General features: G+C 39.7%; 1 long non-coding RNA gene across 1 annotated transcript; it reads left to right on the forward strand.

Moving 5' to 3' along the window:
* The first annotated feature begins 58,547 nt into the window (after window positions 1-58,547).
* LOC103279088 (uncharacterized) lies at window positions 58,548-93,820 on the forward strand. Its single transcript, XR_009999634.1, has 2 exons — window positions 58,548-59,045; window positions 90,133-93,820. It is a non-coding gene; the product is annotated as an uncharacterized LOC103279088 (long non-coding RNA).
* Window positions 93,821-144,179: the final 50,359 nt, after the last annotated feature.

The raw sequence follows: 144,179 nt of genomic DNA on the forward strand, positions 1-144,179 counted from the left end.
GAAGATGGCTTTCTTTTTGTGAGAAGACCGAGGCAAAGAAGGCATCGAGCAGTTCTGCCTTTTCCCTGTCCCCTGTCGCCATCACCCCATCTTCTCCTGGCAGAGGCCCTATCGCCTCCTTTTTCTTCCTTTTTCTACCAACGTAAGCAAAAAAGCCTTTTTTGTTGTTTTTTATGTCCCTGGCAAGCCTGAGCTCATTTTGCGCTTTAGCCTTGCGAACCTTTTCCCTACAGGTGTTGGATATACGTTTGAATTCTTCTTTGGTGATTTCTCCCCTTTTCCACTTCTTGTGCATGTCACTTTTGAGCTTTAGCTCAGTTAGAAGTTCTTTGGACATCCATTCTGGCTTCTTTGCACTTGTCTTATTTTTCTTCTTTGTTGGCACTGTTTGCATTTGCGCCTTGAGTATTTCACTTTTGAAAAACTCCCATCCATCCTTAACTCTCTTGTTTTTTAATATTGGCGTCCATGGAATGCCGGAGATTGTAATTACTTGTTTTCTTCAAGAATAAAACCAGCTAAGAATGGCATCTCTATTTGTACTAAGTATACCTCTACCCAGGCAAACACAGAAGTTTGGAAGGCAAGCTGCAACTAACTTTCCCAATCATTTGTGGGAGGCTATTGTTGTTGTTGTTTTACTTCCTATCCACCTCTCCTTGTTGCTTGAGGCACATTACAACATAACTAAAAACACACAATCACTTTAAAATGCACATAATAAAATGTATTTCTTCATCCATGCAATGAATGCATCCCACAGCAGGATGTGAAAGCTTATGGTTTCCTAGAAGCCTCTGTAGAATGGATGTGGAACCTTTGATGGTTGAAAAAGGACTACGAGGCAAAAGTGTTTACACTGGTGTCATAATACTTGTATAAATACTTGCACTAGGGGCAGGCTAGGTACATGTCATTCACTGAGATCTCACCATTGGTTTGTCTCTCCATCTCAATATGTTGTGTGTACATTAAAATTAAGCTCATAATTTTCAGCACAAGTTGTTGGAATGATTTATGCCGATTGCATTCACAGTCACTAATGGTTACATTCATTTGACCTGTTTAGCCAGACTTAATCTCATCCATTTCAATTGTCCTCTGTTTCATTTACTCTCACTCAGTTGTGGCCAGGGGTAATGAGAAGTGGAGAAGATTATGTAAAAAAGCTACAAAGGTTGTCGTCATGATAGGCTATTCTTGGTTTCTGATTACACACACTCACACTTTGTCCCCACTACAGATACAGCTGTTAAAAGCTCCATTTTTTTTTAAAAAAGGATTACAATCTTCAGATATACTGCTTTCACATTCCACAGACCAGAGTTTTTCTTTATGCTACTGGGAACTGAAACAGAAATTGGTTGTTAGTCAGGATAGAGAAACATGCTAATGAAAGCTAAACATGTTGCAGAGTAAACTATTTCACGCACATTATAGAGTTATGCTTTCCTTGAATGGCAGTGCGTTTCCTCACACAGTATGGCACAACAGGCATAGTTCTGCCTCTGCATTCTCAAAATGGATGTGGACATATGCATCATGTGAACTTAGGGCTACAGTACATGCAATGAAAATCTTAGAATTGTTGCTGTGTGCTTTCAAGTTGTTTTGGACTCCATAGAATCATCCAGTCCAACCTTGCCATGCATGGTAAAACCTATTAGGATTTTTTGAGAGGGGTCTGTCCATTATGTTCCTCTTAAGTCTGAGAGAATGTCATCCATCTCCCAGTGGGTTCCCATGAATGAATGGGAATTTAAATCCTGGTTTTTGGAGCCCTTACATCACTACACCACAATATCTACATTGGAACTTGAAATGATGGTAACTAACAAGTCCCGTTCATTTCTATTGGTTCATGTTTCATCTTTCAATGTAGCAGCCATAATTCTGGCTTAGTTATAGAACAGTGACATGATCTGTGTTACACAGGTTGCGTGTTCAGGTGAGAGATCTGTTCTGCATATAAACACAACCAAGGCCACACAATAAGAAATTATTTGATAAAAGGTCCACAACTTTATTTGGTTACAGATGGGTAAATAAGGGTTGGTCTACACATAGGTCTGGATCCAGGCATCAAGTGACCCGCCTGATGATTGATCTGGCCCAGTGACAGAGCCAATAGGGTATCCTGAGAGGTCATGCTGGGCCACCGCATCCTATATTTCTCAGCAATCAGAGAGGCAGAAACAGTCTGCCTCTCTGACTAGGTGAACTCTCCATACCACAAACTCTGGATCTCTTGCTGTGACCCCCTACCAAGTCATCTTGGACATTAAAGCACACTCATAACGTTGCAAAATAGCACTAATTCTATGCACTGATCTTCAAAACCACAATCTGGTAGTCTTTGACTCCCAATACATTTAAACTGGACAGTAAAGCAACCATGGCTCACATCCTTCATTCATAGTCTTCCCAGTGCATGCATTATTTACCACAAGGCAATTTAATTTGGCCCTCATAATTACTGTTTTACCATTTATCGTGATCAAATTACGCCTAGCATGTCTCCATTTTGCAAGGCAAATTACCTCCCAGTAACTCCAATCTACGCTATATGAAATCTGATTGAACTAGACAACTAACTTTTGATTCATGTCCAGAGTGCCTCAAAGCACCGCAGCAGGAGGACAAGGTGTTAAAACAAATCAAGAGGTAGCCCATATAACTTAGCTGACCTCTCCATGGCCTTGATTTGTAAAGGCAGTCCTAGCTTTTGTGAATTTCAAACAGTGCGATGCTTTACGCAGTGCAATACCTCCCTTCCATCTCCACTTGTCAGTTCCCTTAGCAGTTGGCATCTATTGTGCACGCTCACAGCACGCTCCTGTCGACTGGCATGCTGGTGTTTTCCCTGTCTGCAACTCCGCTGAGCACGAAAGCAGAGATTTTGCCAGTTATCGAAAAATGCTTCACAGTGGTTATTTTTATTATTGCAGATGTAAAGGTCACTAGAAGATGAGCTGCTTTCTCTCCACCCCTTATGTAAGCATGGAAATTGTCAAGGACAGAACGCCACAAGATTCAAAGTAACAGAGTTTATTAGATTACAGAACTCAAAAAATGCCCGTAAAACACAAGGGCCAGGCAGTTTTTGCCTTTAGGAGCAAAAAGGGGCAAAAGTAAATGTTCAAAAGATAAACCGGATTAAACCGGAGTTTAATCCGGGTAAAAACAAACTGCTTGCTTCAGCCTGGGTATAAACGAAACGAAAGCCAAGGAACAAAAGATACAAAGAATGCAACTAATTGGCAGCAGATTCCTCTCTGCTGCCAACACTGTGCTTAGAGTAACTTGCGTCGCTCCCCCACACACACAGCAGACAGGATCTCCAACACGAGTAAATCAGCCAAGGATTGTAGCAGTTGAGTAGACCAGTTCCGTTCCGTAGATCAAAGCCAGAAGCAGACGTTTGTAGTTTTTCCAAGTCCAAGAAGGGGGGAAGACAAGCCGTGGTCAGTTCAGTCCGAGTTCTCAAAGCAGGAGATGGCGTCCGTCAAGAAGACGACGGAAGGTCAAGCTAATAAGAGTAAGCACAGGTTTGCACAAACAAATGCCCACACAATCCCTCCCGCCGTCTGACCCTGGATTCCAATCAACTTACGTCACAGCACAGGAAAGCACACAAGTCTTCAGGGAAGCGTCCCACACACACACGGATCCCAAGCGTTTGCCCAGATTACCTTGCCCAACGCAATTTGCAATTGCTCTCAAGCCCCATTTTATGCCAGTTACAAATCTTCATCACTGTCAGCTGTCCTCCTTAACCCGGGCGTTTCCTCATCACTTTCCTCGTCAGAGCTGGAACACCTCTGACTACGCCCAACAGCATCTCCAGCTGTGGATCCCGTCCCATCCCTCCAGCTAAACCATGGGTCTAATCCTGAAGGTCCCCATTCATCTTCTGTCCCATCATGGCCAGTGGCACCCACTTCCTCCCTTACCCGAGTCCAATCCATCTCATCCTCCTCTGAGCTAACCAGCCCCTCCTCCATTCTCTCCGTAAACCCTTCGAAAGACTCCTCGTCAGATGGTGCTGCAAATATGTCTCGCAGTCTTTTTCTCTCTCGCTCCTCGAGAGTATCTGACTCTCGAGGAGTCTTACGCCCACGTCTGTCAGTAACAGAGCCATGAGGCTCAATCATAACACTATCCCCTCTCACAAAGGCCTCCTCCCCCGATGGCGGAGAAGTGGCAGTGATACCCTCCGCTATAGCACCACGACGACTAGAGGTATCAAGTTTCAACAGCGAACGATGAAAGACTGGATGGACCTTTAAACTAGACGGTAAACGCAAACGAAACGCAACAGAAGAAATCTTTTTAACGATAGGAAAGGGACCCAAATACCGAGGCGCAAACTTTCCCCCAGCCTGTTTAATATGTTTGGAAGATAACCACACCAAATCCCCTTCTTCCAACTCCTCCCCTGCCTGCCTGTGGCGGTCAGCCTGAGTCTTCTGCGTTGCCTTAGCTTCCAACAGTAAGCGACGGGCAACATCATGCAATGCAGCCATTTCCGAAGAGCGGTACACAGGGTCCGAAGAGACCACATTGGTCGACGGCGCCACACCTCCCCGTGGGTGAAAACCATAAGTTAGCTCAAATGGCGTATGCTGACTAGACGTGTGCACCGCATTGTTGTAAGCAAATTCCGCCACCGGTAACCACTTTACCCAAGCCGTGGGTTGATCTAAACAAAAACAACGCAGATACTGCTCTAAGAGCCCATTAACCCGTTCCGACTGTCCATCCGTTTGCGGATGGAAAGCTGAAGACACGTTTAACTTAGTCCCCAAACACTCATGGAAGTGTTTCCAAAAGCGTGACACAAATTGCGGAGCCCTATCTGAAATAATCACCTCGGGTGCTCCGTGCAAACGATAGATGTGCTTTGTAAATAGTAAGGCCAACGTAGGGGCCGCCGGAATGGTTGAACAAGGAATAAAATGAGCCAGTTTACTAAATAAATCCACCACCACCCAAATACAAGTATAACCCCCAGACTTAGGCAAATCTGAAATAAAATCCATGGAAATGATTTGCCATGGCCTCTCCGGAACAGGTAAAGACGATAACAACCCTCTAGGGCGCCCAACAGGCGTCTTACTCTGCTGACAAACGGCGCAGCTGTCACAAAAGCGCAGAATGTCTTGCCGCATCTTTGGCCACCAGTAGCTCCTGGTGATAAGCTGTACGGTCTTGAACCTGCCAAAGTGCCCAGCCATGGGTTCGTCATGGTGGGCTCTAATCACCTCCAACCTGAGGGTCCCTACTGGTACGTAAACCTGCCCCCTACGCACCAATACCCCGTCTTGATCCTGGAGATGCGGCAGTATGGTACGGTTACCTGCAGAGAGCAGCATCAGTTGCTCCTGAGTCCACACATCATCCTTCTGAGCCTCAAGGATCTGGTCATGTAACCCAAGCTCATTATCTACAACACACAGAGAGGCAGTAGGCAAGATGGTCTGACATACTACCTGCTCATTGGTCTTAAATTCCGGCTTGCGGGATAAAGCATCGGCCCGCAAGTTTGCCTTCCCCTCCACGAACTGCACCTTGAAGTTAAACCTGGAGAAAAACAAAGCCCAGCGGATTTGACGCTGGTTTAACTTCTTTGCTGTTTGCAAGTGCTCTAAGTTCTTGTGATCAGATCTGACCACGATCTGGTGCCGTGCCCCTTCAAGCCAGTGCCGCCACACCTCAAACGCCACCTTAATCGCCAACAACTCCTTCTCCCATATGGTATAGTTCTGCTCGAAGGGTGTTAGTTGCCGCGAGTAAAATCCACAGGGACGCAAGGTCCCTGAGGAATCCTTCTGAGACAATACAGCCCCCAACGCGTAGCTAGAAGCGTCCGCTTCTACCACGAACGGTCTGTCAACATCAGGATGGGTTAGTATGTTGTCCGATTGAAAACTAGACTTTAGTTGTAGAAACGCCTCGTGAGCTTCCCGCCCCCACACAAATGGCTGTTTCTTGCGCAGAAGCTGCGTCAAAGGTACCGTGAGCTTTGCAAAATTCGGAATAAACTCCCGGTAGTAATTAGCGAAACCCAAGAACCTTTGTACATCCTTCTTAGTCTTCAGCTCCTGCCATGAGTTGACGGCGTCAACCTTATGTGGGTCCATTTTAAGTTCCCTACCTGACACTACATGACCTAGGAACTCCACTTCAGGCACATGAAAGACGCACTTGGAAGCCTTGGCGAAAAGCCCATTAGCCCGCAGTCGGTGCAGAACCTGCTTGACATGTTGACGATGTTCTTTCTCGTCCTTAGAAAAAATCAAGATATCATCCAAATAAATCACTAAAAATTGGTCAATTAGGTCCCTGAACACATCGTTCATGAACCTCTGGAATACCGCAGGAGCATTACAAAGCCCAAAAGGCATGACTCGGAACTCGTGGCATCCGAAACACGTGTTAAATGCCGTCTTCCATTCATCCCCTTCCCGTATACGGATTAAGTTATAGGCCCCCCGCAGGTCAAGCTTGGTAAAGACCTTAGCCCCTTGCACCCTTGATAACAGTTCCGAGATTAAAGGCAGCGGGTACCTATCCCGAATGGTGTATTTGTTTAGGATCCGATAATCGCAGACCAACCTAAGTTCCCCAGTCTTTTTGGCTACAAAGAATACCGGTGCCGCAGTTGGAGAACTAGATGGGCGAATAAACCCCTTGGCTAAATTTTCATCTAGAAACTCCCGCAAAGCTTGCCTTTCCGGTACAGTCAAGGCATACAGCCTCCCTGCTGGCAGTTTCGCACCTTCTGCCAACTTGATGGCGCAATCATATGGCCTGTGCGGTGGTAATTTGTCCGCTTCTCTTTTACAAAATACATCAGAGAACTCCCCATACTCAGCAGGCACTCCCTCCATATCAGAATGAGTAACATTTAGAGTGCAACAATCCTGCCTCTTTAAGATCACTTTACGTGTTGCCCAATCTACATGTGGGTTTACTACAGCTAGCCAATCCATCCCCAGGATCACATCATATCTAGGCAAGCTCGTAATATCCCACACAAACGTTCCCGTTACTCCCTGCACCTCCCACGTTACTGCTGAGGTTTCATGGTTAACCACCCCAGTCTCCAGCAGTCTCCCATCTGCTCCTTCCACCCACACGTCGCATGCCTTGCGCACTCTAGGAATGCCATGCTTCTTAGCAAACTCAATATCTACATAGGAGACCGTAGCCCCTGAGTCCAGCAGTGCCAAAGTAGAAACAAGTTCCCTTCCCCCAACAGATAATGTAATGGGTACGAAAACATGCTTCCTCCCCTCAGTTGACTGCTTGAGGAGCCCTAGTGCGTTGGACTCACGTCGCACTAGGGCTGGCCTTTTCCCGAAAGCTGGGAAGGTTTCACATTACAATTTTTGGCAAAATGCCCAGCATTCCCACAGTACAAACACAAGCCCAGCTGCCTCCTACGGCTCTTTTCCTCTGTAGACAGCTTTTTAAAGACCCCAAGCTCCATGGGCTCTTCCCCCATCACCACAGGTGCCCTGGTTACATGCATGGGTGGCGCACACATTGCTTTTGAGTGTTTACGAGCCTCGAACCTTGCGTCTAAACGCAGCACCTTAGCTACTAAGGCGTCCCAGCTTTCAGCCGGCTCCAAGCGTGCTAATTCATCCTGGAGCATATCACTTAACCCGGCAGTAAATAAAAGCATGAATGCATTTTCCCCCCAATCCAGCTGGTGGCGATACAGGTTAAACTTATTTAAGTAATCCAAAACAGTCCCCTTTCCCTGTTTCAACCGATACAGAGCCCACCCAGCGTTCTCCGTGCGGAGAGGATCCCCAAAAGTATCAGTTAACAACTTTTTGAAATTATTCAAATTGTCCTTGACTGGGTCATTTCCCAAAATTAAATTAGTGGCCCATTGTCCTGCGGGACCGGTCAACAAACTCAAAATAAAGGCCACCTTGCTAGTGTCTGTAGGAAAAGCATGAGCACTGAGCTGAGAAAAATAAAGCTCCACTTGTGCCAAAAAGGTTGGCAACTTGCACCTGGTTCCGTCAAAGCGTTCAGGAGTCAAAACATGTCCTTTCACAGCCTGAGCTGTTTGGATAACGGTAAAAGCCGTTTGCAATTGGTCTACTTTGGCCCTTAACTCATCCATCGTCTTCCTGACGGGTTTATTGCTGCAATAAACTTTTTATTGCGTTGGGCAATCTGTCAAGGACAGAACGCCACAAGATTCAAAGTAACAGAGTTTATTAGATTACAGAACTCAAAAAATGCCCGTAAAACACAAGGGCCAGGCAGTTTTTGCCTTTAGGAGCAAAAAGGGGCAAAAGTAAATGTTCAAAAGATAAACCGGATTAAACCGGAGTTTAATCCGGGTAAAAACAAACTGCTTGCTTCAGCCTGGGTATAAACGAAACGAAAGCCAAGGAACAAAAGATACAAAGAATGCAACTAATTGGCAGCAGATTCCTCTCTGCTGCCAACACTGTGCTTAGAGTAACTTGCGTCGCTCCCCCACACACACAGCAGACAGGATCTCCAACACGAGTAAATCAGCCAAGGATTGTAGCAGTTGAGTAGACCAGTTCCGTTCCGTAGATCAAAGCCAGAAGCAGACGTTTGTAGTTTTTCCAAGTCCAAGAAGGGGGGAAGACAAGCCGTGGTCAGTTCAGTCCGAGTTCTCAAAGCAGGAGATGGCGTCCGTCAAGAAGACGACGGAAGGTCAAGCTAATAAGAGTAAGCACAGGTTTGCACAAACAAATGCCCACACAATCCCTCCCGCCGTCTGACCCTGGATTCCAATCAACTTACGTCACAGCACAGGAAAGCACACAAGTCTTCAGGGAAGCGTCCCACACACACACGGATCCCAAGCGTTTGCCCAGATTACCTTGCCCAACGCAATTTGCAATTGCTCTCAAGCCCCATTTTATGCCAGTTACAAATCTTCATCACTGTCAGCTGTCCTCCTTAACCCGGGCGTTTCCTCATCACTTTCCTCGTCAGAGCTGGAACACCTCTGACTACGCCCAACAGCATCTCCAGCTGTGGATCCCGTCCCATCCCTCCAGCTAAACCATGGGTCTAATCCTGAAGGTCCCCATTCATCTTCTGTCCCATCATGGCCAGTGGCACCCACTTCCTCCCTTACCCGAGTCCAATCCATCTCATCCTCCTCTGAGCTAACCAGCCCCTCCTCCATTCTCTCCGTAAACCCTTCGAAAGACTCCTCGTCAGATGGTGCTGCAAATATGTCTCGCAGTCTTTTTCTCTCTCGCTCCTCGAGAGTATCTGACTCTCGAGGAGTCTTACGCCCACGTCTGTCAGTAACAGAGCCATGAGGCTCAATCATAACAGAAATACTTTACTCATCAAACATAAACCTGGCATTATGGTTGGTTGAAACAACAAATATATAATTGCCATCATCTGAGTTTACAATAGAAGGAAGTCAACCACTGCAGTGTGGATGAGAGTATAATCTAATTCCATATAATACAGAAGACTCTCCACTTTTGCAAATGTTACGGGGTTCAGAAACCGCCAAAAGTAAAGAAACCCTGAACTGAAACCCCACTAGGAACCTCTGGGTCCTTTTCAACTCTCAGTGGAAATTGACCATAGATTAACTCTGGAGAACCTAGAGGTTCTTAGAGAGAATATTTCTCTATATACAGTAGAGGCTCGGTTAACCGAGCCTCTGTATTATCCGAGGCGCCACCGGGTGCGCCCTCCCTCTCCCTCTCCTTCTCTTGAGCAAAGAGAGCTCAAGAGAAGGAGAGGGAGAAGAAGGAGGAAGCGCCCCTGAAGCACCCCATGATTGGCGAGGGCTCGGCCCAGAGAAGCGCCACATGATCGCTGCAGCAGCGCTCGTGGGGTGCTTCTCTGGGCCGAGCCCACACCCCTTGGGGCAAGGGCTCACCGAGGAATGTCTCCCCGGACCTCCCTCGGCCAGGCCCTTGCTGGAGGAAAGAGTTTCCTCCAGCAAGGGCTGGCTGAGGAAAACCCACAGCACGCTCCTCGTCCCTCCGAGAAACACCCCACACGCCCCGGACCTCCCTCGGCCAGGCCCTGGCTGGAGGAAAGAGTTTACAGATGGGTAAATTTCATCCATTTCAGTGTCTTCCCAGTGGAGCAGCAGAAAATAAACTTCTTTCATCATCACATAACCTCCAGATAGTCCAAATTACTTCTCTGCCATCACACCTTTTCAGCTGGTGCATATTAGGGGAGAATAATAGAATCATAAAGTTGAAAAAGACCACAAGGGCCATCTAGTCAACCCCCTACCGTACAGAAATATCCAATCAAAGCTCTCCTGACAGATGATCATCCAGTCTCTGCTTACAAAGCTCCAGAGAAGGAAACTTCACTGGACTCCAAGGCAGTGTAATCAAGTCCCCAACAGCTCTTACCCTCAGGAAGTTCTTCCTAACATTTTAGTCGAATCTCGATTCCTGAAGTTTAAATCCATTGCTCCATTGTGTCTTCGTCTCTAGAGAAGCAGAAAACTAATTTGCCCCTTCCTCAGTGAAACATCCTTTCAAATATGTAAACACAGCTATCATGCTTTCTCTTACCACCTCATCACACGAGATGAATTTATTATCCTAGCATGCTGCCAGGATGCTTCCTCCTCAGAACTCACCAGACACCATCACATGATATATAGCAATTTCTGCCAGGGCTCCATGGAGGAAGTGTCCTGACAGCATGGTAGAATGCTTCCCTCGGAACATGAGAGGCTTCTCGTGTTCTGTTGGGAACCAAGGGTTCAGGAGAGGGAAAATTACGTGGTAACGCTTCCCCACATTGGATGGGGAAGCATTGCTCCAGGTGGAATGGGCTGCAGGGCACCAGGATTGTCCTGATGCCATGATGATTTGCCACAAAGGGTCCCCTCATACATGTGATGAGTTTCTTAACCTTCTCTTCTTCAAGGTAAACATACCCAGCTCCCTAAGATGCTCATCCTAGGGCTTTTTTTCCAAACATTTGACTATTTTGGTTGCCCTTCTTTAGCTTGTCAATATCCTTCTTGAATTGTGGCGCTTAAAATCTATAACAGGACGTAACAATTAGTTGTGTTTTATTGTAAAGATATAGGGAAGTCCTATTAAAGAAACAAGAGGTGTAAATCATTTTCGCGGGACTTGCTAGCCTACCCTGTCAGGAATATTCTGAGCTGCACAGTCACCCATGTTTCAGCTTCAGGGCAAACCATTTTCACTCTTGCAGATGGTATACTCACAGATTGTACTATGTCACTCCAAAAATAATAGCAGAATGTCACAAGAGCAAAGCTGTAACACCCATTTCTTTAAAAAGATTGATTTTTTTTTGGTTCACATTGAACACATATCAGTAACTAATACAGAGTGTGAAATAGATATCACTTTGGAAAGATTAAGCCCTGAGGCTCATTCACACTACACAATTATGGTGCTATATTCTACGTCTGAGCATCCTATGCAATCCTGGGGTGAAGAATTCTCTGGGTGAAAACTCTAAATGCCATCCCACAAACTGAAAATACCAGGATTCCAGGGGATGTTACTATTTAAAGTGGAATCATAATGTTATAACTACCGGTATGTAGTCTGATAGGGCCTTTAAAAAGGGAATGGTCAAACAACTCTTACTATTACATACTTGGATCTACTACCTAAGATAGCTGACTCAATTTTCCCCATAGTGGGGTCAAGGTGGAAATTTGAAGGAGGAAGAAAGCAGAATTGAAGTATTCCTCTCAGACTGAGACAAGTAACCAACAACAAACTTTTAGCCTGGAACCTAAATCAAAATGTTGCAATTGTGTGGTGTTAATGGATCCATCAGATGTGGCTTGGGAAGCACCCTAGTATACTTCCCCGCCAGTCCAACAGTGGATGAGCATGCTGCCCATCCCACAACATTGCTGGACTTCCAGCAAAGGCCCTGCCCACAACTGAAGTGAAAGAGCCATAGGATGCTCCCCTCCCAACACGGGATCCTGCCTGTGTTGTGTTTGCTCCAATGGAGCAAACCTCGTCTCTTGGGCAACACTTCCCACGCATGATGGGGAAAGTATTGCCATGAGGGAACGGAGCATAGGGCAATGGATTTGCCCTGCTGCCCCTCTGTTTGGCAGCAAAGCCAGGTGAAGTGGTATGCTTCTCCTAGCTCATGTGATAAGGTTTTAAGTATATAAGCCCTAATGAAATGCTGCAACACCTCATTTATTAAATGCCCTTCTGTTGAAGGTCTAATTGGAATCAATGTAGGTTCTTCCCCACTAACAAGTCAAAACAAGCACTTTGGGGTCTAGGTTATTTTTCAAATGTACATGTTTTTCAGATTTAGTTTTAAAGTTGTTTAACTGATGCAATTTTAATATGTTTTTTATTCTCTTTCGATTGTGTTTGAAATCTGGAATTGTTTTAAATGCTTCAGGCTGGATCTACATTGCTATATCATCCAGTTCAAAGCAGATAATCTGGATCTTATATGACACTGTAGATGGGGCCTTATGTCATATTTCAATACTTCATACTGTTTTACTTCTACATTGGCTAGTATCCCTTTTCTGGGATTCTGAAATCCAAAATGCTTCAAAATGCAAAATGGTCCACATGAATGGCTGAAATAGTAACACCTTTGCTCTCTAGTGGTTCAAAGTAAACTCACTTTGTTTCAAGCACATTATTGAAAATAAAATTCAGGTTATGTATGTAAGGTATATAAATGAATTTTATGTTTAGATTTGAGTCCCATCTCCAAGCTATCTCCTTATAAATATGCAAGTATTCCAAAAAATTAAAATAACCCGTAACACGCCAGGTCCCAAACATTTCAAATAAGGGATAATTAACCTGTATTTTAACCTTTACACAGATGGTGGGGACTTGATATTTCCCCCCTTGTCTTTTTCTAATAGGTCTCAGCTTTCCTTCCAGTCTTGCCGCAACAAGCAGACATGTCAGCAGGACTTATGGTCTGGTCAGTTTAAAAAATGTAGGCCAGTGAAGCTAGCTAATAGAATCCTTTTTCTCCTACTTTTCCTTGCCTTAAAATGTCCACATCTTGAGAGAATGATAAAATGGTCTGATTATTCCTAGTCATTCATCAGGCCCTAGCCAATTTTCCTCCTGTTTTATAATCCCCACCCTGGCTGACTTTTTCTTGGCCTCCATTTTGCGATGGTAAATGATAACTTTGCACATGATGGACAGTAAGATACAAGCTGCCCTTAATCCTTACATAAGCTTTTATCAGGGTTTTCAATCTCTGGCCATTAAAAGTGCCAGAAAACTGGGGGAAAGTGAGGCGGGGGGACGACAATACTGAAGAAGAATGCTAAAATTATCACTGCAATAAAAGCAAAGTTATTTTTTCATGTGTATGGTATTGGTGTAGGGCTTTGTGTGTGTATGTGTGTCCTTATCAGCCAGGATGGGAAGAAAGAGGAAAAGTGTATGTAACCCAAACATAAACTGTAATTCATGGAGCTGGTTAATTAGATTAATAAAAGAAAAAGAAGAAACCAACTACTACCTTAGATCAGGGCAATGTTTCCACTTGCGACCCCTTTTGACCTGAGATACTTTTATGTAACCCAGGTATATAGGTATATAAAATAAGTATGAACTCAAACATGAGTCCCTTTTGGGGGAGATAAAGCGGGGTATGAATAATAACAAAATAATAATAATAATAATAATAATAATAATAATAATAATAATAATAATAATAATAATATAATATAATAATTGCTAATTACAAATTAGCATTTGCATGGCTTCTACAACAGGCTTATTTCCCTTTTTATGAAGTACAACTGAAGCATGTTCTGCAGAGTCCACTGTAAACACTGTACAACAGATTTTTATAAATGCATAAAAGGAGCAATTAAGTGACATTCAGGAAAATTTTATTGTTGCCAAATTTTTCAGGGCCCCAACATTGAACTAAGGGGACCCCAGTGCATTAGACAACTGTCATAAGGTATTTCAGAAAACTACTATATATTTATCTATCAGTCGACCTCATGTAAATGTCAAGAGCAGGGTTTGGGGCCAAAATTAAGAATTTTGATATGACTGATCAATATGTTGAAGGTCATTCCACAGAAAGGGTCAAGAACAATTGGGAGAAAATGTAATTCTTATTTACTAGTTCTTCTGTAGACAGGTATGCCTAGATGGCTGTGAAGGTCTTTTTCAAATCTACAGTTCTATGGTTCCCTTTCTCTCTTTCCAAACAAGACTGTGTTATTTCTACCTGAGAGCAAATTAGATGGACTGCCAGAAAAAAAATAAGCTGGTCCCCTTCTTTTCATTCCCATTTAACCTTGTAAAAAACACATTTTGTGCTGACACATCCTTTTTGATGGATCTCCTTGTACTACAAGGCCACTGCAAGCTGTCATTCTGTCTCTGTAGGGAAAGTGAATGGAATATACATATAAATACAAACTGCCTCCAGCCAAAATTATTAATAGAATGTATTAACTGCTTTGACCTGAACCAGTTCTTGTTTCGTCGGCACTGGATTTTCAACACTCATCTCAGTCTGTGTTGTGCTGGTAAATGTACCGGAGTCATGCCAGTATATTTGTCTTTGATACTGATAGGAACCAAGAACTAGAAAAGATCTGCACATATGGCACACTACACTCTGGGCATCTCATTGCAGGATCTCTGCCAAAAGACTCCATATACAAATTCAGCGTACTCCTCTTCTGATCACTTACTGTCCAAGGGCACCAAATCTGTCTGAATGCAGTTCTGAATACCACAGATATTTGGGGTGAAATTGCCACTTCTGATTTAAAGTCTCTTGACTCTTTTAGCTAGTAAGTTAAGTTTGTGTTTCTTGCCAAAACCCTTGCACAGCACACTGCATATTCTTTTTCCTCAAGCGCTAAATCCTCAGCTGCAGATTTGAGGGTGACATTTTGGGTGAAGTCTGTAATTTCCCTTGGTACCATCCTCATTTTCTCGAAAAGTTTCATCCATCCAATGATGTCTGTGTTTTTCCTTCTCCCATCAGGGTTGTGATGTCCTCTGACCTTGAAATGGCAAAGGAAAAAGTCTTGCCTCATTGTCCAGAATGAGGTTTCTGTGTTGTACTCTTCTTCCTTCTTAGGGCATGACCATCTCTCACAGGAAAAAGAGGTGTACAAATAGAGGACCTATCCTGCGTGATTTTGAGATGATTGATCTTTAATATTAGTTCATCTGTTTTATTCAATTTATATCCTGGCTTCTCTATAAAGGATAGAATTCAGGGTGACAGAATGCAATTCAAATATAAAATAAATAAAGGCATACAAAGTTTAAAATGCAAATTAAAAACACACCATAAAGGAAAATACAGAGGAAAACACCAAACAGAGTCAATTACTAATATCTCTAGAAATTGATGGCATTTGCCTCTGGCAGAAAAACAGCAGTTAGAGATCCATCATAGGGTTCATCTACACTGCAGAATGAATGTAGTTTGACAGCACTTTCACTGCCAGGGATCAATGCTATGAAATCAGGAGAGTTGTAGTTTGGCAAGGCACCAGCACTCTTTGGCAAAGAAGGCTTTGCAAAACTACACCTCCCTTGAGTCAAATCATCGAGCCATTGTATTTAAAGTGGTGTAAAGCCACATTAATTCTAAACTGAAGATATGACACTAGCCTCCTGCAATGAATCGGGACTTTATTGGGGCTACCACGCTAAAATAAACTCAATAGAAATGTTATTTTATTTATTAAAAATTAATATCTCCTTTATATTCAAGCATCTCAGGGTGGTATGCAATAGCAGCAAATCAGCCAATTTACAATTATTTTAAATTCAAACAATGGGAGAGTAGTCCAAGAACATCTGTCTATCCCTGGATTAGACAAAGTCTGACTTCTGAAGATTTCATCCCCAAAAATATATATTTCCTCAATAGGAAGATAGTTTTATTTGTAAATGTCTCTTGCTATATTTCATTTTGGTAGATTTCTTATTAGCGGAGACACAATTTTCATTACTGCAGGAAAGCTAGTGAGCATGCTCAAACATTAGATCTTACATCTTAATTACCTTTTAGACTAAGCATGAAAGCTTATCATTAAAAATGGTATTTTTGTTACCATATTAAATTCAGCTATAGCCCATGATTGCCTCTCCACCAAGGAAACATAGCCATTAATTTCGAGATAAGTAATTTCTTTGGGAATAAGATTCTGAAAGGGTATTTAGACTTATCAGTCATATAAAAGCTTTCATATATTTCAGTGGGATTTTAATATTCACAGTGAGCGCCATTTAACAATCTCCATCTGTTCCTCTTCATTTCAGCTGAGATGACATATAATAATGTAGTTTGTTGTTTTTGTGGAAATTAAGCAAAATATTATCAAAACACAATATGTTTGGCTTCAGTTTAGATTGTAGTGATCTTACAATGTTAGGCTTAATTAAGGCAGGAGACAGCAGTTGCAGCTGTTGACTTCCGTATTGATGGAGTAGTGGAACTAGTCTATGTTTTTGCACTAAACTTTAAAGGTGCTGAAGCCATAACTTTGGACCAAAGCTAGAGCACATTGAGTAACATGTAAATCACCAGCCACTAGGGAGCATCAGTGGACTTAAGTTCTCACAAGAAAATCGCAACACTTGTAGGTCTACAATACAATACTCACATGCCAAGGGGAAATCTGATGGGATCAGGTAGAAAATGTTAGGCTTGGCATGGAGCTGTAAGTACTTGTTCTTAAAGTAGATGTTGAATATCCGTTATCCAAAATACATAGGGTCACAAGTGTGTTTGGTATTCAGATTCGGAATATCTATATAGACAGTCCCCAAGTTACGAACAAGGTAGGTTTTTGTAGGTTTGTTCTTAAATTGGATTTGTTTGTAAGTTGGAACAGGGACAGTTTAAATGTAACTCCAGCCAGCCACACACACACACACAAGCTTTGAATAGCATAGGGATGGGTCAACACCCCCATGGTGTTTGTTTTACTGTCTGTACCTCTGTTCAGAAGATTTCACCTCACTTTCTATGATAACTGGATTTTGAAAAATCTTGGCTTTTTGTGGAGCCTCCGGTGACGCAGTGGGTTAAACCGCTGAGCTGCTGAACTTACTGACCAAAAGGTTGGTGGTCCGAATCTGGGGAACGGGATGAACTCCCGCTGTTAGTCCCAGCTTCTGCCAACCTAGCAGTTCGAAAACATGCAAATGAGAGTAGATCAATAGGTACCACTCCAGCCGGAAGGTCACAGCACTTCATGCAGTCATGCCAGCCACGTGGCCTTGGAGGTTTCTATGTATAATGCTGGCTCTTCTGTTTAGAAATGGAGATGAGCATCACCCCCCCCCCCCCAGAGTTGGACACAACTAGACTTAATGTCAGGGGAAAACCTTTATCTTTTGCTGTGGGAAAAAGGATTGGGACCTCATCACATTGATTCAGCAGGGAAGTGGGGCAATCCCCGCACCCCTCCTAGCTGGTAGCAGTGCTTCCCCATTGCAAGTTGAGAAGTGTTGCAGTGACTTATGTAAGTGTGTAAGTGACTTGAAAGCACATACACACCCGTCTTGAGGGGGAAAAGACTGGATATTAATAAAATGAGATAAAATAATAATTAAAATAAACCTGTGGGCCAAATTAGGCCTGTGAGCCCTGCTTTTACTGATTTTAAGATAAGAAAATTCTAACATTCCAGTAACATTTCAAGATTTGTAGAAGTGTGTGTATTCACAGCACATTAGTAATTTCTGCTATTTGTCCGACTTGTTCAGTAGATAATTGAGAAAAGGGGAGATGAGAAATGGAAATGGAGGAATTCTGAATTTGCTCATGTCTAACTGCAGTTTTTGTGGGCAGATATTTTTAAAAAATAGCTCAACATAACATTTTCCATTTGTAAAAAACCACAAACAAACCCAAATGCACCTATAGCCTGAAACTACCAAACAAAATTCTGCTGTGGACTTCAATATTAGTGCATGCACTCACCATCTCTCAGCAATCCTCCAAGACTATAATCCCTCCAGTACTGTTTAATATGTGGCCTGATTCTTCCAATGTGCCAATAAAACATCTTTTAAAGTGACTGTTTAGCACACTAATAACATCAGTGCTTATCGCCTGTATACATTCATGCTGCTGTACAAACATTAACTAATCACCAAATGCAAGAGCAATCAAAATGTCAGGCGCTCTCTGGCTCATGTCCTGCCTCGCATATCTGCAATAACAAAGAATGAGCTACGGAAGATCTTGGATGAGGAGGAAGCAGGAGAAACTTCACCTTAACCACCCCATATTTCTATGTATTGTTAGAAACTCTTAGGAACAGTCTTAAACAAGTGAAGGGAAGGTTGTTTGACTCACAAATAGAATTTCATAAAGACAAGGTCACATATATGAACCAATTACAAGAGCTAAAAATGATGTAAGCCCAAATATGCAGGGCAAGTTTCTACATCAAAGCTGCATAGCTTAAAATTTACTGAGGAATACTGGAAGAAATGTGGTCAAGCAACATCACTTATGGTCAAGAGGGCAGAAGGTATTAATTAGGAACAACACTCAAGACAGGAGAGGCTCATCCAATGCTCACACCATGCTGGCTCTCATCTACTTTTTCCTAAGTCATGTTCTAATTCAGGATAAAGATATTAAAAAATAAGAGATAGATAAATAGATCAACAGAGATATGAAAGAAACGTGAGAGCCATAATTGTGTAGTGATTTCAATGTTGGACAACAACTCTGGAGAATATGGTTTGAATCCCTATTAGAATAATACCGGTAGAATCATAGAGTTGGATGATTCTGAGACCTCGTGGGCCATCAAGTCCAACCCTCTGCTAAGAAGGAGGAAAATCGCATTCAAAGCACCCCCAACAGATGGCCATCTAGCCTCTGTTTAAAAGCCTCCAAAAAAGGAGCCTCTGCCACACTCCAGGGCAGAGAGTTCCTCTGCTGAACAGCTCTCTCAGGAAGTTCATCCTTATGTTCAGGTGGAATTTCCTTTCCTATTTGGTGATGCAACCCTGCTGCATGACCTGGGCAAGTCACATACTCTCAGAATCAGAGGAAAGCAAAGAAAAACTTCCTCTGAACAAATCTTGCCATGAAAATCCTGTCGTCGTAAGTCAGAAATGCTGATGTTAGAGGCTTGCTGTTCACATTGTTTCTATTAGTCACATAGCTGGGTGCCACAAGATATGAGCTAGCAAGGCTCTGCCAGGGAGCAGCCTTTGGCTGGTAATTCAAAATCAGAGATAGCCCCAAGGCACTATTGGCCCAGCCAGAAGTCTGAACACCAAAGGTCTCTAGAGACACTTTGATGCTGCATTTGGACCACTTCCATGGCACTCCTGGACTGTATTCAGGACATCTCTGGAGCACAGTATTTGTAATTATTCAGGTAAATGTAGATACAGCCTCAATGTGGTGAGGTGGTTTCAGTGCTCAACTAAGATCCTCATCATAGGATGGTCCAGAAGCCTGGAGACAGTGGGGAACAGCATGGGAAACCGTGGGCCAACTTGATCCTTTACCGTGGTTGGTCATGGGCTGCCATCCCACAACGTTTCCCTGCTGTCCCAGTCTTCCTCCCATGCTGCCCCCAGCTTTTTCAATGAGGAGACAGGTAGTCATCTGCATCATTTGATTGACCCCAGCAGACTCCGTCCACGCCAGCAGTGAACTAGGATTGGGAATACAAACACACACACAACCCGTCTGATGAGGTGGTAAGTCTCTCTGAGATTAGAGTTAAAATTTCCAATCAGCCATGGATAGGATACCCATCAATTGATCTTGAACAATTCCCCTTCTCTCAGCCCCTAGAAATTTCTTCTAAAGAAAATTTTCCCCATGATAGGTTCACATTACGGTTTTCAGTAACCTGAAGGTCCAGGACAACAACAACAAAGATTTCATCCTATTAGCATAATCCCCCTGCTTTTTATTGTAAGATAATTTAAGGACTCATTGCCTCTAGTTGATGTTTAACATTTCCTTCCTGAACTATTTTTTAAAAAAGATCACATGTATTGGTGGGGAATGGGAACAAAACCATGATTATAAAATAAACATAATCTTCACACTTTTCAGTGGTTCTAAACATTCATTTGAAAAAGGTTTCATGGATGTCAGTACAGTTTAGGATCTTGACAGTCTAACTCTGCCATTAATCCTTTTGTTTTGAATTAATCTCCTGATAACAAGGAAAAAAGAGAACAAGCAGGTACAGGGGAAGAAGGGCTGTTAATTCCTATAAGCCAGCAAATTAGTTACAGAAAGTCAGGTTGGTAGAAGAAAAGCACCACCTCACACGACTAATTAAATGTCTCATTCCCCCAATAAAGCGGCTGTAATGCCAACAAAGGAAAAAGGAGTTTTGTTTCAATATTAAATATGCCCAATGAAATGGAGACTTCTTTGATGTGACAGAAAGGAGATTTCAGAAATCATATTATCTTCATCCAAAAAAGGGAGGAAGCCTCTTCCCTATCTCATTGAAATGTAAGACATTGCAAGAAAGGATAACAAAAAGAAAGAGAGGGAGAATAAGACTACAATGAAACTATAGTAAGGTATATCTCTGGATATAACTGTGAAGGATTATAATATAAAGAGACAGTTCCGAGCTGCAGATCAGAAAATGTCTTAGAATGCAAGCTTCTTCAGGGCCCAGCCCATCCTGCTTTTGCTGGCAGTTAAAGCTCATGAAAGTAATATAAACAGGGACAGAAAAGAATAAAGGGTGGGAGAAAATAACTGCTATGGATTGGGAATTCAGCTGCAGGAAAGGATGAAGAACTGCAGAAGAGCTTATGTTACTTACTTGGTTTGGATACAAAATAACCTTCCAATTCAACCATGATGTCCTTTATCCCCCCCACCCCTCCAAAGGACAATGGTATGCCAATTTTGTTGGCTTGATGCCGAAATTTGATGTCTCAAAATTGCTCAAGAGAGAGGTTACTAGAGCTCATAGTTTCTGGGTTCATGTACACTTGTCTTCATTTTATAGAGTTTAATAATAATAATAAGAAGAAGAAGAAGAAGAAGAAGAAGAAGTCATTGGGAGTGTTTTGTTATATTTTTGCTTATCTGTTCATGCGCATGTTCACAGAAGAGAAAAAGAATAATAAAAATAACAAAGGTAGAGAAATAGGAGGAGCCCCAGTGGCGAAGTGTGTTAAAGCACTGAGCTGCTGAACTTGCAGACCGAAAGGTCCCAGGTTCAAATCCCGGGGGCGGAGTGAGCGCCTGCTGTTAGCTCCAGCTTCTGCCAACCTAGCAGTTTGAAAACATGCCAATGTGAGTAGATCAATAGGTACCGTTCCGGTGGGAAGGTAATGGCACTCCATGCAGTCATGCTGGCCACATGACCTTGGAGGTGTCTACAGACAAAGCCGGCTCTTCGGCTTAGAAATGGAGATGAGAACCAACCCCTCAGACATGACTGGACTTAACGTCAGGGGAAACCTTTACATTTACCTTTAGAGAACTAGGAAGAGATACATAGTAGCAAGGGAAGAAGGGATGTGAAGTAGCAGGGGCTTGGGGAGTGGAGGTTCTTGGGTTACTTTGTGGCCATTTGGCTGATTTCCTGGCTGGGAGAGGGAGAGAATTGGCTGGCTGTTCTCCACCACAGCCACCAAACTCAACTGGAGCAGACCGGCTCGAGCCAAGCGGCCAGGTTGGGGCATGCGTTGGGGGTTTGGGGCCATGTCGGGTGGGTTGCTGCTGGTTCCGTGGAGGACCCGAGGAGACCATGGGGACAGAGGATATTTCCATTCATCAGGTCCTCCATCCTTGGGAAAGCTACATATCACAGGATTCAATTTATGTATTATTTTTATTAGGGGTGGGGTTGGGGGTCTTCGATACCAGAATCACCATGCTAAACTGGTTTCTTATTGTGTGTCTTCAAGTCATTTCCAACTTAAGTTTCTATTACAGGATTTCCTGGAGCTGAAAATATTCAGCTTGCCCAAGGTCACACAGTGAGTTTCCATGAATGAGTGGGTAACTGAATTATGGTCTCCAGAATCATAGTCCAATGCTCAAACCACTACACCACACTGGCTAAACTGCTGTCCTAAACAATCTGCAACAATTTCTATTGGCATATATGATTGCCAAAATGTCACGCAGCACTGATTCAGTCCTGCTCTGTGAATAATAAGATATATAGTGGTAGGGGAGCCGCTGATACTAAATCCTAAACCATTATTTCATAGTATGGCAGTACTTAGAGATAAAAAAGCTAAATTTCTATGCATATGCAAACTATAGTCTATTAAAATTGTATTCATCACACCCAGAAATTACAGTGGCACCATTTTTGAGTAAGGGAAAAGAAATTGGACCCATGTTGGTGAAAATGTAGGATATCAATAAAATAAATCAAGATAATTAGCAGGAATACGGCCTGATAGTATTTGGACCCCAGCAGTTGATCCAGAAGACTAACCCCATCACTGGCATAGATTGGGGCAAACCATTGGAATACTTTGGCAATTCTTCTCCCCCATATCAACTATAAGTGCCTTGACAAGATTGCCGTCATGATAAGCAATGGGAGTTTACAATCAATCAGTCAATCAAGCCAAATCTCAAAGAGGCTCTCTTCTGCAGATAGCAACAGGATTCCCCAAATTCTTAGTTTTGTCATTCTGTCTCTCCCTGCTTTTTCCTGTCCTTCACACTGATGCAGATGGCATATTTCTATACATAGATCTAGGGCCATAATCATTTGTTGCTAGGGCTCTCAGTTCATCATAAAGACCTAGGAGCCTTGCCCAGCTACAATAATTTTGGGGTCATATGCTGGCACAAACATAAAAAAAATTCTGTAAGCGAATAACCAGGGGACTACATTATGACCACAAAATAAAACACAGTGGTGGTTATTTTGATGTCAATAGGATTCTATATTTGGGATACGCAGCAGGAGATTTAGTTTCGCCTACAAAGAGAGTCTGAATGACACAAATTGAATTTAGCTACCAGTTTCTTAGCAATTTATGAGAACAATAAAGCAGGTGGAGTCCTCCTTGATAGTTTTAGAGGATTGAAACAAGGGAGTTTCAAGGCAAAAGCCATATAAAACATGCACTGAGAGGCACTGAGTTCACTCACCAAAAAACCCTCCAAAACAATGAAAATATGTGCACATCCTGCAGGAAATTACAGGGACTGTGATGAGACATTTTTCTTAAAGACATTTATAGAATTTTGTCCAGCTACTGGTCATTCTGAGAGCTGTTTAACATAAGCAAATTATCTTCTCTACTCTGTCTTGTTACCTCCAAATATTAAAGCCTAGTTTTAACAGCCACTTTTCATATATTTGAGCAAGTCATTTTATGATGCAAGATAAAATAGGCATGTCATGGATTGATGTTGCTAAGTTACATTATCTCTGATACTTTGCATAGTTATAGAAGAATGATGGGGAAACATATCCCTTGGGTGGTGATGAAGAACATCCACAGAGCTTACATCTAGAACTATGTTTTAGCTGCAGACTTGCATATCTACATGCCCTAGAACACTTCAGAAATGGAGTCTCCCTTTCTGACCATTTGTGATCTACCTTACACCCAAATAAAGTAGCAAGATACAAATGATGAGCTAACACTTGGGCCATACTTTGTTCAACTATATGGATTCTCTGTCCAGCAATGGGACTCCTCCATGTGGATATGGTTGAAGCTGGAGGTCTTTCCTAATCTTCTCCACATGACTGGGCAAGCCACAAGGCCCCACTGCCATGCTTTTCCTTCACATCCATCAGTGTCCAAATATGCCAGTAGGGAAACCAACTTTGTCCACAATCCCCTTCAGACCCAGAGCCGTTAAGGAAGACATGTCCAAAGTGGACTGCCAAAGATTAATTTAGGCCTTTCCATTTTCTCATACCCTCCAACATTACACAAGGAATTCAGGATATTCCACCTAAATACCAAGTACTGCTGAAATTGCGAAGTGGAATAAAAGGAACATTAAATCAGCTGCAATGAAAATGAAAAAGATGTTGGTTATGATTCTCCATCATTTCTGCGTAGTGTTTTTTTTTTCCATGTCAGGAGCAACCTGAGTTGCTTCTGGTGTGAGAGAATTGGCCATCTGCAAGGACATTGCCCAGCTAATATACACTAACACAATGTTTACATTGCATTGCTATTCCTCTTACGCCTCTTACACCACTATTCCTCTTACACCATAACTCTACTCATGCCAATTCAAAGTGAATATACATCAACCAAAGATAAAGTTCATATTTTAAGTGTAAGGTGAGCAGGTGAATGTGTCCAACAGGACACTAATTTGACACTAATGAACACTAATTTGATTTAGAGAAGTTATTTTTCTTTCCATGGCACAGACTTGTTTCTTCATTTAGACTAGCTAATTCTTTATCCATGAAAGTGGGTACAAGTTTTTACAAAATCAGCATACAATATTTTACACATATAGATTCAAATCAGAAGTAATGACTGTAATGTTTGCAAATGCAAATACCATGCATCTAATGTATGGGCCTGCTTAATGCTCTGTCCAGGTACCAACCATGAATGGGCAATTGCAAAGTACCAGTGACTCTTTCTCCTTATGAGTCTTGTCTTATGAACTGTAACTGAACTTGAAGGGCCTTCAAAATGAAGAAAATGAAATAACTTCTCCATTTTGCAAGAGCTGGAGTTGATAAGAGCTGTTTTCTTGTTAGTTAGCTATGATTTATCTGAACTTCCTGGAGGAGGTTCTGCACCTCACCTCTAAGCTATTCCAGACTCTGCTCTTACAAAGCACATCTCAGAAACAGCTTCCTTCTAACAAGACCAATGTCATTCCCCTCCTTCTCTTCCCTAAAGCCTTCTTTTGCAAATGCTGAAGACTGGGATTTCTATTTCCATGGCAAACTAACCTCAAGCAAGGCAAGTAAAAAATCAGTCAAACTAAACCATGAAAGATTACGCTACCGAGATTTTCTTTCTTTCTAAGGAATTGTATATCATAAGTTTCTGTGCTTCCGAAAAGGTAAGTGGGGGAGGCAAGTAATTGCAGTCCTGGAAAGTGCAAGTATAGGTCTGAAATTCAAACAATTTTGATGCTGTACCATACAAATAGGAAAATCTTTTTAAAAGACAACTTGCATTTTCAGTATTTCTTCCCCATTGGACATCTTCAAATACACATTACAGATTTGCTAATTTCAGTGGCGGTGTTATTAATAAAGGTATCGGAAGCTAGTGTCACCATCTTGTTTATTTATTTACAGCATTTATATCCCGCCCTTCTCACACCGAAGGAGACTCAGAGCAGCTTACATGAGTGGCATTATTCCATGCCCGAACAACAATAATTAAAAGCAATTAAACAACAATTTAAAAGAACATATGTAAACATTAGATTACTATTGTGCATAGATCCAAAGTTAGATAATCAGATAATCATATTCATCAATCCAAAGCCAATTCCAACTATATTGCACAGATAACTATGCTGGGCCAAATGCTTGCTTCCAAAGCCAAGTTTTCTCTTGTTTGTGAAATGACAGGAGGGAAGGGGCTGATCTAATTCCACTAGAGGGGGAGTTCCACAGCTGAGGAGCCACCACTGAGAAGGTCCTGTCTCTCATCCCCATCAGTCGCACCTGCAAAGGTGGTAAGACTGAGAGCAGGGCCTCCCCAGAAGATCTTAACCTTCATGATGGTTCATAGAGAGAGATGCATTCGGACATGTAAGTTGAGCCGGGGCCATTCAGGGCTTTATAGGCCAAAGCCAGCACTTTGAATTGTGCTCAGTATCTTCATCATGGGTGATTCCTCATGGACGAGTATGATTGTCTTCCAGAAGTAGAGTCTTGGTGATGGGTCTGTAAGTGACTGTAGAGACTTATGATGGATTGGCATGGTCTATCACAATGACAACATTGATTTCCAGATGGAAGGCAGTCCCAACAAGGGTTTAATTCTTAGTTTAAATTTTGTCTTTGTTATTCTATAACAAGGTGAATATAGGTCGGAATTCTGTTGACAGTTTACAATTGGTCACTCCAGTATAAGTTATTTTCTTTACATATTGCTGAAGGAAGCATCCAGAATCGTATGAGACACTTTAGATTGAGATGCACAAAGAAATTTGGATGAAGCTCAGCTCCCACTTGCAACTTATAAATTGGCAGAAAGGGGCATGCATCAAAGAACCATCCAAGAAAGAACTTATGTGAGTAAATGAAACTATAAATAAATCTTAGCAGGTTACAAATAATCTCCCTCCTTGAAGTTTACAATAATAGATTTGTACATAAAAGAGAATCTCCACGTGATTTCCCTTTAATAACCTTGCCTCAATTCAGACCTTTAAAAGTCCTAGACCAGGTATGGGTAAACTTTTTTGCCTTGGGGCCGCATTGTGGGCCTGGGTCATTTTTGGGTTGTCCTCTCAGCATAAGGACAGGGCTGCTTGCCCCATCCTTGAGCCAGTACATAGGTGGGACACGCCACAACTGCCACAACAGATTCTTATTTGTGTAGGAGCCCCAGTGGCGAAGTGTGTTAAAGCACTGAGCTGCTGAACTTGCAGACCGAAAGGTCCCAGGTTCAAACCCCGGGAGCGGAGTGAGCGCCCGCTGTTGCTCCAGCTTCTGTCAACCTAGCAGTTTGAAAACATGCCAATGTGAGTAGATCAATAGATACCGCTCCAGCAGGAAGGTAATGGCGCTCCATGCAGTCATGCCAGCCACATGACCTTGGAGATGTCTATGGACAATGCCGGCTCTTCGGCTTAGAAATGGAGATGAGCACCAACCCCCAGAGTCGGACACGACTGGACTTAACGTCAGGGGAAACCTTTACATTTACCTTTTTTTTGTGTATGTCATCTTGGATGAACATGCATTGATGAGCGCATTGTACACTTTTGCCTCCCTCTCATACATGCATCATTACATATATTCTTAGAAAGAATGAGGGAATTAAAAAAAATACTCTCTGGTCATGGTGGAACTTCTATAAGCCAATCTCATGACTAGGCCTCTAGTATGGAGTTCTAAAACAACCTCAGTCAATACCAGAGGGAAAATCCTTTATAATTTACAGCACTTGGGAATCTGACCTCCAATTTTCACTCTCATAACTCTAGCAAATGTTATTAGTGCTTTTTAAAGTCTAGTCAGTTGATGATACATGCTCATCCAGCATGAGCAGTAAATAAAAATCCTAAGAATGCAAGAATTGAGTATTATTTATCTACCCAAGCTTACCAATTAATTTTACATTTAGCATAAACATCGGGGGGGGGGGCAGGAGGAGACTTCATTGTGAAGCCAAGTTAGCTCCCGGGAATGATTTATGAACCCTTGGAAGTCATTATGAAATCTATACAATTTTCTGTTTATTTTATTAATAATGAAGTGACAAATAATTCTTTTAGTTGGGTATTCATCTATGCTTATTAATTGCTTCCAGAAGTGACATTTAAGTAGTAAACAAACTGCAAATCAGACAGTTTGTCTGAAGCCATAAATTTGCCAGATGAAGAGAATATGAAGATGGAATCGAGAATCTTTCTGTACAATCACATAAAGCAGTTCTTACAGCATGCTATTTTCTGCTATACTTCAAGATCCTTTGGCAATCATGAGATATTTAATCTTCATTTCTTTGCTGTTGTTGTTGGTAGTAGTAGTAGTAGTAGTAGTATAAACAGTAGCACATTTATTTATGTCCCACAATGTCCCTCAGAAATGAGATGGCTTGTAAATTAAACCAGATACAGTATACTGCATTTACTCATCTATAATTCTAGATATTTTAGTCAAAGCCATTGACTAAAATTAGTGTAAGTATTGTAAATACTCTTATTAGAAAAAAAACCTTAACTTTGAATAGAATGGTGACAGGTGAGAGCTTTGTCCTGAGAGAACCTAAAAGAATCCACAACGTGCTCTACTTTGTGTGCCATTGTAGTGCTTCTGGTCTTTTTAAATGCCTTGAAAATTGTGGTGGTAGGTTTTTTTACCTTCTCTCAAAGGAGCACTGAGACAGTAGAGGGGACCGCATTGGTCTTCCCATGTGGACTAAACTCTTGGCTTTCACTACTCAACTTGGTGAAGGGTTCTATGGTTCCTTTTCTGATCAGAGTTAATACTTCATCTTAACTCTGATCAGAAAAGGAACTATAGAATGGACTTTTTTGATTGTCTTATTTAGATGGTAAGCCTGAAAACAGGGAACAGTCAAATTTGCAAGTCTTTTTGGCAGCGGTATCACTAGGGGTAGAACACATTACACGATATCACCAGAGGTAACACCAAAATGATGGTGCAGTGTTCCAGCAGAAGTGCGTGTGTGTGTGTGTGTGTGTGTGTATCTATCTTCCACTGTGTTCTTGTTCTTCTCCCACGCAACTCCCAAAACTTTCTCTTTTCCCATGCCATCAGTAGCCCTGTTTCTTAAATTCTGAATAAGTGCCTCACTTCTCTTCTCTGGATATCACCTGTTCAGTTGACACCATAGGTTATCACATCAGATGACACCAACCTTAGTAATGCTGCTTCGCTCTGGGAACCTTTTTGGCTAAATAGAGGGGTATGAAATATTCCATATAAATAAACAAAACCCTAAAGTGCCACTGAATTCAGTGAGGCTTACATTTGAGTAACCACACATTAGGTCATGCACTTGTCCTTTTTGGTTTTTCCAAAATTGTCTCCCCAAACTGCATGTCAGGATGCTATTCTTTCCATGTCTCCAATGACAGCAATGCTGACTCTGCAGAGTACACAAAAGGAATAAAGTGTAAGCACTTTTTTTTTCTTTCTGTCTCCCTTTGTCCGAGGTCCAGGCTTCCTAATCAAGCTCCAGGGTGCAGTTTGTCACTCACAAATTGTAAGCAGGGGCCCACTTTCTCTTTATATGAATGTTGAAGGATAGATAGCACCCAGGATGTACACCTGCCCTTTTGTTCATGCACATTCTACTATTGTTTTGTTTCTCATAGTGTGAGGTGATGCAGATATAAATCCTTAATTATTTCATCCTACAAACAAGGAAGAAGAGTTATTGCAGGTTTCTCCTCTCTGTAAGATTTTAAAAAGTATTTTTGCTGTGTATGAGTATTTTAATGTGTTTGAAAAGATTTTTCTTCACAGAAAGAATCATTTGGGGGGGGGGGGGATTTGTTTAAAAATTTTCCAAACAGGAACACATTTCCTGTGAAAGTAAAACATATGTCGTAATCACTTTTTATATTTATTTTAATTTTAATTTTGTTTAATTTGTGTTTATTTATCTGAAAAGTTTATATGAAAAACCACAATTGTTTGAGATGCTCAAATATTAGGAGAAAAAAAATGAACATTTCATTGCTGTATTGTTTCATTGCAGCATGGTCTCCTAAGTGTTGGTGCCCCCTTTAAAAAAAACTAGGAATAATAGAAAAAAAACATTCTTTCTATCAGTTTGAGCTTTCTCAATGAAATGAGAATGAAGTGTGAATAGATGAGAGGCATGTCATGACATTCCTTAGAATTCGTGAATAGTTTAACCGTTCATTCATTTTATTCGGTCTTGTTTACTCATAGCAGATTCATACCTGTGTGCAGCTTTAATTCCCTATGATATTCCCTTGCAACAAGATACTTAACATGGATAGCAATACAGGAACAAAGCACAAACCCAGATGTCAGCTGTGTCACATATCTACTCTGGGACCAATATTATATCAGCCAATAACATCACTAACAACATCTGAGGTGCTTTTACTTGTTCTTCCTCCAAGGTGATGTACGCCATCTTATGCCAGCAATGCCCCCTACACTCTATATTGGACAAACAGTCCTTATAAGAAGATTAATGGACGCAAATCTGACATTCAAAATGGCAATACCCAAAAAACTAGTTGCAGAACATTTCAACCATACTTGATGAGGTATTTATACTTTCCCATCCTTGAATTAAATTTAAAACTGGGAGCATCAGAGGCATCTCCATTTTTCCAAACTGGCCACAGACTTCAATGGATTATGAAAATATGCTTATGCATTTGTTGTGTGTGTCCAACATTGGGGCACCAACATAAATGCTATAAATGAGGCAAGAGGGCTGAGAAAAGAAGCATATCAATGCACATGGGTCCACTGAGCTATTTGGAAGGTAAGCAAGATGACTAGCACCATGACGAGTCACCTTGTTGTAGAAGGCTTGGAAGTGTGTGTGCTGAGCCTGAGAAAAAACTCTGCCAAGGCTGGCTGTGAGTCTTCACAAGTCATGATAGTGTAAAGGTAAAGGTAAAGATTTTCCCCTGACATTAAGTCTAGTCGTGTCCGACTCTGGGGGTTGGTGCTCATCTCCATTTCTAAGCCGAAGAGTCAACGTTGTCTGTAGATACCTCCAAGGTCATGTGACTGGCAGGACTGCATGGAGCGCTGCTACCTTCCCGCCGGAGCAGTACCTATTGATCTACTCACATTTGCATGTTTTTGAACTGCTAGGTTGGCAGAAGCTGGGGCTAACAGCGGGAGCTCACCCTGCTCTCCACATTTGAACTGCCAATCTTTGGGTCAGCAAGTTCAGCAGCTCAGCGGTTTAACCCACTGTGCCATCGGGGACTCCCATGATAGTGTAGGACTTATGAAAGTCTCTATGTATCTTCTTACTGAAGATATGCACAACAAAGAAATCTGAAGATAGTGTGGATTAAATGGATCTTCTGCATGTAAACCATGTGCTATGGAGATGCTGACATTATTCTTCCCTGTCTAAATAGGTACCTATAATACCAAACAACTCATTCTAAATTCTTTAAATGTTTTGGGTGTACAATAGCCAGAGCTAAGAATTTTTCTTTCTGGACTTCCCAGGATCCCACAGTGGCCATGCAGATTTCTGAGGACCGTGGTCCAAAATTAACTTTTTGAAGCTCTTCAACTATCACAAGCAGGGCTGAAGGCTGAGCATGAATGTAATGAACTAAATTTGCTAAATGGAAGCCCTCCTCCCTTCAATTTAAATGACAGATGTAGGGGGAAAGTGTGCCTCATGTGTTTCAAAATTCTAAGGCAGGATGAGCTATAAAAATTCCCTATTCTATAAATGATGGGTGAGAAAAATGGCAAAAACAAACATCAATATACAGAATAAATAAAAAGAGCTTCAATTAGATTTGTTTTCCCAGCATTATTCACAGGAGACCTGGAAGCAATTCTTGCCTTGAAAGGATCTACAGGTGTCATAGATGTTACAAATGAAGATTAAACATTTGGGCAGAGGGGGACATGGAGGATTTATTACTCACTGAAAAATGAGACTGTCTGCTGAGCTCCCTTAGAAAAGAAAGTTTCCCAGTTCTAGGCATTATCTGATTCATCTTTACCAATAGCAGTGCTGAATAACACCAATGATAAAAAGAAATAATCTGCATCTCCCTTTTCTCAGAAATGTTTTCCTCTAGTTGTAAATAATATGATATGATTACATTTTGGTTCCAGACTAAAGGTAGATGGTGGGATGTTGGTTGCTCTTCTCAGCTCAAGAGGAATAATTCAGCTCTTCTTGAAATGTTCACCTTCACCTCACCACTGGGAAACTTAGACAGTTAATCCAGATATGGAATAGTAAGTGCTGGCTGACAATGGTTATATGGCAGTGTATTTACTTACTTATTTACTTACTTAGGCGATCCCTTGTAGGCCAAGGACGATGGTCTTCCAGTTGTGGGGTCTGGGGGTGGGTACATAGGTGGCTGAAGAGACCATTCTTGTTCTGCATGTTCTCCCGCAGTGAGGACATTGGTTTCCAGGTGGAAAGTGGTCCCGGTCAGGGTTGGCTTGATGCTCCTTCCTCTTGGCACGTTTCTCTCTTAAGCCCTCCATTCGTGCCTCTTCGAACTCTGCAGCACTGCTGGTCACAGCTGGCCTCCAATTAGAGCGCTCAAGGCCCAGGGCTTCCCCAGTTCTCAATGTCTATGCCGCATTTTTTAAGGTTGGCTTTAAGCCCATCTTTAAATCTTTTTTCCTGCCCACCAACATTACGTTTCCCGTTCTTGAGTTCAGACTAGAGCAACTGCTTTGGGAGACAGTGATCGGGCATTCGGACAACGTGGCCAGTCCAGCAGAGTTGATGGCGTAGGAACATCGCTTCAATGCTGGTGGTCTTTGCTTTTTCCAGCATGCTGACATTTGTCCACCTGTCTCCCCAAGAGATTTGCAAGATTTTTCTGAGGCAGCGCTGATGGAAACGCTCCAGGAGTTGAGTGTGACTTCTGTAGACTGTCCATGTTTCGCAGGCGTAGAGCAGGGTTGGCAGGACAATGGCTTTATAAATGAGCACCTTGGTATCTCTATGGATGTCCCGGTCATCAAACACTCTCTGCTTCATTCTGAAAAATGCTGCACTTGCAGAGCTCAAGTGGTGTTGTATTTCAGTGTCGATGTTGACTTTTGTGGAGAGGTGGCTGCCAAGGTAGCGGAAATGGTCAACGTTTTCTAATGTTACACCATTAAGCTGTCTTCCTGGCATTGCAGAGGGGTTAGCTGGTGCCTGTTGGAAGAGCACTTTGGTTTTCTCAATGTTCAATGAGAGGCCGAGCTTCTCATATGCTTCTGCGAAGGTGTTGAGAGTGGCTTGTGGGTCTTCTTCTGAATGCGCACAGATTATGTTATCATTGGCATATTGGAGTTCTATAATAGATGTTGTGGTGACCTTGGCAGTGTAGGTGGGGCCATAGCACTGCAATTCCACAGTAATTGCCATGGTTCCATCCTATGGAATTCTGGGATTTTCCATTTTCGGCATGGCTATTTAGAAGGCTCAGGCTGAGAACTGCTGTGCCTCATCAAACTTTAATGCCCAGTTCATAAGATGCGGCTATACACTGTGATGGGACCTTTAGAAAACTTGGCTGTGTGGCCCTATCCTGAACATCTAAGCAAGATCCCCTTGTGTGTGGCAAAGAAAGTTTCCCATTGCCAGAATTGAAGTTAGTTTTGTTCTGTTTAGTTTTGCTTTATTTGTTTCGCCCTGTTTTTGTTTTTGTTTGCCACTTCCGAAAACAGGGTGCCTATCCGAATGGGAGTTTCGTCCTGCATCTGAAGGAACAAAAATCTTCGAACCATTGGTGGCAATGGGAAGATTTGCAAGGCCAGCCCCCTTCCCTTCAAAGAAATAATAAAAATAGAAGCCAAGCAGCCAAGTGGGGGAAAAAAATAAAAGCAAGCAAGCAAGCACACTAGAACAGAGCTATTGAGTGAGCTGAGCAAGCAGCAGCCAGCACCAGCAACAAAAATTTGTGTACATTGAACAATCAGTACTCAAATGTGTTCACAACTATAGATGCTAAATATGTTTCAGGAGTCACAAACATTTCTAGGCTGCCCAACCACCGTCCTACATTTGATAAACAGGAGAAGACCACTGGAAGTCTCAACTCCATGCACAGATGGATGTTTATGTGTATATTATCCTTAATACATTTGTTTTATTAACTGAATAAAACTGTGGTGGAGGCTCCTTCTTTGGAGGCATTTAAGCAGAGGCTGGATGGCCATCTGTTGGGGGTGCTTTGAATGGGGTTTCCTGCTTCTTGGCAGGAGGTTGGACTGGATGGCCCACGAGGTCTCTTCCAACTCTATTATTCTATGATTCTATGAACAGAATGCAACTGAAGTATCCCTCTCTTTCTGTTGGTGTATGTGCTGAAAAAGCTTCTATCCTTCATTCCCCTCATTAATAGTTTTTGAATCGTTTTGGTGGATAGGGGTGATATATGATGGAGTCTGTAAGCAGCTATACTTTCCTTATATGTTAAGATTATTCTTTGGAATCACTTCTCCACCTGTCAAAAAAAACGAAATAGAAAATGCCAAACCATTCTCAAAGGAAGATTGTCTATGCATGTGCTATTAATCCTTCCAGATAATGTGATTGTCTTAGAATAACCAAGTGAAAGCAATACACACAGGGGATATTCACCTCCTATTCTGGGATTTAGGGTAGAAAGGTATAATAAAGGAATCAAATTTTAACTGGAAGCACTAATAGACTGGGGGCAAAGTTTCATAACATAGAATTCTCTAAGGATTGTCCCTTGATAATGCACACTTGTCTTGAGGAAATAAACCAAGGGGTACACTTTCTTTCAGCCAAGTCTTCTATTTCAGAAGTGTATCATTGTAGTAATTTTTGTTTTTCACAACTCCTCTGATCACCTGATCCCCATGAGACCTCCATGCTTGGAAGTTATTCATTCAAGTCACATGCAGCAAGAGAAACAATAAGACCACACTGTCGGAGGTGGTCATAACAACATCATCTCTCTTGTGTGGGAGCTCAGAAATTGGTGGCATGACTAAAGATGATCTAGCAGTCTCCCTGTGGACAGGAACTGATCCTAATCCCTCCAGCCATGAAGCTTTGATTGCTCTTACAACACCGATCACAGAAAATATAAAATTCCATAAATAACAGGATTTCTTCAGGTGTGTGAGCACATCTGTCTCTTTTTCTCTCAATAAACCTTTGAAAGCTTTGGATAAATAGGTACTGGAAAGTATGTCATTTGCCTGGATAACTAATTTGAGGGGAGGAGTTTTTGTGTTGGCATTTTTAAGGATGATGGCATATTTTCTTCATAAATGCATCTACTGGGAGATTTAGGACAGACAAAATCAAATTGTTTTAAATAGAAGTTGTCACCAGATTTAGCCATGATCACTAGCTAAGTTGTGTATAAAAGAAAATAAGCAAATCTTAATAGGATAGTGTGTAAAAACCATATGCTGTTTTCAGAATCAGAGGCAACATATCTATGAATATCAGTTGCTAAGAGGCTATAGCCTATAAAGTTCTAAACGGTTCTGGCCCAGTTTATCTGTCCGAACCTATCTTCCCCTATGAGCCACCTCGGAGATTAAGATAATCTGGGGAGGCCCTGCTCTCAGTCCCACCTGCCTTGCAAGCGTGGCTGGTGAGGACGAGAAGACAGGGCCTTCTCAGTGGTGGCCCCTTGCCTTGGAACTCCCTCCCCAACAAAAGCAGATCAGCCCTCTCCCTTCTAGCCTTCAGAAGGCAAGTAAAAACATGGCTTTGGGATCAGGCTTTCGGTAACTAGTATAGTGCAATAATAGACTTGGAATAATGTAAAATTGATGATGGAACAGCCTTGGATTATTATTTTCAGATGATGTGATTTTAATTTTGAATGTGATGTTTTTTAAATGTTTAATGTGTATTCATTTTAAATTTTAATTGATTTTTAGTCTCTATTGTTTGTACTTCTAAGGCATCAAATGGCTGCCATTTGTAAGCCGCCTTGAGTCCCCTTCGGGTTGGAGAAAGGCAGGGAAGAAATAAGGTAAATAAATAAATAATAAATAATTCAGATCATGCTTGAGGTTTTCCAGAGGCAATTGGTTGACCAGTATGGGTGATGTTGAAATAGGCTCTTGCTCTGATCCAGCAGGGCTCTTTTTATTTTATCACGTTGCTTCCTGGTAATGAAGTTGAAAATGAATTAGACCTCAGAAGGATTTCTGGGCACCTCAAGTTAAAGGATCAAGTAACAGATAAGGAACACTGGAGATGAACTACTGAAAAGCGAGAATGACACTACATCTAGATGGTCTAATGTTCTGGCTTAGGGTCAGGCAGCTTTCTATGTCTTGCTACCTTATCACAAATGGCTAAAATTGGCAGCATACACCGATTTTAGCCAGCTCAGCCATGAAGCTGGTTGGCCGGCTCTCATTACATGATGCTCTGTGGGTGAAGGAGGGCAGAGCCGGTGCATGCCACCAACAAGCCAACACAGGGGAGCTCCCGTGTTACCATACAATCTGTGAGGGGAAGCTAAACACACCACACATGCTCATGCTTCCCCCATGTGATTGCCCTCACTTGCATCAGGGCAATGTGGGGTGTGGGGTGCCATATTCCCCACGCCCCAATACGAATCCAGTTGTTATTAGAGACACAAGGGGGTTGATTGTGTCAAGGGGTAATGCCACCAGGAACTCAACCACTGCAGAATGCTCAAAATGAAGATACCTATGTAAGACGAATTCATCTTATTCAGGCAGGGATTGGTTACATCATCATCAAAAACAAAAAACCTGATGGTTCCAATAGTGAGGAAGGTGGAGAAACTTTGCGTCTGAGAGCAAATTAAGTCTGAGAAAAATTATGGCACCATGAGTACAATCCCCTTGCATATCTGTCCCACACTAACAGTACTAACTAGAAAATACAAGTAAGCACATTGATGTTGATCTTAAGAAGGTAAGAAAAAGACTCTGGTTTAGATCAAAGGCTAGCTAATCTAGTGTTCTGCTCCAGTAACAGCCAACCATATGCTGATAGGAAGGCCATAGGCAGAACATAGTTATCCCGTCATCATCTTCCTCAACAACAGGTATTCTATTCAGAGACTTACCTCTTTTGATACTGAAAGTAATATATACCCTCCATTCCTATTTGCCTCTGATAACCTTATCCTCCATAGTTTTGTCTATTTGCCTTTAGTCATCTGGATTGGTGACCATCACTGTTGCCTGGGCATGGGCGATAAACCTCACCAGGAGATGATGAACAAATAACCACGAATACAACATGACTTTTGGTGTAAAACTGGCCACAACATTTTATTGGTTACAGAAGTAAAAGGGTTGGCTGCCTGACATGGGTCCTGGATCAGCGATCGAACAGCCCAATGCTGCCCGATCCTAACAAGCCACGGCGCAACCGATACCCGACCCGGTAGTCGGTATCCCTAGCGCCACCTGGTGGTACAGCAATATTATTTCACCCCCCCCCTTGCCAATGAAAGAGGGGGGAGATTGACAATACGTGATCCGGGACCCATGTCCCACGCCGACAAACAGTTGTGACAATGATAACAAAACAAGAATACATGCAGGGTGGGCGGGATGGCAAGCTGAAGAGCCGAATGGCTGAAGTACGGCCTCCCGGGGGCGGCGCCGATGCGCGGCACGCCCTCTGGGGGGGGAGGTCTGGCCTGCCATTGGCCAGCAAAGGCTGGCGGCGGGAAACCTTCCCGCCGCCCCGCAGGGGCTTCTGGGAAGAAGAAGCCCCTGCTCCGCCGCCATGATTGGGGGTGGAACGCCCCCCCCCCCCTGCAACATGCATGGCCCGATGAGTCGGGCCATGCCTCTTTACCTTGTGATAAGTGAATTCAGCAGATTAGTTGTGAATGGCCATCTATCAGGCAGTCCTTAGTTGTGGATTTCCTTTATTGTCAGGAAGATGGATTAGGTTACCTTTGGGATGTCTTCAACCTGCATGGTTCTATGGATTTCCCAACATTCAGCTTTCCTAGATAACTGTGTGTGTATTTTATTACTAAAAGAAGATATTTTGAAAATATGCTACATTATATTTTCATCTCTCTTTGTTGTCTTGGTTGTTTTAGGGTTGGTGCAAGACAGGCATTTTGAAAAAGCTAAAAACAAATCAATAACAGATGCAGATGAAATAATATGAAAGCTATATGTTCTGTACAGGTGAATTCTAGTTTAATGTTGCAGATGTATTCTTGGAAGAATTGCTCAAAATTGAGTGTCCTTTATCTAAAATGCTTGGGATCAAGAGTGTTATGTATTTCAGATTTTTTCCCCCCAGATTTGCATGTGCATAATGGAATAGCCTACATGTGAAATTCATTCATGTTTTATCTTATGCACACAGCTTGAAGGTAATTTCATGTATAATACTTTTATAATTGTGTGCATGACACAAAGTTTGGGTAGAGTAAAGCATCAGAAAGCAAAAGTATGAGTGTCTCTGCCACTAATGTGGAAAATTTCAGAATTCCATTGTTGTGTGCCTTCAAGTACCTAGCAATGTACAGATTTGAGCCCAGGTCTCCCTGAATCCTGGTCTAACACTCAAACTACTACAGCATGCTAGCTCAAAACACTATAATAGAAATCTTCCTAAAACACAATTGGAAATCAACAAGTCTTCTAAGGTATTGTTGGACTTGCAATTTCCAAGTTCTGTGCTGGCTAAGCCTACCTGGAATTGGACCAACCCAACGTCTTGAAGACTTCATACTTCCCAAGCTTTTTACTAAATCTTCAGTGTCTGTGATCAATTGAGTTCTGGTGGTTAATGATTGACAAGTGTGTGCATGTATGTTGTTTCATATTATATACCTACACAAATTCCAGCATATACTGTAAGTCATACAGCATATGATAGAATTTGTTCAGATACAAAATACAGAACTCTCCACATCATTTCGTCATAATTCAGATTATAAACCTGGAAGATTCTCCATCATTTCCAGACAAAGCTGATCATCCATTTATGTTTTACCGTGATGGTTTATGGCTTAGATTCATCTAAAAAAATTCCCTGAAATTTTGCTGGGTAGCTTTAATAAAATAGATAGCCATTGCTGGCGTTGCCAGTTTTTAAAAAAGGATTCAGCTGCATCAGACATTGTGAAAAATGTGCTGTTTTCCTAATCTGTTTTCTCCCTGTTTTTATGAAACCCTAAATCTATGTGCAAGAAGTGCAATTTATTAAATGTCATGGATGGGTCATCTGACCAGTAGTTTGAGCAAGAAATTCATATCCCATGATTCTGAAGGCTGAAAGGTTAATACATAACAGATGCTGCTGTGGAAGAAACCATTACAGGCAATGCTTTTCAATCAATGAGATGCTATTATGAGCAATAGAGCCAATTTCTTTTAATCAATGAACCTTTATTACTACATTTACAAAGAAAAAGGCCATATGCAGTTCATATAAAACAGTTTGTAGTCCTCTGCCAATGCTTCCCCCATCTTAAAATCTCTAGTCTTTCTCACACATTCTGAGATTCCTACTACATGGCCACTATATTAACTCAGAAAATAAGATTCTGCATTCCAGTAATCTCTGTTTTAATTTTAAATTTCTATTTTAGGACAGAGAAATTAGAAAGTCAAAGTGATGTCCTATTTTACTATCTCATATATACTTCTTTCTAAAACAGAATGTGTGTACGCGTCCGCATGCTAACTACTGTCTAATGAGATATGGAAACAATTCGCACTAACACACTATATAAAACTAAAGGTAAAGGTTTCCCCTGATGTTAAGTCCAGTCATGTCTGACTCTGGGGGTTGGTGCTCATCTCCATTTCTAAGCCGAAGAGCCGGTGTTGTCTGTAGACACCTCCAAGGTCATGTGGCCGGCATGACTGCATGGAGCGCTGTTACTTTCCCGCTGGAGTGGTACCTATTGATCTACTCACACTGGCATGCTTTTGAACTGCTAGGTTGGCAGAAGCTGGAGCTAACAGCGGGCGTTCCTGCTCCCGGGATTAGAACCTGGGACCTTTTGGTCTGCAAGTTCAGCAGCTCAGTGCTTTAACACTTTGCCACCGGGGTGAAACATAGATTTATACTTTTCTCAAACATGCTAAGGTGAGCTGGTGAGGAAGGATTATCTGCTCTCCCATTTCTCTCTTCTCCTGTTCATGCATGGTCAAAAGAAAGAACCTGCTGCTACCTTGCTGGTTGTAGGCAGGAACACATGGTTACTCTGTAATTGGCTAGAGTATAAACCTACTTATTTCAAGCTAATATCTTCTTGCATTTTTACTGCAGACACACTGATGTAACTCAACAGTGAATGTTTGCATTTCTCCTGCTCGCCATCATCCATCAATATCAATGTAGCTTTAAAAAACTTTCAGATAGATGAAAGATTAGAAAGAGAAAGGAGAGAGGTTGGCAGGTATAAACACACTTTTTATCAAGGAGCTTATTTGCCAGAGGATTAATTAAATGAGGACAGCTCCCAAGACTCACTTTTGTGGCCTCTGAAGCCCCAGGCATGCCCTTGAAACACTTCAATATATCTATCAGGGCATTGATCCATGCCACCTGTACAATTGTCCCTTTACCTTACTAAGTGTATGAAAGATAGTAAATACAGAATGCTAAAACTATCTCCCTCTCATAATTGTAATTTGCACAAAATTCTTTGTTCTTGGTGAAACATACAATGGTTTGTGCAGAAACAAACACACATCTTTGCAAAAAACCTTATGCAAAAAAAAAAAAAAACTCTCCCCAAATACCAACAGGCATCAGAATTGCACCAAAAGTCTTTCCAAGTTTGTTTAGTGGAGATAAATATTTTGAATTTTTTTCATCCAAGCATGTGGGCATGAAATAAATGTATACTGTGTATAATGCAATCCTATACATGTTTACTTAAGGGTAAGCCTGATAGAATTCAATGGGGTTTATTCATTGGTTAATGGCATAGAAATGCAACATTAAATAGTTTTATTGCTATCTTGATGTTTTTCACATGTCAGGGCCATGGTTTCCATAAGATAACTTCTTTCTTTTCTTTATTTGGGGATAAAAAAGATTCAACCAGACTTTATTGCTATCACAAAAGCTCTATTTGTCAAAATGCACAGGGATTACAGGCTTGGACTCTACACCCCATCCCACCCACCCATGATTAATTTCCCACCATGATTCTTCTTCAGGCTGTAAAACAATTTCTTCTTCTGTCATATCAGCAGACCCCTGCCCCCATTTTTAAAGCTAGTTCTTCAGTCCTCTTTGTTTCAAATTTTTTTTTTTTCCCAGAGCCTTAAAGAGGAGGAGGAGCAGGAAGAGACTGGGTAGTTTAGCTATTTTAAAAACTTCATGGTGAAAGGCCTGTTTACTGATTCTTAGATATTAGAGATGCAAAAGGAGAAGGTCGCCCATATCTTATCCAGAAGAATGGCCTTTTAGTTGAATTCCCATAACATAATAATGACCAGAAAATTGCATCATAAAGATTTTATATGCTAAGATAAAAGAAACTCACACATGAAATGTTTGATGTTGGATTATTTTATCATATCTTATATAAAATGTTGACATGCATTAGCTGGTTCTGATTTTCTTGTTGCTTAGAATATTGTAGATGAGAGCATTGTGTCTCATTGTCAGTTCACCACTTTATTAAGAATTTCCATAAGTCAAATCTTGGGTGATGTTTTAGCTCCCATGCTGCCCATAGTTGTGCATGATTCCAAGGACACATGTTCCCTCTCCCCTTACAAGTCCCACTCAGATTCCACATATAACTTGCCCACAAATCCTTCATTTTCAAGTACAGTAGAGTCTCACTTATCCAACATAAACAGGCCAGCAGAACGTTGGATAAGCAAATATGTTGGATAATAAGGAGGGATTAAGGAAAAGCCTATTAAACATCAAATTAGGTTATGATTTTACAAATTAAGCAGCAAAACATGTTATACAACAAATTTGACAGAAAAAGTAGTTCAATATGCAGTAATTCTATGTAGTAATTACTGTATTTACGAATTTAGCACCAAAATATCACAATATATTGAAAACATTGACTACAAAAATGGCTTGGATAATCCAGAACGTTGGATAAGCAAGTATTGGATAAGTGAGACTCTACTGTACCTTTATACAGATAATAGCAATAAGGTCTAAACAGATAAACTGTTACATGGAAGAATGGTTGACACTTCTTTGATAGAGATTTTCCAGGAAAGCCCGAGGAACTACTGGGGATAGTCCTGGAAGATAGCTCACATTATGTATGGCTGGTGAAGCCAGTCTAGAATTTATCCATGCTGCTGAACCCCATCAAAGAATACTATGTGTGTTTTGATTGTTTTGTAACCCTTTTCAAGGAGAGGCGGGTAAGAAATAATAATAATAATAATAATAATAATAATAATAATAATAATAATAAGGTTATTAGGTTATTATAAAATATTATATTATTATTATTATTTTATTTACATGTACATAACAACACAGCACACATGCACATTAGGTCCAAGTGTCTGGGATTCATCTCTGAATATCGGGCTCTTCCAAAAAACCTAGGATATTAGAGATATGTTCGTAGAATGTGCACAATTCTGAGAAGTGCTGCCCTCTGCAGCATATGGATTGATGTTCTGTCCAAATTAAAGCTTTTCAAGTGCTTTTCGAGATTTCTTGGAATGCCTCCAAGAGCACCAAGCCCCTCCTCCTCCTCCTCCTCCTCCAAGCTACTGAACCCTATTCCAAGCTCTGGTATTAACTGATGCATTTTTTAAAAAAAACAAACAAACACACACACACAATCTTTCTACATGTCTACTAGCATGCCTCTGAAACTGCCCATCTCTACATTGCCCCTCAGCCTTCTCCAATGTTGTTAAAGACTTCCGTGGCAGATTGGATTTAACAGTACTTTCAGAACAAAAAAAAATCAGAAAAGTGCAATTTCCTTTGCAAACATCATTTCTGTCTGTTCTTTGTACCAAATTCAGTAGTGGCTATTTTTTCTCATTTTGATGAGGTTGTGATTCTGCCCTAATTCACTCTGCTCCAGATTTAGTCTTAACTTTAAGGGGGTTATCTAAGATGTTTGGAGATGGGGAAGTTTAAACCTATTCGGGATACATTCTGAGATAACCTAGAATAGTTTACCATCCCACTGAGATGGGAGCCATGAGCAGCCACCACCATATTCCTTCTTTCTCTACTCTTTGGTTCGTGGATTATAAGATCCTCCAGGACAGGGTCCTTTAAATTTTAGTAAATACTGATAAATCCTAGAAAGAAATAGGCATATCCTTCAGTTCATGAATATCACATGAAAGTCCCCAATCAAAAGTTTGAAAAAAATTATTCTACTAGATCACATTCTCATTTCTGGCAATGATGTTGCTGGCTACAGACGCCATTTTTTATTGTTGTTTTATTGTTTTATCCCACTCCCACCCTCCTTGTATATGCAATTTATACAGCAAACTACAGAAGTTACGTTTGAAATATCAATTGGTATAAGTATATAGTTAATATGTTAAATGTGGAAATAACAAATTGCAAATGGAACCATATAGATAAAATTGAAAAGGTTACAATCATCAAGGGGATGTGGGGAACCAGTTAGGAATTATTTAGAGAATGTGCTAAGATGCAGAGTGGAAAAATTAAGATTGAGATCGGCTACAGACTTCATGTAGCCATTTTTTTCTAAATATGTCTTCCCTCAGGTATGTAGATCTATTCAATGGAGCCTTGGTGGTGCAATAGGTTAAACCCTTGTGCCAGCAGGACAGATGATTTGAAGGTTGGGTTACTGACCTGAAGGTTGCTGATTTGAAGCCAACCCGGGGAGAGCACAGATCCCTCTATCAGCTCCAGATCCATGTGGGGACATGAGAGAAGCCTCCCATACGGATGGTAAAAACATTTTAAAAAACCATCCAGGCATCCCCTGGACAACGTCCTTGCAGATGACCAATTCTCTCATACCAGAAGCGACTTGCAGTTTCTCAAGTCGCTCCTGACACGGAAAAAAAATCTATCCAGCTTATAGTAACCCCATTAAATTCATAGGGTTTTCTTAGACAAGGAGTACTTAGAGGTGACTTGTCCATGCCTTCTTCTAAATTTAACCTGTAGCACCTAATGTTCCCTGGTGGTTTCCCATCTAAGTTCTGACAAAGCCTGATCTTGCTAGCTTCCAAGATCAGTCGGTAGTGAGAGACAACCTGAAGCCACATAAAAACAGCAAATACTTAAAAATAGTTGAAGGCAAGCAACTAAACAGAGCTCTTTTCAAATAAAACCTTGATCCCAGAAGGTGCCATAAAATGGAAGTAGATGTGATAAAATGAATGAAAACAGGTGTTTATAAAAAGCATCAACCATTTGGGCTTCTGCCTTCCTTGGCAGTGTCCACCAGCATCCAGAATAGTTATAGAATTCCCAGGGTCTAAGCATGGAATTCGGAGAGTGGTGCTGGAGGCAAGAGGACTATTGTCTCTAAATTAAGGCCATAAAACATGAAGATAGCAAGCCTGTAGGTCACATACATGTATATGTGTATGCAGCATGGAAAACAGAGCGAGAGAGAACAGAAAACCTCTAAATGTGTGTGTTTTAGCTACCACGATCTGGAAGTAGAAATACTCCAATGAATTGTTAGAAATAAATTATTGGAATGTTGGGACTAGGAATTGTTACATTTCCAGAATCCCACAATAAGCATAGTCCCCAGCAAATATGGTTGGGGGATTCTAGGATTCATAGCCCCTTGAAGTAATATTTCCATGATCTGGTCTGATATGTAGCCTCTACTAAGATGCAGTCCTCATTTACTTAGTACATTTTTGTGATGTCTTCCTCAATACTTTCTCAGCTTTTTCCATTATTTCTTTGTTCCATTCCTTTGAAAGAGTGAGACAACCCCCTTTAGCGAGCCCACGCTGCAAACCTGAAAGGCATTGCGAACTAAAATATTTTGATTTCCAAACTCTGATTTATTTATTTTGATTTTATTTTTTTATTTTTTTGGTACGCAAAATCTTCCAGCAATCTCTGACTTGTTTTGATTCTGGGTATATGACAGAAAAACACAGTGTAAAAATGGGAATGTGCCAACTCCTAAAGAGCATTAATGCAGAAATAATACTAAAAACAGCTTGTTGTTTGTATGACTTTAAATTGCATGTTGGGAAAACAGATGGCCAGGTCCTGGGCGGTAATTTCAGTGCTGGTAATCCTGCAGAGGGCAGGTGGGAGGAGGGAATTAGTTTTGAAGGATAAACTTGTAAATGTTTACATTTTAAGAGTTTTCATTATCGACATACTACACTTCCCCTCCACTCTCTCTTTTTCAAGTTGATAATCCAGCATTCATCTCAATATTCTTAGTGATATTGTATTTCAAAACTAATATAACATTAATGTTAACAAGAAGAGATGGCATAAATTTATTGGCATAGTAAGTAACATTTTCTACTTATTGTTCAGCTAAAAATCAGTGGGTGACTGGATCTTTTTGAATCGTTGCAGGAGTTATGCCCTATTCATGTTCTTTCTCTATGGAGAAATTTCAGGAGATACCTCTTTTGGTTGTTGTTTTTTTTTTAATTGTAAAAATTTAGAAAATTTTCTAGAAATCAGCAGATGACCGAAATGTTCTGAAACTTTGCAGAAGTTCTCTCACTGAGGAGAAATTCCAGGAGATACCTCTTTTGGGTAATGGGGGAATCCGAATTTTGAAATGAGGTCAAAACAAATTTCTGCCATTTCACACCTCTTTACTTCTTGTAACTAATAGGTGAGTGTAGATTTATCATAGAGAAACACAATGTAGGATCCGTAGTTTTTGGCCGTCTTTTGGCATAAAGGATGAATGTTTCATTCCACAATGGATCTGGTGGTTTGAACATCTGGGAATGACAGATGACCTTTGTTGATGGCAGATCACCTTATCTTCACTTTAGTAAGCCCTCTCTGATTCTGTCATTCAGCGCAGAGCATAACACAAGGGAGAACAGATAAGCCACAAATTCTCAGATGACACATTCTTGCCAGGATATTTAAGATCACGGATGCAGTGAGCTGTGTTGCTATGAAGGATGGCTTCTAAAGAAGAGTTCTTTCTTTTTGAAAAAAAAGGCTGAATTCAAATCCGACAGCAACTTCAGACCCTGCTGAAGTAAAGACAAGGCACATAAGAGCACAAACCTTAAAGTGCCTATTTCTCTACCATTGGAAGATGTGTTTTTAAATTTAGGTTCTGTAGACCTGTATATGTCAGAGTGTTCTTTTAATCCCACTTCCAAAAGCTACTATCTGCAATCAGCTCATTACACCTGATCTCCCTCCCCAAAAAACCTGATCCTTTATTAGACATATATAGTTTTACACTGCAGGTATATTTTCAATATATTTTCCTCCAGAACAGCTAGTACTTACACTGAGTCTGAATCTTGTTTGCTGGTCACATTTAGGACTAAAGCCCTGCATGTGATGATATATCACTGAAGAATCACCTGGCTCTTCTTACTTATATTTGAAAAATGAGAGTCATGTTTCTAGGTTTGCTAGTTGCATCCAGTCCTTTAAACAATCTTTCCTCCATTCAAAGCTTTCACATTTATTATTGATGCCATGGCTGGCCCTAAGGAATGGATAGAGTCGGACTTGGTTATGCACCTATAAAATCATGGAGCTGGAGGCAGGAGGAGGTTTTGCAGGCTGTCCAGTTGAATATTTTCCTTAGTATCTTAAGAGCTATCCTTGGCTTGATGCTCTTAAGGGAAGGAAAGCCAACATATATACACCAAGGTAATTGTTTTCTTGACAAACTGTTATACTGACGGTTTCTCATAAAGTTCAGAATTTATACGTGTGTAGTTTAGGCCCACGAGCTCTCAACTTGCTCTCTCAGTGGTCATTCTTGTAGGTGATATGGATCGATAGGAGATGGATCTGCACCCACCATTGTGCTGTGGGGTGAGGAAAAACTGCCTCTATAAAGAGGTACTGAATATCCCTTTATGCAGGCATATAATATGTACAAATATCAGCACAATGCCTATGAGGATTTTGGACCAGAATAGCCATTCAATCGAGGAAGCTGAAGCCATGGTCATGTGTTTGCAAGATCTGCAGATGACAAGCATTCCTGGAGGTTTCTCTTGGAGGATCACTGTAGGTCAAAGCCAACTTGACTTATGGTGATCCTCCAAGATATAACTTTTTTGAGCCTTAGAATTATAATTGTAACTGATTACTTTTAAAAACAATGTTGATGGCAGTTCCACCCCACCTTACTCCCTGAAATATCCACTACATCTGGGGTAACTGGAGAAAATAAGTGGTCAGCACATAGCAATTTCATGAAGAAGACACCCTGGCTGATGTGCATTTTAAAGAGATCAACTGCAACTGCAGTGGCTCATAAAGAAGGATGTGTGGTGTGCACATATGACAGTGAATGAATACATACACTGTAAGTCTCAACTTCATGTTTAAATTATACAATCCCAGTTTGCATTCTGACTCTCATGCAAACACATATTTGACCTCCTCTTCTGTTTTGAGACTTCCCACAAATGACTTGAAAGATATTTTTTGTTCAATGAAGAGGATTTGGAACCAAAGTATCTCATTTCATAGAATCATAGAGTTGGAAGGGACCACAAAGACCATCCATTCCAATCTGCCATGTAGGAATATGCAAAGAAAGCAACCCCAACAAATGGCCAACCTGCTTTTTCTTAAAGACCTCCAGAGAAGAAGACTCCACCACATTTTCAAGCAGCATATTTTCCTTCTGGGCTGCACTTATTGTCAGGAAATTATTCCTAATGTTTAGGTGGAATCCCACCCCCACCCCCATTTAAATCCATTGCTTTGTGTCTTAGGGCAGACTTATATAATCCAGTTTAAAGCAGAAAACCTGGGATCAGATTCTGGGATATAGGGCCTGTCTGGATGGGGCCCATTGTCTCCAGAGCAGCAAAAAACAAGCTTGCTCCCTCCTTAACATGACATCCATTCAAATATTTTAACATGGCTATCATATCCCCTCTCATCCTTCTCTTCCCCAAGTTCCTTCAGCAGTTCCTCACAGGGCTTGGCTTCTAAAGCTTTGATCATTTCTCCCCCAATGTAACGCAGTTGTTCTGGGTTAGTAATTCTTGATGATCTTTGATCTAATCAAAATGATAAAAATTCAATTCAGAAATAACTTACTCCAGAACAAACTTCATTGTTAATACAGTAAGAAAAAGAAAAGTTTAGATGAAGTGTTTTCAAAGGCAGGATCCTAAGCATTTTGATCAGATAAAAGCAAATACCAAGAATACAATATTACAGATATTGAAATGAAAAGAAACTTATGGTACTATCTTCATCTGAATAGATGGACTTAGCTATTACAAGATAGGAAAAACAAATCAGGAATGCATTATGGATGACTTTTTTTTCTATTGGAAGTATAGATTACTCTTGAGCATCTTTAGCTTTTGGTGCAACTCATATTTGTGTTCCTGCATTTGAGTTATACTGAAATATCCCATGGCTATACTGGATAACAGGGAATATATGAAATCATCAGTCATGCTTAAGACAGGAATGACAGGCCAAGAGAGAAATTGTCAGAAAAATAATCTGTGCTTCAGAGGCAATGGGAAACTTCTCTAGAGTTCATCTTTTCAAAAAAGATGATTAATGCAACCCGCTCTTTGCAAAGTAATTTATCTGTATAAAACTTATTAGTATAATGAATTACTTCCTGAAAGAAACACTCCTGATGGATCTAAAACCTGTACTACTGGCTAATGGGAGTTTTTGCCATTTGTTATAACTGAAAACCTGGGGATTCCTTGGGACTGTGAAGTGAAAGCAGTATTAGGTGATTCTCATGAAATTACAAAAAGGAATACCCATAGAGTTGAAGTGCTGTGATGAATTCTGTCTGTTGCCCTTTGGTGGCTCTGGTGTCCATGGGGCAGTAAATCTCCTCCAGGAACTTGGAAAGGCCCTAAAATAGGTTCTAGATAGCCTCTTTCAAGTTCATACTAAAACCCCGAGTCATGGAGTCAAATCATCGAATCATAGAGTTGGAAGAGACCACAAGGTCCATCCAATCCAATCCCCTGTTATGCACACAATCAAAGCAGTACTGACAGTTGGTTATCTAGTATCTGTTTTGAAACATCCAAAGAATGAGACTCTACCAGACTCCCAGGCAGCATATTTCACTATTGAACTGTTCTTACTACCAGGATGTTGGCCTGAATCTATTTTCCTGCCACTTTAATCCATTGCTCCATTACCCAGTCTATCAGTCAGTGAAGCAATAGAAAACAAGCCAGCCCCATCTTCAATATACGTAAAGGTTTTCCCCTGACATTAAGTCTAGTCGTGTCCAACTCTGGGGGTTGGTGCTCATCTCAATTTCTAAGCCGAAGACTTGGAGTTGTCGGTAGACACCTCCAAGGTCATGTGGCTAGCATGGCTGTATGGAGTGCTGTTACCTTCCCGCCAAAGCAATACCTTTTTATCTACACACATTTACATGTTTTCGAACTGCTAGGTTGGCAGAAGCTGGGGCTAACAGCGAGAGCTCATCCCGCTTCCCAAATTCGAACCGTCAACTTTTCAGTCAGCAGGTTCAGCAGGTCAGCAGTTTAACCCACTGCACCACCGGGGACTCCATTTCAATATAATCTTCTTTAAATATTTAAACATAGATACACATTCCCTCTTAACCTTCTCTTCTCCAAGTAGGTCAGTCCACTGAGACGATGTTGTGGTACACTCTGTAAAAAGGCAAAAGTCTAGGGTTCTTTTCCACAAATCATAAATAACTATAGCAGGGGTAAGATCTATAAAAATAATTACAACAGCCTAAATCTTATTGGTATATCTAAGCAAAACTCCACTGTACCATTTCTTGAACATTATGTAAACCCATTGAAACAGTTCTTGAAAGTTGGATCAGCCAATGGAATTAATTCTTGAGTGGCAAGTCAACACATCCCATTGATCCAACTGTTTTACTCTGGTTGGAATTACCAGTTGCATTCATAACTTCCAGTCGTTGGAGTATCTGAAGTTTGCTTGCACTTTATCTGATCAGAATCCCATTAACTCTGAGATAAATCCAGTTTTCACCAGGAGAACAAAAAGGCCAATGGCATTTGTTAGAAAGGTGAAGAGCTAAAGTCAGCCAAGGTTTTAGTTAATGTGAGGTGATTTTTTGAAAAACATTTTTTATTGTAGGTGGTGGTAGTAATGTTGTCAAAAATTATTTCTCACTAATCTTGCTGAAGTCTTTTCTGGTACAAATGCCAACTGTTTCAATCATGTTTCATATTTACACATTGTGGGAAAAGGAAAATATTAGGAGCAGTGGCATAGTTGGCATGAAGGAAATTGAAATACAGTTCAGCCATAAAGCAATTGGCATACAACACAGCTGTCTGTGATTTGAAAATTAAAGGGTGTTTTTCTGGGAGGGAATAATGTTAAAATGTCTTCTCAACAAGTTATGCATTTTGAAGATATCCAATTCACATTCAAAGAACAATTCGCCAGTGTATTTTGTAACAGTCTGCATGCCCCTTTGAAATGAATGGAACCTGCAGGTTTTTCTTTCATATTTCTCATTTATTCCTATTGAATCCAGTTATCTTGATGTTGAGAAAAGCAATGCTATTACAAAGTGGTAGTCTTTTGACTAGTGATGATCCATAGGCCAACAGCTGCTGAAGATATGGATGGAAAGAGCCACTGGACACAAATATGGTACCAGTGCTTGACACATTAGAATAAAATAACTGGTCCTCATATCAGGAAACATGAGAAGTCATGGAATAAGAAGACTGACAAGCTGGAATGTTGCCAGAAAAGGGCAACCACAATGGTAAAAGGTCTGGAAGCCAACCCCTATGGGGAGCAGCTTAGGGAACTGCATATCTTTAACTTGGAGAAAAAAAGCTTAAAAGCTGACATGATAGGTAAGGGTAAAGGTTTTCCCCTGGCATTAAGTTTAGTCATATCTAACTCTGGGGGTTGGTGCTCATCTCGATTTTTAAGCTGAAGAGCCGGCATTGTCTGTAGACACCTCCAAGGTCATGTGGCCGGCATGACTGCATGGAGCACTGTTACTTTCCTGTTGGATCAGTACATATTGATCTACTCACATTTGCATGTTTTCAAACTGCTAGGTTGGCAGAAGCTGGGGCTATCAGTGGGAGCTCACCCTGTTCCCCAGATTCAAACCACCTACCTTTCAGCCAGCAAGTTCAGTAGCTCAGCGGTTTAACCCACTGCACCACAGGGGGCCCAAATATCTGAAAAGATGCCATATTGAGGAGGGAGCCAGAGAGAATGTCAGTGGAGAAAGAACTCCAAAGCACTGATATACAGAACATTTTTATCTCATTTAACAGCTATTCAAGAAACCTGTGCCAGCTCCTGATTGGTCCAGAAACTGTCAAGGTAGGATCTACATCCTGAGTAGCTCAGGACTCTGTAGGACATCATCACCAGTTAGCGCTTGGTGGGGCAGGAGATTTTCTAAATGGTCATTGGTTTATTTTGAAAAGCTGTTCAATGTATTGATCTGCCTCTGAGAGGGGTGCGATCAGAATAAATGTGGTGTGCCAATTTCCAATGGACTCATGATGGGCTTAATGGTCTAGCTCCGATAGACACAATGTCAATATCATTTGCAAGACATGAGCTGGGCAGTTAATGACTTAGACAAGTCTTATTCATATGGTCTCCATAAGTCAAAGACAATTTGACAGCATTTAACAACAGTAGCAGCAGCAGCAGCAACAACAACAACAACAACAACAACAACAACAACAACAACAACAACAACAAAGTAAGCCTGATTCCTGCCCCACTGTAACTTACATTAATTTGATATTTCTTCCCTCTGGTTCTATATCGGGAAAGCCCAGCTGGTAACATGCAAATGTAAAGACAAAGCCCGGAATGATAAAAAAATGTAATTAGATGAGAGACTTTGTAAAGTTTAAATTTTGTTCTGAGTCATGGTGAGGGAAAGCAAGAATAACTTATTAATGCAAATTGCTAAGAAGTTAAAAAAAAATCATGGTGACGAGTTAGGGGGAATCCTTCCAGCTTTTATCCCTTTTCTACATCTGCACTTAAAGAAGAAGAAAGAAGGAATATAATTGCTTTGGAGGGGTGCAGCTAAATTAATACCGGTTATGAGGAAAGATTAAAGAAGTGAAAAATTTTGGCTCATTTGCAAAGAGGAAACTTCACAGAGATATTGCTGAAATCTCTTCCAAACTGGAGCCTATATATAAAGGCTTACGAGTATGGACTTCTATAATAAATATCAAGGCAGTTGATGCTGCAAGGGGGAGTGAAATATGCCATACAAATGGAATGCTTGAGTCCTGGGTTCAAAGAAGGCCTCCATTTGCATAGAAGTTAAAGAAATCAGAAGCGAGAAACCACTGGCATGGTAGAGGTCTCAGAGGATCATAACACTGCTGACAAATCAATGGCCTTTTGGCTATCTGGGGAGGGGCAAATTTTCTCAGCAGACTTAGCATCTCATCACTTAGCGTCCCAGCACATTAAGGATGCTTCCTTCTCAGAGCCCACTGGATGGTATCACACAACGTATGGCAACTTCTGGTGGAACTCCATGGAGGAAGTATCCTGAAAGCATGGTAGGACACTTCCCTCCGAACACAGGAACCACAGGACCAGCACGGGAGAAGCCATGTGGCGCTTCTTCACATGGGATGGGGGAGCTGAGATTACCTTGCTCCCCTGCCTATTCACCACGGAAGGTGATGAATCGTCCTGCAGGACCTCATCCATGTAATGAGGACCCAAGAAAGGTCATGTTTTTTCTACGGTCCCCCTGTGTAATGTATAAGGTGGTTATATGTTTTCTGGTGGTTGTATATTTTCTGGGCTGTATGGCCATGTTACAGAAGTATTTTCTCCTGACGTTTCACCCACATCTATGGCAGGCATCCTCAGAGGCTCAGTAGAGTATGTATCCATCAAAAATTTGTTTTAAGTCAGGTAAGGAGGAGGAGGGAATTCTGAGAGCTGTGGTTTATTCAATTAACTTTTTTGAGTTCTGAGAAGGGTTACTGGTGTTAACAGTATCAGAGTAAACTGCTGAAAGATAAATTTGGATATTCAACACTGATCAGAAGATGGAAGCTTCAAGCTAGTTTTGCTGGAATACAAGTGAAATGGTTATCTAGTGCTGTGTAGTCATCAAGTTAGCAGTAGAAATTCATGACTTCTTCTGTTTCCTTCTGCAGTCAAATGAGAACAAATGTTCATTGGAAGTATTCGTCCTGGCAGGGGAAGTCAGTAATCCCCCTGAAAATTCTTTCCACAAAGCAGAAGCCTTTGACCAGAAAGAAATGCCAAATCACATCTCCCATCAGGGATGGGTAACTGAGTGGGGTCCGGGGCAAATTGCCCCTGATTTCCTGCGGAATGCACCTTCCCAGCATGTTCAAAGACCTTGGAAGTCCCTCCCAAAATGCTGATAGACATGATATTTGCCCTTTCTATTGCCATTATGAGAGGACCTTCTGTGGAAAAAATGAAGCTTTAGGGGCCTTTCTGCACGATTTAGGTGTAAAGCTTTTTTGAAAATTACGCCTTTTTAAAAAAATAGAGGTATTAGGTAGCTTTTAGGGTTGGGGGAGGGGGGCTTCAGGGGCTATGGAAAAAGGGTCTAAGACAGTGCTTCTCAATCTGGGGTCCCCAGATACTTTTAGCCCACAACTCCCAGAAATACCAGCCAGTTTACCAGCTGTTAGGATTTCTGGGAGTTGAAGCCAAAAACATCTGGGGACCCCAGGTTGAGAACCACTGGTCTAAGAACTGCACACAGACTAGGGACCACACAATTACCACGCCTGTCTTACATGAAAATAAGACAGGTGTGGACATTGTGTGATCCCTAGTCATCCTAGGTATTCCTTTTAAATGAATAGCCTATAAAAATCACAATGATCAATCTTCTTCACCCTCTTTTTCTCCCTCCATATCATCCCTAGAGCTGCCTCCTCCCTGTCTCACACAGATCTGTATTTGTAGCTTTTCCTCTGCAGATGGGAAAAGCAACAGAAGTTGTGAGTTTGACAAGGAAATGGTTGTCAGGAAATGGGTCAATCACTGCCTTTCCCCTGCTATTTCTCAGATCTCAATTGCAGCAACCTTCAAGCAGCAGCCTTAAAAAAAAAAAAACCACACACACACACACAGAGAGAGAGAGAAGGAAAAATGGGGAGCAAATGCAACATAATATATAATTTGATACTCATATCTTCAAATGTTTTATTCTTTTGACAGGTCTGCATGCACTAATATAATATCAGTGGGCTCTTGACAAAAAAAAAAGATGGATGCTCACATGGATGTTAATCATCACCAAGGTTAGACTCAGCAGTGGTTCTACATTTTACTCACTTTCCTGGTTTAAAGTGGGTGAGCAGCCAAGAGAGTCCACCTTCATCTTACAGAGACTGTCCAGGAGAAAACAAGGGCAGCCCGAAGGTGATACCAGCATCCATTGAAGTAGAAGCACATTCCAAGGAATCCCAAGTCAAATGAAGCAATCAGTCCTGAGCTGAGTCCAAAAGAGACAAAGCAGAGATTAGCATCCATTCAAGTCAAGGGTCAGAGATACAAAAAGTTGAAAAAATTACAGAAGGTCACCAGGAACAACAGAATGATTTTGGCTAAACTAATTTATGGGGCCCCTGGTGGCACAGTGTGTTAAAGCACTGAGCTGCTGAACTTGCGGACCAAAAGGTGCCAGGTTCAAATCCCGGGAGCGGAATGAGCGCCCGCTGTTAGCCCCAGCTCCTGCCAACCTAGCAGTTCAAAAACATGCGAATGTGAGTAGATCAATAGGTACTGCTCCAGCAGGAAGGTAACAGCGCTCTATGCAGTCATGCTGGCCACATGACCTGGAGGTGTCTATGGACAACGCCGGCTCTTCAGCTTAGAAATGGAGATGAGCACCAACCCCCAGAGTCGGTCACGACTGGACTAAATGTCAGGGGAAACCTTTACTTTTACCTTTTTAATTTATGGACAAGAAAGTCGGCCTCATTAACTCGACATTATAGTTTACTAAAAGTAGATGAGTATACTTCTGGCATTCCTGGTCTTGGCATTTTGACAATCAACATATGACAGGGTGGAAAGATTAGTTTCCTCCTCCAAATCTGCAGGTGCAGTCTGGGATGAACTAGGCTCTATTTTTACCGAAAAATGACTGTCGGCCTTCTCTGGTTCCATCTTGGGCCCATTCTCCTGGCATTCCTCTTCTTCATCTTCTTCCAAAGAGGCCTCTTCCAGGTGAGGCATTATACCCACTTACACAAGAAGATCTCCATGACTCTCTTATGCCATATCCTCCAAGGGAATGCAACATTCCATGGAATTTCCAGAGTGAAGTGTGGACACACTTCTTGATCCGTGTGACCACCTCAATTCTCTCCACAATCCTTCAGAGTTATGCTGGTGAAGTACAACACTATGCTAGCTTTCAGTAGAATCTTTGTCAAAGAATTCTTGCTGTTTTGCAGAGAAATGATGTCCAAAGGAGATTTGGTGTAGTGTCACTTTAAAAAAATGCCTTTGCCTTTTGTGACAGTTTATCCTTCCTTCTGTCCTTCTCTGCCTCGGTGTTAAGGTGGAAAAAATCAACACAAAGCATGTCCGGTCTATAAAAAAAACCTGAATATGAATTCGTGACAGATACTAAATGGGTGCTTATGAAACTGATGCCTGAAAATAAGGTGCCTGATGACTGAAGGATAGGGGGGAGTCTATGGAACTGCAGTGGATTATGAATGAGGCATTCAGCATCATGGAGAGAATATGATTACAAAAATCAAGAAAGGAGCATACAGAAAAAACTGAAGAAGCTGAATGTAGCAGGATCTTTGATTGGGCAATGGAAATGATGAAGCAAGGCAGGTAGAGATTCATCAAGGGGAAATAAAAGTGCAAAATTAGAATAGCAGAGTCAAGGAATGTAAAAAAAAGTTAGCCTTTGTTGGTGTCAAGAACAACAGTGCTAAGTCATTCTGTTCTTTTTCCAGTGTCATCAAAGCAGCAGATGGCAAAGGGTTAATGAGGCTGGGAAATACTGCAGACTGCTTCACCAAACATCCTGTAAAAGGACATGGAGCAATAAAGGATAGTCTAAAAATTCTGCAGGGACCAAAATTTCCCCAAAGCACCTGATCCTGTTTGATCTTGAACTCCTAGAAGCAGGGCAAACCCAGGTTATTACTTGGATGGGAAACTACCAATGAATACCAGGTGGTTTAGGCTATATTTCGGAGGAAGAAACTGGCAAAACCACCTCTGGGTATTCCTTGCATAAATATACCCTATAAAATGTAGGGGAACACCACAAGTTGACATACACATTGAAGGTACACATACACAAACATAAAAGAGATATGTCTTTGCTTTGGAATAGGCATGTAGCCAAGCTGAGCCCATTTCAGGTTTCAAATTTGAGTCCTTACTCCTTTCAATATCTCTTACAGACCGTCATAGACAAGCCTTGCCTTGGATTGCTGTGTGTTTTTTGGGCTGTATGGCCATGTTCCAGTAGCATTCTCTCCTGACATTTTGTCTGCATCTGTGGTTGGCATCTTCAAAGGTTTTGTTGGCAGTGAAGCAAATGGAGTATATATACATCTGTGGAATGTCCAGGGTGGGAGAAAGACCCTTGCCTGTTAAAGCAAGTGTGAATGTTGCACACTTGAGAGGAACTTGAGAAACTGCAATTCGCTTCTAGTGTGAGAGAATAGTAATAATAATTTTATTCTTATACCCCGTCACCATCTCCCCAAAGGAACTCGGGGCAACTTACATATGGGACAAGATGCTCACAAGACACAAATACAAAACATCAATTAAAACAAAACACAATTAAAATAAGAACATAATAAAATAAACAATCCAGATAAAAACATAATTAAAATAAAACATATCAATATAAAACAACACCAATGTTGCCCAAAAGATGCCTGGATGTTTTATCATGCTGTGGGAAGCTTCTCCCATGTTCTGCATGGGAAGCTGAAGCTGACAGATGGGAGCTCACCCCGCTCCCCAGATTCAAACCACTGACCTTTCAGTCAGCAATCCTACCGCCCTAGGGTTTAACCCATTGCACCACCGGGGGCTCCAATGTTGCAATTAGCAATTAGCAAGCTTGAATAGCATTGTGTAGCCATGAAGCTGCAAAGTCAATTAGTGAGAATATCTGCATAGGGGTAGCCTGGACTTTGTTGCCTAGAGGCATCCTCTGTTTGGGAGGTGTTAACTGGTACTTGATTGTTTGCTGTCTGGAGTTCTCCTGTTTCTGAATAGTGTTCTTTATTTACTGTCTTGATTCTAGTGTTTGGTAACCAGGAGAGAATGCTACTGGAATATAGCCAAACAGCCCAAAGAACTCGCAGCAGCCCAGTGATTCCAGCCATGAAAGCCTTGTCTTGTTTTGTACGGAGTGAGTAACACTGTGCTTACTCCCTCCCTCAGAAATTCTTTTGCTGACACCAGATGGATTTTAGAGTTGGAAAGAACCCCAAGGACTAGCAAATCCTGTTCTGCCATGCAAGAATACACAACTAAAGCACTTCTGAAAGATGGTCATCCAAATTTTTACAAACAAATCATTTTATTTTATTTTATTTCTTTTTTTGGGGGGGGGTGGAGTAGTACCCACTGGGCCCTTTACTGTCTCTCTCAACATAACCTATTTCATAGTGCTTTTGCAAGGATAAAGTAGATAGCATAGTGCCTGCCTAGCTCACTGGCGGAAAATCAGGATATAAAGGTAAGTACAAATTATATCATCTTACTAAAAAATGTGAAGTTTGAAAACTGATAATGTCCACTTGGAAAAAATGGGCGCAATCTGGAAACATTAGGCTCATTACATGTTTATAAAGTGTTCAAATGATAGAGAAAGCATATATGCAAATTAGTGTTTAGTTTCAAAACAAACCGCACAAATGAGACTGAAATACTGTCTTCTTTTTGGCCGGAACTTTAGCTTTTTCACCTCCTCCATTGACTGCATTATTGACTGAAGGGTAAAATGTACTAGTTTTACTATGTCAGTGGAGTTGTGCCTATCAGACAACTTTGGTGAAAAAACAAGAAGCAGGAATTTGGAGAGGTATGATTTCTGGATGTCCAGATTTAAGGTGGCCGAGAATGGCTTCAAATGGCTGAAATGTCACTGGATTTAAACTTGCACACAAACCATAGATCTAAGACAGATACATAAATGCTGTTGTATAGTAGATTGGAGGAGCCAGCTTGTTGTAATGGTTTGAGAGCTGAACTAGGCCTCTTGGACACCAGGGTTCAAATTCTCACTTAGCCATGGAAATCCATTGGGATTTGGTCATATCGCACTCAGCCTAGGAGGAAGGCAACAACAAACAATTTGCAAAGCCACCCCTATGATTAGATTGCTATAAGGCAAAATCTACTTGAAGGCACATATAAGTATCGTAACACACACTAATATTAGTTTGTCATTAATGACATGAGCAAGGAACAAAGTGTGCTCTTTTTTGTGTGAGTCGTCAGAACAGTTGGAATAGCTGCTCTTTTTTTTTTTAAACCCAAACCTGACTCTTTTCATTGCCCATTCATTGTAAACTCTGTAAATCACGCATTGCATCTTGCTGGCCATCAAGATAACAATCTAGTTTCACTAATGGGAAGCAAGAGACTGAAAAAAAGTTCTGTTCCAGGAAGAAAATGTCATGAAGAATTACTACAGTAGAGTCTCACTTATCCAACATAAACGGGCCGGCAGAACGTTGGATAAGCGAATATGTTGGATAATAAGGAGAGATTAAGGAAAAGCCTATTACACATCAAATTAGGTTATGATTTTACAAATTAAGCACCAAAACATAATGTTATACAATAAATTTGACAGAAAAAGTAGTTCAATACGCAGTAATGCCATGTAGTAATTACTATATTTACGAATTTAGCACCAAAATATCACGATATATTGAAAATATTGACTACAAAAATGCGTTGGATAATCCAGAACGTTGGATAAGTGAGTGTTGGATAAGTGAGACTCTACTGTACTTCTCTAAAAGATTTGGGGACAGTATTTGCGTGTGTTTATCCATAGGTAGACAATACCTGATTTTGTACATTTTACCCCTTTATATGAAGGCAAAAGTAATTATATCCATTTCAAAACAGACAGGTGGTGCATATATAATTACTATTTTATATTCCAGACCTTTTAATTATAGTTTCAGTTACATGAACCACTTTCTTGTCATTCTAGCAAGAAAAGTCCCCCACACAGAGACATACTTTAATCTCTACCTTTAAGTTAACTTTCTGCACATTAAGCCCATTAACTCCTATCTGAGCCTCAGCCTTCTACATATTTGAAAATGTTATTTTTGTCCTTCCTTCAGGCTAAAAGTTGCCACATTATTATTTCCTCATTGATTTTTCCCTTTGAAATCCTCTCTAATCTAAGTTGATCTTCCCTAGACCATCCAATTTATCTGCATTTGGTTTATCTACCTGAACTTAATCTCGACACCGAGGAAACATGAACAGTTGAATTAAGGGGGAAATACATAAAAACTTAAGTCAGCCAAATTGGAAACATCAAATCCTTTTGAACAGGTACGTACCATTCTGCATTGAAATTTTAATTTGCCAAATCTTGCTGTGTGTAACTCTATGTAACTCAAAAGCTGTTTTGGCTTCAATTTACATGAAGTCATACTCATAAAATGAAGTAAATCCCATTGACGCCGGTGAGTAATACTGTATTCGTATATTTATATTTCCTGTCTCATTGCTTTATAGGTTTTGTAGTCTTAAATCTGTACACATAGTCTGCTGGGTTTTTTTTTCTCCTACACATTTGTCATACTGATAATGTAGGACTTACTAGGAGAGCAAAGGACAGTTCAGTGTTAGATGAATATGAGAGACCATGAATGATGCTGACTTGGTGAAAAAAATACTGAAATACCATTAGAGTGCAAATACCAGAAGTAGACAAAATGTTGACCCATTTCGAATCAGTCAGTTCCCTCTGTTGAGATTTAAAAGAATATGTCCCTTCCACCATTCAATCCCTTGTAGCAAGCAAGACCATAGTTTTCTTATTTCACCCTTAAAGAATTTTTAAGACTCCTCTTTCACCTTTTCTTTTCAGTTCACAAACCAAGACTGAACAGACCATTTATCAAAGGAAAATTATATTAATGGCAAATTGGGCTGATTTTGCTTAATGTGCAGAATTTCTCCCAACAGTATGGAAACCTACAGCACTCAGAAGGCTTTCTGCTTCCTTTTTTTTTTTCAATTCCTGAGACCTTTCAGATCACTTCCGACCTTCTTCCTTTAATTTATAGCATGTCTTAAGTTACAAGTTATGTTTTACCAGCCTTTTGGCATTTCCATCCCCTAGAAGTGGACCCTGAAGATTTAATGGCTGGGCAGGTGCACGCAAGAGCAACAGCCTTCTCTCCTGAGCCACTATTGTTTCTGCTTTAGCTAATGGCCAAGATTTCTGGCTCTGGGATTTGATCAGCCTTCATGTCGAGTCAGCAATTTTCCCAGAGAGCTAATATTGTGGGAGTCATTGCTTTTTCATATAAAAGCCTCTTGAAACATCTTTGGGAGCACAGATCAAATGTGTCCTTTGCTTGTTATACCAACATTTTACATCGCTGGTTCTCATATTGTTTGATACTGGGGGCACAGGGTATGTGATCTCCCATACCTCACTGCACAGGTTATAACATGAAATACATTTCATTAGCCACTTAGAATGATATATATGCATTTTCTTCAAGTAGCTATGAGTCACTTGTTCCCTTTGCCTCTCTACACGGTCTTTGATCAGCTGGATCCCAATGCACTCTTATTCTCACTGTAACGCTGAGCAAGAATTTCATTTTATTTAGTTGGTACTTCACTGACCAATTAATTGAGGTTAAACTGGCCAATTCACCGATGTATACATATTTGTAATAGAAAGATCATGGGCTGGCATTCTGTGTTGCAATTGCAGATTCGTAACCTGGAGTTTCAGGTCTATAATGACTCCATATTTACCTACACTACACAGTTATTATTGCCATGATTGTAAATGCCATCAGCTGGTGATCAAGGCATGGAAGGATGACATTTCGACCACCTTTACACCAGTGAGTGAGGCTGCAATGAGGAATAGCAACAAGGGTCCTACTTTCAATTAATCTATTCAGAATTGTGGCACAATTGTAACTGTCCCTCAAATTCAACCTTAACAGCCAGTAGATGCATTGAATGATGGAGGTCCGTTCATCTTATGCTCAAGGCACAGGAGGATGTTTCCAGTCACTCCCACCAGCAAGTAGCCTGAGTCAATTTGCTGCACTGTACGAATTCCTTGCTGTAGACTTGCACAATGGTGGGAGTGGTCTAGAAACTTTATTTGTTTGTGCCCCCAGTATCAGACAATTAGTAACTGAACAAACGTACATCCCTTGATGCAGCTCTTGACTATTGAATTAGGTTTTGTGGGACAAGTCATGGGAACTTACTTAGGGCTTCTCTGTACTAGTATATTGTGCAGTTTCTCCTAGCTGTCTTCATGGCTTTCTATCACTTACAGTGCTTATCGTGGTGTAGCCCCACATTAAGAAAATTCAGGGGATGTACCAGAGTTTGGACAAAACTTTGGACCAACCCCTTGTCTTTTGTCCAATGTGGACAGCAGGACTGGGTCCAAAGAGCTCTGTGACAGCTCCAGAGTACTCCAGGCAACCTATGTGACCAGGGAGAAGGTTTTCCAACCTCTTCAAGTTGGTCCCTCTGCTGACATCAGTTCATGGTGCCCATAATGTCAAGGAGCCCTTGTGGTGGTCTACAGCCATCTAGTAATGACAATGTTAACACATAGGGTAAAGTGATGGTCCAGTGGGGCTGCTATGGTCTCAGCCCAGTTGGACAGGCTGTACTTCACCCAGTCACCACAGGTTGAGAACAGAGTGTGTGGTCACCTCTGGGACCATTACAGTGTGTTTCTCTTTCAGACTAGCCTCAGATTAAGCAGCCCATATAGATGAGATCTTACCCAGGCAATCTTAGATAAGTAGGAGATATAGGATATCAGTGTATAATTTATAATGTATTTTTATCTTAAATTAAACATTCCAAACAATGTAGTGGAGTTGCTGTAAGCTCAGTGATAATTTTAATTTGATCCTTTCTCCAAATTTTCCAGCTTTGTCATTTTGTCTCCATCTCTTACAGCAGTCATTTAGACAGGACCAACTAATCTAGTTGTTGTTGCCCTTCTGCCACCATATACAGTGCAAACATCTTGGAAGAAAAAAACCCTGTAAAAATACACACACACTAACAATGTACTGCAAATAAAATTAATAAACCCTACCATTACTTACTTTAAAGGAGAAAAAAATCTAAACATTATTGTTCATCAGCAAAAACATTATTACATAGACACAAAAGGCAAATGGTTTTCATTCAGTTGTCAAAAAGCAGAAAGGTGGATTAACTGCTCTGGTCAATCAGGTAGCTATATTGCTGAAGAGATTTACTTGAGACTATAATTTACTCATTCTTTCCTTTCTGCTTTCACAAACCCTCCCCCTATTCCCACCAAAGTTTTGATTGGTAGTTTCATTTGTAACCAGCAATAATGTTCCTTTGTAATCTTAAAATCCCATTTTTTTTCTTTCCTCTGGGTGCCTTTGATAAGCACAGTTGAGGTTAGGACAATTTTATATGGTGGTTCTCAATGTAAAAGTCAATTTGAGCACACTGGATGGGAAAATGTGGGAAGAAATGAGCAAAACAGCTACAGAGAGTGAATTAGAATCTGGAGATTTTTCTCTCTGCAGTCCTGTCCTGCAGAAAAAAGCAGGGGGAGACAACATTTCATCCTCCCCCCACGACAAAAATACTTTTGCCAAGGACTATCTCAACACAAAAGCCTAGAGAGTCAAATATGTTGTCTTGTCTTATCACTTCTGAACAGACTCCGGAGTTTGAAAGGAGTTCAGAAATTTGCTTAACTTGCCATTCGGTAACATAATGAGGGAATCAGTGTGTCTTGCTTTCAGAAAGGCTGGTGGCTTCAGAGCAATTCGAGAGTCTGCAAGGATAAGCAGAAACGAGATTGCGAGAACTCACTCATCGCCTGGCTATCTCAGATGAATTCCTGATTTATGTATTTTTTTCCTAAAGAAAGACCACACACACATGTATACTCTTTAATGTGGTATTCTGGAAAAGTCCTATAGATATTGGGAAACATTCTTGTAGCTTCTGCACTTTCGAAAATAAAATCTGCATAAGAAAATGAGGGAACAACATGATTCAGTGCTATCAGAAATAAATATGATTTTTTCAGAAAGTTATCAAGGAACCAGGGAAACTGCAGGGATAATCTAGATAGTTATCTGTGATCTCTGGTTACTTTTTGTGACTGGTGGCTGGTTAAGAAGCAGGGGCACAGTGAAGCATTTCTGAAATGAAGGCACTCGTGACAATAGTCCCCCAAGAACTACATGTTGTAAGGAAATTCCTCCATCCAGAAATTGAGATTACTGTGTGGATTGATATATGTGTGCTGAGATGGCAAAATGCAGTATAATGGTTTCCTTCTTGCATTCAGCAAAGAGAAAACATGAGAAATTTAAGGAGAGGGACACATAGTCCTTCTCAAACAATATCAACCAAACTAGAGGTGCATCTACACTGTATAATTAATGCAGTTTGATGCCACTTTAAATGCCATGGCTCAATGCTGTGGAATCATTCTCTGATAAAGAGTGCTTCACCAAACTAAATTTACCATGATTCAACAGCATTGAGCCATGGCAGTTAAATACACCCAACTCTCTCAATCATTCCTCGTAGCAGTTGGTTTCCAAATACCTTGCCACAGTCACTCTCTTCTAGATACATTACAGCTTGTCATAAATCGAGTTAAACTATGGTGCTCATAAGAAGACCAAGTATTCCTTACAACATCCCAAAACAGAGTGGAGCAACACTATTACTTTCCTTGATGTGGAAGTTTGTCCCTTCTTCACACGGCTGACTCACATGAAGCTTGTAGTCTAACCAAAATCCTAAATCCTTATATACTTCTAGCCAAATGTTGATCATCTTATATTTGTGCATCTTATTTTTCCTGCCCAAATGTTGTACCTGATATTTATCCCTGTTGCAATTTTATTAATTATGTTTGATTCAGTTCTCCAAATATTTAGAGCCATCTTGCGTCATGATTCTGACTTCTGAGCTACCTCTCCAGTTTGATGTCTTCTATAGATTTTATGAGCATGTCTTCTTTTCCATCATCCATGTCATTTGTAAACGTATTGAACAAAACTTGGCCAACAGTTAATCTCCTCTAAAAAAGGATTATAAAGATTCCTGAAGGACAGGTCTATCAACAGTTATTTTCTACAGTGGATAAATGGAATCTCCAGTTTGAGCTCCACTTGAAGTGTTATTCTATGAGAACAACTACCAGGCGATATACTTCTATATGACTAGCATATATACTAGCAGTAGTAATCTTGGAGTTGTGTCCAAAACTGTAACTTTTAAAGAAAGGGGATATGGGAGAGATCTGACCCCCTTCATCACAAAGGAGGTCTTTCTTCAGTTGTTGCAAAGCCCCAGATTGATCAAAATACTTTTATAGTTCCTGGAATTGTTCACAACAATACATTTTTGCAGACAATCTGACCCAATTAGTTTATTTCACTAAGCTCATAGAACAGTGTAGAAAATATTTCCAAGTGTGGTGTTCTCACACACAAACAGTCATCATTATTGTTTTGATTGAATAAATAATGTTTGTCTTTTTAGCATAGAAAATCTTACACATAGAGAGGAAGAACACTTAGAGATGTTTCCTTTCCAGCATGGAACAGGTTTTGGAGACCTGTGTTCTTGGATTCACCATCTTTTTGACACATGGATTATGTTTTTTTCATATATGATATTCACAATGACAAAACAAGGAATGTAGCAATGTATAAGATCGATTTTAATCTAATAACTAGCAGTCTTGAAGATGTCTTGTGGTTCTCAATTGCCATCATGTTCGCTTTGAATGGTGACCCTATGAATGAGAGGCCCCCAAGTCACCTGATCATCAATGGCCAATCTTTCAGACTCAGGAAAGTTTTGGCTTCTTTTAATGAGTCCAATCCATCTGAAATGCAGTCTTCTTTCCCCACTACCTTCTACCCTAATAAGTATTATTGCCTTTTCTAGTGAGTAATGTCTCCTTGTGATATGCCCAAAGCACGACAGTCCATCTGGAGCAACAAACTCACATAAAGTTCTTTGCATTAAATTCATGCATCTTCTTTGGAGATTTCTTCTTCAATGGTGCAAGGAGACAAGCATAGTAGGCTCTCAGCCAGGAACTTACTCTGAGTAAGTTCTAAAGCAAGTGATTCAGTAAGTCGCAAAAAGCATTATAAACATTCCCCAAGTTATACCCCATTCAGGGAGTGGTTCAAGCTTGTTACCCAACTATGAATTGTGATTGACCAGGTGTTTTTCCCTTGACACACATACACACAAGTGGCAATCCCACATAAACTTAGTCAAATACATGCATATGGGTGTCTTCTGGAACACAGTTGGATACATCCTCTCCAATATGACTTCTCACAGGAAGCCATTAAACAGCTTGAGGATTTACCCCAGTAACATAAAGGTTGTGTGGGGCCAGAATTGTTTCTAATGGAGATACTGGATATCTCTGTCTGCAATGTCCACAAGCAGATCTACACTGTAATGTGGCATTATACATGCATAATTCACCTACAGGATTCTAGCCCCTGGATGTTAACATTATGCTGCCTTTCTCCCAAATTCAAGCAAGTTACTCATATTACACAGCTTTTGCAACAATAAATGGATGGATGGAAAGATAGACAAGTCTTCAAGGACCTCTGAATAGCATCAATATCATTTTAACTCTAAAGTTCCGACCACAACAGAACCCAAATAGAACAGAAAAGATGTGGTTTATTAAAATGAGGGGGTAGGAATATATTCCTTAAATCAAGCTATGATTGAAAAGCATTGCTCTTTTGTGATGGCAGCCATTTTGTGTCCTTTTGAAAGCACTGGAGTATACTGAAAGGAGAGTACCATTGCAGCCACTAGAGAGAGCTCTTGTGCTAAACTAATAAAGGGTCTATTTATTTAATAATACTTTTTGTTGTTGAATAGATTTAATATTTTTTATTTTTAAAAAGAACTCAAAAAACAAAGGGACCATCTGGAATCATGACTGGAAGATATGACCTGACAAAAGGAGGAGGAGTTCAGAGGCTTGTCCCCAATGAACCCTGAGACAGAAGATTGCACTATCCTAATTCTGTATTAAAATATTTGCTTCTAAATATAGATTAACCTACCACTAGGTTATAGAGTGAAAGCATGGTCTACAATCCTTTGACAGAACTGAAAAATATTTTAAATGCTAGCTATATTAATGCCTCCTAGGCAAATTCCATGGAATATTCAGAGCCCAGTGTGAGACCTTTTTTTCCTTTCTTGCAGGCAAATCTTGTGTCCCTATGTCTTTGCAGGTACTATAAAAAGAATTCCTTTCAGGGGTGAAAATAAAGAGGCACAGTTGGCATTTACCGAGACTAAGGGGGAAAGTGGTTGTGATGCCAAACAACAGAATTACTGACATTACTGGGAATGTTTAGTATCTTGGGATAAAAACTCTCAATTGTGCTGAGAGCAACATTTATCTAGCATAGAACATTCACATTTATGAGTTTTGGTTTAAAACAAAGTACAGAACTATAGATTATATAGCCAAAATAAAGATATTTGGAGTCAGAAAAGGACATTTCCTATGGGAAGGAAGCCATGTTGGATCAGGTGTGCAGGATCATATCTGCTGACTTGGAAGACTCCTTCCAACAGTTCCCAGCCATCTTTTTTGAGATAGAGCTTCGCAAAGTTTAGAACGGAGCTTAGAAAAGTCACTCTACTGGCTTGTTGGATTTGAGAGTTGTTGTTCTGAAACAGAAAGTTTTTGCAAGTCGTTTCGGGAAAGCTCACAATGATACCAAGAAAGCAATAGTTCACTCAAACTTTAACAAAAAGTATTTGAAAGCTTGCTGTCACAAGTATGGATGGGGATTGTTTTAGTTCTGTTTTTTTTATTACACACATACAATGTGTGGATAGATTAGATAGAAGGAATTTGAGGGAGGAAGTGTTTTTTCTTTCTTTCTTTCTTTTTTTTAAAAAAGACTGAATATGGGACAAAGTAGAATGGACATCTATTCAGTGAGTTTTAAGTTATTATTCTAAAAGCTCAGCTTGAATCTTCTCTGTTGAAGCTCTCTGTTTGGGGATGTTATTATCTATCAATTTTATTTTCAATGGAAACAATAAGAAATTCTAACACTTTTCTTCCAGATGTGAGAAAATCTTCAAAATATTTGTTGATGTCTGTTTTGAAGTTCAGGGTGCATTCACATATTTTTGGGGGAGGGGCTCTGCACATGAAGCAGCATTTTTCTACACATATAAATTTTTATACACAGAATAGAATTTTCCTTCAGAATAATACAAAATGTGAATTTTGTACAGGGTAAGTTCTGAACTGAGAAGATTCTTGTCAGTCCAGGTTCCTCCATGTCAGGGTTTCCCACCACACTTGAGAATTTATATGAGCTTTTCTTAATATTTTAAATATCCCCAGTTCATGCTTCTATGTTTTATTTGCCCCACCTTCCCCACAGCCTACACGGCAAACAGCTTGGGACACACTAAAGTAGTTGAAAAAGTGATAGAACAGAAGATTAATTGAGTCAGTTGGAGAGCATAGGATTATAGGCTTCTCCTTTGTCACCTCAAACTCATTTAGTTACCACTCTTTCCTGGCAGCCAAAATTGAGAAGATCAGCCTCACAGATTTGTAAGCAGAGAGTGAAATGGGAGCTGAATTCCCACTAGAGAAAATGAAACAAGGCATATTTCTTGACACTTTCTCATCTACCACCTCTCCATTGGTTTATTCATGTTTTTGCTTGTTCCATGGGACACTAAACCTCCTGAGCTTCTTATATTGACACTATGTCCTATAAGGGTCTTTATCCTGAGATCGCTTAATAATTGTATACCATTGAGGGTCATCCTGCAGGTACTTTCACCATTAGATTGCTCAGTTACCTACCTGAGGACATTCTAAACATAAAATAAAACCAATTCTCCCAGAATGGAGGATACTGGACTTCTCTAGAGGGACATGTAATATTGGGGACTTTGACATTCTGTTTCCTTTGGCAACTACAACTGATGCGTTTTCCTCCCACATAACCATATTTTTCCTTCCTTTTTCCATCTGCCGTATGATTGTACGGTCTTTTATGTTCATCAAACCAGCCTCAACTTACTGTGAAAGAAGCACCTTTCTGCTCCAAAAGATTCATTCTCTCAGTCTTTGTTAAAGTCGTTCAAGGGCAAGGTTTTCTTTTTCAAAATTAATTTAATCCAAGTCATTAACTATGAAGCCTTGAGAAGTTTATAGACCTTAAAAATACAAATAACAGAGTGTTCTGCATCTTTAATTAGTAACACTCCAGATCTGAAATGGTAACCTGAAGGTATAAGGCTCCATACTCCATTACTATTCCCCTGAGCCATACCCGTCTGTCAAAGGGCTGCTCTCTTTCCAAGTCAAAGCAAAGGCAGCCCTTCCTGAGTTCACCCTTTTCTTCCGTTGTCTCCTCTTAAATACTTTAAAAACAGCTTTGAAAAAAATCTGTAAGTATAAAATTTCAAGTAAACGGTACAAAACCCCACCAGTTTCTGTTGATCAAAGTACTGTATGCAGTAACTATGTTAACAAATACAACTTAATTTTTTCCTGCATTACAAATGTGAATAAAATACGCCACATGTACGGCACTGGATTAGTCTCATGATGTTAATAGGACCCCCCAGTGGCACAGTGGGTTAAACCCTTGTGCTGGCAGGACTGATGACTTGAAGGTTGGGTTGCTGACCTAAAAGTTGCTGGTCCGAATTCAACCCGGGAAAAGTGTGGATGAGCCTCCTCTGTCAGCTCCAGCTCCATGCGAGGACATGAGGGAAGTCTCCCACAAGGATGGTAAAAACATCAAGACATCCAAGAGTCCCCTGGGCAGCATTCTTGCAGACGGCCAATTCTCTCACACCAGAAGCGACTTGCAGTTTCTCAATTCACTCCTGACACAAAAAAATGATTGTGCATTCCCCACTGCTAATAACAAATTTTCCAAAGAAGGAGAATTTGTGAGGGCTAACAAATAGACTAAGAACATTTGAGTGATGGAAGATTCTTGGAGAGATGCTATTATCAGATTACCAAAAAACTACAATCAATTGTAGAACACAGGAATTAGTGTTATACTTAATCAGAACACAGATCTATAGGGACACAGAATGGACTCAATGATGTCAGTAGGATTGGTGTCACTCAGTGCGCTGTCACTCTATGGACTTCCTCCCATGCCAGACTGTGTAGAATTCTGTTTCTTCTTCTGAAATATAGCCACCTGGTCTTTCTTGGTGGTCTTCCATCCAAGTAATAAGCAAGACTGATCCTGCTTAGCTTACATGGGATTTGGTGCCTTTAGGGTATTTGTCAAAGAAGCTCCAACTGACCTATCTGTGTCAATCCTTCATCCTCACAGAAACCTGGTGGAGTGGAAAGACTGTGATGAAATAATTCTTCAAGAAAGATCTGAACCCAGGCTTTCTCTATCTAAATCCTGAATCCAAACCCCTACAGATTGAGGTAGAATGACTATCCCGTGGACCTAATCTAGTCCATGAAGCATTGAAATCTGAGCTAAAGAGCCTTCTAAATGCCCCCTCCTCCAAGTCCACCCTCCTCTCCAAGTCTCAGACACACAAGAGAAAAATAATCACTATTATCTTTCCACTGTTTTGAGGCAGTAGTGGTTCACTTGTGTTGTCTTTCCTCACAATGGGATGAAGCCCAGAGTGACAAGCCCACTTCTTCCAATGCTCCAGAAGAGCATTTTGCCATTCCTTTGTGGAATGAAGCTGACTTTTCTCAGATGTCAACTGCTAGCTTATGACTTGGCTAAAGCCCATAAGTCATGATTGAGATCTCTGTGTTCTTTTTCTCTCTTTCTTAACATGGGAAATGAAGGCAAGTTCTGAACTGGGTGACAAGAGGAGTGGCACTCGGTCAAAACAAGACATAGGCCTGTGTAAGAGTTGCATATAAGAGTTCTAAATCCCTAACATTCAAACATCACCTTGGGCAATGTCATCAGTGTTTTGTTTATTTCCCTATTATAGTCTTCCAAAGGAAAATTAACACAAGTAAAAGGAGTGTGGGGGTTAAGTGTTTAAATCTGTAAAACTGAGTCATAATATATTCCCATATTAAATTGATGGTGTATAGTTGAGATATCATTTCAGAACAAAAAAAAGTAGAAAATCCAAGTCTTTGCAAGAACACTCTGTTGCGATGATGCAAGTATTTTTTGGAACAACATCATTCTCTTTTGTGCTTGTTTGTTTTGCAGTGCTAGCAGAACTTTCCAAAAATATTTGTCATTAACTGCCAATGATCCTCTCCTTCTAAATTAACCTCATGATCTTTCCTCTGCTTTGAAATCAATGTGACTTTAAACACAAGTCCATTTATTAAGTCTTTTTATTAGGTCTTTCATTATGCATGCTTGTAAAGATCTTAATAGAGATGTTAAGTAATGAAATTTTGCAAGTTCCTAAAATCTTCATAAATCTCCATAAATTGTCTCTTTATGAGAAACCTGCTTTCATTGTGTCTGACTTTTTTATTCACATGCAACAAAAATGTTAATATACTTTAATTACGCTAATATGATTTATCTCTTCACTCATTATACAAGTTAATTTTGTTCTAAAAGAGTCCTGTTTTCAAATTCTCTCCAGCAATGGAGAATTAAAGTAATTATAGTTTAGCACAGGAAATTAGTCATAAAGGCCTATGATTTCTAAAATAAATTGAAGTTTTCATAGGCAGATTAGGCCATATGCCTTACGGAGACAAGAATTAGGAAATGGAAATGGCTTAACTTTGCAGTCTTATATGTCCATTGGAACTCATATTTTCACATGGGAAATTCTAGGTAGTGGTTTTGGTGAGGAAATGGAGTTACGGTGAACTTGGGTATCGCACAGTGTTTTTACATTGACTTTGAATGATGTCCTGATCTGAGTTCTGATCCCAGTTAGTCATGCATAAATGAGTGAAACTAGAATTTAAAACCAAAGTGTAATCCCTGCAATTAACACGCTTTTTCTCCAATTACAGGGTTTCCTAAAAGATATATGTGTTAACAATCAGACTTGCAAATTGCAGATATATTACCCTCCAGTGACCAATTGCAATCAGCCTCCTTTTCAATTGCACGATCCACCCTCGGAATAGTGTGAGTTTACTATTGGTGGCGAAAAGGCTAGGCAATGTTCTCTACCCCCCAACTCCCTTGATCTGGGTTTCTTTTAGCCTAACCCACATTGTTAGGCCACCCTGAGTCCTTATGGAGAGGGGACAAATATCAATAAATGTTGTTGTTGTTGTTTCTATTGGAGGTAAAATTGGCTTGAGGTGATGTCAATTAATTTGTCTCTGGCATGTAAGTAGATTTGGTAGGCACCGAGGCATCCCCTTCATGGGGAAGAGTGGGCTTCTGGAATGGTCTCTCTACAGTAGTGATTCACAACCTTTAATCCTCCAGTTGTTCTGGACTTCAGCTCCCACAATTCCTAACAGTTGGCTGGAATTTCTGGGAGTTGAAGTCCAAAACACCTGGAGGACCAAAGGTTTGAAATCACTGCTCTAGGGCAGTGATTTTCAGACTGTGGGTCCCCAGGTGTTTTGGCCTACAATTCCCAGAAATCCCAGCCAGTTTACCAGCTGTTAGGATTTCTGGGAGTTGAAGGCCAAAACATCTGGGGACCCACAGGCTGAGAACCATCTTGGTGGTCTGAGAAAGCCTCCCCCCCTCCATTGAGACTACAATGGGAGTTTCTCACTCTTGTAAAACCCTGTGGTTTGGGAGGGGGTGCCTCCAGGATGGCCCTCCTATTAAAATTAGTTTTGATTGCCCTCAGGGATTGGGTGCTGACCCAATATGGTCTGTGGAGATATCAGTGAAGTAATACCTGTCCTTAACTATACCCATCAGGTGGGTTTAACTCCACCTTTTTCCTGCAGGTTGCAGAAGTTAAATAAATAAATAGGTCAAATAATGGCCCCTTCACACCATATGTTTGTTGTCTGGCCTCTTTTTTCGTGGTGGGGTTTCAAAGGAATAGATATCTCTCTATGGCATGGCTTAATCTCATAGTCATATTTTCTCCATCTGTTGATTAGAAATGACACACTATATATTTTCCTGTCTGTAAATTATGCATATCCTTTGATCCTGGCAAGAAAAAAAACAGCAAATAAATGGTATGTGCTATCTTTGAAAATACTTGCATTTAAAGAAATGTTCTCTCTAACCACAGGTGGGATGTTAAGATTGCAAGGACATTAACTTCTGTAAACTGATTACCGTATGGGGATATTAATTCCATTCCTCATGTTAGCTTGCATGTTGGATAGACAACTTATTAGACAATGTCTTCAGGTACTGAAATGTAGGCCATCGTTATCACCTGCCCATTTTCTACCCAAAATGAGAAATAACAGATTGATTGTCAGCAAAAACGACATAACAATCAACACAAAACAAGAACTGGCAGTCACCTTTTAGGTTACCCTTTCCTTTATTACCAGTCTTTACATATGGAGAAACTAGAGGCACCTACAATTTGAAGCAAAATATAGTGAAGTCCAGGTTGTCTTCAGAAATGAATGAAAGTTCTACTAAGTGCCGGTACAAATGCCTTCTTATGCTTCTCCTTTAGGCATGTTATTTTAGACTTTGTATCATTTTGCACAAGCTACAGGTGTATGAAGCAATCTATCTTCTTGTTGACCTTTCTGATGTTCTCATTCTTCAGAAGATCTGGACTGGTTTTTAAAATGTTTAGAGGAGATATCTCTATCCCACCAGTTTCATGGTAACATCTGGTAGCAGCAGGTGAGGGGTTCCTTCAAGCTCTGGAACCCCCTTTCTAGAAAGCATACAACATAGGTAGGCTGTTAGGAATTGATTGCTCATTGGAAAGAGCATTTAATAAAACACTGTATTGTTTTCTTTTTTAATTGTTATGCTTCGAAACATATTTGTAATTCTATTGGAAGGTTAATTATATTATAACTTTTGTTACATTTTCAGTGTTCTGATTTTTTATCTGTAAATGTTTTAATTTTTGGAAGCTATGTTCAATCTCAATTATCAGGAAAAGGTGGGATATAAACAAACAAACAGAATAATTCTCTATGAAGGGGTCAATGTGATCTTCAGGCTCAGTATCACCGTGTCTCCAAATGCCAGCTGCTAAGAAAAGGCAAGGCTTGTTGTCCTCATGTCCTGCTTGTTAGTTTCTAGTAGGTAGCTGCTGATTCCAAATCAACAGTATGGTGAATCCACCGAAAGTGTCAATTTTGAAGTTTAAAGCACCTATCCAAAGTACCAAACCTTTTTGTGGGAATAGACTTACGCCTTGGACAGCTCCCAGGTTCAAATCCCGGGAACAGAATGAGCGCCCGCTGTTAGCCCCAGCTCCTGCCAACCTAGCAGTTTGAAAACATGCAAATGTGAGTACATCAATAGGTACTGCTCCAGCAGGAAGGTAGCAGTGCTCCATGCAGTCATGCCGGCCACATGACCTTGGAGGTGTCTATGGACAACCGTCTCTTCCGCTTAGAAATTGAGATGAGCACCAACCCCCAGAGTCGGTCACGACTGGAATTAACGGCAGGGGAAACCTTTACCTTGGACAGCTCCTAATTTTGGCCTGAAACCTTGAGCCACTAACATGGAAAGCCACCAGTTATCACTGGGTAGGCCCCTACAGAAAGCAGAGTGCTAGGTGGTTTCAGAAAATTTATGCGAGGTTTAGATATCAAAGCTAGTGTCAACTAATCCCCACTAACTACATTTTGACCTACTTTTCAACCATGGATTGCTACAAAGACAAATGAATGGGACTCAAAGGAAATAGAACTCCAAATGATCAGATTCTTTGAATGAGAAGACAGGACTCATTAGAGAAGACAAGAATACTTGGTCAGATGGAAATCAGTAGGAAAAGAGAAAGACTGCATGACAAGGGAATAAACTCAATCAAGGAAGTCATAGTCCTGAGTTTGCAGGGTTTGAGTATTTGGAGATCTCTCAGTCACAGAATTTCCATAAATCAAAGGTTACTTGATGGTAGTTAACAACAACAACAACAATAGCAGCAACACCAGTTCCAAAACTTCCAAGTTTTGATCTCTTGGATAAAGTTCCTCACTTACTAACTGCTATCCCACCCTGACCATTTCCTGCATTTCAGAAGAGCAACTGGTACAAAGTGCTAGCAGAACATATATGCGCCAGTGGTTCATTGATTTATTTTATGTCTGGACTGTATGAATGTCCTCTTTCCATGTCTCACTGCCCTGAGGTGTTATGCTGAGCATGTGGCTAGGAAACACCATCTGGAAAGTGACAGATAATAAATGTTACACTGGCCAGTGCTTCCAAATAACAACGTTGTTAAAAGTCTGCCATTGTACTGGAAATGACAAACTGTAGGCTTCATTTATTCCTTCCTTTTAGCCTTTTATAAGCTTTTAATCAAAGCACATCACATATTACAAAAATAGGTTGAAGCTCCTGAAAACTGAAAACAAACATTTTGCTAACCCCATCAAAATCTGTTTGCACTTTACACTTATGTCTGCAACTAGGCTTGGTCCATAGTTTATACCTATCCCATGGGAAGGATTTTTTTCAGCATCATCTCTTATGTTCTTCTCACTTCAACTTTGGGGTAAAAAAGTAGAAACTATTTTGATTCTCAATAGTCATGGCAGAATTATAGAGTTGGAAGAAACCATAAGAGCCACCCAGTCCCAAACCCTGCCTTGCAGGTAATTGGGGTATAGAACATTTTTAGATGTTATCTCCAATACACACCCATTTCATTTTACATATGAATGGTTGACATTCAGAGGCACACACACACAAAAAATAAGCATTGCACATAAGAATATTTTTCTAGTGAGAAGGACAACACATATTATCTGGAAGGGTTCCACTTCAATAATGATTTTTTTTGTAGCCTATTCTAGTAGTGGGGATCAGCAGTGTTCCGAACAATGTCAGATGGTGGGGTGTAAGAACCTATTGTTTCCAGCTTGCATTATCATCACTGTTATTGTTATTATTATTTTCATTTATATCTCACTTTTCTTTCAGCGATAAGACTCAAGATGGCTTGCAACAGATTTTAAAACAGCACAAATTTAAAAAACAATATACAAACACCGATATAAACATAAAAGTTGTCTAAAAGAAAAGTGTAATGGATTAGCTTACCTTACAGGGTTGGTGTACAGGTAGCTTCAGGCCTTGTTGCAAAAGTTAAGCAAAGCAAGGGGGAGGAGCGATCAGGCAGCCATTACTGGAAGTGCAGTCTGATTGGCTGATGTAAATGGGGAGAGTTGCTTAGCAATTGGGGATGGGAGGAGCCAAAGTGACAGTTGGAGCTAGGCGGCCAGAGAATTTTTTCATTTCAGTTAGGGAATTGGTTGGAGCTTGGAGTGTGAAGATAGAGATAGTCTTGGAAAGTGTGCTATTAGAAAGATACCTCTTTGAGGAATATAGTTAAAAGCCTTTGGGGAAGAAAGGCCGAGAACTATATTGATCTGCTATAGTTTAGAATGCTGGTGTTAAAATCCCAGGAGAAGGGGATTTAAAGGTTTAAATTTCCCTGTTTGTAATTCCTGTGTGAAGGAACATATTTCCACAAAATTCAAGTTATAAAACCATCCTTTGTAAGAGAAATGCCTAACTTGTTATTGAAACCACTACGCATTTTTACTGTTTAAGAACAAATAAACAACTTGTTTTTTTCCCTCACATAAAGTGTCTTGTGTGACTCTCTAAATATCCTAACACAGAGGAGGCTCCTGAATATAACATTGGTGGCAGTTTTAGTAGTTGTAACGAGTTCGAATCCTCCATATCTTGGTGTCAGTGGGTGGCGATCTGTCTAACACACGTCGAGTCCTCCATATTTTTTGTGGCAGCTGAAAGCAATCCTCTGCAACAAGCAATTTAGAAAATTGAAACTTTAGAATTCATTAAAAGACTATGCAAACCATAAAGCAGGATAGCACATAATTAAAAACCCATCTCATTTAGTTTCTAAATCTCTAATGGCACAACCTTTTCATGTGCTGACAGAAGAACAAAAACAAAACAATCCCAGTCTCCTTAGTGTTCCCAAGTCTGCTTCCAACCACTGAAAGGGCTCTCTTCTTTGTTCCCAGCAAACAAGCTTCTCCTGAAGATCTTGGGAGCTCTAATGTACTCATAAAGAGAGATAAGCTCAGTGGGTTGATGTACATTTTCTGTATGACCAGAAGCATTCTCTCCTGACGTTTTGCCCACATATATGGCAGGCATCCTCCGCGGTTGTGAGGTCTGTTGGAAACTAGTCAAGTGGGATTTATATATCTGTGGAACGTTCAGGGTGGGAGAAAGTACTCTTGTCTGTTTGAGGCAAGTGTGAATGTTGCAAATGGCTGTTTCTCTGTGTTAAATAGACAGAGCATGCCAACCATTCTGCATAAAGCTCTCAATCCAATCCACATCCTGCTTATGACAAAAGGATGTTTTTTTTAAACTGGTTTTCTGTATATTCTCTAGTGTACAAGGATTCCAGCTAACAAGCTTACTTTCTCCTTCTACTTAGACTATGATTTAGCACTATAGTCGATTCCTGATTATGAACAATAACATTTCAGATAATACACCAAGAATTAATGATGCATGGAAGACACAATGTAATGAGGAAAAAAAGAGTGAGAGAAGACGCTGTGCTCTGCTCATTTTTACATTTTGCAGTGATGGTTATTCTTCTATGCCTGCTTGCTTAAATCAAAATTATTTGCAACTGGCGTTGAAATGGAAATAACCATGAACTTTGCATAAGCATTTACTACAAATTAAGGACACTGTTTTCTTCCATTTATTTTTTTTAAAAAAAATTGCAAGCTGATGTTGTGTTTGAGTTTCCTTCTCTACCATGAGGAAGCCTTTGTTTTTGGCTATATATTATCCAACAGGAATTATAAGCCGCATCAGTAGGCAAATGTATAGTATGTAAATTCAAGTATTACTATGACACCAGAGGTGACGAGCTCTGAAACCCAAATGCCTTTCTCTATCTCCAGTATTTTCCTCTGCATTGTGAATAGTTCAGTGTACTGTGTAAGCTAAGAGCTTGGGGACCTTCAGACCAAAATCTACCAGTTGCCTTGTCATCGCATAAATGAGTTTACTGCATAGTTCAATTGGCTCATATTTTTAAAATGACAAAATCAAGGCACTAAATTTGTCTGAGAACATTTCGTGAAACCATCATTATTTGAATATGCTATACACTTCACCACTAGACAGATCCATGAGAAACACTGGATGGCCAAATTTAGCAATGCTCCATCATATAATAATAATAATAATAATAATAATAATAATAATAATAATAATAATCTCTATAGCAATCCCAATCAAATTACTAGAACATGATGATGATAGTTATGATTTCAGAGTCTCTGAAGGTGTCAGCCATAGCTGCAGATGAAATGTCAGGAAAAAATGCTTCTAGAACACAGCCATACAACCCGGAAAAACCACAAAACACTCCAATGATTCCAGTCGTGAAAGCCTTCAGCAATACATATTAAAAACGGTTTGAAAAGGCACTCTCTAGCCTTTAAAAAAAGTGTTAGACTCGAGAAAATTTGGTGTTCTTTATGGTTTTCAAGCATCTTCACTTCCTTTTCTAGACTTTGGGAAGTCTCCCAGAAACCTGCAGTTGGTGTGACCACTGTGATGATAATGATTATTATTATTTATATCCCACTTTTCTCTCTAAAAAGAGACTCAAAGACTCACTGTCATGTTCACTCTTAGCACCTTTGAGAGGAAAAACAAAAGTAACTTTTCCAAGCTTGGCCATGTTCTAAATGGTTTATCACAACCCATGTCATTTATATATCTTATATCATCATGCCATTATCATTACTGACATCCTTTGTATTTAACCATTCAATTTGCATATAACAAAGCAAGATTCATTAGCTGAAGCGACTGAATGTTTCATGGTCTATAGAAATTTTTTAAATTAATTCCTCATATAGTTTTATTAACAGTATATTTTAAATATAGGCCTTACTGCTAAACCAGCTGACTCAAAATATGTTGACCTTGTACTATCCACGAGTTTAGTGGAGGACACAGAAAGCTATGGGAATTATAGAGTCAGCAGGGTACAAGTGAACAGGGTACAAGAATAAGCTAGAAAAGAATCGAATTTTGTTGGATTTGTTGCTACTGCTAATTGCCATCAAATCAAGTTTTCCTCATGGCATCTTTATGAATGAGAGACCTCCAAGGTACTCTATCAACAACAGACTTGTTCAGGTCATGCAAAGTCAGAACCTGTGAGTTCCTTGATTGAGTCTCTCCAGCTATGTTGTGGTCTTCTTCTTCTTATCCTACTTATTTCCCCTTTACCTAACATCATTTTTCTAATGTGCTATTGTTTCATGATATGGCAAAGGTATGATGGCCTATTTGGCCATTTTGGCTTCTAGGGAGGCTTCAGGCTTCATTTGTTATTGGGGCCCATATAGTGATCATTTTAGAAGTCTGTGGTATCGGTAGAATTTTCCTCCAACACATTTCAGATAGATTGATTACCTTCCTGTCAGCTTTCTCCGCTGTCTATCTTTCACAAATATACATAGAAATCAGAAATATGGCAAAATGGATAACCCAAACATTGATGTTGAATTATATGTCTTTATATTTCAGGATCTTATCTATTTTCATCAATGAGATGGAATTGACTTTTAATATAATTGGTTTTAATATGGTTGTAATACTGTTTTAATTTTTGTGTTTGTGATTTTATGTATTTTCTATTAATATTGAACGGCATCGAATCGTTGTTGAGTGTTAGCCACTCTGAGTCCATCAATGTGGGAGAGAGGGTGAGATATAAAACAAAGTGAATAAATAAATAATTGCCCTTCCATCTCTAGTCTTTTTTAAAAAATTTTTTTACCAGTGTCTCCATTTTGGGTATAAATGAATGAAGGCATAGCAAGTCTCTGACCACTTTTTATATACAGTAGAGTCTCACTTATCCAAGCCTCGCTTATCCAAGCCTCTGGATAATCCAAGCCATTTTTGTAGTCAATGTTTTCAATATATCGTGATATTTTGGTGCTAAATTCGTAAATACAGTAATTACAACATAACATTACTGTGTACTGAACTACTTTTTCTGTCAAATGTGTTGTATAACATGAAGTTTTGGTGCTTAGTTTGTAAAATCATAACCTAATTTGATGTTTAATAGGCTTTTCCTTAATCCCTCCTTATTAACCAAGATATTCGCTTATCCAAACTTCTGCCGGCCTGTTTAGCTTGGTTAAGTGAGACTCTACTGTATTGATAATCCACTTTTGGTGTCCTCTTTTGAGCAGATTGGAATGTATATTGAGCATTTCTGATCTGTAGGCCACCACTGTGTTTTCCATGTTTGCTAGTAGATTTCAGTTAAAATTACACAATTACAACATTGATTTCCGGTGGAAAATATTCTGTACCTGTCCACTTTAATTCACTCTTACCAGGTATTTTAATCTTTGTTTTACAATTTCTAGCTTTCCCTGAATCTTACAGGCTATATTCCTTTATATGTGTTGTGTAGCTTTCCCTTGACCTATGAGCACATCAGTAGCTGGACACCAGTTGCATCATTTCACACAGCACTGCTGTAGTCTTTAGTATCCTTTGCTCTTCACCAGTAGAGGTTGAAAGTCTTCCAATGTGGGTATTACCTTTGCTTTGTTTTGGATTGTTCATTATAGGGGTCTTGTGGTAAAATACATTAAACAGTGCTTTGCCGATGTCTCCTTCTGTGCAGCACTAACAAAGAATCAGCTAAAATGCCACTGCCATTGTCTCTGGGAAATCCCGCACTAGTGCTGCTGCCCAATAACTGTTTTTGTTTGTTTGCTTTCTTAACAACAAGAACAATTGGCCACACATGCTATTATTCTTATTCTGCCAGCATTATACTACTAATAATGTTTGTGTCACAACGTCTTTTTTTCAGGTGTTTGTTATATAACACAATAATGTATTTGTTCTTCACCAAAGCCCACACTTTCAACTCCCTGTTTTGGGTTTCATTGGTCTCTTTAACCTTCTAATTATTTTCCTCTTTCACTTCACTCCCAGAAGATCCCCAGTTTGCTATTCTATGGCCGAATTGTCTTTCTTGGCATTTACAGTGTTCATGACATCACAACAACCCAACTGAGATTTTTTGCTGGGTTGGAACATCATTGAGAAATACTGTAAGAGCTGACAAGGAATAAAAATTTCATGACTATTGTACCAAATGAAGCGTACAAAATATTTTAGCCTTTGCCTTAGCAAGGCTTTCGTTTGAGCAGTGTTAAGTTTACTTTATTATCAATAGCTTTGATTAGTCAATAAACCAAGGCTCATAAAGCATACTCAAGAACTTCAGTTGGCCTTTACTAAGGCACCTCATTATTGCTCTGCTAAATAGCAGCAACTGTTCGAGTTATTGATGCCTTTGTCAAAATTGCAAGCAACATGTTGAATGTGGATGTGACATATTTTCATAATTGCAGCCATTAAGAAAAGTAGACTCAGCTCCATCAGCAAACCTCCTTAGCTGTAAGAAAAGATAACGCTGGCCATTAAACTAATGACATCTCTCATCACCACAAATAGTGTCCGTACATATTGTTAAGTACTCCCCAGCTCCCTGAACAATGAAAAAGCCCTGGAATAATGCTTAGAATAGTTCAGCTTCTTTTGAATGAGAGAGCACTGGAGACCTATGGGCTCTTCGCAACATTGGTTTCATTTCCAAATATGCAAAGGGAGCATAGTGAAAGCAAATAAAAGCAGGGAAGAAAACTGCATTGGAATCCCAAAGCAGTTGTGAGGGACTGAACAGCTTCCTGACTGATTCTAGTCAAGGAGCATTAACTCAAATCATTAAACCTTCGAGTCTCTGTAGCTTCCTCACACTCCAAATACAGACATCCTGTAGTCTGTTTCATTGCCCTTTCACCAGCTTGGATGGTGGTCAGACTTGAGTGACATAAAACAATGATTTCTAGGCCAAACTTCCACAGACAAGGCGTATTGACATTATTATTTAATGTGCCTGATTACATGAAATATATATTGGGCAAATATATTGATGTCTCCCAAACCTTTAGTTTCTAATATTGTCTGTGTGGTCCAAAAGGACATCAAATTAAAAGTCCCAGCTTGCTTATGTCTTTCAGGACTTCATTATATTATGACGGGCAGCAGGGGGATTTGCCACCCAGTGTAGTGAATCCATGGGACAACAGGGGAAACCATTACCCTGCATTGCTCCCTGCACCCTTACCTATCCCATGAGGAGGAGCATCACCACCTGGCTTCCCCTCATTTTTCTTTATCGAGCACAGGAAGCCTCCTGAGTTCCAGGGAAACCTCCAAGCATGCTGCCAAGACCATTCCTCTACAGATTCCCACTGAAAGTTGCCTAAAGTCATGTGATGGCATCCAGCGGGCTCTGAGCAGGAGGCATCCTGGCAACGTGCTAGGGCGCTCATTTTCCTCTATGTGATTATGTCATCTGTCTGTCTCCTTTTTTCATTTCTAGAAGAGATGACATTAAAAACTTCATTTGTATCCCACTTCCCCCCAAAATTCCCTCTTTTTTTTTTTTACTAAAACAGCTTAGTATAATTTTTATTTCCTGGTCTCCGTACCTACTGGATATGATCTCACTGTTTATTACTACTGAAAGATAGATACATTACAGAAATGGGTAAACTAGCCTTCTTCAATGTATTTATTTACATGTGCTTGTTTGAGGCTGATTTTATTTTCAGCTCTGAGTAAGAGCAGTTTGAAATTTTCTGGTTGGTCGGTTGATGGCTCAGAGGGACCATTCTTCTTTTTTAGGTTCTCTCCAAATATGGCTATTAGCATGCAGTTCTAAAGAGAGTGGTAAAAAAATCCCAACTTTGGCACAACAGCTACCCTTAATTTAGATCATATGTAGTACTTGCTGTAGTTCTGGGCCTGTTTGTTATTGTATAAGTACAACTGGAGGAAACCCATGAAGTCAGTTTTTGAATGATGAGACAAAAGTACTGATTCAATAGATCGGATTCAATAGATCGGATTCAGAACTTTACTGAAATTGCAAAGTACAGCATACTTGCTTGGGAACTAATTTGAGATTAAAACATTTTTCCTTCCTTGTTGGAATGGATATAAATATGGGCACAAATTCCAGAATGTCAGAAAATAAATGGGGTTATCCAAGGTAAAATATAGAGTTTTGACAGAAACGGTAAAAGAAAGGAGAAAAGTAGAGATTATCATAACTGATCACATTTTGGATGAAATGACCATCAATTCATGTGGATCTCAGATTATATCCTAATCCATAACTTTATTTTAAATATAGCTGAAATTTTTTTTGACAGATGCTGATGAATAATATAATCTCCAAAGCAATCACCATCAGAAGGCAAGAATCAATCACTAACCCTGCTATAGTTTAGATTAATAAAACATAATCACCATCCATCTTGATTCACAATGACAGATCCAGAGATGGCCAAAGCAAGACTTACGCTCCAAGGGTAGCAAGATGTCCATTGAAATGAACTGGTGAAACTGAATTAGAAATGCATGAAGAGGGGTTCTCTTCCTTTAGTTTATCCAATATTTTCTCTCCTTTCAGCTCAAAGAAGCTGATACTAAACCTAAAATACAACATGTTTTTTTTTAATGAGTCTTTGCTTGTAAGCATGAGTCACCACAGCAGAAGATTTTGCAGTGTGCCTCAGTTTCTCTAGGTGACATCTTTCAGTCCATTTCTGGTAGCCCCAAACTTCATATTGATTTAACCCTACCAGTGGTTGAAACTTCCAAGTCAGTGAACTAATGAATCTCTCTAGATTGGTTTGTCCTTTAATGGAACTATGATTATGTTTTCCTGAATGGCAGAAAGTTGGAATGGATGGTCCTTTATAGTCTCTTTCACTTTTATGATTCTATCCAATTACTGAAATTTATCCCTTAGATAAGTTTGTTGCCTTTAAACTTAAGATGACAGCCCCCAGTGGATTCACTGCCCAATTGACAAGGAAGCAACCAGTCTGCACTGTTTTAACCTCTCTTGTAAACAGTCTGCATTTTTTTAAAAGTAGTGTCATAATGCAGTAACACTCAATGATACTGTCTGAAGTTGTAGGCTCTTTTAGTTTATGAGATTCCTTCACTTTGCAGTTACAGTAGAGTCTCACTTATCCAACATTCGCTTATCCAACATTCTGGATTATCCAACACATTTTTGTAGTCAATGTTTTCAATACATTGTGATATTTTGGTGCTAAATTCATAAATACAGTAATTTACTATATAGCATTACTGCATATTGAACTACTTTTTCTGTCAGATTTGTTGTATAACATGATGTTTTGGTGCTTAATTTGTAAAACCATAACCTAATTTGATGTTTAATAGACTTTTCCTTGATCCCTCCTTATCATCCAACATATTCGCTTATCCAACGTTCTGCCAGCCCATTTATGTTGGATAAATGAGACTCTACTGTATATAGCATATAGCTATGATCATAGAATATTTTTGTTGAAGGACATTCTAGTCTTATAATTGTCAGAAAAATACAGCGCCCATGCAGTAAGAAGGAAGCCAGTGTGATGTAGGAGTTAAGTTTTGAACTATAACTACATTCAGATTAGAATTCTGAATTGTGACTCTCTACTTTGGGGTAGATACCAAAATGATAGATTTATATGCCAAAATCGGCAATATGAACTCTAGGACACCTGGATTCAAATCCAAGAAAACTCAAAAATAAGGTCTCCATAAGTCAGAGTCAATGTAAAGATAAACAATAACAACAAGAAGTAAGGGGCTTTGTGGCACTGATAAGAATAACTAATTTGCTTCTACATAGACTTTCATTGATTCCAGTTTACTTTTTCACATCAAAAAGTAAAATAATCAAGGGACAGTATCTTTTTAAAAGATGGTACTGATAACATAGATTGTTTACTCGAGTTGGTATTCTTTCACAGAGATATTATTTCCCTCTCCTTAAATAAAGGTGGAAAACTAATGGCAAGAAAACAGGGAAATAAAAAGCTGAATGCTTTCTTCAGACTACATTAACCTGAACATCGTTGAGCACATGGCAGATGTTTCAAAATCTCAAATACTGTTTGCAAATTACAGAAGGCATTAGGGAGCCATTTTCCTGAAGAAACTTAGAGCCCCATCTGCAGTGGAAACCAATCACTCTCTCCTCCGTCCCGCTCCCCCCCAAGTGCCTCTTGGGGCCCCCCAGCTCTGATTGGGAAGCGTAATGTGTGTCCACCTTTACAAGGAGCTGATGAGAGTGTTGTTGTCACCCTTAAGTGACTACCAGCTGGTGCTATCAGATCAAAAATAGTTGGAAAAATTGAGAGGGACACAGGAAAGTAATCCTTTCAAATTGCTGCAATATTTACTGGAAAGAGAGGCTTTCAGGGGAAATCAAGCATGTAATCCAGTAAGCCCTTTGCCCGGTCCTACCTGGAGCACACAGGGGGACCTATTGAAATATGGTAATCACCACTGTGCCAAAGCCCAGGGAAGGAATGGAAATGATGCACACCATTTACAAAGCAGACACTGAACGGGAGGGAGCAGAGTTCTCTCCTCTCTCTGACATCCGATGATGAAAAACATCTGCAATGTTAGTTAGCTTGATTTTGGTGTTATCTCTGTTACTTCAGTAATCACACTAGTTGATTAATTGTAATTACAGTGGAATCTCGGAATCCACTTAAATTGGTTTCAGGAACCCTCATGGATATCAAAACCCCTTGAATGCTCGAGTCCCATTATATATAATCATGTCCCTTATAGAAAATGACAATATTTATTTATTTATTTATTATTAGCTATATTTATATGCCGCCCTTCTCACCCCGAAGGGGACTCAGAGCGGCTTACAAATTTAATTTACATACAATATTATATTAGCATAGTACAATACTGGAAATAAATTACTATATTGTACTGTATCAATATATTGTAATATTATTAGTAATATTACATGTAAAATATAATATATAATTAATATTATATTGTATTATTAGTATTATATTGTATTACAATATAATATGAATATTATATGTATATACAATATGTTATAATTATTATATATTATTGTAAATTATATCATATATATATATATATATATATATATATATATATATATATACTAGCATAGCATGTTATTGCGGGGAGAGTCCTTCAGCTGATGCAAAGAGACAAGATGGAACTCTCTCAATATCAATATCAAGGTTTTCTTTTTGGATTGTTTTTGTACTAAGAGTAATGTACTAAGAAGTTAGGTGTTTCAAAGAATATATGTAGACACAGTCTATATTAGATGTCTAGATGCAAATGATTTAACAAGTATACACACTGTAAACATTCCCCCTTCAGGTTTCTTTCAACCTAACAGTTGTCATTGGAAGACATGAAAACAACCATAGTAGAACAACAGAATTTTAGAATTAAAAAGCACCAATAAGATCGTAGAGTCCAATATCTGCTTGAGACAAAATCTACAGTAAATGGGGAGATTAAGGTACCCAGAGTTTGGGAAATAGGGCATTCTGGCAGCTGTAGTCTAAAAAGGTAATTTTTTCAAGCTCTACAGCTTCCCTTCTGGATGTCTGCCCAGACTCCATAGAAGAATCAACCAATCCCTAGAGCCTTTTTTGCCATTATCAAATTGCTTAAATTAGGATGTGCTTAGTAATGTTTTACCAAAATCTGACTGTTTGCAACATTGGCTCCTGCCCTGCCCTCTGAAGCAACAGAAAACACATCTGCTCCATCTTCTATGTGACAACCCATGATATGTCTGTAGATGTATTTTAAAGACAGCTCTCTTTACAATTATATTCATCTCAACTACATAGATTTAAAACCAATGACGAAGAAGCAAGGCACAATAATTAAGATCAGCACAAGTCCCCACCTCCTTTCACTCCACACAGAGAGGAACTTGAATACATTTGGAGTCCCCCCAAAGTCGTAATAGTAACATTTTTGCTTACAATTGAAGTTCTTCATAATATCTGGATTTTGCATTATTGATCTGGGAAATCATAGTAACACAGCTGAAGCCTGCACACTTGCTGGCAAATGTAAATCTTCACTATTTCATTCTTGACTGCAAAAAATGAAAAAAAAAAATCAAGATCTCTTCTCCCTGTTGGGGAGAGTTTTTCATTTTTAAGAGTATTTTTTCTATCTTGGGCTTCCTTTGAGAACATTTTATAAAGCAATATCCTTCCCACCCACAAGGATAAGACTTTTTGTAGTTGTTGTTTGCTGCTGCCTCAGAGGGTAGAAGGCGTTTTAATGGTTTCACATTACATGGACTGGCATTCACCATTAGAAGGAGGTTTTTGATGATGAGTGTTTTGGCAATTGAACAATTGCCTAAAGAGGTGGTGGGATCTCCTTCTGGACAGTTACTAGATGGAGATGCTCTAGCTTGAGATCCCACACTGAACATAGAGTTGGATTTAATAGCCCATGAGGTTCCTTCCAATTCTCTTGTATTTCAGAGAGTAGAATCTTGGCAGTGGAACCATAAATGTTATGAAGTCTATTCTGGATTCACGTGGTCTTTCTCATTGAGGTCACAGATGTTCGGATAGATGGTAGAGGTGTGTGTGCGTGTGTGTGTCTACACACATGTCTATATGTTTGTGTGTGTCCCTCCACAATTGGAGTTTTGTCTTTTTCAGACTATATTATTCATGGATTTGATTAAAAACCTTCTCCGCAGGAAATTGTAAGTCCTTCAATATGATTTATGGTCAGACCTAGAAATTCCTATAGAGATGTTCTCTCTGATTATTTAAAAAAGCAATTTCTTTTCACTTTTACAGTGGTCCTGCAACTACACACACACACACACACACACACACACTTAATCTAATTATCAGTAGTTCTTTGAAGCTGCAACTGAATTGGGAAATCACTGTAACTACTTCATTGGCAGCTTTCACTAGTTCAGAAGATTCTCCAATGTGTATTCCCATTTATTCTCTACCAGCTGAGGCCAACATTGAGCTGGAACTCCGGCGACCATCATTGCAGAAATTAAGAGGATGCCACTTTAAATTTGCAGCAGCATGAGAGAAATGTCAGCTTCATGTTGCAAACGTACAGTGAGGCACATTCCACCTGACCCAGACTCATCACATCAACCCGTACTCATGAGAATGTCATTTCTGCTTTTGATTTTTTCCTATTCCTTAACTGATTTCTGACCTGAAATATATTTTCTTCCTTTCCGGGCAGTGACCAATATACCTCTAACCCTCTGAAATCAAAGTCCAGGAGGATTATTGGATTTCTCTAAGTGACACTTTTCACATTCTGGCACACTGTAACAGACAGGAGAAGTTCTTGGCTTATAAACCATGCACTCACACAATTACATACACACATACCTATTTGTCTGGTTTTAACAAAAAAAAAAAGGATCTCAGAATTGTAGTCCCACAGCTACATAAAACCATGAATACATCTCTCACTGGTTAGTTCGATGCAAAATTGCTGCCTAAACCTTTGGGATCTCCTAAAACTCTCCCAAAGAATGGTTATAACATTCCAGGGCCAGGCTGTGGCGCAGGCTGGTTAGCAGCAAGCTGCAATAAATCACTCTGACCAAGAGGTCATGAGCTCAAGGCCCGCCCGTGTCGGGGTGAGCACCCGACAATTAAAAATAAAATATAGCCCCTGCTAGTTGCTGGCCTAAACAATCCGAAAGATAGTTGCATCTATCAAATAGGAAATACCACTTATATGTGGGGAGGCTAATTTACGACACCATAAAAATCACCCAGCTGCCGTTGGAATGAGGAAGTGCCATCACAGTGGATGATGAAGCAGCTGCTCCCCTGTGGCCGGAATCAAGCATGCCCTCAGGAAGCTGGAAGCTGAAGAAGGTTTAAATTGCCTCTGCGTCTGTCTCTGTCTCTGTTCTATGTTATATGGCATTGAATGTTTGCCTTATATGTGTATAATGTGATCTGCCCTGAGTCCCCTTCGGGGTGAGAAGGGCGGAATATAAATACTGTAAATAAATAAATAAATACTTGAAACATTATTTCAGGATGTACAATATAGCATAAATATATTTGCATTAAGTGCTGGATCTTCCTTGCAATTTTTTAAAACGCAAAGCTGGGAAATCTTCGTCCCTTCATAATTGGTTGGACTGAGGTTCCCAAAATTCTTCACCATTGACTATGCTGGCTAGAATTGCTGAGACTTTCAGTATGGCAAAATCTGGATAGTTGCACTTTCTCCAGGTATAGGAACTCAAGGCAGCAAACAATAAATATAAAGCAATGCAAATATATTAAAATATAAAAATAGTTAAATAATGTATGAAAACAAGCTAAATAATGTATTAAAACAATTAGGCATTGATATATTAAAATGTATGAAAAAATTTCCCCATCTTAAAATCCCAATCATACTGCTTTAAAAAAACTCAACCCTTGATGCTAGAGAAATGTTTTTACCTGCCAATGAAAGGCTAGGAGGGACGGAACTCTCTGGGCCTCTGTAGCCCTATGCCAGATAATTCAAAAGGCCCTTCTTTAAACTACATTTCCCAGAATGCAGTGCTCAGCCCCAATCAGGATAGGGGGGAGAGAGATTTGCCCCTCCCTAGCCAGATAGAGATCCAATAAACTGGTTCATATTCTACACAATGATTTTTGTTCCTGGGTTATAAATATCATTTCCAAATTGGTTCTATCATAAAAACACAGGGAAAGTTTATTAAACTGCAAAAACTTTCTTTGTGGGAGGGACAATGTGCTATAGCATATTTTACTCTAGTATCTTGTAAAGTCTCCACCAATTTAACATAGGTTTTTGCACAAAAACTAAGTTTCTGGAGTAAAACAACTACTTTCAAAGTAAACAGTGAAATAACACTTTCAAACTAGGAATGCATTTTATTTTTTATAATAATAATAATAATAATAATAATAATAATAATAATAATAATAATATAGTGGCCTGAGGTTTAGTGAATTTAATGACCTACATTTTAGCTTATTAATTTGTTTAAATTTAGTATATAGTGTGCATTATCTGTTCATTTGGTTTATGATGTTTTAATGAATTATTTATGTTATGTGTACTTTTGCTGTTTTAGCCATATACGCCGCTTTGAATCCCACCCATGGGAGAAAAGCGGAATAAAAATAAATAATAATTGTAATTGTTATTTATTATTTTTATTTTTATTCAGAGGCTGGATGGCCATCTGTCAGGGGTGCTTTGATTGTTCTTTTTCTGCATTGCAGAAAGAAGGGGGTTGGACTGGATGGTCTTTGGGTTCCCTACCAGCTTTATGATTCTATCATGTACCTATCATATAATAGACATTCAATTAGATAGCTTTTGTGGATTTTAAAAAAATTTCTGTTAAAACTTTACAAAAATTCCCTAAAATCAGTAGATGCATGAATATTTCTGAAAGTTGTGGGGAATTGTGTAGAAAAGTATTGTAGGTTTTTTTGTTTTTGTTTTTGTTTTGTTTGTTTTTTTAAATGTTGTTTATAAAACCTTTGAAAATTCCCCAAAAATCCATGGATAAGTGAAACAATCTGAAATTTGGTGGGCTAACAGTGGTAAATGTGCTTGAACATTGTAGCAAGTTTCACCCTAATCGTTATACAAATGAAGGAAAAAAAGGAGCCACTGAATTTCCCCTATGCGCAATTACTATAACGAAATAGTAACGAAATTTCATTACTCTTGTTACAGTAACGAAATTTTCACGGACGATACCTTAGAAACACTTTAGAAACAAAATGCCAGCACCCTCAGTTTTGTAATGACTTTTGAAAAAAATTATGGATTGTACATGCCTACTAGTATTATACTACATAGTTATAATGTATACATGTTTTAAGTTGCAGTAAAAAAAATCACTTGTGTGGTAGTCAGTTCATTTCATGCAAAGTATGCACACACACATTTCTACCTTCATTACTCTGAATGATGTTTCACAGTTACATATTTTACCCTAAGTTAGCCCATTCTTTTGGGCCGAGTTTTGTTGCAAATCACCTATGCTGTTTCTTCTCACATTTCCATATCATGGAATCTTGTGTGGATTCCTATTTTAATCTCTTTTTCTTTCCCTGTGCACATAGGGAGTGTGAAATCCGTTCTGCCGTTCCAAATGACATACAGTTTATCTGGGCTGTCATGACTTTCCTCAGCACCAAGCAAACATGTTAGGTCACTGACATTTTGATAGCTGCTGGCCAGGAGTAGCATAATCTAAAATGATGTCTTCTTTTATTTATTTACAGATGGGCTGGTTGGAGCTGGTCACGTCTTATTGCCATGAGCATCTTGAGAAAGGAAGATGAGGAATGCGTCCATTTTCATGTTTTCATAAACAGAACAGGAATGCCAGCCCAACTTTTCAAAGCATGACAAATACTGTTAGGAAGAAACTGAGGCACAGCTTGTCTCCTTAGGGATGGTGATGGAGTTGAGAGAAGTGGGGAGATTATTTTTTTTTTTGCGAACTTGACATTGAATGACATTATGTTGCTTTTCAGAAGGCTTAAACGAAATATGCTGACTGACATACAAGCGATTCTTTTCTTGATGCATCTAACAGAAAAAGAGTTTTGTTCAACCACTAAGATACCTTCATGAGAAACAATCTAGCTAGAAGCCTTGGGGCCAAACCCCATCCACTGAGCTTCCCTCTACTATACTATCAGTCATCATAGTGGATGAGAGACAAAAAAACAGATGTAGGGAGAAGGGTTGCATTGGGAAGAGGATCTACTGCCATTTCACCTTAGGGGTACTGATATTGCAATGACCACATCTAAATCAAGCCGGAAAGTTCTGTCTACCAGTTGTCTTGAATGTGGGAGCTCCTATATCCAAATGCATAATGTTAATGAAATAGATTAATTTTACATGCCCATTGGCCCCATGCATTGCAACAATAACAGCTATTTATTTATCAACTATATTTTAATACTGCCAACCCTCCAAAAACTAAGACACTAGTGCATCTGTAACATCATTAGTGTTGTACTGCTCCCTCCCAAAAATACTCAACTGCAATAATCCTACATGAAATGTTGACCCAAAACATGCCCAAAGCTGAGCTCAAATATTCCACTCCCCCCCCCTTTGTTGAGGACAAAAAGCTTAGCAGTCATAAAATCTTAGAGTTTGATTGGCCTTAAAGGCTCTCCAATTGAACTCCTACTCATAGAATGAAACCTAGAGCTGGAACATCTCAGCTTCTCTTTGAAGATATCTTAAAAAAAAGCTTCAAACCTCCATAGGTAATTGGTTCTATTGTGGATTGCCGTTATCAAGAATTTCTTTCTAAGCACCTTAGCACTCATGCTTGACCCATGATGAATGCAATCTAGACACTGCCCCAGTAGTTTATAAAATGTCACTGGACAGTAGTGCTGAAGTACTGCAAACCATGAATAACAGAAAGATTAATAATTCACCCTGTCTACTTCAGTTTTCCTTTTTTACTGGTTGCCATCTCTGCTGTTTCAGAGGATTGTATGAGGTAAAAAATACTTCCTAGTCTCACACAACTGCTGAAGCGTCAGATTAAAAACACGTCACCTAAGAGTACTCATAAATTCACCCAGCTCCATTTGAAAACTAATCATGTCCTTTGCCCTACATTGACTGTTCTTGAAAGACTAGCGCAGAACTTCTCTGCTATGATGGATAACATCCTTCATTAAATTCCATCCCAAAGCTCAAACAAGAAATATCAGAGAATAGAGTTCTTGCCTTATGTTCCACCTGAACCAAACCCTATTCTCAATTACAGGTAGTTTCAATGGGAAGAGGTTTCACTGAGATTTCAACATGGCTTAGTTTAACTCAATCCTCAAAACATTATGATGCACCATTTTTATCAGTCTTAAACAGCACATTGGTTATACATTTCTTAATTTAGGACTGCAGTGTCCTGTTAGAATGATTTAGTAGAAGTTTTTCACATAGTATAAGGTAAAGAGTGTGTCTAATATGTTTTTTTCTGCTGTGAGCTAGTTACTGGACAATTTAATCCATTGTAGTTGGTTTTATATCATCAGTGACATGCTAAAGTCTTGACCAAAGAAGATATTTGTGAAGCTGATATCTGAGATCCAAATAGAGATTCTGAAGTTTGAAATTGGGCCCCTCTGAATCCAAACCAAACTGAGACACGGCTTCTTTTGGTTATACTGTATGCCAAAGTGAAAATCTTATGGGTTTGGTTTAAGAGCTGAAATAGGACTCAATGAGACCAGTTTAAATCACACCCAGTTATAGAAAAATGTTTCAGGCAAGACACATTTTCTCAGTCCTAGATGAAGGCAATGACAAAGCTCATGTGCATAATTTTGCCAGTAATACCCTAAGGTACAGTTGTCATAAATTTTAATTGACTTGAATGTACATAAGCATGACAATAAGAACAACCAGAGTCAGCACACCATAATGGGATGAGCTTTGGACTACAACTCTGGAGATCAGGTTTCAAACCCCCAATTGGCCATGAAAACCCATTGGGAAACCCATTAGGCAAGTCACACTATCTAAGCCTCTGAAAAAAGGCTAATGCAAACTTTCTTCAAACAAATCTTGCCAAGAAAACCTCATGATTGAATTACCATAGGGCCCTTACAAAAGCTTGAAGGCACATAGCAACAAAGAATAAGGCTAAAAACAATTATGGACAGACATAAGGCTTCTAGGATCTGCTGTTTCTTTTTAGTTTCATTATGAGCCCCGAATCTCCATCATGTTCCTTGACCCAAATTTAAGGTAAAGGAAACTATCTAGTTGGGCCAACTGAATATAAATAACTGGCAGCCCTTAAGACTTGACCACTAAGGATTCTATTATTCCATATGCCAGAGACAGCAGGGTGCATTCACTGACTACAGGATCTTCAAGATTCAAGAGAAACTCAGTTCTTTAGTAAAAAATACTCTCTGAAAATTTAGAAGAGCCAATAGTCTTCAAGGAACATGGAAACCAGCTCAAAGTGAGTCTAACCTGTTTCCATTTCCTTCCTGACACCTGACCTTGTCCTCAACCAATTTCAAAAGTGAAACTTTCACCCTCTATCAGTGTAACTGAGCCTATTAAAACAAGAAAGGAGCCAAAGGCCAGACTGCTAGCCTCTTGGAAGGAAACCTCTTGTTTGCAAAGTTCTGTGCATCACTAGTTTGATTTACAAGTATTGATGAAACTCAGCTATGGTTGTCTGCCTTGCAGTTACTTCAGTCATTGCCGTCTGCCATTGTTCCTGGAGGTACTATGCCTTGCAAGCCATGCTTCAGTTTTTCAGAGTATTCTGCCAGATTGGCAGGGTGCTTTCAGATTAGCAAGATGTTAGCAGCAACAGCAGGTTCTGGGGAGATGCAGGTGAAGTGCTTAACATTTTGCAAAAGAATGTTGAGTTTCTGCCCACCTGAAGGAAGAGACTTCCCAAATTGACCTGAAGCATTTGCTTTTTCAATGAGTATTGGAACCTCTGGTAGCAGTATTCAAATCTTTGGGTTTTTTTTAAAATATGGAACAGGGAAAAATAATTAGACAGACTGGATCAAGTCTAGATTTCAGGAGAAGTTACTTTTAGTATTGCAAGCAGAGTTGAAATATTATTGCCTGGATTTTATGACTCTTTGTTTCCCAGGAACCACATGGCCAAAGAGAGGGAAAACCAATCTCCATTAATATCCCCCCAGACCATCTTAATTGACAACAAAAATAACATCTAGATAAAATGTATGCCTATGTCTCTAACACTATCATTATTTTTCTTTTATGATTTTTAACACTTTTGTTTATTTATTTATTTATTTACATCACTTTTACCCCGCCTTTCTCTCCGAGGAGACTCAACTCAACTTTTGTTGGATGAAGAAGTCAGTGGAGCATTGAAGGCATTATGTATTTTGTGCATTTTTGTTTGGTCCAATAAAGGTATAGCTGTTGCCTGGGTTTTCGTATGTTGTGAAATTGAGGTTTCCAAAAAGCTACTGGGGATGTCTGTTGTTCTTAAAAAACTACAGATTTATTTCTGTTTTGTCCTCAGTGTAGCTTTAAGCTATGAGCATGTACCATAGCGGGTCATTTTCCCCTTCAATGGAGCCTTAGAAGCCCGCCCCCCATCATGCCCCTTCTACATTTTAATGTAAGTATCTATACATTTAGGCAAAAATTCTCCCCTTGACACATTAGAGAGATAGGGACCCTTCCATTATGTTTTTACTGCCACGTTGGCCTACTTCAAGACCATTAAAAGTTGAGTACCCCTTATCTGATATGCTTGGGACCAGACGTATTTCATATTTTGGATTTCTTTTTCATTTTGAATTTTGGAATATTTGCATATACTTATAAGATATGATGGAGATGTCACCCAGGTCTAAACCAAATTCATTTATGTCTCTTGTAGACCTTAAACACACAGCCTAATCAAATACCAAAGACATGGAAAGAGGCCAGCTGTCAAGAGTCAGACGCCAGTTAACATACAAAACAAAATTTATTCCAAAGATAAGCCTAAAAATAACATAAACACAGGAAATATCCTTGAAACACTTCACTTTTCAGTGTTTTGAGAGTAGATTGGACAATAATAACTCAAAAACGAGCCACGCTAATTTCCCATGCTGGCATTCAATAAAAAACTAAATAACGCTTCAATTCAGCTTTGGGAAACAAATAAAGTTAATTGCTGGAAAATAAACAAACTAGAAAAGCAGTAAAGCTGCTTCCACGGTGCAGATAAGCCGAGAGCCTCAAAGGGATGATGAATAGCCGTCGTCAGAAGAATCCAAGGTCAGGTCGGGAGGCAGCAGAAATTCCGAAAGACAAACCAATAGTCAGAAGCCGGGAGTAGCCGTCAGTCAGAAGGCGTAGACAGAAGCCAGGTCAAATTCAATCCAATAGTCCGAAGAGGGTGCAGTCATCCAAAACAGGTCCACGATAAGACACAGCGAGAGCCAAGCTAGATGATATCAGCAGATTCAAATCATAGTCCAAGTTCAGTCTTCATGGAAACACAGAGATCCCAATGGCACCTCAGCAACACCTTGCCACACGCAAAGTGCAGTGGCCAAACATTCCCATTTTATTCCCCTTCCTCCTGGGTGACCAAACACTCACACCCAAACACCAGGTGTCCCAAATCTACTCAGAGTCTGAACTCCACACAGCTAGATCTGGAGTACCTAGCAATTCGTCGGAGTCCCAATCATCCTGCCCACACTTAGCCCCATGAACACTTAAAGAACCATCCTCCCTTCTCCAAGCATCCCAATTGGGATCAGCTCCTGCAGAAACCCCAGGTTCAGAAGTATCCATAAGCCCCAAATCCCCAGAAATCTCTGGTGGCTGTGCCCATTCAGTGCCCACTTCCCCAGCCACCACCTGTTCCTCAGCATCCATCTCCCCATCTGAATCTTACTCAGAAGATCCCCCATATAGCTCTCTAAGTCGCTTCCTGCGCAACTCCTCCAGTGAACCCTCATCACGAGGGTTTTTTCTTCCTCTTCGAATTCCATCACCATCAACCATAATCCCCGAAGGCGCAGTCACAACACCAGCATTATCTTATTCCCCCAAGAAGATAAGGATAAAGAATTGGTCCAAATTTACAAACCAATTCCATTGTTAAATATTTAAGATATAGCGAAAAATTTATCAATCAAGTACAATTGATATACACAGAACAAAAAGCTAAAATTAATGGAAATATGGCTGAAACCTTTCCAATACAGAGAGGCGTGAGACAGGGATGTCCTCTCTCACAACTATTATTTATACTTGCAATAGAAATCTTAGCAAGGAAATTAAACCAATATGAAGATCCAATAGAAACAAAAGTGAAAAGCCAAGAATACAAAATAAAGTTATTTGTGGATGACATTATCCTAATGTTGGAAAACCCACTGGAATAATTTCCTAAAATGACATACCAGGTTAACCAACAGAAATTCTTATATATATAAAAGCAGGATATACAGGGTGTTTGAAAAAGAACTCCCTATTCACCATTTAATTTAAATGGTGAATAGGGAGTTCTTTTTCAAACACCCTGTATAAAAATTTGATGATATATTTCAATAAAGAAACACACACACAGCATAAAAGTAATTTTATACATGATATTTATAATAATTGTATGCATGAAATAAATTTGTGTGCATTGGACCACCAGAAAGCAAAAGTATGACAATTAGAGCCACCCATGTAGAGAATTTTCAATTTTCGGGTATTTGGGAATTCTGGATAAGGGATACTCAACCTAGTCCCTAGTTATAAATGCCCAGCCCCTAGGTTCCTTAATATTTGGTTCTCTGCATTTCATCCAAAACTCAGCCCTATGATACACTATTTGCACTATCCTATGCCTGGCCCTTTTATAGCCTGGTTATGCACATTGTACTACTGGCAATTGGTTCGTTGAGTATTGTCTTGATTGAGTTTTATGCTGCTGTTTTATATTCTGATGTTTTATTTAATTGTGTTTTCTCTGCATTGATATATTTGATTATGTTCTTATTTTAATTCTGGTTTTGCTTTGATGGATTGCTTGTATTTGTATTAGTGTTTTGTGGGCATTTTGTCCCATACGTAAGCCGCCCTTAGTCCCTTCCTGGAGATGGTGGTGGGATATAAGAATAAATTTATTATTATTATTATTATTATTATTATTATTATTATTAGCCTGGAAAATTCCTGGAAAACAAGCATAGATTTTTGTGACATCATAGTCACACATATCTGCAACCCGATCTTGGGAATGTTGAATTTAGTGTCTAGTCCTGTTGATTTACGTGGCTCTTTTTCACAAACAAATGTCTTTTTCACAAACAAATCTGTAAATTGATTTAACACCTATTTGACTTCTTTAAGCCATTTTAGTAATAAAGCATTGATTTATAAAGAGTGGATTCTTACCATCTCAATGAAATAGAATTCCAAACGTACTGAAGGAAAATCCACGACTATCACATAGAAAAGAAGTCACTAAAGCATTTAGAGATTAGTCCAAAGAGAAAGATGAAGCTAAACACTAAAAGTAACTTCTATGCTGTAAATGGAGTAAAAAGTAGTATGATTTCTGGGTTACTGCTAGGTTGAACTCCATGGTCTTTAAACATTTGGTGCAGCCCAGCATGCATTACCTGAATGTCAGAAGATCAAAATGCAAAGCATCTGGTTGCTGACATGGCCTGCAAAGCTTCAAAGCAGATACTCTAAGACCAGGTAACATAAAAGCCGGGAGGTAAAATGTTCTCTCTAGGGTTATTGAGTTATGAAATTTTGATGGGAATGTCAAGACTACACTACCACATCTTACTCTTCATGCTCAGAGCAAAATATTAGGGTCTCAGACAAACACTCCTTAAAATGAAGAACCAATTTTGCTTGCTATTGGATAAGCCCATTCCAATCCCTTCATTTAGAATGCTCATTCTGTACAGGAAAATGAAAATATAATGTTATCAAAAGTCACCCAGGCTTTTATGCCATATAAAAATTCATGCCCATTTCAAGTACTTTAGCAGCAGGAAGCTCAATCAAGCAACTCAACAAGCAAAACCCTTTGGCTCTCTCATCACTAAGTCCCTGACACCATAATAGTTACATCTTTACTTGGGTATGTCTACTAATTGTGTCCCTCTGGACATACAAGGGCCCTCCTGGAATAAGTTCAAATTACCCTGCATCGCATGTGCCTGGAGCTACTCCAAATGAATCTCATCCAAAGCAAATTTGAAGAACTTTAACTCAAACTGCAGTGCTCCATTCATATAGAACACATTTCCAACCAACTCACTGCTCATTTTACAGAAATTAGCTGCATCAAATTTCATTTTAGCCAAGCAGATAAAATCCAGAAAACATGGCCACACTCCATGTCTCCTGTGACCCAATTAAGAGTATTCCATGCCAAAATTAAAGGAGATAAATGTTCACTTCCAGTTGAGGATGGCTGATGTAACACCAGTTTCCCTTCTTTGGGAAGAACCGGCCTGCAACAAGGCAGACATACAAATGGGGCATTTGGATGATATAATTTTGATCAGTTTTTTCAGAAAATCTCATCTCCAAGCTGTACCAATAGGAAAAAACTATTAGTCATGGACCCGGATACCATTTCATCTGTTTATTCCGTGTTTTCGCATTGTTCATCCATTCAGGTGGCACAGAAGGGTAGAAACCCTCCCAGAACAAAAACAGCAGTGAAACAAAAAGGAGGGGATGGTAGCCAATTCTCCAGCTGATTTTCAGTGCGCTGGCTGTAGGCCCAGCTAGCCGGGGCCTACAACCGAGCCTTGAGCATGGGGCCCACTCAGATGTAGACATGGCTGACAGAGCCTACAGCCGATCACCAAGCATCGGGCCCACTCGTATGTAGGTCCTGGCTGGCAGGGCCTACAGATGACCGCCAAGCACTTGACTCTCGTAGGCCTGGCTGGCAAGTCCTACAGCTGAGCACTGAGCATTTGATGCTCGTAGGCCCGGCTGGCAGGGCCTAAAGCTGAGCGCTGAGCATTCAACGCTCATAGGCCTGGCTGGCAGGACCTACAGCTGAGCATCAAGCACTCATTGATCATAGGGCTGGCTGGCAGGGCCTACAGACCCTGGTAGGCCCTTGCACTTTTCCACCCAAGGTCAGAAAAACTTCTCTTTTTTTCTGGACCTTGGGCTGAAAAGCTCATTTGTATAAGTGCCTGTTTTCAGAAGTGGCCAACAGAAACAGAAATGTGGCAATAGAAATGGGACAAACAGAAACGGATAGCTATTCTATACAAATGCACGAGACTACAAACCATGCTGTTACAACATGAACATTTGCTATCTGGAATTCCAAAATTCTCCAAAATCCCAAATTTCCATGTGGGTAGTTTAGATAGTGACATCTTGGCTTTCTAATAGTCCATGATTCACAAAGTCCATCTCATGCACAAAATTATTGAAACTATAGTATGTAAAATTAGCTCCAGGTTATGTGAATATGATGTATATATGACACATAAATAAACGTCATGTTTGGACACAGGGGTCCATCTTCAAAATACCTCATTATTCCCTATATGCAAATATAGGGATTCCAAAATATAGACAAGCTAAAATCCCAAACACTTCTGATCCCAAGGATTTTGAATACTCAATCCATACTAATTTACCTGCATGTCATCTGATTGTTTAAGTGTAGAAAATTGCATTGTTTGTCTAAGGATTGGGCTCATCCTTGCACCTCAGCTCAGAAAAATGCTCCCTCAACCACAGAAATGGCTGCTTGCCATTGTGTGGAGGTAGAAGGAAGAAAATAAACAGATGGGTCACATACGAATTAGCCCAATTCTATTCTCTTGGCAACGTTGCTTTTATCCTTGTTTATGCACATGCTCCCTGCCAGTTTCTAACCAGGGAAGATTTATGTCAAGTCCATATTTCTGGGTCATTTTCTCTCATTTGTCTTTAGTTTTCTTCTCTCCCTGTGCTCCTTTTAGCACCATAAAGCTGCCTGGAGGCATTCACATAATGAAATTAATGCAAGAATGTTTGGCGCAAAGAAGACAATTAAAGGTAGCCTCTGGATATGGAACCGACTAAAGTTCATTCAGTTTTGAATGTAGGTTGACCTCCTGATGTTCTTCCAGTGTCTCCTGGTGCCCTTGGAAAATGAGAATAGGAGTCTTGGCAGACTGAAGTTCTCTGATAAAAGAAAACAAAAGAGAATCCTGTTTCTAAGGGGCAAAACTTGTTGAATGAATGATTCTCTCTGAAGATGCTTTCAGCTACTCAGTGTAATAAATCTAGTGTATCCTTGCATATTTTCCCAAATGCATACTGACAGTTGCATGTCAGTAGTTTTGTCAGGGATGGTGAATTTCCTATTTAAAAAAGATTCTGCAATTAATTTTAATGATCAAATATTATATATCAGAAAAGTATTTCATAAAAATATTTCAGAAAACAGAAAAACTATATATTTATCTATGAGTAGAGTACACTAAATCTTGAAAGTCTCAGGCTTATTTGTTGGGGATGAGGGAGTAGCTGTTCTTAGACTTTGGAACTCTCTCCCTATAGAGGCCAGGAGGATTTTGTGCTTGCTCTCATTCTGCCAGCAAGTCAAAATCTTTTATGACATCAGTTTTTTTAGAAACAATATGTGATACACTTTTAATGATGTGCAACATTGTTTTAATAGCTTTTAAATTACTTTTTAGTATTTCTTAAATAAATTTTACATTTGCATTTATTGAAGTTTTTGGAAGAGCCTTTGATCTGAATTATTTTTAAGTATGCTGCTAGTTCACAAAAATGGGCTCAGCACTTCATATGGCCAATTGACAATTCCTTGTGTGTCCCAAAGAAGGCAATTATTAATATCATTCTTTTTAAAGATGGAGAAATATTCACATATCAACAAGTAAAATTAGCAAAGGTTAACTTCAATTATTCATTAAGAAGGCTATGAAGAAAGAGATAGCATAGGTTTGGTGCCATATCTAAATGGCCTGCCATATTAAACAGTGAATGTGCACGTGTTGCCTTATTTCTCCTCTGACATTTCGACTACCCTGCCTCCCCTCTCAAAGTGTAACCTCAGCAACAGAGATGGGAACGATATGGAGTGACTCTGTCAACAATGACATTTATTTTGAGAATATTATGCATTTACAGTACTGGCATTTCCCAAACTGAATTTATCACTGTGGACTTGCAAGCTCTCCTCTTCTTACTGATAAGGCAGCAATGAGTTTACATGTCTGATATTTTTCAATTATTTTTCACATACAAGCATCAACCATTTTGGTAAATTCTGGTTCTCTGTTTGTTGTTTATTCGTTCAGTCACTTCTGAATACAATTGCTTTAACTGTGAGAACCTTCGTTGCCAGGGTGATGTCTCTACTCTTCATTATTTTATCAAGATTGGTCATTGCTCTCTTCCCAAGAAGTAAACGTCTTCTGATTTCCTGGCTGCAGTCTGCGTCTGCAGTAATCTTAGTACCTAGAAATATAAAGTCAGTCACTGCATCCACGTTTTCTCCCTCTATTTGCCAGTTATCAATCAGTCTGGTTGCCATAATCTTGGGTTATGTTTAACTACAACCCAGCTTTTGCACTTTCTTCTTTCACTTTGGTTAAAAGTTTCCTCAGCTTCTCCTCGCTTTCAGCCATCAAAGTGGTATCATCTGCATATCTAAGGTTGAATTCTTGTTTACCTCCAGGTTGTTTAGGACTGCAGCCAGCTTCCAGTAAATAAAACAAATGAGAGAGTTGGAAGAGACCACAATGTCCATCCAGTCCAACAGGAATCCACAATCTAAGCACTCCCAATAAATAGCCATCTAGCCTCTGTTTAAAAGCCTCCAAAGAAAGAGAAACCACCACTTTCAAAGCTCTCTTCCAGTACTGTCTTCTTATATGAAACTTTTTTCCATCCATCCTGTAAATACTCAAATGCACTGATCTCTTCTCTCCATAATCCAGTTCCTGTAGTATGCACTTGTTCATTTTCCTATAAAACATTTGTATAATCAGTCCTTGGAGAGAGAGAAAATCAATTAGCTTACTACACTGTTCCTATATTAATTATTGCCTGTACTTCAAATGTATTGCATCAGGATCCTAAGTACATTAACTCAAAAATGAGTCCCATTGATTTCATTACAATATACTGAAGAAACAGCTGTTTCTCTGTTGTCTTTCATCTTTATGAAGGCAGATATGAATACCGAAGAACTGAATAAATACTAAATGTGCCTCATCTAAATGCTGATTTATATCCATTAAAATTCCTGTGGTCCTCCCTCACTCCCCCACCCTCTCTTTATGTTAAACTAAATGAAAGTATGGGATACCATCCTTTCCTATTAACTACAATGATATACTTTTTATGAAGATGGTGACGTCTTAAATTAAATTAAAGGATGAATTAAATGTGCACATAACATTCAGAGCTCATGAGCTGTGTGTTTATGTTTTTCTTGCATATCCTTGCATGGAGCCAATAAGTAAGATTTTTCCAGGGTGATGTCTGACTCTACTTCTCCCTGATATTGTCACACGAATGTCATAATCCAGCCCCTTGTTAGGGAACTAATCTGAGCATAGCCGCATCTGTAGTTTATGTTGTTAAGCATTTTGTGAGAAAATTGCCTATTGTGCTTGGTTGTACTTTTCATTAGCATCATGTAACTCAGCTTCCTCCAAGATTAAAATCAAAAGATGAATAACTTTGAGCTCTTCTAAAGCGCACCGTTTGTTAATTCATCTGAGATCAATAATGATTAAATGAATAATTTAATGAAGCTCAGTGCATACTTTCAAAACAACTTAATTTTGTGCTGTGTAGTAGTCATATTATTTACATGCAGGGGAATTCAGGAAAGGAGAAAGATTGCACAACAGGGATTCATCTTTCTTACCTGATTCCACTCTTCTCCCTCTTCCACAGACACAGAGCATTGTTCCATTAAGGAAGCACGGCTATTCTGAGTAATTTTGGTCTACATTGTTTTGCTAGGCAGAAAAACCATTGTATAGTCAACCTCTACATTTACAAGTTTCACTTTTGTGGATTTGATTATTCGTGGATTTGATTAGCATGTCCTCTCGATGAATCTCTTGGTCCTCTAGTTCAGGGGCTTCTTAAACGTATTCTGCCTGAGCACTTTTTACATGACTTTTTACAAGGAATAATACAATATTTAAAACAATATGTCAAACAATATAAACTTAACCATATTTTATTGAAAAGAAGAGGGCCATCCAGTCCAACCTTCTTCTGCCATGCAGGAAAACCACAAAGCACCCCTGGCAGATGGCAATCCAGTCTCTGTAGTAATAGTAGTAGTAGTAATAGTAATAGGAGCAACCCTAGGGCCTTCCAGTCCAACCTCCTCTGCCATGCAGGAAAAACACAATGAAAGTACCCCCTGAGCGGTGGGAGGGAAATAGGGTTTTGGAAGCAAGCAAGCTCTGGGGGAAAGGATCTGGGGATCAAGGGGGCTGAGGCAAAGGGGCTTTTGGTGGCAAGGGAGGGGGAGAAGTAGGAAAGAGGAAGGAAAGCTTGGAGAGGTTGGAGGGGGAGGTAGAAGAAAGAGGGGACCACGGAGCCCCTCAGTATTCTTTGTGGAGCCCCAAGGGCTCTTTGGAGCATACTTTGAGAACTGCTGCTCTAAAGTGACTCTTTGGTCAACTTCCAGCATTGAGTTATATTGGAGGCACTTGTTGCTTGTCTAGTGTGCTTCTGTGGTAATCTTCCAGCAGACACAGATCATAGAGTTGTATTGAGGAGTTAGAAATTCATAGTGAGCTGTTCTCTCGTGTAAAAATATGGCATTTTTATTCAGTTCTTTTCATTGTATGGGGGGCCCTTTGCCCCTAACCCCAGCAAATGTGGATTAAATCCTCATTGGATCAAATCAGGGAAGGACAGCAGCCAATTTCTGTCTTTCAATCCCAATGTCTTGGGCTGCAATATCACATCACTTCTGAGCATTATATGCTTCCAATGTTTGGTCCTGCCTCAGAGCATGGAGAAGTTACTTTTTGAGATTATAGTTCCTTGAATCTACTTAAGCCAACATGGCCATTGGTATGGTGGAATTTGCAAGGGGGCTGAGCTGTGGCGCAGGCTGATTAGCAGCCAGCTGCAATAAATCACTCTGACCAAGAGGTCATGATTTCGAGGCCACCCATGTCAGGGTGAGCACCTGACAATTAAAACTAAAATATAGCCCCTGTCCATTGCTGACCCAAGCAACCCGAAAGATAGTTGCATCTATCAAGTAGGAAATTTAGGTACCACTTATATGTGGGGAGACTAATTTACGACACCATAAAAATCATCCAGCCGCCATTGGAATGAGGAAGTTGCCATCGCAGTGGATGATGAAGCAGCTGCTCCCCCTGTGGCCAGAATCAAGCATACCCGCTGGAAGCTGGAGAAGGTTTAAATTGCCTCTGTGTCTGTCTGTCTCTATGTACATATGGCATTGAATGTTTGCCTTATATGTGTACAATGTGATCCGCCCTGAGTCCCCTTCGGGGTGAGAAGGGCGAAATATAAATACTGTAAATAAATAAATAAATAAGTCAAAAAAAGTAACTTTTCTCCCTCTGATCTGGGTGTTACAAAAAGGTCTTAGTTGGAACTGCTTACTGATTGAAGTATCATTACACAGTAGAGTCTCACTTATCCAACACTTGCTTATCCAACGTTCTGGATTATCCAATGCATTTTTGTAGTCAATGTTTTCAATATAGCATGATATTTTGGTGCTAAATTTGTAAATACAGTAATTACTACATAGCACTACTGCATATTAAACTACTTTTTCTGTCAAATTTGTTGTATAACATGATGTTTTGGTGCTTAATTTGTAAAATCATAACCTAATTTGATGTTTAATAGGCTTTTCCTTAATGCCTCCTTATTATCCAACATATTCGCTTATCCAACATTCTGCCAGTCCGTTTATGTTGGATAAGTGAGACTCTACTGTATTTCCATATTGCTTAGAAATCTATATATATAAAAGAGTGATGGCATCAGGGCAGCGGACAAAACAACAAAACTACAGGCTCCCCAACCTCGAAATTTGACAACACAACCCATCATTCACAGCTATAGGTTGATACAACAAAAAGAAAAGAAAAATAAAGTCTTAATTACAGGGAGAGGAATAATAGTTTTTATCCAATTGCTGCCAGTTTGAAGGCTAAGCTCCACCCACTAGCAACCTACTCAGCCCAGGGGACAGGCACAGTTAGGCCTCACTTAGGCCTCTTCCACAGATTATCAGATTTTAACTGGATTATATGGCAGTGTAGACTCAAGGCCCTTCCACACAGCTATATAACCCATTTAGACTCTTATATTATCTCCTTTGAACTGGATTATCTTGACTCCACACTGCCAGATAATTCACCACAGCTGTGTAGAAGGGGCCTCAGATAATCCAGTTCTAAGCAGATAATATAAGATTATAAATATACAGTAGAGTCTCACTTATCCAGTCCAACCCAATTCTGCCATGCAGGACACAATCCAAGCACTCCCAACAGATGGCCACCCAGCCTCTCAGTACTACTACTACTACTACTACTACTAACAACAACAACAACAACAACAACAACAACAACATACAATCCTAAAGTTTGGAGTGACCCCTAAGGATCATCCAGATCAACTTCCTTCTACCATGCAGGAGGACACAATCCAAGCACTCCTGACAGATGGCCATCCAGCCTCTACATAATAATGATGATGATGAAGATAATAATAATAATAATAATAATAATAATAATAATAATAATAATAATAATAATAGAAGCATAGAATCTAAGAGTTTGGAGAGACCCCTAAGGGCCATCCAGCCCAACCCTTTCTACTATACAGCAGGACACAATCCACAACACATGGACAACGTATAAATACTATACAATACTACACAAGGACATAGACCCCCTCTATCACAGTACACGAACAACCACATGCATACTAAACATAAAGACAACCATACAACAGACATTCAATACCACCACTACCTCAACAATTTCTCACCAACACCACCAGACAACGCCACAGCAACGTGTGGCCGGGCACAGCTAGTGATACATATGATTGTATATATAGTATAAGAAAACCTGATCAATAGAAATGCCTTGGAAATGGGGCCTCTCACAGTAACCTTTGAGCAAGTGAAGCCTATCTGAATAGAAACATTATTATTTATTTTGTAACATCCCATTCCTTTTGAGATAAATTTAATGTATGACTTGGGTTTCCTTTAAAAAAGAGTCCAGCTTTCCCTTTGTCACAATACATCCAAGTGCACCTTTCCAGTGATGAAATGTGATATTTATTAGAATAATGCAATTACCTGTGGTTTCAGAGAACATCCGTGCAAAAAAGATACATTAGATAGTCTAAGTAGCTCTTTTTGGTTGCAGGCAATGTCAGGGAAAGTTAAAAGGGTGGGGGTTGTAATGAGGATTTACCCATCTGGAGAGCAGGAAAGGGACAGAAGGAAGGCGGTGGTATCGCTTTTTATAAATCAAATTCCTTAAAAATGCTGACTTGGTTTCAAAATCATTTTCTGTACTTATCTATTGAGTCTCTTCTTGCTGTGCTCGAAATTGTATAGTGAGTTCTATATGAAGTGTGAAAATGGATTTGTGGCCTTATAAAAAATTACTCAATCTAAAACACAATAGTGGTTGATGTTCCAGAGAGAAGAGAAATGATGAACAGAGAATCAGCTTCTCTGCAACACATCTCATGTTGGAAGTGGAAATTGAAAGTTTAATGAACAACATTTCTACACATTAAAGATGCATATCTGCCCTATCTTATCTTAATGGAAGTTTAGGCATCAAGTAAGAACATCTAAAAGTTATGTTTCAGTGTTGCCAAGGCCAGGTGTGAATGTCTGGGTGATTTACACACTGTTGTGACACATGACCAGAGAGGTATCTATACTACACAATTATAGCACTATGATACCACTAACTGCCATCCTTCAAAACTCTGGGAGCCATGGCTTTCTGAGGCACATATAATTCTCTCCCAGAGAACTCTAATGCTGCCTGTGAATCACAACTCAGTTCTATGTAGATGGTGGATATATAATATGAAAGCGATATAATGAGAGAGAGCTTTAGGGCCCAGTCTTTCCAAAGGGACCCAATGTGCCTTACAACAAACCTAGACAACATAAAGCTAAAAAATGAAAAACTAAAGTTATGTTTCATTTAAGCACTGCTGAATTTTAAAATGTGTAAAAACTTTTAACAATATACAAATATAATTAAAATATTTATTTATTTATTTACAGTATTTATATTCTGCCCTTCTCACCCCGAAGGGAACTCAGGGTGGATTATAATTCTCGTATACATAGCGAACATTCAGTGCCATTAGACATACAAGAAATAGACAGACACACAGGCAATTTAACATTTTCCAGCTTCCAGCTTCATGAGGGTACACTCGATTCTGGCCACAGGAGGAGCTGCCACTTCATTGTCCATTTGTGACACCGAGTCCTTGAAGGTAGTACTTCCTCATTCCTTTCCACACGCTGCTGGCAGTTTTTATGGTGTCCTAAATTAGTTAAATTAGCCTCCCTGCATAAAGCCAAACCTAAAATTTTCTATTCAACAGATCCAACTGTTTTTGGAGTTGCTTAGGTGGGCAGCAAGCTAGGCTATTAACAGTCAAGAGCTCAATCTGACCCAGGCTTCCATCCCATGACCTCTCAGTCAGTAGTGATTTATTGCAGCTGGCTACTAACCAGCTGTGCCACAGCCTGGCTCACAAACATGCATTTAACAATCCCTGTTATGAATTTTATCATTAAAATACATGATTGGATGAAATTATGCTTGTAGTCCAGCAAAAGGAAAACAGAAATGGGGCCAATTATTCTGTTTAAGGAAATTCCACTGCCCGAGAACAGCCACTACAAAGGCTCTTTAGTGGGCCTGGGACAGTGGTAGGAAGAAGAGGAAGCCCCTCCTGAAAAATCATAATATCATAGTAGATTATGATACCACATTGAGAAATTTCCCAGTTTTGGACACTTCAGCCTCTTTTCAAGAATGGAAAGGCACTCAGCTCATCACATAAGTTAAACTACTTCTGACTGTCATGCATAGCTCTCTGTCATTGAAAAGAGGCAGAAGTGTGCTGAAAGGAAGGAAGTCCCATTAAGAAATTTCCCCTTGGTAGGTCACTTCAGCTTCTTTTCAAACATAGAGAGGCAGGGACCTCATCACAAGTTCCAGAGTTGAAAAGAGGCTGAAATGTCCTGAAAAGAGGGAACTCTGAACATGGACCAGCAATCATGTTCAGAGCTCCTACCTCTTATCACACTGTATTCACATCTTTACAACTGAAAACAAGTGTGATGGGAATTATCAAAAGTTTCTCGTCCTGTTTCATTGCCAAACCGTCAGCATTCTCTTGTATCCTATGGGCTTTGATGCAGAACCATAGGATCCCATGGAAAGAAATGGTTTTAACCTGGATCACTGTCTCTTGTATCCTATGGGTTTGATAAAGAACCACAGGATCCCATAGAAAGCAATGGTTTTAACCTGGATCACTGTCTCTTGTGTCCTATGGGCTTTGATGCAGAACCATAGGATCCCATGGAAAGCAATAGTTTTAGCCTGGATCACTGTCTCTTGTATCCTCTAAGATTTGGGGCAGAACAATATGACAACCCCCCTACACACACACACACACACACACACACACACACACACACACACAGAGGAATGTAGATAGTGCAGGAGAAATTATGGTGATTTACACTTCTCATCTTTCTAATTTGGCCACCTTCTTGTTATACTGTTTCACTGAAATGGTTATTTTGATTCTTTTTTTAAAAAAAGAAATCTTATTAAGAAGTACATTTATATTGCCAGAAGGCCTCCTATCTTACACTCATAACCAGCTTCATTACAGTGTTAACTTGTGCTTTGTCAGTGTTTTCTGTGGTGAGCAGTTCATATGACTAATTAAAATGCGATTCTCAATTTTATTTGTTATTACTTCCATTATCTTTCTTACAGCACACAGGCCTAACAACGTGTTTATGGGGTTCTGCAAGCTCATCTAATTTAATATTTCTTTCGGAAATGAAATAGCCTCATTGGGCCAGAGCTGCCCTTGGAACTGTTGACTTATTTCAGCTCATTGTTTAGAGTTTAACTAATTTTTAACCATGCCTTCCAGTGCAGAAAAATGAGCTTGCTAGGGGAGGAAGGAAAATAATAATACTGTTCATTATCCATGGTCAAGTACCAAGAATATGCAAATGAACCTTGCAGACATACCTTTTTTCTCTCCCATAAGAAAATAAGGAGATTAATAAAGATGGAAAAAGAAGTTGGATGTGCAATGGTAACACATGCTTTGGTTACATTCTGTTTAGGTTACTGTGATATAGTCCACATGAGGCTGATTTTGAGATTTGTTTGTCTTAATATTTGTCTTAATATTTACACTAAAATGTGTGATGCATGGCCAGAAAGTTATTTTGTCTTGTCTACTTGATCTTTATGAAACAAATTACAACAAATTGCAACTCCCAAACTTTAAAAACCATTCCCTAGGAAAGTTAAGTTGGTCTCGTCCTTGCTCTCCTTCTATCAGCAATTTAAAGCATTCTTCTGGCACCAAACTTTTAGAAACTGAGCTTTTAAGGGGGGGAAGGATGGAAAGGGCGAGACGGATGGATTGTATCCTTGAAATGACTGGCTTGACCTTGAAGGAGCTGGGGGCAGCGATGGCGGACAGGGAGCTCTGGTGTGGACTGGTCCATGAGGTCACAAAGAGTCGAAAACGACTGTGCGATTGAAGAAGAGAAGAAGAAGGGTGGAAATTGTTGGAAAAGTCACTGCCTCTATTGACAGTGTAATGTTATGTTTCGCCTCATCCCCCAATTCACCCAATCAAGATAATGACCAAATTGGCATCCCATTTTTACCATGGATGATTGAGTCCTTAAGAAAAGAAGGATGCAGTATTATGCCTGTAATGTTGTGTGTGCGCTAAAGGGAACTCTTTTTTGAAACATCAGTTAATTAGTTGGAAATGTTTGAAGCAATGAGATCACAAAAGAGAGATCATTTATTGTTTCACAATTTTGCCAGCATCATTCAGTTCCGTGTAGAAACTGGAATGGAATCTGCAACAATCACACATATAACTTAGGTAATCCCTCGTTGTCCAAGTATGATAGCCTTCCAAGTGTAGTGTCTTGGCGGTGGATATGTTGGTGACTGTGGAGCCCTATTCTTGACCCGCATGTTATTCCAAGGTGAAGGTATCAGTTTCCAGGTGAAAGGCGGTCCTGATCAGGGTTGACCTGCCTTCCTCGTGGCATGTTTCTCCATTTGTGCCTCTTCAAATTCCCCGGCACTGCTGGTCACAGCTGACATATAGTTAAAGCGCTCAAGGGCCAGGGCTTCCCAGTTCTCTATGCTTATGCCACTGTTTTTAAGGTTAGCTTAAAGCCCATCTTTAAATCTCTTTTCCTGTCCATCAACATTCCATTTTCTGTTCTTGAGTTGGGAGTATAGTAACTGATTTGGGAGATGGTGATCGGGCATTCGGACAACATGGCCAGTCCAGCAGAGTTGATCGTGTAGGAGCATCACTTCAGTGCTGGTGGTCTTTGCTTCTTCCAGCACGCTGATATTTGTCCGCTGGTCATCCCAAAAGATTTGCAGGATTTTTCAGAAGCAACGCTGATGGAACCGTTCCAGGAGTTGTTTTGTTTAATACCATTTTAAACAAAACAGCAGACACCCTCTATCATGGTGTATTCGACATGTTTAGTTTCATAACAGAGGCATTTATAAAAACCATAAAGGTGTGTAATACAACACTGATAAGAATGGATGCATGTCAGCACCTCTAATGTCCCAATGGGACCCATGTCCAGTTGAAAGAATGCATGGGTCCCATTGTTCATCGATAACTTTACTGACTCTTTATATAGTGACATAGTCACAGCCCTTCACAGGATACAGACTTTGCAGAACTTCCCAATTCTAATTCCTGCAGAACTAAGTCCAGATATAAAAGAATACATTTCCAACAGGCTTCCACCAACCCCATTTATTTTGTTAAAAATAATTTACAGTGTGAGAAAGTTCCACAAGCTACAACTCTTTCTGAAATCTGCCAGCACTAACCTGCTAACTTTTCAACACAATTACCTTGTGTCATTGAAGAGTCTGGGTGTCCCTTTTCAGGATCCTTCTTCTAAAATTTGTAATCCTTTGGTAATCTGAAGCAACATGGTTAATAATGTCTGCAAGCCTTGATATGCAGTTAATTACTGTAATGTAGAACATCTTGAGGAAGAAACCTGCATGTACATATTACCAATTAACCCCCAAATCTGGGAAGCAAAAGGGAGCAATTAATAGAACACTCTCCTGTCATTGTAATTACAAGCTCAGTGTGAGAGTCCAGAGTAAGAAGTATGAAAAATCCAATAATCAGCGCAGATTTCAAAAGCAGAGTGAAAGCATAACATTCTCGGTCATTGTGGCATTAAAAGGAAAGCAGTGAGGAGGAGATGGAGGTGCTGAAAAGAAGGTTAGAGTACATTTTGGGTAGGTATTTCTTACCTCTGTCAATACTACTGGTAGAAAGGAAATTCACAATAGTCAATATTTTCTAAGATTATTTCCCATTTGTGGACTATCCAGCTCATGCACATATGTATTTCTTTTTTTCCTATCTTGAATTACAACTCAAGACTGTGGATCAGTCATGGTATTGTGTAGTAAGCCTTATTAACAGGTGTGTGTATTCTGTATAACTGTGTAGTCTCATATTAGGAAAAACGTGGGGTATTTAAAAATAAAATAATATAGATACATTCCAGGTTTTATTTGAATAAGAACAACAGCACAGCCTTGGCTATTTACCACACCATCCCAAATTCTATCTCAAAAGAACTCTTATATGAATAGTATGATGTGTCCTTTCCCATTGTTTCAATTTATCCCCCCACTGAACAAATAGAGATGGCTGTAGTAAGTAACATGTGCTACTTAATCAATGCTAACAGTCCTGGTGGGGGGAAAAGAATGGGGAAAGAGTACCAGAGTTTAACAGCGAAGCTTGATGATGGACTTGGTTAGAAGTGCTCCATTGTTGTTCTCCGTAGGTTTCCTTCCAGCTCTGTCAAAAGGCATTATTTCAGCAGACAGTAAAAGTTATTGAAATCCCGGAACATGCTGCACTGCATAATTTATCAAGGCCTGAATGTTAAATGACAACTCGCAAAGCTTTGCAGTGTTAGTAGAAGATGAGGGAGGGTCATGGACCAGCCAGCATGGCATTATGCCTGCGAGTTCAAAGCCATTGTAAAATATGGAGAAGTGCAGTTGAGTGATATTCAACTGTACAAAATTGGTCTGTAGGAAGCAGAGATATACATCTATTCTGAAACTGAAAAGCCCTCATTTTGAGACTGGAATGAATTATAGCAGCAAGGAAAATGTAGATGTAAAGTAGAAATTGTGCTACTTCAAGTCATTTCCAACTTAGGGTGACCTAAACCTATTTCGGGATTTGGAGGAATTTGTTCGGGGAATTTTGTATTTTTGTTTCCCTAAGTTTGAAAGAATGTGCCTAAAGTCACCCAGCAGATCCCCATGGCAGAGCAGTAATTTAAATCTTAATCTCCAGAGCCATACTCCAATACCAAAAGCACTTTACCGCACTGGCTTTCTCCAAAGTAGGGACAGGAAACTGGCAACCCAAAGGCCCAGTCCTCATCTCCAATTTGATTCTGTACAGATTTTGAAAAATACCATTAGGCCTCCATATCCACCAATTCTTCATCCACAGGTTCAACCATCCAAAACTTGAAAGTATTCAAAATAAAATTCCAAAAAGCAAACATTTATTTGGTTATTTTATATAAGGGATATTATTTTATTCCACTATTATATATAATGGACCTGAAGCATCCATGGATTTTGGTATCAGCGGGGTGAGTGGATCCTGGAACCAAACCTCACTGTATGTCTCTTTTGGTAGCCTCTGGTTTCCATGTCAGTGCTATGGGGAATCTATTGTAGATTTTATTTCAAACTTTAAAGGATCTCTCCTAGGTGCTGAACCTATTATGGAGTTCATTGCACTCCTGACATGGAAGCTGCCGACACCACTGTTAAGCGTCTGCTAGTAAAAAGCACTGCCCTGACTGGTTCTCAATCCCTCTCTCTCTTTCCCCTAAATCAGTTTTTTTTTAAAAAAAATCATTCCTGCCCAATTTCATTTGCCACTTGTTTTCAAAACACATGCACACACTCCTCACACGCCAATGACTGGAATATATTCAAATGTAGCTAAGAACCACATGGGACTGTTTTGTTAGAAGCTGTAATCAACCCAAACATTACAAGTGTGCTGAAGGCTAAACAAATTGGCCTGTGGCACTACAAGAGAGATCCTGCTTTGAAAATCCTCATCTTCATTGCCAAAGCATCCAGGTTATGAGAAAGGGAGCATCAGAATGTAAGTGAGCTAAGACACATCGAAATCTTGTGGGAGAGGAGGATGAGAGTGAATAGTGTTTTCCTCCCTCTTTCTGTTTTTGGTGGTAGGAAGAGAGACAGATGTTTAACCGCCAGCCATCCCAGATGCCGCATGAATATTTTGCTGTTTTGCTTATCACAGATTAAAAATGCCATTAAAACAATTTTGTACAAAAAGAGCCAAGCAAGATCTGGTTGAAATGAGCAGTGCATGGAGGTGGTTCCCCAATGGATCAAGCCAATGTGGGGCAATTAGGAGGCCTTTTAAGAAGGATAATTATTTGTTTAGTTAATATCATGCCCTTGTCCCAATGTGGGTCCTAAAGTGGCTTATATTATCAGATGAAAACATGATACAGTTAAAGCAATACATGGTACAGTTTGGAAGTTTAGAAAATCATAAAGACATTTTAAATATATATGGAATGTAAGCTCCCAGGTGTCACTGTTAAAGAGGATCTGACCTGGGACACTCATACGGTAGTGTTGGTTAAGAGGGCCCAGCAGAGGCTGGTTGTAAGGAAGAAACAACTGAATGAAAAACTGTTGGTGACTTTCTATCCCTTTTCTATAGAAAGTGTGCTAATCTATTGCAACTTTGCATGGTTTGGTAACTGCACCATGGCAGATAGGTTCTCCAAAGAGTCACCGCTACTGCACAATCATTGGTTGCCCTCTCCCCTCTCTGGAAAAACTTTCTAAGTCCTGTAGCTTGATAAGTCCTGTAGCTCTTAAGGATCCATCTCAAATGCCATATTCTTTTTTTGAATTATTACCATCTGGCAGATGGTACAGGCTGACAGAAACAAAGACAAACAGACTGAGAGATAGCTTTTATCCTAGAGCTGTGACTATATTGAAATCCATGATTTCACATTCATGTGGCATTGGGGGCTGTCCGATGGTGGTTGGAGTGTGGAGATATGGGTGTGTTGTTTTTGTGATGTGTGCTGGGCAAAGCATTTAATTTTGTTGTACAATGACAATAAAGTTATTCTATTCTTAAAAAGGACCGTATACAACATTAAAAGACCCTTCCATCATACCTAGTACTTGAATAAATGACTTGAAGGAACAACAACAACAACAACAACAACAACAACAACATCTGCAACAAGAACTGTTTAAATATAGGAGCCTTTGCTTGCTGCAAAAGATGTCACAGAGGGACCCAATGCAGCAGCTTCCCATGGGAAAGAGCTTTACAGTGTGAAACTCTATCAGTTGCTGGAAACTGAGTTTAAAGTGCAAAAGTAGTTTACACTCAATGCAGCAGGAGGACAGGAGAGCAGGAGATGGAATATTGACTTTTCCAGTAGGCTCAGACAAAAGCAAACAGCTTATCTGTTTTTCTTCATTGTTAACTTTTGCCATTTTAACCACGATTGACTGTACGTGTCTAGGATTTCATCTATGAAATGTTGGATGGTAAGGAATTCAACTCTCCTGATTGCCACAACCTTTGTGAATGATAGACATTTTTTTGTCTGGTAGCCTTGATGTTTCTACAGCAGATTGCAAGCTGTTTAGTTTACATTATTTGGGGGTAATTTTATTTAAATGCAGTTAGCTTTTTATTTCTTTATTTCTTTTTTTAAAGAAATCCTATTAATGCACACCACAATCTGCACCACTGCCATAAAACTGTCTCTTCTTTACAAATTATACACTAGTTTTAAGTATTTAGGTCAAACACTCCTTTTAAGACTTGACAAGGAGAGGAGATGAATGTATGCTATAAATATACCAGGAGTCTTACGTTTTAGTTCATCATAACAAAAAAGGGGTGGGTGGGAAGCCGTACTATATCTTTTATCTCTCCCGATGCCCCCAGGCAAACCAAATGAAATGCTTACTTTAAAGTGTAAAACAATCTCTTAATGCATGTAGTCAGTGTTTCTGGAATCATTATGAGTCACTAAGACCAGGCTTCCCAGTCTGCTGTAGGAAATGGAGTTTCTATGATAGTTCAAGGCAAAAATGAAATGAAAATCATGTTGAAACCAATTAGGATACAATAACTACTCATGTGCTTAAGGGAAGATGGTTGCCTTTTGCAGTTTCACACATACAGCAGATGAGCCATTTCATGTTTGCCATAATAAGAACAGGGAAGCAGCTTTCCCTTCCTGGATCCCTCTTTTCTTTTAGATCTTCATCAAAAAGTTTTTGACAAACAGACACAGCAGAGGGGTGTCCCACACAAAGAAAAGTAAGTCTGTAGTATCTTGTGCAGTGTTGCCACTAGGGCCGGGTAGGAAAGCGAGAACCACACCAGTACACCATCAGAGAAGCCGACACCAAAATGATTGAGAAACCATCCATGCTTGGTGGCAACCTCTCAGGAATCTGTGGCAGGTTTGTTTCTGTCAGATATTCTGCAGCTTTTTCTTGGAGGTGACCAAAACAGAGTCAATACATCCAACCCCATCCCACCTACTACCGGGAATCCTCGGGAGCTGTGGAGGCAGCTGAGGAAAACCAGATGTAGCACTACTGACAGCAATGCAGTAAAAAGGATGGGAAGCCAGATGGCTGCAAGAGCAAGTGCATCAACAGCTACGATACAACCCCAACTAGACAACTGGAGTAGGCTGAATTATGAAAGGAAATGGTCAGATGGCGATGACTAGGAGAGCCGAGTAGAATATCTTTAGGAGACTATGTGGTGTGGTGGTGGGGAGTCGCCCTGGGTGATTCCAACACTAGTGACACCACTGATGATGAATAGTGCCAATGCCACTTTCTCTGCAGTTCAGATTATCACAAAGTTGTCATAACATATCCCCTGGAGTTGGAAGATTCAGAGAAAGGACAAAAAATCCCACTAAGGCAGGGGACGATCTTTATTCCAAAATCCCCGCCACTGCCAACAATAAACACATATGTGTGTGCGTGCACGCGTGTGAAGCAGTGAGGCGTTGAGGGGAGAGTGATGGAAGAATCCTAGCAGACTCTATGCAGTGCAGTTCACAACTTGCAGACACTATCTTTGTTGAAACAAAGAAATATTTATTTATAAATTCTTTGGCACATAAGCATGTCTTGTTACAACGTCTATTACTTCAGTTCCACTTGGATGTTTTAGATTTTATTTTTCACTCACTTAGTTACCTAAAGTTGTTACTATATAATTTTTCAGAACAGTTTAACTTAGTTTTACTTGGCAACACACCTTCTCTTCTTTAAATATATATACAGTAGAGTCTCACTTATCCAACACTCGCTTATCCAACGTTCTGGATTATCCAACGCATTTTTGTAGTCAATGTTTTCAATATATCATGATATTTTGGTGCTAAATTGGTAAATACAGTAATTACTGCATAGCATTACTGCATATTGAACTACTTTTTCTGTCAAATTTGTTGTGTAACATGATGTTTTGGTGCTTAATTTGTAAAATCATAACCTAATTTGATGTTTAATAGGCTTTTCCTTAATCTCTCCTTATTATCCAACATATTCGCTTATCCAACATTCTGCTGGCCCGTTTACATTGGATAAGCGAGACTCTACTGTATATATATCTCCTTAGTCTTTCTACCGAGCACAATTCAAAGTGCTCCTTTTGACCTATAAAGCCGTAAACGGCCCTGGCCCAGTTTACCTGTTTGAATGCATCTCCCTCTATGAACCACCGCAGAGATTAAGATCTTCTGAGGAGGCCCTGCTTTCAGTCCCGCCACCTTCACAGGTGCGATTGGCAGGGACAAGAGACAGGGTCTTCTCAGTGATTGCCCCCAGCTATGGAACTCCCTCCCTGGTGAGATTAGATCAGCCCCTCCCTCCTGTCCTTTAGAAAAATGGTAAAGACCTGGTTGTGGGACCAAGCCTTTGGGGCAGTGCAATGAGACAATAATAGGAAACCTACTCTGCTGACCAGAGCCAGGGTAGTGTCCTGAGTTGGTTTAAACAGCTGATTTTAAAGTAGATATAACTGATTTTAATGTTTAATGCTTTAATGCTTGATGTTTTTAATGTTTTTAATATTTGTGTATATTTATAACTATTTTATGTCCTGGCATGGAATGCTTGCTGTATATATGTTGTGCTCCTCCCTGAATCCCATTCGGGGTGAGAAGGGCAGAATATAAATGATTTAAATAAATAAATAGAAGTTAGGCATTATATTTTGGAACTCCACTGCAGGATTCTTTTGAAATGTAAGTTATGCTTTCCTGCTTATGCCTCACAACGTCTGAGGATGCCTGCAATAGATGTGGGTGAAACATCAGGAGAGAATACTTCTGCAACATGGCCATACTGCTCGGAAAACACACAACCGTGCCATCCCGGCCATGAAAGCCTTTGACAACACTTTCCTTTTTACTTTTAGCAGTCATCTCTTGGATATCTAACTGATAATCCCTGGTGGATCCCTGATTTGCAGGGTCTAGGGTAAGCATTTTTAAATTAATACTTGCTCAGACCTTTCTCCTAGATAATGAATATTGATTCTGAAACACAAGAAAGATGCCAGTCTTCTAAGGGTGACTTCGTGTAGGTCAGCTGATGAGCAAGAAATAGAAGAAAACAAAGAAAGAATGATCACTTATCTCCTGAATTTATTCCTTGTGGATCGGCTTAGAAATTACATAGATCTCTTGTCAATTTATCAGTTATGGGGTGGGTGTGGCTATATGAATTCTGAGCAATTTGCAACATTCATTTGTTTGTATGAATGTGTGTAAAAGCCAGAAATCTGAGCTGTTTGAAGAATATTTTTAAGCATATTATTATTTTTAAGTCAATATTCAGCACCATCATTTTCACTTAGTGAAGTATTTACACAAGACGGTGCACTCAAATACTGAAAACAAGCAGTCAGACTCTAGCTTAGTAGGCAATTTCACATGCTCCTGAACAAGATACTGCAGTGTGCAATTCCAAAAGAAATGCAGAATTCCATGTCAATATATTACTTTTATTAGACCAAATCAAGGTTCACTTAATGCTGTGCAAGCTTTTGAACTTTTCAGATTTCTTAATCAATCAAGATATTAAACAAAACAAATAGGAGAGGTTTTTAAAAACATAACTAATATAGAAAGCATGTCTTTTTATGCAGTTACTCTTAAAATGAAAAGTGAAAAGGAAGCAGGGATGGGCAATAGTCACAGATTTGGGACTGAATTGGCCCCATGTAGACCTTAGAAGACAGCATCCAGCCTTGTACACAAACCAAACTTGGAAAGTGAAATTATTTAGAGTCAAATATTATAGCATAGCATAGTTAGCTGCTTAGGATGGACCTACCCAGCACAAAGGGGCAATTCAACTTGGAAATGGAAATTATTTAGAGTCAAATATTATAGCATAGCATAGTTGGCTGCTTAGGATGGACCTACCCAGCACAAAGGGGCAATTCAACTTGGAAATGGAAATTATTTTGAGTCAAATATTATAGCAAGCATAGCATTAATAGCTAGCTGCTGCCTTGGACACTGGGCACAGCCTGGCTGTTGCTGCTGTCACCATCGCCTTTGGCATTGGCACATCAACACAAACCCTGCTCGAAAATTGAAATCATTTTTAGTATATAGTCTAATAGCATAGCATAGCTGCCACCTTGTACACACACCATCACAAAGAGGCAACTGAACTTGGAAACTGAAATTATTAGAAGTCAAATATTATAGCATAGTATTAATAGCTGTCGCCTTGGACACTGGGCACAGGTTGGTTGCTGCTGCTGCTGTCGCCATCGCCTTTGGCACATCAGCTCAAACCCTGTTTGGAAACTGAAATCATTTTGAATCTATCTGCCGCCATCCTCATATTAATATGTTTCTCTATGATTTTTGTTAACTGTCCTTTCCTAACTGGTTCGAAACAAGGGGAAAGTTTATTAAATTGCAAAATTTTTGTATTTGTGGGAGGGACATCGTGCTATAGCATGATGGTTCTTCAATAAATATCTCATTGTCAAGTCTCAACCAATGCAACATAGTTTGTGCCATGTAAACAAAGTTTCTGGAGTAGAACAACTGCTTGCAAAGTAGGAACAATGCAATTAAACAGGAAATAATACTTTCAAACTAGGAACATATTTTCTTTATTATTGAGAAAGTTAGTTTATTAAAAAAAATGAAAATTCCCCAAAACTTTGTGGATAAGTGAAACATTCTGAAATTTGGTGGGCTAATAGTGGTAAATGTGTTCTACCATTGTAGCAAGTTTCACCACAGTTGCTGTAAAAAAAGGAGGGAGAAAGGAGCCCCTGAAGTTTCCGCAATTATAGTAATTAGCGAAATAGTAACAACATTTCATTGCTTTCATTATAGTAACAGAATTTTCATTAACAATACTTTAGAAACACTGTAGAAATGAAATGCTAGTGCCCCCAGTTTTGTAATGACTTTTGAACCATTTTATGCATTGCACATGCCTAGCCAGCACACTTCCGCCCTGATTGGGTGATACTTCACCCATGTAATAGGGAAGTGTCACCCTGTGTGCCTGCCATTTTGCCACACTTGCTGGTGAACCATTACAGAGGGGGCATGTGATAAGGTCCTAAGTTACTTCTTATTGGGGGCAAAAGCCTCTCCTCCTCCAAAATCAAGGGGACATGCCACAATTTTGCAAAAAGGAAAAACTAAGGGTATATATATACTGTAGAATTAAAGCCATTTGATGCCATTTAAAATGCTATGGCTTAATGATCTGGAGTTGTAGTTTGAAGCACCAGCATTGTTTGTCAGAGAACGCCATGAGTCCATAGCATTGATCCATGGAAGTTTAAGTGGTGTCAAACCATATTAATGTCTCCTGACCTGATCCTAACTCTTAGATTCAGGTTCTGATTATGGTGTCACGAGGATGTTCTTTCCACTCTCTTCCTGCAGAGATTCTGCTTCTGAACTGTCTCAGGTTTCCTCACTAAAAGGTGGATGGAAATTTCATTACCATGGCATCCCAATTCAAACCTAAACAAACCTCTTCACCTGATCTGTCAGCTGACTCTAAAGATGGACTGAAGTGGCATTTCTGTAGGTTTCCATTAAGTCTTCATATTCCTTCAGGATACAGATCAGGTATAGAATCTTAGCTGCAGTACTGAATGCCACTCATTTTTTGTAATACGTTATTTCTGAGCTGTGGCTAGAACATAGGCGGGCAAAATTCAGAGGTCTAAAGGCCATATAAGAACTTTGCATGGTTGCCTACACAACCACTCTGTCTCCTTGACATCCCCCTATTTTTCACTGAAAAATGCTCTAAAAGGGCTGCAATGCTACCCTTTTAGGCCAGGATCACTGATTTTGCCACATTTGTTGGCCTCTCCCACACCATCTGAAATCCTTTTCTAAACCAAAAGTAAACAGAGAGGATCCAAAATGTGCTAAAATTGTTAACTATATACCCTATAAGAGTTTATCTTTTTATCCCAATGGGCAAGAAGATATAACTAGAAATGCCCCAGGGATGTCACTAAGTGAATGATTTATTTAAAGTTCAAAGCAACAAATTCAACGAATACCTTTAGATTTTAAAAGATGAAACATGCTACACTAAGCACATCAAATAAAATGGGTATATAAAGGAGGGGAGAATGCAGTAATTTCAGAGGGGAAGCACAGTTGTAACCAAACACTACAAGATAAAATAATTATCACATACAAAGATTATAGTATGGAAAATTGACTAACAATTTCCTTCTTATTGTAATTCCTAAATGACTATGATACAAAACATACTCTGTTAAAGCTTCAGGTGAAATATCTGTGGCATGCAGGATTGTGGCAGGCAAAATTAGCAGGAGTTGTTCCTCGGATACACCTCAATTCCCAATAGTTCGGACTAATTAGATGCAAACGTATTCCTAGAGCATCATCTTTGAAACAAAAATGGAAAATGCAAACTCTTATATCTGTCTAATTCACCCTAGAGATCTAAGGATAGGCTTCTGTGCATCTGGAGATGAGAAGAGATCTCTCTCTAGATTTTGGGCATAGGATCTCAGAAAAATCAAGGCATCAAGTCAAGGAAAAAGTTGAATATATAAAACAATGTAGTTAGTTACAGATTCATGGACACCTGAACTTCTCAAAAGTAGGATCTGAGGCACATCTCCTACCAGACATGAAAAATCAGTTTGGTTTTTCAATAGCAGTTTGGTCAGGCACCAGAACTATTTTGCAGAGAAGGTGTTTAAAACATATAATTTGCATGTTTCCACATCACTGAGCCATGGCATCAAAGTGATGTCAAATTCATACATTATAGAGTGTATGCTATTAATCCTTGGTTAACAAAACCTCTAACAAAGGGGGTTGGGGGAACAGAAAAAGAAATGTGCAAAGTCTTTTTTTCTGTTTTCCCAACCTCTTTTTCTTCTTCAAACAAATGAGATTCTTTCTTGGAAGGAATTAAACTTAAACACTTGGAAAGCCTCTGCTTATCAGGCTCAACAAAACTGTTAAATGAACCAATGATCTGACTCATCACAAAGCATAATCATATGTCCAAATCTAAATCCATGAAAATTAAACTCGGCATTCAGATGGCTGGATTTTATTACTTCAGAAGGCCCGAAACCGGCCAGAATCATCCTGCACTGCCGAAGTACTCTTTCTTTACCCTGCAAAAATCTTGCTATCCTTTTGTCAAGAGCAGCCATTGCAGAGGCTGAAGTGCATCCAATCTCTGAACCTGAATTCATACCTTGTAAACTGCAACAAGAGTGAGAAAGAAGCTAGAAACAGCATCTGCACTTCTTCCCTCTCTCCTTTTAACAGATGAGAAACCAACATATCTAACCTGTGGCAGAGTTCGTAGAAATCAAGGCAGACAGAGGATTACAAACTGGGCTCCTTTCGCAGAGTAATGGTGCATGATGCATCATTGCCTTAATGTGCTGAGCCTGAGAAATTCCAAACAGCCTGGTAAAACAATTCAAACTGCCAGCGTAGGAAAAAGCACAAGAAAACCTGGCTAGAGAGGTTGTGTTTTCTAAGGGTGGTTGTTGTCCTTAATTCTTCTCATTAGAAACTTATGCTGACCTCAGAAAATTGTCAATAAATTTTGTCATAGCTACATAATCCATTGTGCTGTATCAGCTCCTTAAGGGAAATCAGTCCCTTTGTTCCTGGTTTGTGAGACATACATAAGGCTTGTGATACCATCCACATTACTGTTTTTCAAGGACCAAGTTTATTTCTTCGCCTCTAGGTTCATGTCTCGAAATCTGTGGCGGAAGTAGAAATTTTCTGTCTCTGTCATACCTCCAAAGCTGTACAATGTAAATACAGGTTAAGCCTCTCTTATCCAAAACAAATTGGAATCAAAAATATTTTGGATTTCAGTTTTTTTTAAAAAAAATTTTTTTGTAATATTTGTATCTGCATATACATCAGGGCTGTGCAAAGCTTTGGAGGTCCGTTTCATAATTTGGAAATTTGGATGATCCGTTTATACAAATCTCTGAATTACTAATCAGAACGGGACCCCTCCAAACCATTATGAAATGAAACAGAAGCCCCTGAAATATTTTGGAGAGATTTGGTGTTTTAGAGCGTTTCAAGCTGTGTGTTTTTAATGTAACATACTCCACAATTGTTTAGGGTAGAAGGGGGAAAAGGAACTGATGTGATTGACATTGGTAGCTGCATGCTGGGTTTTTTTTTTTCCTTGTCAGCCGATCACATGGTTTTTATTATCCCATTGTGCAGAAATTCAAGGAGGGTGTCTCTTATAATGTTTTAAAATATATATTTGTAAAAACTTTAAAAATTTCCTAAAAATCAGTGGATGGCTGAAACATGCTGAAACTTGACAGGCTTAAAGTCACAAATGTTTCTGACAAGTGTGCCAAGTTTCATCCTGATAGCCATAAAATGACAGAAAAATGAGCCTCAATTTTTCCCATTGCCACTAATTAAAGAAATCTTAACGAAACAATTATGAAGCTTCAGAGATTTGGATTGTGAAATGGCACCCCCTTCAAATCTTTACAAAATGAAGCAATGGCCATCCAAATCTCCAAAACAAATTACTGAACAGATTTCAGCTGCTTCGCCCTCCTCTAATATACATACATAATCATTTATCTTTTAGATACAACCCAAATCTATACACAAATTGTAATTGTTTCATATATGCCTTATATTCCTGGATGGTAACATGATACATAATATTTTTCATAATTTTATGCATGAAACAACATTTTGATACATTGAACAACCAGCAAGCGAAGCTGTCACTATGTCAGCCACTCATGTAAACAATTTTGGATTTTTAAGTATTTTCGAATTCCAGAAAAAAGATGTTCAACCTGAATATGAAATGTAGCATGGGTCATAAGTGAAACATGGGAGTATAGTTGAGGCTCATTTTATTTTTTAAATAGTCCCTAAGCATACATATCTGATTGAAGAGGCTCATAATCCTCCCTGTGGACAACAAAAGCATTTCTAACCACGAGGAAAAGCTCTGGAATCTTGTTGGTGATATATACACATGCAATCCATACTTTACACATATATATGTTTTGGGGGCGGGGGAGGGGACCTATGTGAAGGAGGCATTCAGAACTTCCTTCTGCAATATACATGCTATTGCAATATCCAGATCAGAAAATGGTGAGTAAAGTGGAGATCTGATGCCAAGGACCTCATCACATGAAGTTGCACAATGTGACAACAGTGGGGGGATTTGCCAGGCATCGTGATGAATCTGGCAGACAGAAGGGGAATCTGGCGCCCCGCATTGCCCACAGCACCACCTTCCTCATCCTACGGGTGAAAGTGTCACTGCCTGGCTTCCCCCTGTGCTAGCTCAATTGCTGGAAATTAGAACATGGGAAGCCTCCCATGTTCTTGTTGCTTCACAATATGATGTTTTCACCATAGTTTGGGGATGGGTCCCTGCCTGAAGTAGCTCTACATCACTTGATAGGATTCAGAGGGCTCTGTCCTCGAACTGTGGTGAAAGTGTCATATAACGGGAAAATTTGCTAGTGTGATGAAGTCCTCACAATGGTGAATTGAGTAAAAAAGACAAAGGTTCATGCCCATTACAAATGTTGTATAATGGTCAAATATGAATGTATAAGTAAAGGTAAAGGTTTCCCCAGATGTTAAGTCCAGTCATGACCAACTCTGGGGGTTGGTGCTCATCTCAATTTCTAAGCCAAAGAGCCGGCGTTGTCCATAGACACCTCCAAGGTCATGTGGCCAGCATGACTGCATGGAGTGCCATTACCTTCCCGCCGGAGCGGTACCTATTGATCTACTCACATTTGCATGTTTTCAAACTGCTAGGTTGGCAGGAGCTGGAGCTAACAGCAGCTGCTCACGCCACTCCCGGGGTTTGAACCTGGGACCTTTCGGTCTGCAAGTTCAGCAGCTCAGTGTTTTAATGCACTTTGCCACCTGGGCTCCTATGAATGTATAGAGGTCAGGAAATTAGGTCATATTTCTTAGATCATTCTTTCTGGAGCTATACTGTTTTCCAACATGGAGAGACACAAAATGATGAAATAACTGTGGAGATAAAGGTAGTATGAAAGCAGGGAGTGGGGCAGTAGCATACCACATAATTGGACAAACTGGTGTTTCATCCACCATCATATATATATCTCTCCTTATTATCCAACATATTCGCTTATCCAATGTTCTGCCAGCCCGTTTACGTTGGATAAGTGAGACTCTACTGTACTTACCTCATTGTTATTTTAATTTGTTCTTACCTCATAGTCCTTATCAGCCAATATAGATCAAAGTATTTACCTTATGGTAACCAGAGCCTAAAATACCGTATATGCGCGAGTATAAGACGACCTGAATATAAGCCGAGGCACCTAATTTTACCACAAAAATTGGAGAAACTTATTGACTCGAGTATAAGACGAGGGTAGGAAATGCAGCTGCGGGTAAATTTCAAAAATAAAAATAGATATTGATAAAATTACATTATTTGTAGCATCAGTAGGTTAAATGTTTGTGTGTGTGTATATCTTAAATTTAAGATAATAGACTTTAATAAGATAAGACTGCCCAACTCTGATTACCTATATACAGGGTGTTTGAAAAAGAACTCCCTAGTTTTAAGTATAAAGTACTTAAAACTAGGGAGTTCTTTTTCAAACACCCTGTACTTGAGTATAAACCAACCTGAATACAGTATAAGCTGGACAGGACCTTACTCGAGTATAAGCCAAGGGGAGCTTATTCGGCCCTGAAAAAGGACTGAAAAACTAGGCTTATACTCGAGTATATACAGTATTTTTCACAACTTTATAGTTTAGTGCTTTGCCATTTATAATCTGTATTATATTGATTTACTAGTGACATATCTCAGTGATTTTACCTCATATTATTTCAAAGAGTTTATTTCCAGTGTGTTCAATCTCAATCTTCAAGCTTTGTTTCTGTTATATTATATTTTGGCTTATTATTCAAGAATCCTGCCTGAAGTTATCATTGCCTGTGTTCAATAAACATATTTTTGGTTATCTTTAACCAGTTTCAAGAGTGTTTACTTTAAGGTTTTTGAGGTACCAATCAAAGGGTAAACCCATAGCCACTGAGAAGCCTGACATATAGTCACCTTTTCCCTCAGCGTGCCTTCACACCAAGTGTCTTTTCATCTAAGGAACTCCTAGCATAAAATGGGCAATGCTTGAAAGAAGCCACTTAGTTAAACATCTTGCTTATAATCAATCAGTATTCTCATCCAACTCCTTCTTTCCATCTGTTGTGGTGTGTTGAAACCTCTAGGCATCATAGAAGTCTGAAAAGGTGCCAAATCCAATAAGGAGATCCAATATTAATCGAGAGGTACACCTTGGGTGAATGAAAGTCATTCTTTTGATCATAACCAGTATTTCCAAACCTTTCCCATCAAAAACAACAAAAAAGAAAACTTAACAGCATAATTAATGCAATAAAATGCCACATATAAATATGCCTTTTATGGCATTTCATAGCATTTTTATAAACCCCTGTTAATCAGATGTGTACAGACAATTTCTAATTGTTTCTACAAGCTCCTCGGCAGCCACAGGATTTGGGTTATTTATGCAAAAAAATCACATCTGCCATTGATAGAAATATTTATCAGGGTGTTCACTACACTGAAAAACCAGTGAAGCAAGTAATAACATTTAAAACAAATAGGGAACACACAAATAAAAATGAAGCAGCTGAATAATTACAAAATATGCAGAATAAATGATCTCAACATTTTAGCTCTGTTTCAAATCAATAATGCTGAAATGTGACAGTACTGGGATGAGAACATGGGACATGATTGTTATTGTTTTTACTATTATTGATATTATTGGTGTCATCATAATGAGTACTGTTCCAGTCAAAATAGCTTAGTTCAATGACACCACACAATCACAAGACCAACAATAATATCCCTTCAAAATAGCTTTACAAAATGATATTAGTCAATTGAATTTTTTCCTTGTCCCTTAATGAAGAACAATTGGTTTCTGAAAAGTGATTTGCTTCTTCCATTGTTAACAGTCCAAGAAATTATAAAGCTAGGCAAGAGTCCAGCTGCTAAATTCATTGTTTCAATTTGTTCAGTAACAAGGAGTAATATGCCCTTGTCTGGTAGAGTCCTGGCTATCTGGGAAAATTTTTTGTGTTTGAACACGGAATACAAACTGGATTTTAGTTTCAATGTCAACACTTTTGGAAATACTGTATGTGCATAAATGTAGTTCTTCATTGGCTTCAATGAGACCATCACTATATTTGTGCCTATTGGCTACAACTGTTACTTTTTTCTTTCTCCTAGACATTCACCATGGATTAGCAGCCAATGGTTTGCAGACCACATCTAGTCCATAGACCACCACATTAAGTTAAGATGTCAATATTTTACTGTTTCATCATTGCATATTCATCTTTGCAGAGGAAAATGAATAATTTCTGTGGCATTTACACCACTGTGGAGAAACAAATATTTTCTGTGTTTCTGGAAATTATTCAGTACAGAAATACACATTTGGGAGGTATGAATCATGGCTGAAATGTTACACATGGTATAGTGGTTTGAGGGATGGACTACAACTCTAGAGACCAGGGTCAAACTTCCTACATTGCCATGAAAACCCACTGGATGACCTTAAGCAAGTCACACAGGTGGCATATCTATACTGACCATTTAAGTCAATTTCAAACTGGTGTTGAAGAAAGTGATTTCACTGTGCAGATAATTATATAGAACATTCTGGAACCAGTTTAAAGCCCCAATAGTGATTACTTAAACCACAGAGCACTGATTCACAATAAGGGCTTTCTTTCATGCAGGATCGTGAGTGTTTGTTGTCGAGCTTCAAACTGCATTAATGGTCAGTGTAAAAGGGACCACACTCAGGCTTGGAAAACCCCATGATAGGTTTGCATCGATCAGAAACACATTACAGGCAAATAACAAAACAACTGCAGAGCACTTGATTAACCAACCTGGACACAGTATATTATTTGAGAACACAGAAATGCTCGACCACTCCCACAACTATCGTGTCAGACTACACAGAGAAGCCATTGAAATCCACAAACATGTGGACAACTTCAACAGAAAGGAGGAGACCATGAAAATGAACAAAATCTGGCTACCAGTATTAAAAAAAACTAAAAAATCAGAACAGTAAATAAGAAGCAACACTTTGAAAACAGGGGAGTTCCAGACATGAATCAACCAGGGGCAGCTAACGACTCTGAACAAAGGATGTCCCCAGGCAGGACGAAGCCAGGAGATGAAGCTATTCAATGCTAATTTAGGTGATTTACTACAACATTCACACTGGGCTCCAACTGACAAGAGTTCTTCTCTCACCCTGGACTTTCCACAGATATATATAAACCTTCTTTGCTTAGTTTCTCCATACCTCACAACCTCCGAGGATGCTTTCCATAGATGTGAGCGAAACGTCAGGAGAGAATATTTCTGGAACATTGGCCATACAACCCAGAAAACATACAACAACCTTGTGATCCCAGCCATGAAAGCCTTCAACAACACAACTACAGATAACAGCTTTGCAGGTAGAAAAGCAGTTGGGGGAAAAAGACCTGTGCTTTGCAGGTGGGAAAGATACTGTGCCAAGGCTTAATACTGAGCTGTGGTGCATAGATCTGACCTGTGATTTAAATGCATGATGGGAAAATGTCCAGATCAATAACAACTGCATCTGGTCCAACCCAGACTGTATCTACATTGTAGAATCAATACAGTTTGACACCCCTTTAACTGTCATGGCTGATTACTATGGAATCATGGACATTGTAATTTGGTGAGGCACCAGCTATATTTGGCAGAGAAGGTCAACGATCTTGTAAAACTAAAAGTCCCATGGCCCCATAGCATTGAACCATGGCAGTTGAAATGGTGTCAAACTGCATTAATTCTACAGTGCAGACACATCCCTTCTTTTATTTGACCCTACTGATTTTGTCCTTTTCCTTGACATCACTCCAGTCCTGTTCACTTATACAGAACAACTTCTGGAAACTAGTTTCAGATTGAAATTTGCCCACTGGACTATCTCCATTGTTTCAGTTATAGTCCTAGCAGGAGATTCCGATTTCTTCATTACGTCATCCATCTGTTTTTTTCTTCCTCTTCCACTAACATACTTTTTAAAAATGTGGCCTATATTCTTTCAATCTCCCACACTTGCATGCACTTCTCCCCATGCTGCCACAGGTCTCCAGAAGTATCTTCTATAATATATTTCTAGCCCTAGTTGCTTTCCTTTCCTTTTTAAAAACTTATTCAGTAAAACATCAGAGTGGATGGGAAAGGAAGAGGTTGCACAGAGACAGTGAGAATCTTTATCTCTGAGACAGCAGTAGCCAGCATGTTAAAGGGATAAGACATTTGGTTTAGATACCGAAAAAATCTACATTTACTTTTATTGAGTATACTTGAAATGAACTTCCAGAGATAATTAGGAAAGCAGGGTCTACATAAGCCCCGGGATAATTAGGATTTAAAGATACTGAACTTGGAGCAATGGTTATAATACGTCGACAGCAATTTGCTGGCAGAGTAATTGTAGTTATGGTTTGCATATAATCTCTCAAAAGTGGTTTTTTGGTTTGTAAAAGAGGAAATGTTTTAGCACATGTGTGTAAAGTACCATTAACATGTGCAACTGTTAAAAAATTAGCCTCTTTTTGCCTCCTCTAAAACCTTAATGCAAATGTTTGCTCATCATTAGGTAATCTTGTCTGTTTGGAAAAGACGGTTACATGTTGTATCAACGACATATAGGATGTAACCATTGCAGGAGTAGGAGTTGTGTGGCTCTCCAACTAGTGTTGGACTGTATCTCCCAGCATTCCTCATTGTTTGCTGTGTTCTGTGTCTTATCGCCTTGGCACATTGTGCAGTGAAACCCTAAAAGAGGGGTTGTTCAAAAGAGAGGGAGAGTTGGAGAGTCGAGGAGTTACAATTGCCAGGGTTAAGTGTTAGACCCTTTTAATCTGGAATAAGTTATGATGCTGGAGAAGACAAAAGTGTAGATTGCTCATACAGTTGAGCACCCCTTATCCAGAATTCTGAAATACTATGAAATCCATAATTGTCCACATGGATTATTGGGATAGCATCACCTTTGCTTTCTGATGACTCAATATACACAAACTTTGTTTCATGTCCAAAATATTTTAATTGTTATGTATAAAATTACCTTCCAGCTAAGCAAAGACTCCTAACAGATGTAAACCAATGGCATCAGATAAAAGGGCATCAGAAATCAGCTGTGAAAACAGGTGGCTGCATATTGGGTTCATCTGTACAGACAGGATGAATTGGGAAGCAATGAACAAGATTGATTGTGAATTTCGTAGTGTTTCTTATGCAGGGAATACTCACAGTTAAAGTTTTCCTAGTTCTTCCCTTTGAAATATAGCCTATAGCATCTGGTATTTGTTGTTAGTCTCCCAGCCGAGTACTAACCAAGGCTGGCCCTGCTTAACTTCCAGGATCAGACAGGAAATGTATGTGTTTGTGTGTGTGTCAGGAGAGACTTGAGAAACTGCAAGTCACTTCCGGTGTGAGAGAACTGGCCGTCTGCAAAGACGTTGCCCAGGAGACAGCCAGATGTTTTTGATGTTTTACCATTCTTGTGGGAGGATTCTCTCATGTCTCCGCATGGGGAGCTGGAGCTGACAGAGGGAACTCATCCGCAATCTCCCCGGATTCGAACCAGCAACATTCAGGTCAGCAACCCAATCTTCAAGTCTTTGGGTGTCTTCTGATGTCTTTGCGGCTATTTAAGCAATAGCCCTTATGATATTGTTCAAGGGTTTCGTTACTTAGGCAAAGGCATAATTTGATTTCTCATTCTGTTTTAATTTGGTCTCAGTTTGATTTCTCATTTGTGATTGAATCTGCAAAAGTGACTCCTCTGAACAACATACTACTTTGTGGTTGCAACAGCCAGTGGCATTCATTCATGCACATTTGGGAATCTCCTCTTGATGCTAGAGCCATAAGGCAAAACCAACCATATGTGAACATTGATTTTGTTTGATTTACTGAATAGGATGCTGTGATTTTTAAACATACAAACAGACACACAAATGCACAATCTTGCCAGCCCTGGTGGTATCACAGTGACAATATGGTGACTAATTACACTTTTCCATTTTGCCCTAATAAATTGTGAAGGGCATTTATTTAACAAACCCCTCCTGAAGCTTTTGTACATGATTGCAAATGACATGTGTGACGTCCAGCAGGCCTTTCTTTTGCATAATGGTCACAGATTATACTTAGGAGCAGTAACATGGAGGCAAAGTGACAGCTTCAGTCACTTAATGAGAAGTTTATTAAGAAACCAGGGCTGATTATCAGCTGCAAATTAACCATAATGTGTGTAATCAGCAGAGATGTCACACTGGAGGAAGAAAGATGATAAACAGCCTGAAATGCTCATTCCTCTGTTAATCAAAAAGTACCTACTGCTCATTTAAAGAACCTGTTGCAAGGACCCATGGACAGATAGTCACAGAGACAAAGAAATGTGTTAAGATGTTTTTTAAAAAATAGATGGTGCCCACATAGATAATATAATTTCTAGGGGAGGGGGAATCACTTTTTAATTTTATTACAAGTCTTTAAATTCCCTGCAGAAGTTGAGAAACTATATTCTGAAAATAAGCTTCTCAGACTCGTGTTTGGAAGAAGTAATAATGCATGGCTTGGAGAAAACCAAGGATATAGTGTAACAGTTCAAATGGTTCTTCAGAGGTCCAGCTTGGTCCTGTTTGTGGACCTATTATATAGTATACCCATGGAAGAGGAAGAAGAGGAGGAAGAAGAAGTTGTTCATCATCATCATCTTTATTTATATCTCGCCTCCATCTCCCCAAAGGAACTCGTGGCAGCTTACAAGGCACTCCAGAGTGCACATATACAACAGTAAAAAAGTACAAAAGTATAAAACAAGTCACACAAAATTATAACAACAACCCCCGTCAACACATATAGCATAAAATCAAAATAACACAATTTTAAAACAACAGTAGATAACTGCCGTCAATTCACAAAGTGCCAAGTGTCAGCTTCATTCAGCCTACTCAAGGTCAAAGGCCTGTCTTGAACATCCATGTTTTCAGGTTGGAATGGAAAGATTGAAGGGTGAGAGCTAATCTAATCTCTTTTGGGAGGGTATTCCAGAGCCAGGGAGCCACCACAGAGAAGGTCCTCTCTCTCATCCCCACCAACAGCACTTGAGACGGTGGTGGGACCAAGAAAAGGGCCTCCCCTGTTGATCTCAGAGCCTGCACTGGTTCATAGAAAGAGATGCAGTCATGAAGATAGGTTGTCCCGAATCATATAGGGCTTTATAGGTAATAACCTGCACCTTGAATTGAGCCTGGAAACTTGTCAGAAGCCCATGGAGCTGCTTCAGCAGGGGCATGATATGTTCCCTCTAGCTAGCTCCAATTAGTAATCTCCAGTAGCTAACTCCAGTTAGATGGTCCTATGCCCTTAAGCATCACTTGTGTTGTTAAATCCTGGATTTCTGCATAGATTTTGACTGAATCGCTACATTTGTTGATGGTATTGCAGAAGATGTAACTGGCAAAGTCATCTCTGAGTGTTCCTTGACTAAGAAAACCATATGAAATTCGTGGGGTTGCCATATGTCAGCAGGGAACTTGAAGACAACAGCACACAACTAAGATCAACCATCAATCCAACTGTGGGGTGAGCAACTTTCCCTTATTACACAATGTGCTGTTATTGTTATTGCATGCATGCAGACACATTATGTCTATACATTCATTAAATGAACCCATAAATATGGAAATCTTTTAATGAACCATGGTATGAATCATAGCTTGTGGGGAGGGATCCTCTTCTGCAAAAGAAAATAGAACATACCTTAAAGAGTTTTGGGATACCTGAGGGTTTTTTTAAAAAAAGAGCCATTGTTTAGTACAGTGGTTCTCAGCCTGGAGTCCCCAAATGTTTTTAGCCTACAACTTCCAGAAATCCCTGCCAGTTAACCAGCTGTTATGATTTCTGAGAGTTGAAGGCCAAAAACATCTGGGGACCCCAGGTTGAGAACCACTGGTTTATTCATTTTTTAATATTTTTATTACATTACTATTAATTTTGTTACAAAGAAAAGAAAAATCTTTACAATTCATATAATTAAGTCTTTTCCTTCCCCCAGGGTTCTACCCATTGTGCTCTCCATCACCGGAATCCATTTCTTTATAGTCCAACCAGAACCTCATTTCTTCTGGTGGGGGTTGATTCCCATCTTATCTCCTTAATGCTTCTTCAATAAATTTCTTCCATATACTTTCAAAATCATTTTTCTTCCTTAGGCCTTTTTTGACATTTAAATTGCATGTTAATTTATCATTTATTGCTAATTTCCAAATTTCCTTGTACTAATCTTCTATTTTAATTTCCACCTCCCCTTTCCAGTTTCTTGCTATTAATAACCTTGCAGCCGTTAGCAACATTGTTACCAAATTCTTTTCATTTTCTTTCTATTCATCTGTATTATAAATAGATAATAGTATAGTCACTGGGTTTATATTGATTTTTTTCTTCATGATACTCTATTTCTACTATGACCTTTCCCCAAAAACTCTGTACATACTTACATTCCCACCACATATGAATATATGTCCCCCTTTCTTGACAACCCCTCCAACATTTTTCTGAACAACTCTTATCCATATTATGTATCTTTATTGGGGTCAAATACCACTTCTGCACTATCTTGTAGTAGTTTTCTTTTATTCTCATTGATAAATTTTTGAGATGCCTTGCTTTCCATAATTTTTCCCAATTTCTTTCTCCTACTTTTATTCCCAGTTCTTCCTCCCATATTTCCCTTGTTAATATCCCTTTCCTCCCACCTTTAATCTCTATTAATATTTTATATATCATACTGGTTATCCCTTTTGGATATTCATTTCCCTCTTTAGTCTGTTCTTTTAATACTATATTTTCAAATTTTGTTGGTTCTCTTTCCTCCCAGCTCTTTCTTTGCCAATTTTGGAACCATTGATCTAGTTGGACCCAATGAAGCCATGATATATTTAAATCACCTAGGATTCCCTTTATGTTGTTTTCCTCCTTTATTTGTTCCATCCAACTGCCAATTTTGACTAATTTCTTCCTTTTCAATTCCTTATCCATCACATTTTTTAAGTTTTTAGGAAATTTCTTCTCCATTATCACTGGCATTATTTTAGAATTCTCTTTAATGAGGTGGCTTTTGTATTTATTCCATATTATTAATACGTTTTTACATTAATACATTTCGCATTTTGGTTGATTTCCTTTTTTGAATATTCCTTAAAAATAGAGAACCACTGGCTTAGTACATTTGATTGTGGTTAATCAACTTCACCAAGTTTGAATCAAGGATGTCTAAAACCTTCCTATGTTAAATGAGGAATGCCTGCTTGTTTTGCTGAATACTGCACAATGAAATGCATGTGACCACTGGACATTCCCTCAAAAGCAAATGTCAGTGTTTGATTTCTGTTGCCAGATGTTTTTGGAGGGCACCACACAAAATAAATTTTAATCTGCAAAGCAATTTGGCCATGTATAATTCATTTCTTTCTATCCCAGTGCCCCCAGCCTCCCCCCCCCCTCCAGCTTCTCCACAAATCTACATCTGCTTGATTTAATCACTTTACAATGTGAGAACATTTAGCAATGAACATAAGATCTGGTGAGCGTGTGCTTCAAATGTGGAACAGAGTTGCAATATGAATGTGAAAGGCCCCTGTTAAACATTAATGAATTGCATACAGCCTCTGTTTGGCTCCAAGTGGCAGCATCTTAAGACGTGACATTTTTCCTCAAGCATCATGTGGTATTAGTAACACTTGAACTTAAATTCTATGGTCATAAAAATAATTCTCCTTCAAGATTTAGGGCATAGAGTTGGGCTATTTAAACACCCAAAGAGGGATGCAAAATGGATCAATTTCAGTCATCCTTTTGCTTTGTTGTAGGCAAGCATGGGTTTGTAGTTCTATATGTTTATCTGGGAGCAAGTCTCACCAAGCTTAGGGGGACTTTCTTCTGAGCAGATTTTGCTACAAACTGAGAGAAATGACAAAGCCGGTGGATGCACTAAGGGTGGAAAGACATTTTGCTCAACTCAACAATGCCAACAAAAGTATTTTTCACACCTCCTGAGACTTGTTACGAGACAATATACAACTCGTCTTAAGCATGCCCACATTTTCCAAGCTTACACCGTGTTTCTGAGATATAAAGTACACCCCATACTCTATGTATTTTAAAATGTGAATGGCTGATGTGAATACGTTTAAAAATAGACATGCTTTAGTCAACAGGAGAAAGTAAATAAATTTGATAAACTGGGGAAAATAGGAAAATATTAAATTGTACAGATTCAATTTGTGAAAAAAAGGCTTGCAACCCAATAAAATCTATTTGACAGACTCTATCTCCTTGTATGAGCCAGTTGAGGCGCTGGGATGATCAGAAAAGGCCCTTCTCTCAGGCCCCTTCTACACTGCCATATAATCCAGATTATCAAAGTAGATATTCCACATTATCTGCTTTAAACTGGATTATATGAATCTACACTGCCATATAATCCAATTCAAAGCAAATAACATGGATTTTATATGACAGTGTAGAAGTCCCAGTCTTGGAGATGCAATTCAGACTCTACTCAATGCCTACCCCTAGAAACTTCCTTCCCAGGGAGGCCAGAATGGCTCCCTTCTTTTTTGCCCTTCCACCAACAGGCTAAAATCTTTTATTCTTTTATCTAAATAAATTAATAGAATAGGCTGATCCTCTTAGTTGGCTAAGAATGGGAAAATGAACTGGGTTTCTCAGTCTCAATAAAAGCAACACTCCTAACCGATTCTAACAGCCTTGCTTCACATCTCACCTCAAATGTTCCCAGACTTGAGAATGAACTGCTGGCCTCAATTTAAGCCTCTGCAAGAGTGTGTGGTGAGAAGGCCAATAAAAGTACACAAGGTTTTTTGAGGGAGGTTATAAGGCAGAAGCAGCAGGATAGCAGATAGGCTGCTGATATCTCCTCTGGACCTCAGTGAAGAGTGTCAAGAAAATGTATGAGTGGATTGAGACCGTCCAGAGAATTGGGAGTCTCAAGTGAAATTTGGAAGGGGCTGAGGACTCGCCTTGAGGACTAGCCCTCACACCAAAGAGGAGGGCTACCAAGTACCATGTACTAGAAACAGCTGAAGTGAAGCACTCTTTGGACTGAGATAATCTTGGTGTTGAGTTGCTGCTACTCTTGCCGGGTCCCTGAGGCGCTAGCAACATAAGGCTCTTTATCTTGCAACCACTTATCAGGATCTGACCAAGGTTGGTATCCTGAGGATATTCACCGGTGTATGTGCTGCAGTCCTTAATCTAAGGATGTGTTGAGCTTAAATAAAGTCCTTTCTTCTCCCTTGAAAGATTCTGTATTTCAGAGATCATGCAAGTGGGGGCATTTGATGTATCTCTTCCCATGGAAGCTGCAGACCACACAAAACCTTGATACACGATTATAGCTCACCCGTGCGCTTGTCCTTACATTGGTAAGAGACTCCCCCTCCACTCCAAAAGAGTCATCATTGTCCTACTTGGTGACCTTAATGGGATGTCAGCGGGTTAATAAGAAAATCAATTTATCTTTTTTAAGTGCAAGAAGTAATTAAAGTCAGAGGGAAATCTGTATCATAATTGAGAATGTGTAATGAGCATGAGGAATGTGAAGCGAGAGTGTGCGTGTGTGTGTGGTAACTGACACAAGAAGTTCAGAACAGGAGGAAGGAATAGTGTATTTTATCACCTATGGCACAACAATTGCTTGGTGACATTAAACTGGACAATCAGGTCTGTGGTACAAGGAGGAGTTTGATACCAGCAATGCATGATCAACTGGCAGGAAACAAATGGCTATAATAGACACTGCAGATAAGGTCTGGGTGCCTAGGTTAATGAAACAGAAATATATAAAAAGGACTAAAGAGCAAGTATGTCATCAATTTATATTAAAACTCCCAAAGCCATCAGCCCTTTGGAATTTGAATAGTTTCCTTCTCCAATTATCTCTTGAGGAATAGCCAATTTTTCCATTTAAAGTATTGTTCCAAGAGTAACTCCTCTATTATCTAAAAAAACTAAGAAACTTCATGAGTAAGTTATGTGGCAGTGAATGAACCATGGCACTCCCTCCTCCTCCCAGATCTTAAAGTATGTGAAGAAGTAAGCCAGAGACTGAAAAATCACATTCGCCAAGAAGCCACAACACATAATGTTGGGAAATGCCTTCCAAGGAAATTAGAGTTCTCTTAATGAAAGTAAGATAATAAGTGGGCTTGCTTCCTTCTCCAGATGAGGGAAACAAAAAGTATTAGATAGTGGAGTAAGTAATAGAAAATTAGGGTTGGGAGACCGAGACAGGAACTCTAGGTGAACAATTAATTAAAAGCCAAAGAGATCTCATGAAACTCAATAGGAAATGCTTAGATGAAAATAGCTTTCTCAGAGGAGAGACTTCCTTTGAGAAATAAATGGGACATTGAACTGGCAGTCTCATGCACTCTGGAGCATGCTAAGATTTCACAACTGGAATGTATACCTTAAGCGTTGCCCCTCTTTTCTTCTCCGTTGCTTCCCTTTCATTTTTAAGGTGTGTTCTTGTCTGCAAAACTTTACTCCACTTCCCCTTGACTTCTTTGTTGAAGGTTTCCTACATAGCTATGCATGATTTCTTTTGTCTGCTTTTACTGCCCATCTGTTTCTTCTCAGCATATCTAAAACCTTTTAGTCTAGATAGGAAATAGTTTTCCCTCTTGATAAATTCTTAATTTCTGTACTTAAAACATTGTTTCTAATAGGATATTGTGCATCATGTGGCATTGTCATAAGGCTGCATACCCTCTAATATTTCATAGGTGAGAACTGATTCACATGTGACCAAGCCATATCTGAGTTTGGTCAATTTTATTAATGAGAAGTCACACAAGCGTACCTTTCCGGCCTGCTCCTGTGCTGTCCCCATTATTTTCTATCTGACCACGGGTAGTCTCCCATATTTAGAATTCCCCCTCGCAGAACACTTAACCAACAGAGCTGGCAAAGAGCCTCACTGGAAGTAGCTGTACATCATGTGATGAGATCCAGCAGGCTCCATGCCAGCTGAGTGGGTGAAGTGTTCTATGACAGGAAATTTTCCCCATGCGATGAGGTCCTTATTCAGAGGGGGTATATGTTTGCCTTCCACTGAGGCTGAAAGAGTGCCAGAAATTTGAGATCTTCAGGAGAGGTCCTCTCATGTGTCCCAACTAAGTACTGACACAATGGTTCTAAGATGCTGCAGCAGTTTAAACTACCTATATCAGTTATGCTCTAATTCTATCAATTATGCTCTAATTCAATGATGCTATGATTCCAAGGAAGCTGCCCAGACCCTAAACCAGTACCTGGCAGCGGTGATGGACTGGATGAGGGCTAACAAGCTGAAGCTTAATCTAGACAGGACAGAGGCCCTCCTGGTCAGTCGTGAGACTAATTGGGATATTGGGTGGCAACCTGTGCTTGAGGGGGTTGCACTCCCCCTGAGGGCACAGGTCCGCAGCTTGGGGGTCCTTCTGGACTCATTGCTGATGCTTGAAGCTCAAGTGTCGGTGGTGGCTGGGAGGACCTTTGCACAATTAAAACTTGTGCACCAGTTGTGACTGTATCTCGAGAAGTCTGACTTGGCCACGGTGGTCCACGCCTTGGTTACATCCAGACTGGATTTCTGCAATGTGCTCTACGTGGGGCCGCCCGCGAAGACGGTCCAGACATTCCAGCTGGTTCAAAGGTTGGCAGCCAGGTTTCTAACCAGGGCTGGCTATAGGAAGCATACAACGGCCCTATTAAAGCAGCTCCACTGGCGGCCGATAAACTGCCAGGCCCAATTCAAGGTGCAGGTATTGACCTATAAAGCCCTATACGGCTTGGGCCCTGCCTATCTCCGTGATTGCATCTCCCCCTATGAACCGGTGAGGGCCTTGAGATCTGCCGGGGAGGCCCTCCTCTCGCTTCCACCGCCATCCCAAGCAGGATTGGTGGGGACAAGGGAGCAGGCCTTCTTGGTAGTAGCCCCCCAGCTCTGGGATGCCCTCCCTAAGGAGATTAGGCAAGCCCCTATCATGTCCACCTTCCGTAAGGAACTGAAAACCTGGTGGTTTTGGCAGCTTTTTGAATAATCCATTCTGGATACTCTGCTGACCTATGGCCCTGAAATATGCTGTACAAGATCCATCTCTCCCTGAATAGGTTTATGTTAACCTATTTGATCAATGATCCCTGTCCCCCCCACCCGATCGAAGGTTGTTGTGACTGTCGCTTATTGTTATTTTAGTTGTAATTGGTTTTATCCTGTTTAATAATGTGTTTTTATGCTGTTTATGAACCGCCCTGAGTCCCTTCGGGGAGATAGAGCAGTATATAAATAAAGTTTTACTTACTATCTTACTTACTATAACCACTTCTTATAGGTAGCCTTATGATTTCCCAGACCCTCAGGCAACTGTCTAGCCCTGTGGGGTTCCTGCTAGACATAACATTCTTGGCCTGTTTAACTCTGTAATGAGAATGAAAGCGATATTCCTAGGGAACTGTAGCAGAGATAAAAGGCATTGTTTACTACCCAGTCACTTCTTTCCCCAACCTTCCCCACAATAGAAGTCCCAGAGGTTTGGTGGCTCCGAATGCTGCATTTTTAGACAGAGCGTGAGAGATTAGAGAATAGCTCCTATCACTCTGTTCAGAACAAGAAATACATGCACATAAAGCACATGAATGTCACAAAAGAGATTCTGGCCCCAAATACGTTGAAACCATGCATAATTGAGAGGTGGTAGATGGATACTCTCAGTCCAAGAACATCATCTTACTGGTGCACAATTCAGCATATCATTACATTGTTCAAAGTTACCTTGAAGCCTATGTTAGGCTAATCTTTGTCTCTTACCTCCATTACCCTACAGGGTTGTTGGGAAAACATAGGAAATTTCCCTGTACTAAGCTATCATTGATCCATTAAGTTCAGTGTTATCTATACTGACTGGCAGTATCTCTCCAAGATTTTCAGACAGATAGCTTTCATTGCCCTACTTAGAGATACCAAGAACTGAATCTGGGACCTTATGCATGAAAAATACAGATGTTACAATAATGTAACATTAAATTAAATTGCTTTAATTGGATTTTTATTGTTATGTTTTAATTATGTGTAGGCATCGAATTGTTGCCCATTGTGCACGCCGCCCTGAGTCCCTTCAGGTGAGAAGGGCAGGATATAAATGTTGGAAATAAATAAATAAATGTATGACCTTCCTCTGATGATTAGAAAATAAGGTAATACATATCCTGCAAACAGGAAAATCTGCATTTGTGTACGTGAACTTGTCAAGTGATTTAGATGTTATTGTTATGTGTCTTCAAGTTGTTTATGAATTATGGCAACGCTATGATTTATTCAGAAGGAATTTACCATTACCTTCCTCTGAGAATAGGAAAGTGTGACACGTCCAAGGTCACTCAGTGGGTTTCCATGGCTGAAAATGGATTTGAACCCTGTTCTTCAGAGTCTTCGTCCAATGCTTAAATCATGACACTACTCTTTCTCTCTAGATACAAAATACAATAAATAAAATTGTCTAAGTTATTGACATACTAATGCCATGACATTTCTCTTGCAATCACTGCACTGTGACTCCTTGGGATGAGCACATTCTATTGAAAATAAGACCTCAATTGATGAGGATGTAGTACCAATAATATGATGCAGCACCTGCCTCACCTACACACCTTGATTTTTGACACAGAGTAAGCCAAGCATGAAAGCTTAAGTTCCTTTATCCCCAATTTTGGCCCGAAAAAAGCAACAGCTGCCTGCCAAGGTGCTCTATATGCACAGATGCTTGTCCTGTGTACATCACACAGCATTGTGCTGAATCTGGTATCAGCAGAAATGTCAAAAAGCAACAGAATTAACAAGAATGTGAGTGCAGAGGATAATAAATGCCATTGCAGCTCAAAAATGAATGGGGCGGAGAAAGCCATACATTGGGCCCAACTAATATTATAGTTTCTTCTGTGAAAGAGAAACAAAGGCTTTAAGAGAAACAGTGCTATCAATCTGGAATTTATGGTTTGCTGAATACTCAAATTGCCTGGCACCCAGCAAAGTTCAAAACAAAGCTCCATCTGTCCATTTTTGGTCATTGAAGGGACACTTGGGGCTTTTTTAAAATTTAGAATAAGGTGTGTGAGGCTGAGTCAAGGGGAGGAAGTAAATGAGATGTTTCACAGTCTTGACGTTCTTCAACAATCTTGCTTTCTGGCTGTTTAAAAGCATCACCCAGCTGTAAAGAACATTTGCAGGTAAGTCTTTCTCAAGTAAGCCTAGAAAGACCCCTGTTTATAACCCCATGGAGGATGCGTAGATAGACAGATGACTTGCCATAAAGCAACTTCATTTGTTTATTTGTTCATCAAGTGGTAAAAAGATTAAATTTATTTCCAAAGGTTCTTATTTTATGGGAGCTTCCCTAGTTAGAACTTCCCTATTCCCCAAACTGGTAAGTTGGGATTCAGGTGTGTTGGACCTTTTAGACTACAGCTTTAATAATCCCCCTAGTGGCATGTCTTACAATGATGTCTAAAATCATATATATTTTATATATCATTTAACCAAAACTGGCAATTTCCTGACTGCAAACAATTGCTACTGAAATTTTACCTAAATGGGAAACTATTAGACAATTTTGTTAAAGAAAATTATGTGTATACATTTAGGGAGGATGATCAGCAGAATTCACAATAGCAGTGCCAAATGTATCTTGCATCAAAAAAAAAAGAGGAAGGCAAAGGAAGATTAAAAAAAAATGTGGCAGTACCTTTAAGACATATGTGTCAAACGCAACGCTTGTGGGTCAATCCAACCCACCACATCATTTCATGCAACCTGCAAGGCTTTCAATGCCAGGGCAACATAGTTACATTTATACAGTGTTACAATTACAAATGGCCCTTTGAAGGCAATCATAAGGCAGATATGGCCCTCAGTCAGAATGAATTTAACACTCCTGCGTTAAGACTAAGAACTTTATCACACAAGGCAGGCAAAAGGTATTGCAGCTAGAGTGTCACTTTTGGCAATGGTCCCTATCATATCACACAGTGTTTGTCCCACTAATGCTTTGCCTCCCCTCCCTTCACTTCTCCTTTTAGTTTTGAACATTAAATTACAACTGTAGCAAGAGATAGTTTTAGAATATTCTGTCTATCAGAGTAGCAAATATTCAGGCACAGAACAACTATAAACCCTGCCAATATTTGTTTTTAATGTAATTGAAATCAAACAATACCCTCTTTCAGGTTACATCATTTTAGCTTGTTTCTTCGTGTTGTGTGTTAGATCATGGAAGTTAACACTGTTAACTTTCTCCAGCTCTGTCTGATGAAGTCCTAAAGCAGTAAGTCCTAGGCTATCAGATGTGGAGGGGGGAGGGGGCTGGCATTTCCTCTCAGTGTGCCAAGGATCAGCTATGTATTTGTTCCCATGGCTTCAATGCAACCGGTAGCCAATGGCTCACAGATCAGCGCCATTCTACAGATTATCACAATGAGTTGCAACAGTGGCAGTGTATAAATGCAAAATGATGACAGTATTGGCATATATATACTCATTTTTGGCCTTCAAAGATCAATACAGTAGAGTCTCACTTATCCAAGACTCACTTATCCAAGGTTCTGGATTATCCAATGCATTTTTGCAGTTAATGTTTTCAATATATCATGATATTTTGGTGCTAAATTCGTAAATACAGTAATTACAACATAACATTACTGTGTATTGAACTACTTTTCCTGTCAAATTTGTTGTATAACATGATGTTTTGGTGCTTAATTTGTAAAATCATAACCTAATTTGATGTTTAATAGGCTTTTCCTTAATGCCTCCTTATTATCCAAGATATTCGCTTATCCAAGGTTCTGCCAGCCTATTTAGCTTGGATAAGTGAGACTCTACTGTATTTACTTGCCAGGATGCTCTATGCACAGACACTTGTATATACATGTCATTGCATTGTTCTGAATTTAGTATCAGCAACAAAAAAAACCCTGTATTGATAAATTGAGACAAATACAAAAAAGGGACTAATTTTGTACTGAGGTTTCTTGCCCAGACTATATAGCAACTAAGAGGGGGAAAGCTCTTCTAATTTCAGTCTTGCAGAAATCACTTGTGGCTGGCAGGTTTGCAACACAAGTGTTACAATGTGCCAAAACAGAATTTATCATCAAAGACAAAACAAACACACAAACAAAAAACCCCCCCAAGGAATATGAATTACCTCAATCTCAGGCTCGACTGGCGGGAACAAGAGAGCGGGCCTTCTCGGTGGCTGCCCCTCGACTCTGGAACTTCCCGCCAGGGGCAAGATAAAGCCTTTTTATTTAAGGTAAAAGGTAAAGGCTTTTCCATGACGTTAAGTCCAGTTGTGACCGACTCTGGGGATTGGTGCTCATCTCCATTTCTAAACCGAAGAGCCGGCGTTGTACGTAGACACCTCCGAGGTCATGTGGGTGGCATGACTGCATGGAGCGCCATTATCTTCCCGCCGGAGCGGGAAGGCAACAGTTTGGGACCCGCCTACCTTTGTGACCGCATCTCCCGCTATGAACCCACTCGTCCTCTTCGTTTATCCGGTAGGGCACTTCTTTCGCTCCTGCCACCATCCCAGGCTCGGTTGGCGGGGACGAGGGAGCGGGCCTTTTCTATTGTTGCTCCCCGGATCTGGAATTCCCTTCCGGAGGAGATCCGGCAAGCACCCACCCTGGCTTCCTTCAAAAAGCTGCTTAAAACCTGGCTCTTCCGCTGCGCCTTTGGATAACCGAGCCCATAGCTATAGTAGTTGCACAGGCCTTCTCTTTGACTTGAAACACTGCACTTTATTCCTCTGCCCCAAAGCATTTTAGAATATAACATTGTATTTTAGTTCTAGTGGTCCCTCCAGGCCATCCTCTCCTCCATCCCAGTGGTCTTTTTTCTTTGCAGATTCATATGTTATTTGAGTGATTATATTCCTTCTGCTTATGTGATTGTTTTAGTCAATCGTTATGTTTTGTTTTTGTTTTTAATTCTTATAGCGTTTTATAGTGTTTTCAGTGTTTTATTGTACAATGTTTTATGCTGATTTTATATTGGAAACCACCCTGAGTCCCTTTCGGGAGAGAGAGTGGTATACAAATAAACTTTTACTTACTTACTTACTTACTTACTTACCTATTGATCTATTCACATTTGCATGTTTTCGAACTGCTAGGTTGGCAGGAGCTGGGGCTAACAGCGGGCGCTCATTCCGTTCCTGGGATTTGAACCTGGGACCTTTTGGTCCACAAGCTCAACAGCTCAGCGCTTTAACTCACTGTGCCACCAGAGGCCCCCCCCCTTTTTTTTATTTAAACAGGCATTTAAATAAGGGGATGCTGTGGTTTTAAACTTTAAGTGTACTTTAATGGATTTTAACTGCATTTTTAATACTGTTATCTTTATTTTTCTTTTAATGTTTGCATATTTGTATATTTTAAATTATGTGATACTTAATGTAAGCCACTTTGAGTCTCCTTCAGGAGAGATAAAGCAGGGTATAAATAAACTTAATAATAATCAATAATAATCAATAGCGATGGTAGCATTCCCCACCATTCAAAGTAACTTTTAGCAG

The sequence above is a fragment of the Anolis carolinensis genome, chromosome 6 (assembly GCF_035594765.1).
Source record: "Anolis carolinensis isolate JA03-04 chromosome 6, rAnoCar3.1.pri, whole genome shotgun sequence".
NCBI lineage: Eukaryota > Metazoa > Chordata > Lepidosauria > Squamata > Dactyloidae > Anolis > Anolis carolinensis.